The sequence below is a fragment of the Thunnus thynnus genome, chromosome 11 (assembly GCF_963924715.1).
Source record: "Thunnus thynnus chromosome 11, fThuThy2.1, whole genome shotgun sequence".
NCBI lineage: Eukaryota > Metazoa > Chordata > Actinopteri > Scombriformes > Scombridae > Thunnus > Thunnus thynnus.
In genome coordinates, this window is record NC_089527.1 from 18,892,466 (window position 1) to 19,019,092 (window position 126,627).

General features: G+C 39.1%; 7 protein-coding genes across 8 annotated transcripts; 2 read left to right on the plus strand and 5 right to left on the minus strand.

Moving 5' to 3' along the window:
* Window positions 1-2,090: 2,090 nt before the first annotated feature.
* On the minus strand, window positions 2,091-48,525 carry LOC137192698 (obg-like ATPase 1). The gene is made up of 11 exons (XM_067603582.1): window positions 48,365-48,525; window positions 48,166-48,257; window positions 42,741-42,884; window positions 41,072-41,199; window positions 27,220-27,395; window positions 23,462-23,542; window positions 23,012-23,109; window positions 9,023-9,163; window positions 8,379-8,475; window positions 4,643-4,765; window positions 2,091-2,555 (listed from the first exon to the last, which is right to left on the minus strand). The coding sequence occupies exons 1-11, from the start codon at window positions 48,377-48,379 to the stop codon at window positions 2,454-2,456; spliced, it is 1,197 nt and encodes a 398-aa protein (XP_067459683.1). The 5' UTR covers window positions 48,380-48,525; the 3' UTR covers window positions 2,091-2,453.
* Window positions 48,526-51,595: 3,070 nt separating this feature from the next.
* Window positions 51,596-54,220, plus strand: sp9 (sp9 transcription factor). Its single transcript, XM_067603580.1, has 2 exons — window positions 51,596-52,029; window positions 52,590-54,220. Exons 1-2 carry the CDS (start codon window positions 52,009-52,011, stop codon window positions 53,886-53,888), a joined length of 1,320 nt encoding a protein of 439 aa, XP_067459681.1. The 5' UTR covers window positions 51,596-52,008; the 3' UTR covers window positions 53,889-54,220.
* Window positions 54,221-56,095: 1,875 nt separating this feature from the next.
* Window positions 56,096-63,325, minus strand: cir1 (corepressor interacting with RBPJ, CIR1). 2 transcript variants are annotated; one of them, XM_067603577.1, is made up of 10 exons: window positions 63,141-63,325; window positions 61,227-61,321; window positions 60,060-60,133; window positions 59,898-59,911; window positions 59,709-59,761; window positions 59,552-59,600; window positions 58,994-59,114; window positions 58,057-58,163; window positions 57,709-57,794; window positions 56,096-57,281 (listed from the first exon to the last, which is right to left on the minus strand). In XM_067603577.1, exons 1-10 carry the CDS (start codon window positions 63,210-63,212, stop codon window positions 56,561-56,563), a joined length of 1,392 nt encoding a protein of 463 aa, XP_067459678.1. In that variant the 5' UTR covers window positions 63,213-63,325; the 3' UTR covers window positions 56,096-56,560. The 2 variants fall into 2 exon arrangements, with proteins under 2 accessions (XP_067459678.1, XP_067459679.1); XM_067603578.1 differs by lacking the exon at window positions 59,898-59,911 and having other exon boundaries at window positions 59,709-59,751; window positions 60,036-60,133.
* Window positions 63,326-64,716: 1,391 nt separating this feature from the next.
* On the plus strand, window positions 64,717-68,207 carry scrn3 (secernin 3). Its single transcript, XM_067603581.1, has 8 exons — window positions 64,717-64,850; window positions 65,247-65,415; window positions 65,539-65,720; window positions 65,911-66,110; window positions 66,988-67,200; window positions 67,287-67,449; window positions 67,537-67,717; window positions 67,818-68,207. Exons 2-8 carry the CDS (start codon window positions 65,260-65,262, stop codon window positions 67,977-67,979), a joined length of 1,257 nt encoding a protein of 418 aa, XP_067459682.1. The 5' UTR covers window positions 64,717-64,850; window positions 65,247-65,259; the 3' UTR covers window positions 67,980-68,207.
* gpr155a (G protein-coupled receptor 155a) lies at window positions 68,024-79,323 on the minus strand. Its single transcript, XM_067603576.1, has 16 exons — window positions 79,053-79,323; window positions 78,276-78,796; window positions 76,351-76,750; window positions 75,822-75,990; window positions 75,575-75,730; window positions 74,820-74,903; window positions 74,579-74,699; window positions 74,408-74,492; window positions 74,009-74,099; window positions 73,716-73,911; window positions 72,010-72,099; window positions 71,721-71,851; window positions 71,184-71,279; window positions 71,038-71,102; window positions 70,676-70,813; window positions 68,024-70,093 (listed from the first exon to the last, which is right to left on the minus strand). Exons 2-16 carry the CDS (start codon window positions 78,748-78,750, stop codon window positions 69,898-69,900), a joined length of 2,493 nt encoding a protein of 830 aa, XP_067459677.1. The 5' UTR covers window positions 78,751-78,796; window positions 79,053-79,323; the 3' UTR covers window positions 68,024-69,897.
* Window positions 79,324-81,244: 1,921 nt separating this feature from the next.
* On the minus strand, window positions 81,245-89,138 carry LOC137192699 (acetylcholine receptor subunit alpha-like). Its single transcript, XM_067603583.1, has 9 exons — window positions 88,872-89,138; window positions 87,567-87,709; window positions 87,439-87,483; window positions 86,337-86,446; window positions 85,671-85,866; window positions 84,219-84,456; window positions 82,296-82,519; window positions 81,829-82,065; window positions 81,245-81,735 (listed from the first exon to the last, which is right to left on the minus strand). The coding sequence occupies exons 1-9, from the start codon at window positions 88,912-88,914 to the stop codon at window positions 81,607-81,609; spliced, it is 1,365 nt and encodes a 454-aa protein (XP_067459684.1). The 5' UTR covers window positions 88,915-89,138; the 3' UTR covers window positions 81,245-81,606.
* A 5,328-nt stretch (window positions 89,139-94,466) lies between these two features.
* On the minus strand, window positions 94,467-104,257 carry chn1 (chimerin 1). The gene is made up of 7 exons (XM_067603584.1): window positions 103,507-104,257; window positions 101,903-101,987; window positions 98,840-99,013; window positions 97,289-97,366; window positions 96,409-96,546; window positions 95,617-95,722; window positions 94,467-95,359 (listed from the first exon to the last, which is right to left on the minus strand). The coding sequence occupies exons 1-7, from the start codon at window positions 103,756-103,758 to the stop codon at window positions 95,188-95,190; spliced, it is 1,005 nt and encodes a 334-aa protein (XP_067459685.1). The 5' UTR covers window positions 103,759-104,257; the 3' UTR covers window positions 94,467-95,187.
* Between the last annotated feature and the right edge of the window lie 22,370 nt (window positions 104,258-126,627).

Here is a 126,627-nt window from a genome sequence, read left to right on the forward strand (position 1 = left end):
TGTGTACAGTATAGAGTACAAGTGTCAGACTGAGAAGTCACACAATGGCAATAATTACAACATGGCAACAATTATTGTCATCCAAAATAGAGATAATTCCCTCTTTCTAATGATATGATACAATACTTATATAATAGCCATTGAGTTTCCCAACACAATCCCTTGTGCATAGTTATGGCTCTGAAAAATGTTATATAGTTATTTATATGTTTATTTGTTACTAACTCAAACATTTCTTTTTGTAATTCTTCAAAGGTCTTTGGTGTGCATGTGATTTACAGCAGCAGGCTGTGGTCTGTTTTCTTGGGTGTGTGTTTTAAAGCACGCTTTCCACTTTGTGCCCGTTTTGGTTTGATCCCGCTGTGGTTTGCCTCGGGGCAGAGTGGCACCGCTTGATTGATGGTGCTGACAGAACATTTGTACCAACAGAGAATTTGTCACATTTCTGAATTGGTTTAGGTTAGTCCGGTTTGGCAGCTTTAACCGTCCACCCACGTCACCTGATAATGTTTATTAACACTTTTATGCATATTTGTTTTCACCATTAACTGTTGGTTATGTCTGCATATGTATTTTGAAATGTGCTCCATGAAGTCAGAAGAGAAAGGACACCAAACAAGTTTTACTATTTAATAATTTTTGCCTCTTATGTGGCAAAATTGTTGGTATCCACAATATTTGGGGACAGAACAAAAAACTTGTCATGGTGTTTGGCTCCTATACAACATCTGCATGATTTTAAATAGCTTTACTACTCTTCCTAAAAAAAAGATTTATTGTCATTTTATGAAAAACAAAATACTCCACCACCCAGACCACTGGGAACAACTCGTCAGTTACTGAGCCTCAAAACTACAGCAGATGAATAATCTCCTATGTGGGGTTTAGGTTGGCCAACATCACCACCAACCCTTGAAGAATGCAAAAACAGTTTTGTTTCAAGCCCTCCATTGTGCTTTCCAGAGGATTTGCATGGTTTCACTTAGCAAACAGTTGGCTGAAAACAGCCTGTTGTTGTATAGAACACAGTATATGAGAGCTGTACATGTCGGTAGCAACAACTTTCCTATGAAGAAGTTCCTGGATCTGCTGCATGAAATATGTTTGGGTGATTACAATCAATGGTTAATGCTGAAGCTACCAAGCAAAGTAAGCGTAATGTTATTTGATTCACGTTGTCGTCCGTCTTTCGTTACATCTAACCACAATAAACACCATCCTATATTTTGCCACTGATCTCAAACCTTAAAGACTATAATCCACCTTATTTCCATGACAAACACTATGCTTTGTAGTGCTAGCACAGGCTCTGCTCCATAAAACATCCTATCCAAAACTTGGATATGCAATACTATCTCTGTAAAATGACCATTTTTATTCAATCTTTTTGTTCCCATCAAAAGGCCATTTTGTTCTCTGCAGTCTTAATGGTTACAAGATATTCAGCAAAGCACTGCTGATCTACAGCTCTTTGTTCGGACTCCCACGGAGAATACAATCTTACTTTGGAGCACCGCGGCTGCACCCATACAATTCCATCAGCATAAATTCTTCACAAACACTTACACACAAAGTATAGGGGAGAGAAAAACACTACTCCAGACAACAGGAATCGTTTTCTGGTTGTGCTTGTGGATTGTGTCAACTTCTATTTTCATACAGCATATCAAATATGTGGACTTTTTGTGGAAAGAAAAACATATTTGTAGGAGTGTATTTGCTTTTAGTAAGAAAACTGTTAACAAAGATGCTATGCTGACAATAATTGAGGATTGTAGCTGAGTACTGTACTGATGAGGACACATATTCATCAATCATAAATGAAATAAAAACTGCAAATGAAAGGTTAACTCAATCACTTCACAAATAATAATTTAAACTGACCACTTCTTTTGGCCGAAACACCTGCATCCTGCATTTGCCCTTCTAAAATCAGCATCACTTAGCAGATTTAATTATAATCGTCCCCTCTCTGCTACAGTCAATGTCAGCTGTGTCTTTTAATTCTCTAATCAGTGGTCGGCAGGACCGCTATCACCATCCCCATGCAGCTTCCCACTCAATACAGACATCCCAAAACACACACAGACTGGTTTTGTCAAATGTTTTATTGAGTGTAGACATCTGGGCTACTGTAAAACATGCATTATCTGCAGAAGGGGGAGAGGAGCAGGTGGCATTGTCCCCGCTGTCAGCTGTGTCAGTGCTGGCACCCGTGATGGAGATTAATGAAGTATCTGGAGAGTAATATGCTCCTTCAAATGCTGCTACAATTTGGAGTGGGGGCCGATCCTGATCTTAAATAGCAAAGCTGTCAGAGTTTACTGAACCTGTGCTTTAGCACAGAGGGGGGATTTGATCCTACAGGACAGAAAACAAAAAGTGAGAGTGTGGCAGTGGGTGTCAGACCAGCACAGTCAGTCAGTTATGTAAACCAGTGAATTCTTCTTGTATCACTTTTTCTTTGGTGCATTTGGTGTGTTAAATTTGAAAAAGATGATGTCTCCATCTTCAACAATGTAGTTTCTCCCCTGTTGTCTGTATTTTCCTGCTGCCTGTGAGAACAAGAACAAGAAAACAATATTATTAAAAGCAAACATATATTGTATACACTGTTATATACTTTAGCTATTCATTAATTGGTAATAATAGGAATTATAGAGCGCATAATAACCATGTATATTGTAAATAATAAAAGAAAATAATAGTGCAGGATTAGTATCCAGTCTCTTTTATCACCTACAATAACTTAACTCCAATTGCAAATGTCATACTCTCCCTCTCCCCCTCTCTTTTTCCTCTCTCTCTCTCTCCCACACACGCCTGCATCCATGTTTTGTTCAAGGGGTGCCTGAATTCCCACTGAGTGAATAATCCTCTCTTCTGCCCATTTAAGTTTCATGTGCACAAGCACAAAATGTTAATAAGTCTTTGATTATAGCACTATCAAACTTCTCAAGGAAACAAAATAAGTTCTAACATTTCTTTTGTATACAGTAAGTGTTTGTTCTCCTTCCCGGCAAACTCAAAATAATTGACTTGAAGTGCTAATACGGACAGGTTTATGCATTCTGGTTCTGCACAGCGCACAATTAATTAGAAGAATCAATGTCCCTTTAAAGGCTCAGGAGACCATTTAATCCAAGCTCAATACCACCAGAAACACTGGATGGAGAGGGAGACAGGAAAAAAAAAAAATCAATGGCTATTTGTGATTCCTGAGTATGTATTAAACCAGACACGTCTAACTGGTTCATTTGCACTTGAAAGCAGCCATCTGGAGCAGCAAGCTTGGCTTAAGCAGATATGATTACTAATAATGTGATATCCCCGTACATGGGCCCTATTCAGACAGCCTATTCCCACAACTGGCATTAAATAGCATGGACCTTAATGCCACAGTAAGAAACGCTCCATGTTGTTATGAGGCCCAAAAAGGGATTAGTAAGAGAGCATGCAGTAAGGAGCTGACACTCAGATCTCAACCTCGGATAACAATGGTGAAACCCCCAAGAGACCGACACATTTCACCCTTTGTTTGCAGCTTATGAAGGGTGTGGACAATACACTGCTGCTGCATTAAATATTAAATACTTATTTTTAAAAAAGGGCTTGAATAGGAAAGAGATTTAAATGTTTTCATAATGCTTCATTTCCACACTGGTCCCTGCAGGTCCCTGTGTGTCACCATAATTACATTAGTTGAGTCTGTAAGTGGGCACACGGAGCTGATAGTGGTGATAGTATGGGATTTTAACAGCGTGGCTTATACAGCTGCTGCTCACAAATGTCACACATAGCAAGGTTAGAGTCACTTCTGCTTTAATTCAATTAAATGAGAATGAAATTGAATTTTTCCTCTACATAGAAATTAAATTAAATTTAGGGAGGGAAAAAAAAACATCTTTGACGTGAAAGGCATCCTACAGTGTTGATTAACTGATTATTAACTCTGTACCTTCACTTACTAAATTACAGTTTGCTGATATGAAACTAAATTAATGTCAAATCTGGAACAATTGTTACATAGCATTTTAAAGCATTTAGCAAAGTACCTGCTGTACGCCCAGTTATTGTCTTCACAAATTCACCATGAAATCATTTGACAGGAGTGTGCACATGAACAACCCACAGCCCAGTTAAAAGGTCAAAACAAACACCGGCCATCATAAAAATAAGATATGCAAGTCACATTTCCTTGCCACCCATCCATGAAACAGTCCTTATTTGAGGAATTTCACACTTTATTTAACTTGCTGCTTTATATCACTGTCACATTCTTACAGTGGCTTGGGGATTTGGCGACAGAGAGCTCTAAGCTTACAGCGCACTCTATAGATCTGATAAATGCCTGGCGAGGTGAAGAAGTGCTACCTCTGAGCAACTGTGCTGAGCTACAAGCAAGAACTACCATCAGCCAGTTAAGACACATTGTGATAAAGATATGCACAGCTGGAGCAGAATGGCAGTGTTTAGAGCCAGAATCAGTTGGCTTGTCAGGAGTGGTGCTGGAGTGTGTGCAGTAATTTCTTCCCCTGAGTAAAGGTGAAGAGCAGTTTGCAGTAGGAGCTGTGTGGTGACTGTCAGCTCCACTGATCACAGGAGACTTCCCCTCATCTCCTCTGGCACCCTGACTGCTCACCTTGACAGCGTTCTCGCTGCCTTCCTCTTTAAAATCCTGGAATTTCATTACTTCCGCCATAATGAAGCCCTTCTCAAAGTCTGTGTGGATCTTCCCTGCAGCCTGTGGAGCCTTAGTTCCTTTCTGTCACAAGGAAGGAAAAGAGAGGACAAATGAATTGTTTTGGAGAAGATGGATTACAGCATGCGAACGACACAGTGTTTGATAGGGTGATAGCGTTGTGAGCATCACTCGGGGGTGTTTTCAGTCAGGGGTTTTCTTTTCCTCACTCCTGATTTCTGGATAGCTTTCCACTAGGCTGTGCCCTGCTAGGACAGCCTGGACACCGATAAGGACCCGGCACTGCTATCAATGCCTTCTGATTCCCATTCCGTGTTGGTATTGATTTCTGTCCAAGCAATCTTGCCTCATTGTGGGTCGCTGCTCGGTTCTCTGGTCATAGCAGCAAGAAGACCCAGTGTTGCAGTGAGAGGCCAGGGTGGTATAGACCATCAGGCCTTGTGATTTTGATACACCAGAGTTTGGTAATTCAAATTCAATTCAAACCTTCAATAATATTTCTTTGTGGTAAATGCAGGACTGCATTAAATTCTGGAGTATGTGAGTCTGTTTTGGATGTCTTTAAATTGACTAGACAGTAATGATTTTATGTTCAAAACATACATTTAAATGTGACTCTAAAGTTATTTCAGATGCCAGTTTGATAGTTTTATAAATTCTTTGTACCCTGAAATCCTCTTTAACACTTGAAGACACAACTGGTGACTGATAAAATGTGCAATTTATATGCACTGAAATAATGCTGGGCAGAAATGACAAATGACCCAAACAAGTGACGTGGCTGCTGTGTATCATTATGACTCCTGCCTGTCGACCTGCTCGCTCTCTCTCTGCTCTGCAGCTCTGTGCTCAGGAACTGTTGAGCAGTTTTAATTATGTATATAATCAGGTTGGGGTCAACATATTTCATGCCAAAAGAATGATGCGTATTTAATGACTCTAATACATTACCATCTCTTTGCAATCTCATTGACGGAGTGCTTGTGAGTTTAACTACCATTAATCAGCATCAAGGTTTGTCTATCTGGAGAAAAATAGATTAAGGGAGGGATTTTTTTTTTCAGACGGCGCATTACAAGAGATCCACATTGTCCTAGTTAAGAGCTATGCAGAGCAGGCTGATAGATAATGGTCACCTCGAGGCTGCCTAATAAAGCATGTTAAAGGACTTAGGAACACGACATTACTGAGTGTAGTTTTTACAATGCAAGATGTATTGGCTTAATATAGTTACTCACTGATGCTTACCTGACTAAATGCCCCTCACACACAATCAAGGCTGGCTGTAATCAGTTATGTCGAGGAGGACAACCGTGTTTTTGAGGATGTCTTTGAAGTGTTTCAGGACTTTTTTTGTAAACACTGAGGACATCAGTCATGCTGAGACGAGTGTGCGCCTAATGCCGGTGATGTCATCTGACAAATGTAATGCATCCTGTGTAAAAGGAGAGAGTGAGCTCACCTTCCCCTCTGGCCTGTACACAGTCTGAGACGCCATCCCCTGTTTAAAGATTTCCATAGACTAATACTAATATTACTATTAATAAACAATTATGCTTAGGTGAGTCATTTAAAGATGATGTTTCTTATTTAGAAGTCTGATTTGGTCAGTGGCAAAAGAATCAGAGCATTTTAGCTGCACTGACATCACCTGCATTTGCATTTCTGTGCAAAATGTGAATATTTGTCCAAAGTATCAGCAAGGGGCATTGTGTTGACAGGTAGTCTAAGGCTCATGCTGTATAACTGTGACATCCTACGTCAATAACTGGCCAGGAGGGATCTTCTTTGGCAACCATCTGACAAAGCAAAATAACCTGAAAAAATCTTGAAAAAGGAATAAACAGTACAGAGTCTGTGTGCTTATTTCCTCATGTGTTGCAACATTACAAGGATATATTGGATACTGTGATGAATTCTCATTTCCACTGCATGTTAAATATATGATATGATTAAATAAAAATACCTGTAACAGTTCATCTTCATTTAAGAACCACATATCTGTTATTTAAGGTACATTTTGACCTTCCACCACCAGAGATGTCCTCTCATGAGGAAACTGGTCCAGCCCTAAATCCAGCTCACCACATGTCAATGGGGTTTATAGTAAAAAAAAAAATTGACAAGTGCTTTGTTTTTGTGAGAAATCGATAAATGGATCTATAGTTGGTGTCTACAGGTGTTAAGACCCAGAGCTCATATTCCAGCCAGTGCTGTCCTGCCAGGTTCACCTCAGCAGTTAGACTCCTTCATACATCGGTTTACACTGATCTTTAGAAAAATGAATTAAGTGAACTAGCATAAGGTCAGCTTTGGTGGTGAGTGGTAAACAGTACACAAGACCAGGGCCCTGACACTCACTCACTCCTTAAATGCCATTAATTCCAGTTTGTACTAAATTACTAAGGACCATGTAAATCATGTAATCATACAAGCGTCATGAAATGTCAGTAGATGTGCTCAAACTTGCCAGATAATTATATAAATATTTTATTAATTTTGTTGTGTTGTGGACTTTGACAGTGGACTGATCCGAAATAGTGTTTCAGATGAAATTTTATCATTGAGCATTTAATATTTGCTATTGAATATAAATCTTATTTAGTTTGAAGTATCAGTTGTCATCTTTATACAATCTGCTGCTGGTTAATAAAAGTTCTTAAGAAAACAAGGTTGAGACCTTAAAAAAATCCCTTATAGGCTTTTTAACCATAGTATCCTGTCAGAGAATATGATTCACAACAAAACCACAGCTCTCATTCTAAACTGAAACTTCACAAGATTTTTCTGTCGTTGTTGCTGCCAAATAAACAAAATTTAACACACAGCCTATTCAACAAACTGAACAATGAGAACCTGGAGAATTTCCATGGCTCATATTCAGGGAACAAAATCTTGATGTAAAAGTTCGATTCAGTGTCAGAATTGCAATCCCTCAAAATGTCTGAGGAGATGGAAGAAAGACTAGTATACAACCCAAATCTTAAAAAGTTTCTCAAAAAGTTACTTTGTTGTATCTTTAAACCTCCTACATGTAACTCCTGAATCAGTCAAACACCTTATTATAACTGTACTCAATCCTCCCATTTGCTCAAAGAAAAGATTTTTTTTTTTTACACAACACCAGCATGCAAAGCCAACATCTGTATTGATGTAAATCCTGCGATCCCGTTGCACAAAGCTCTCAGCGGGCCAGGCTCAGTAAACTGAGACACACAGGGAGGAGGAGCTCCCAGCAAGGCCCACAAACAGTCGAATGAAAAGCGACATCAATTTTGGCACAGACAACCTCCGTCACACAGATTAGGCAGGCACAATGCACAGGCTCCTTATCTCCAGCGGCAGGAGGAGGGCAGGCAGATCTGCACAGGATGGAAACATTCTCATGGACGTAATGGGCAAAATCAATTGTTGCCCTCCTCAATCAATGTAGCCCCCACTTTCACTGTTCAGCAGCTCACCAGTAATTGAAGTTATCCTTGGCCTGTAATGACTAGCTAAAGCACAACCATGACAAAGTTGAAAGTGTGTGATATCAGTGAGGGTGCCAGCAGGGTGGAACGTGGGACACTGTGTGTATTCGTTTGTGTGTGTATGTGTGTGTGTGTGTGTGTGTGTATGTCTGATACACACTCTCGCAGTCTGCACATGTGCACAGCAGGCAGCTGGCTCTTACCCGAATGGTCCATGCACGGACCTCATCTGGTCCGGCAGTGAAGAAGTACTCCAGCTGCAGGGCTGCATAGCCTGCCTTGATGATCTTGGTCAGGGCGCTGGTGGGGAGAAATTTCAGCTTGAATCGAAGGGTCTGAACTGTTTAAGTATTCTTTATTGCCGCTGACACCTAGACAAAGTTCACTTCAGCGGCAAGGCCCCATTCATTCCAATATAAACTCATTAAGTGAATAAGATGGGTCACTTCGTTTCACATAAGACATTCAACTCTCCAATGGTTTCTTTGATTAATTAGAAAGCTTGTAGACTCATTTAGCATTTTTAAGAATTCAGCCCGATGCCTTGTTCTGTGCCGCGAGAAAAAAAAAATCAGCTGTCACAATTTTTCTCTCCATAGAGGTTTTCACACGAGAACAATAAACCCAAAATGCCCAAGTTATAATTATACCTACAGATGACAGATGACAGTTAAAAACTTAATTTAGAGGAAAACCCTTTGACTGAGTTGTTCAGTAAGAAGAGGGATCCTTTGCTTTATAATGGTAATTACTCTGCCATTTATTATTCTATCAGCACATGCAATTAAAGGAGTGCATGGAGGACACAGCTGATAATAAAGTGTGGGGAGACTGAATGCTAATTAACCTCTGCGTCTTGTGCTCTGTGCAGTATTTCTCCCTCTCCTCTTCACTCTGGTCCTGTAGTTGGCTCTCCAGGCCGCCGCTGAAGGGGATGACCAAGGCCCCGGGGTCGTGACTGTCCACCCACTCCTTGATTTTCATCAACCTGGTAAAAACGGCAGCCACAAAACTAGTTAGAAGATTTAATTTACATTAAACTATTTGTTATACACTGATGCATGCATATTCATGAAAGACGCTGAACAGGAGACTTGATTTCATTTCGAGTTTGACTTTCTTTCCATAAAATTTTCCAACCAAAATCTCTGCTTGTGCTCATATGAAAGAGCACAAATTCACAAAGATTTAAAAAGAAATGCACACTCCATGACCGGTGATGGAAGAAGTATTTAGATCATTGAAGTAAAAGTAGCAATACAACAATGTTAAAAAAACTCCATTACAGTAAAAGTCCTGCATTAAAAATCTTACTTCAGTATTGGTAAAAGTGCAGATGTACTAACAAGAGTACTTAAAATGTGATATATATATACAGGATCATTATTATTGATGGATCGATTTGTAAGACGGATTTTACTGTCACACTGGAAGTCATTTTAACTACTTTTTGTACTTTTGGGTAAATTCATCTGTAAAAGCCCTGATCGTATTTGCCATTTCTATCTATGACTGAGTTCTAAAACCCCTGAACAAGTGAAAGAAAAACTGTCACTGAGTCTTTTTGTAAATTAAATCAACTTATTCTAAAATGTTCTAGAAATGAGTGTCTATATCTTGAAACAACAAACAATGAGGTTTGTCAGATTGCTGCACTCGAATTATGAAACATAAAATACTTGAAAACAGGTGGGAATATTCACATTAATGACATAATGAGACATTAACGACTTGGTGAGATTCTCTTTTCTCTGAATAATACATTATGTTTTAGAGGTTGATTACATCATTTGTATAAACTTGCAAAGTAACTATAGCTGTCAGATAAATGTAGTTGAGTATTTCCCTGAAATATAGTGAAGTAGAATTGTAAAGTAGCATAAAATAAATACTTGAATACTTGAGTAAAGGTAAAGTTACATTCCAACACAGTTCAAAACACACACAAAGTTTTTGTTCCTTTGCCTGATTTTTTATATAACACACAAATAGTTCATTCACTCAGTGAGTATCCAACTTAACATTTACCTTAAAGCCAGGAAGGAGTAGCAAAACTAACCACTAAGTGTTTCCTTACTTATAAATGTCTTTGTCATTCTCTTAACTGCCTGAGTTTTTTTCTTTTGTCTTCCAATCCAGCAGGACACCTGACATTGCAGGACAAAGATATCCTCACAGTTAATGGTAACTCTCAGTCAGAACAATATAAGGGGGTTAGGGCAATTATGAGATTAGCCCCGCAAACTCTCAGGCTGGGATTGGACAGGTCTCAAAGAACAGCATCACACAAATCCATTTTCACACGGCGGGCTGACAGAGCTCCTAGGCTGGATTGATTCTAAAGGGTCCCTGTCATTATCTGTAATCCTAGTTTCCTGTTTAAAGCCCATAAGAATCAAAGACTGGGAGGGACCCAACCACCTCAATACCACATCTATTCCAATAACAATGTCACTACTTTATCACCTACAGCCCCATATCACTGCTCCTACCTAATGGTTATCAATATACAATATATGACAGGGTAACAGGCCCAGAAAGACCATAGTTTTGCTTTGATTGGATGTTTTTCCCAACAAGGTAGAATCAGATGACAGGGTAAATCTGAAATGACTCATATGCGAGTCTGTCTGTCTGTTCAGATGCACATCTATTAAGAGCCGTAACCTAATATTTCCCTTTCTGTTATGTATGCAGAGAGGGTGACTGCAGCTGCAATAAGGTGTTCACCAGTATCTCACCAATAAAGGACAGAAAAATAAAACACATTAAGTCAAAGCCAAAAACCTGAAAACAAAGGAGATGGCTGCTGCTCCAAGAGGGGAAAACAATCCAATCTAAGATAATAACAGCTGTAGTTTGTCACTTTTAGCAGTAAAGCTGAACTGTCTCCCCTGCCAATGCCTGATCTTTCTTCTACTGAATACCTTGCTCTGAAATGTAAACCTCAATACTCCCTGACGGTGCTTCTCATCTACCGCCCCCCCACAACCAAACTCATCTTTCCTCCCTGAGACACACAACCTCCTCACCTCACTCTGCTCCACGTCAACCACCATTGTCATTGTTGGTGATATGGATATACATGTTGACAACCCCTCCTGTCATTTTGCAGTGGAGTTCCTGAGTCTGACTGAGTGTCTTGGCCTGAAGCAGCATGTTGATGTTCCTACTCACACCGGGGGGCACACACTTGACCTGGTCATCACTGACTCTGCCCCCATCAATAACCTATGGGTCTATGATCTCAGTGTGTCCAACCGCAGGGTGGTCTCAGTGGATTTGACATTTCTGTCACCCCATACTAAACCTAAGCATCAAATGCTTTTTTGGTACTGGAAAAGCATTGACCCAGCCATCATGACTATGGACCTCCAGCACATCACCTGCCCAGCTCCTGCATCAGTAGTGGCACTCTACAATACATCTCTGAGCAGTGTCTTTGATCTTCAAGCCCTGGTCAAGATGTGTGAGGTCAATTTTTCAAGCTCTGGTCCCTGGTTCACTCATGACCTGCAGAAAATAAAGACAGATCTGGAAAGATGCTTCAGACGTTCTGGGCTCGCTGTCCATAAACTGGCCTTCCGTGAACAGGGTTAGGGTTACGTCTCAGTTCTACTCCAACCTACTTAATAACAATCCTGGCAACCCAAAGCATCTTTTTTCCACCATAAGTTATCTCCTGAAGCCACAATCATCTTCCCCAATTGAGGCTACAGAAGAGCGATGTAACAGCTTCATTGACTTTTTCAGAGTCAAGGTCAACAACATGATGTCCAGCTCTTCCTCTCCGCCTCCTCTTGTCATTGACCCTCTGTCTGGGAGCTCACCAGCTCCTTGATCACCCAAACTATTAACCTCTCTCTTCAAACTGCTAGTGTTCCATCTGTCCTCAAGGTCGCAGTCATCCGCAGTCACCCTGCACCCAGAAGTTCTTGCCAAGTTCTTGCCATCCAACATCCCTTTCCTGTCCAAGGTGTTGGAGAAGGTGGTTGCTTCTGAGCTTCAATAACAACCTATTTGAGAAATTTCAGTCACATTTTTGTTAAACATGCAGCAATGAAACAGCTCTGAGTATGTCTCACTGGGAGGATGCAGGTCTAGATCGCTCCCTATCACCTGCGGTGTTCCGCAAGGATCGGTTCTCGGCCCCATCCTGTTTACCCTCTACATGCTCTTCCTTAGACATGTCATCAGCAGACAAGGGGTGTCTTTGCATTGCTATGCTGATGATATCCAGCTGTACATTAAAACTGCCCCAAGCCCTTCTGTAGCCATGTCACACCTCAACCCCTGTCTTAAGGAGATAAAGGACTGGATGAGCACACATTTTCTCCAGTTAAACAGTAGCAAAACTAAAGCTCTCCTTATTGGCACTCCACACCAGATTCAGTCATCCTCACCTTTGACAACCAGGACATCCCTCTTCCCTCCTTAGTCACTAATCTGGGTGTTAGGTTTGACCCTCAACTGACTTTTGATGACCATATCTATGCAAAACCTCTTTCTACCATCTCAAAAACATTTCTAAACTCCACCCCACTCTAACCTTGTCAGATGCAGTGAAACTTGTCCATGCCTTTATTTCCTCAAAACTGGACTACTGCAATGTGCACTTCATAGGGATCCCTGGCAGGAGCATTCAGAAGCTCCAGTACATTCAGAACAGCGCTGCCAGGATCCAGGTGAGAGTGCAAAACCACAAACATAAAACACCAATTCTGTTTTCATTGCACTTGCTCCCTGTCTCCTTCAGGATTCACTACAAAGTCCTGCTACTCACATACAAATCCATTTAAATCAACAGACATGCGTCTCCCTACCTACAGGAACTGATCACACCACAAACCTCCACCCGCAACCTCAGATCTGCCAGCGGCTTGCTCCTCTAGGCCCCCAATACTAAGCTCCGCACCATGGGGGTTTGAGCCTTCTGCTCTGCTGCACCACGCTTGTGGAACAGCCTTCCTAACCATTTGAGGGCAGCAGAGACCCTAGACTCTTTTTAAAAAAAGGCCTAAAAACCTTTTTTATTCAGGAAGGCTTTTTCATCATAACTCTTATTACTATTTTCTTTATGTCCTGTGTTCTATGTTATTAATACTGTAGCATTTTGAGTTTCACTATGAATGAAAAGTGAGGTACAAATTAAATGTATTATTTATTATTTATTATTTGGTGGCACATTATTTGCATTCCTCAGGTATTGCATTCTCTACAGGCGGCTGAATAATGATTCACAAATCACTCTCTCCACACCAGTCAAGGGCTGTGATCCTTTGAATAGACTATTGTACCTGAGACTGTAATTGGTGAAGACTTGACAGAGCTGAGCCAAGCCAGCCAAGTAACAAAGAGGCTCTTGGTAGAGGGCTGAGGGATGATTTTAATAATGTGAAGGCGAGACGGAGAACGTGAGCTGCAAATGAGCACGGGGGTCTCTGGGTCCTTGCACTGAGTGACACAGGACCAGACAAACACCTTGCCACAGGAACATGAAACACCCCCTTCCCTCAACTCCAGAAACAAAGCACTGTCAATTAAGAGCTTTGATGCTCCGTCAACATGACTCCCAAAACCAATTCTGTCAACTTCTCTGCTGTCTACCCACGCTACTTTGCAATTTGTATTTGTGTCCTTTCCAATTATTTGCTTGAAATTTTGTATGGATTGTGTAAATTGGGGAAAATGTTTATGTAAAACATGCCACGGGTTTTTTTCCTTATCTTTCGGTCTTTCATGACATTTAAAATTATAAAGGATGCTGAATTTCACAGAAAATTAAAGTGCTGATAAGAATTATGTTTTCACTGCATCATGGCCTCTTTATGTTTCAGGGTTAAGTCATCTCTGTGACATATAGTATCTCCTCTTTTTCTGTAACATAAGAAATAGACTTGATTTACTTTTTAAAAGAGGGTGTATTAGCTATATCTCTTTTTTCCTTATCATCCACATCTTATATGACAAAAGTGAAAAGATCCAATGTGGACTTGTGAAATTTTACAATCAAAATAATGTATAATGTAATGTAAAATATTTGTTAGCGGAGGTGCTCTTTGAAAAAGCTTTAACAAGTCTGAGTTACACAAAAAAAATAAAAAATATCCAGTGATAAAATGTGTGTGTGAGTGTGCGTGTCTTGTCAGTCTCCCATTATGTCCCGGCATCGAGTGCCATCTCTCACTGCTCGGTTAATAGAAAGATTCAGCACTTTCTGGTCTTGATATCCTTCTCTGAACAAATGATGCCTGAAATTTTTATTCTTTTTATAATGGAATTCCAATGGCCTTTGCTGCAAATCAAGTGGAAATTTTTGCATATCAAGTGGGAAAAATTAAATGTTAACCACGTTTTAATGTGATTAAGGGTGACAGGGACATTATTTCTGCTAATCATTCACCAGCTTGAAGGCTCAAACAAGGCAGAGGAACAAGCCATGTTTGTGCTTTTCCTGATGCTCTCTGACAGTAGTTTTCTTGCATATGCTTTCATCTAACTTTTACAAATCTAAAACATGAAATATATTTATATTTTTAGTTCAAAAACATAATTTGTCAATCTGTTTATCTTACATGTAGAAACAGCCTTTAGATTTCATGCTTCCTGCAATTACAATACATCTAATTTAAAGCTCAACATATTGTGAAATGACAAAATAAAAAAAAAATTAAAAAAAACAATTGGAGCTTCCACAACAGACTGGATCTGAATGGAGACGTCCCACAGGGGGCCACCCTCCGGGGCTAGTCTATTTGTCTTTTTGTGTGGGAATCCTGAGGGGGGGATAATTCCTCTGTTTCTGCATGCCTGGGGCTTCCCTGGGCTTTGTCAGAGCTTTGATCTGCTTAAATGGCTCAGGAGGGGAAAACAATGGGAGCTTCTAAAGTACAGGGGCAGCTACCTGAGACAATGACCTGGGCCTGCGTCTGGCATACATTCATACAGGTTGGCTTTATTAGGAGTGCTTAGCCAGTTAAGCCTGTAAAAGGTGGGCCATCTTCTCCAGTTTGAGTGCTCCTTTCAGATGCAATTGAATGCTGACAGACCTGAAGAGTAATCCACTACCTGCATCCTCCGCAACTCCATCACTGACACACCCGCAGGTGGAGGGCCCAGCACCTGAACCTGCCAGCCTTATGTGTTACTGAGACATTTCACATCTCTTTGCAGCTGTTGGCTTGCATGCCAGGCACAGACTCATCAAGTAATAAACCCTGGGTCCCCTCTGTTCTGCTGGTCACAGGTTGCAGGGACGAACATCCTAGGGGGTTAGGATGCTGCGGCACACAGCATATACTAACCCCCTCCTCTTTCCTTCCTCTGTGAAGGGAGACAGAAATGAGAGGTATGAGCTCATGGTGGCTTTTGAGGCTGGGAAGTCGGGGGCTCTGTGGGAAGCTTTTCATCCTCCCAGTAGTGAGCTCCTGAGCGACGAGAGTGCAGACGCTCTCTGCTCCCTGTGGCCATGGCCGCATGGAAAGCCATTACACATCAGTATCTGAGAAGGAAGGATATCTGACACACACACACACACACACACACACACACACACACACACACACACACACACACACACACACACACACACACACGGACACACTATTGCCAATATTGTCAACTTCTTTTAGTCTTCAAAGCAATCATGGGCTGGAGGAAACAGAACCCATTGCAGGCACAATGGGAGCAGCTTTAATTAAGAGCATCATCTCACATCATACCTAAAACAAACCTCGAGGGTGGGCTGGTAACAAGCTTTTTTTGAACAAGTTTCTTTACTTTGATAACTAAACCCATTACACTTTTGAAGACAAATCTTGTGACGTTAAATGTTTGCACATGATAGCTAAAAAAACACACAAACCTCCCCAGTTTCATCTTTATGATGGTCGTTGAGACATTATCAAAGCTATGGCCTTGTTTAGGGCTATTTGTGAGAGCTGGATGAAAAACATTGGAAATTCAAACAGTAACCCACAGGAGTACATTGTACATCACCCAAAATAATTCTCTATATGGGGTATCCATGCTGTCATTCACAGCGGTTGACTGGGCGAGAGAAAATAAGGGGGCTGGGGTAGAGTGGGGGAGTCATCAAGATGTGACAATTGTGACAAGAGCAGGCAAAGTGTAGCGCCGAAGAACACCACACGGATTTCTCCATCTCTTCTTTTTTTCCAGGATGACAGCTTAATGTCTACCACATGCAATATTTATTCTCATCGTGTGTCAGACTGTCTAGCTGTCCTAGGGAGTACAAAGAATGCCACTTATTAGAATAAAAGCAGAGGGAAGGTAATCAAGGACATATGTAACATCAGCCAATCATGCCCCCTTCCAATCCAGCATCTTTTTTCCAACAATAATCCTGATAATAAGCGTTGAGGAGCTGTATGTGGCAACACTAAATTCATTTATTTTTCTCATTAGAGCTGGCAAGGCTGCAGGCGACGCTCTGTGGCATGTGTGTTCACTCTTAACCTTATCACAAAGATAATAAAAAGCATAGTCCAACAAAGCAAAAGCTATCAAGATGTATCATTAGACAGACTTGAAACTTGCAGACATTTCTTTTTATGTCAGCAATGCCAAACTACAGGCTTTATAGGGTGCCTTCAGGAGAAAGCAGTGCTGCTACAGAGGTGTCCACATACGTTATGAACAGCAGGAGACTCACTCAGCATTAGCGTCTTTGGGCTCGGACCTGATAAATGAGGGAGAAGTGACAACCTGTACTGGATTTTGGAGAGCAAATCTCTTGCAGGATCATTATAAAGCAAACAAGAGGCTCATTTGCTTTTGTGACAGAAGAAATGTCTTTTGTCTCAAATGTAGGGTCTATCTCATTAGTTACAACAACAGCACCATGCCTTGACCACCAGGACAAAACAAAGACAACAGGGTGACATGTGACATGTCAACAGTGTCCTTTCATTGCATGAACTAGGGGCAGTCAATAACCAGGCTAACTGGACCGACAGGACTTTATTAGCACCATCTGTTTCGGTTTTACTGTACAGCCTCTCCTGTTGTTTTCTCTCATTGAAAACTAGCTAAAGGGATCCATTAGGACTGACTATGGGCAGTGGGGTACACATGTTACCATGGAAAAGTGTTTCCCAGGATCCCACACTGCACAAGGAGAGAGTGGACGACTGTGCACAAAATAAAAAAAAGAGCAAGTGATCGTATATCTCCCACATGGCTTTGAAAAGTGAACTGTAACTCCCTAGATAGTAGTGCCTAAAAACTTGGATGGAGCCAGTGGTTTTGCACTCAATAAAGTTTCAGATGTGTTTATGAGAATTATGGTTTGGAGTGGCTGAAGTGGGTTGCAGAAACTGCTTTCATGGAGTGTCTTTAAGTGAATCATAATAGTCCCTTCCCCTCCCCCCGTCTCAGTTTTTCTGCTGTCTCTAAAATCTTGTGGCCAGCTTTTTGTCAAAATGATCAGACAAAAAGAAAATGCACGCTCTATTTACCGTATGACTGGTTTGGAGAGGACATAGGTAAAGCAGGTATAAGCTCTCAAAGCAGCACATCTGACATGCTGCTACTTCTGGTGGAGCCTCCTCTACTTTAATTGTCAAAGCTCCTCCTACAGGCCAACTAGAGTATCAGACTCAGAAAGGTAATGTTCCTGTCTCTCTCCTCCTTGAAACGTGGTTGGATTTCTTTAAACTTTGCCCCAGAGATGTTATCTCATGTTTACACTGTCATCTAAATGACACCTCACCAGGGTTATTCTGGAGTTATTCTACATTTTTTTCTTATTGTCAACAAATCTAATGAAAAGTCCAATTACAAAAATGTGTCACTCAATACCTTACAGTATAACTTCCCTACCCTTCCATAAAACAACTAAAGACTTTAAAAAGAAGTTACAAATACACAGTTTCAGTTTAAGTAATAAGTAATTTTCTACAATAGCTGGTTTTTAGTAAGTAAATTAAGCAATCATTACTCAAAAAGGAGAAAACTGTGCATTTGTTGGGGACTATTTTCAGCCGCGGATACACATGGTGTGCTAGCGAGTATCTGCAGCAACAGGATGGTGTCCATGTTTATTGTAATGAAGGATCATGTCACCCAGTGCAATGATGTGGCTTATTTACACGTTATTCATATTTTTTGATGACAATGCAGATGGCACTGAAGAACAAGATATATCAGACTTTGGCTACACAGACAATACCTGTTAGAAAGATTTTTAGAACAATTTTTGTGAGATTTGTTGATAATAATAAAAATACAAAAATTTCCAGCCTTATTCTTTAACTTACAATGAGAGAAGAGGTTGGGGTTCAGTGTCTTGCTCTGGGGACACTTCAACAGACAACAATGCTGATTGCTGAGATAAAACTGATAACTTGTCAATCCCAAGTCAGTCTCACCAAACAAGTTCTTTTTCAACATCATAGTTATCTAAAATGGCAGATGACAAAAAATGTGGCACAAGAAGATTTCTCAAATGTTCTATTTTCTGGTATGATTTTCTTATATATAACACCATACCAGACAAATGTGGGAAGGATTAATTATGGAAGATCAATTTACACCTTACTGTCATCAAAAAGATGATTAAAAAAGGTTGACTGGAAGAGCAACTGTGGTGCGCAACTATTTCAGCTGTGGTTTCCCAACACAAAACACAAAGAAAAGCAGGACAGAAGTATCTAATGTGACACACGTTGAGAGGCAAATCATTTTCAAAGAGATACTGTACTATAAGTTAAAATGATTGTTATAATAAGAGTTAAGGCAAGTCTGTAAAAACAGAAGTATACATGTCTGTGCCCATACTGTACATACATACATACAGTGCACACACACACTTGCATACAGGCAGACATACAGGCCCAGGCACAGTCTCTCTCTCTCTCTCCCTCAAACACACAAACACACACACACACACACATGCACAAACACACACATATAGGCACACTTAATAAAAGCTTCAAGCAATGGTACCCTGCAGTTCTTACACTCACCAGGAGAACCCACATGGCAGAAGCATTCACAGACAGGTCACGCTTGCTGGTTTCCTTAAAGGTCAACTCATCTACTTAAGAGGCACCAATTTACTTTAATGCACATTGTCCAAAAGAAGAAAAAAAAAGAAATGACAAGAAAGACATCACAGCATATCTGGAGTGTTCTCCACTTTGTCTTTTGCCTTTACAAAAAGTGACTGCTCTTAGTTCTCTGAGGAGGATGAGGATTAAATAAACATTGGATATTGAACCTATTAAAAGAAATAAAGACTGATAAAGATGGCGAGGCTACAAGCTTTTAAAATAAACAATATCTTAACTGACAAGTGAAAACACGCTAACGCTGGGAAGGCTGCAGCCACCACATCATCAACAACGCTCTAATGACCCTCTCTAACACACAAACTACAGTATGTGCACCAGAGAAAAAGTCTTCCAGGCAGCTCACTGACGCCGAGGAAAGAGGAGAAAGCCTCTTGATAGACTCTTGTAGATGCCATTCCCTATCACGCAATGCCTCTCAGTCATAAACACATGACAAATGCGGCCTTAATCATTTTTTACGAGCGGGGATGTGCAGGGGGCAGTGCATGGCTAGAGGGGAGAGGGGAGCGGTGAGCAGCAGGCGGCCCCCTCTGCACAGAGGAGAGGGCTGTGTGGTAAAGTCTCCTCTGGAACATCACTCGGCCAGCGCGCCTTTGATCTCCACACCGCAATTACGCCAGCATCCAAATGAGCATGGAGTCGCCTCTGAAACAGACTTCAAACATGCACATGTACGCATTCTCATACACATGCACTGTATAGGATTGGAGCCATGTGCTCCTCTCAACAGTAAATGATGTACTGTCTCCAGCAGAGAACCTGGGGATGAAAGGAGGCCTTGCTCCTCGTCTGATCCTTCCATTAATGATGGCTTGCTAAAGCTAATACTGTGTATTCTTGTCTAAACAAGGGCAGCTTGGTATGTGGTTCCCGTACTCCAAACAGGATGATCTTGGTTAACAATGGACTGTTTCTGGAGCCTCAAAAAGTCTGTTAAAACTACTATAATCTCCAATGTGTGACCAAAGCTAGTGCAATAATTCATAGTGTTCTTAAAAAAACTGTGTCCACAACTTGCAATTCAGTGTTCATAAAAATAAAATCAATTAACTAATATATATTAAACCCCAAAAATAATGTTTGGTAGTGCATGTTGCTGAAATGAAAACATTAACATTAAAGCCTGACAGGCAGCACGCATTGAACAAAACACCTCAAATATAAAACAGTGCTTGAAAAAAACTCTGGGAACAGAATCTGTGAAATGGCCTGAATGAGAGAGAAGATGAAATTGGCTTATTTGCCTCATTCTTGGATTCGCCTTCTTTTCCTCCACACATTAAAGCTGAGATTGCAATTTGTCTTGCTGTTTGCTTTGAATAGTCCTTAACCGTATCATCATCTCAACTGTGCTGGTGGAAAAACACGGGAGCATGGCGACAGCCAAATGGCAGTCTGGCGTCTCTGCTGCAGACTAGCTGCCATTAGGGCTGAGAGCGGCATTTATTGTATACAATTAGGGCCAGCTAGATCTACCTGTAATCATCTCCATACAGGTGTGAGCTCCTCTCTGGACAAGGGAAGTGACTCATCACTTGTCAAACATCAGCACTTTGATGTTGGCATTGTTCATCATGAGGCCCTCAGGACGCCTGAGCACTACCTGTTTAAAACGCTTTATGATTTATTGCATTTCACACAGTTTAAAAAACACACACGCAATGAGAAAAAAAAAACTCTTCCTACAGGTGACGGATGTTCCACATGCCATGAATCATTTGATTTATGACTTCTCTCCCTCCTCCCACCGTCTGACAGTCATACTTTTGTGTCAGGAACATTTTAGCGAGCAGTCATAGGTAAACAACTTCCCTTGTAACACAATGTTGCCAAGTAAAGCGCTACAAAACAAATTTTGTAAGAACTGACACCGCAAGCCTAGAGGGCAATTGGAAGAGTTGGTGTTATTGACAAAACGGCTGTAGTGTGGAAAAGTAGCCCTTTCAGATATAATGGATATCTAACACCAGTTGTCTAGATCTGCTCTTGCTGCGGCTAGATGAACATTACTTTAAAAAGTGTTTCTGACAGAACAGGAGGATTACAGACTCGAAACATAGCAAAGTTTATATTAATGTGTTAGAGGTCGTCCTCAGGCAGTTCAGATCATGACTGGTGTTGCCTCTGCAAAGTAAAAAATACAAATGTACCCTGTATATTAGCATCCAAAAGCAAGACACCCATCTTCTTCTACTCACTGTGTATAAACAAAGCCTCAGTTGTCTTTGTGATCTGTGGGAATCTCACGCTTGTAAAGTGAAGCTTGTAAATCATGCTACTAATAGCTATTCTTGTCTTGAGCAACAACATGTGAAGACAAAACCAAATATTTGGAGCACAGCAATTTTAGATATTACAGTATTTAAAGTTACTATAGGTAACTTTCATCTTGTGTTGATTTTGGCAGCCCCTGTGGACAAAAACGGTAGTGTTTCCTGGAATGAAGACTGCATTTCCCATGAGCACCACTGCCTCGTGTCATAAAGATCTTGATCTGGCATTTGTTTTGGAAGTGAGTGAAAGACGCAACTTGTTTTTAATAATTTTTCCTTTTTTAAACACAGCTGTTTGCAGGATGCATAGCGATGAGGTAATGTATCTGTAGCGATGTAAGATAATTAATGATGATATGATGATGGTGAAACAAAGTTAACTTTGTTTTAGTACCGTTTATACACCTAGGTTGCATTCACACCTAATCTGGCAATGCAGCACCTTCCCGAAGGGTTGTTTGGAGGTGTGGACGTGTTTATTTGTGCTTTAGAACATAACCGCAAAAATAACGTTTTATTTCTTTGATTCACTGCTTTGTTCTTGCTACCACTGCTCCCTCGCTTCATTCACTCTCTAGCTTGCTTGACCATCGCTGCTCTCTCTCTCTCTCTCTTTTTCTCTCGTCTTTTTAAAAATAAGTCGGGAAGCCGACAATGAGTCTTACTTTAGTTTCAACATTATCAAACAAAGAGAAATGTCCTCCCCTCGTCCTAGTAAAGTCTTTGTACTCTCTCATGTTACAATGCTAAATGTATGTAAACACATGCTCTTCCGGTCTGCATGCCATAAATCATTTAGCCGGTAGCAGGCATTTCGAATAACGATATAGAAATAGCTAATCTTCTTGCTGATGGTCTCTTTTGCTTATGTAGGTCATATAGAGGCATCCGTATTAAACTGAGACTGTTTCATAACCAGTTAAAAACTCCTTGTAGTTGCTTTAAAGAGTTATCCTTATGATTTATTGACTGTCTCCAGAAGTTATGAATTACTTGTTTGGCTTTGAATGTACTTGTGTTTGTTGCTTTGTCATTTAAAGCTTTCACTCTCTTTGATATCATATGGAAATGAGAAATTTTGATGGAAAATGGGGACCATATGTTAGTATGTGCTTAATGAAGTGCAGAGTCTGGGGGCTGGTTGGGGTTTGCAGAGCTGGATGTTGTGTTAGAGCATACTTAGTGCCACCTCCAGGCAGATCCTCTCACAAAGATGTGACCGTTTCTGTCAGCAGGAGCTCACAGTCAGTAGATCAGTGCGAATAACTCACACACACACACACTTTTCACACCCAAGCACATGCGTACACAGACACATGCACACATTCTTTTCGTAGCTGAAATGCAGATCCAATCAAAGTTAGTAGAAATCAATGTAACTCCACACATAAGTAGAGGGAAAGCTCTTTGGTGATGATTAATGAGCGAAATGAGTCGACTCCCGCCCTTCTTCGAAGCACTTACCATTTGTTCTTTTTCCTGATGTAGTCTTTCTCAGAGAGGTTAACGAGGTAAATCATTGGTTTGGATGTCAAAAACAAGTATTTGTTCAACACTTCAATCTGTGACAAAGACAGACAACGCAAGTACTGAGAATCCAAACTTTCCAAAGTAGCTTTTGAGGACAGCACAGACAGAGATAAGTGAAGCCAAATCAAATTAGGGTCTGGTGTAAAAGCACGGTGGGGAGCAACTATAAAGCCTCTAAATCAGGATCAGCACGGCCAGATGTCATTAGCTTGTACAAAAGTAATGTCAAAATACATCCAACAAAAGACTGTGCATAATATTAAGTTGTGATTTGCACAAAAGACGTTTTGCTAAAATAGAGAAAAAATGAGGGAAAAACTGCAGTTGGACTTATAACCAGGATAAACCACATTAATAAATTTGACTGTAACATCAAAGGCTTACCTCCTTGTCGTTCCAATCGTGACAGTAGCGGACGTGTTTCTTTTCATCCAGTACCCAGCTCTTGATTTTCAACATAACGTCCTGTTTGGGGTTAAAAGAGAATGAACAAGAAGCCATTAAAGGAGATGAAAAAGAATATAAACCCAGCAGGGTATGGGGTAATTATTTCCTAAATGCATGGCATCCTGATGCCAAAATGAACAATGGCTGTGCTCACATTCAAGCAGGAGTGGCCTGGCTTTGACAGGGATAGCATGCACAAGACCCCCTTCCCTCCTCTAAATCATGACAAAATGCCTTCTGGGGTGTCTCGCTTAGAGTCACAGTTTTGAACATCAATATTCCATCGGGACTGCTTAATGAAAAGGATAGAGAGGAGACAAAATTGGAAAGAGCAGGGAACTAATTGGAAGTTGGTTAGTTAGGTGTAAATTATTGGTCCTTCCTCAGGCACTTCGGAGAATGTAGTCTGAATATGCACTAGTGAGGTACAGAGCTAATTATTCACTGTTTCTTCTGGAGAAAATATTGAGCATTTCCAGCTATGTATGCCACATTCATTACTGAGGTACTTGTGGGTTGAGACCACAGGCAAGACTAGGTCTTGACAGGATCTGGAAGCGGAAAAGGGTGGGAAAATGGGAGGGAGGTAGTTATAAAATTTGTAATAAAGAAATTGAGCCTATTATTGTTGATCCAGCCCCACAGAAATTAGCGGAACACATTCTTTTTGTTCCTGTCAACTTGACCTCCCCCGTCATATAAAAACTCCCCCACCCCCTGAAACACTCCCCCTACCTCCTTTTCCCTCCCCAAACCCTTGCAGCACTTCACAATCATACTCCCTTTTGAAAGAACTGAGGAAAAAATCCTGCCAGAGCCTCAATTACACAATGGCAGAAAAAGCTCCACACACTGACCCCCAGCCAGCTGCATTCACTCTCTGCACATCTCTCTCCACAGGAATTCTAAAGGCCTTTTAGTCAGGCAGCCAGAGTGCAGCCAGCGGGAGAGAGCGCAGGAAGAGCTGCATACACTCCGCCCGCGCCGGCCCAAGTCTTCACAGAGAGATTAATCATCTGTGAAATGGAAACAGCAAACGGCCAGTGACACAGGCTGAACCCGCTCCAGGTTTCCCTCATCAGCTCGCAGCCGCCGTGCAGCGCTCCTCTAACAGGCAGGTGTTAATAAAAGGCATATAGGTCCCACAGGGGTCAAACACATACGCCTGCCACCATGAAGCGCCGCTGGTGGGCTGGCTTCTTATTATTGTTTTGTAAGGATAGGGATTTTGAGGATTCATACGGACAAAAGCAATGAAACATTGTTCTTGTAAACACAGCACCAGCAGAACGGCTTTAAATCTTTATAACAATGCATACATATGAGCCCTGCTCTGCCTGCATGCACATAAATTTAGCTTAAACTAACAATGAAATATGAAGTGACTTTTTTATCCTGACAACAAGTTTTAACCATAATATACTACTTTACAATAAATTCTAAATTTCTGAATTTTGGTTGTATTTTTCTTACAAAATCCCATTTTCTTAAATTCATAACGCATAACAGCAAATCTACAGCGGTGAGCTCATGCGGCAGCAGCAAGTGTATGAAAACTCCAACTAATAAAACCTCCATGTTTTTTTTTTTTCATCAGTTTTACCCCCTACCGTGCAGATAAAACTACATTCCTCTCCCTAAATGATCCTTTGTTGTTTACAATTTTAATCATCCCCTCATGTTATCTTTGTCTTGCCCAACATCCTGTTTCAGCAGGAAGGACATTAAAAAAGAAGCAAGATGCCCTCAAAACGCTTTATGTTTCATTTGTGTCACAAACCGCAAACGTTCAACTTTATTCTTCTAGGAGTACATGCGCTATATTTTATAATTATATACTACTATATAAAGTTGTTCTCCTCCACAGTATACGGTATGGTATAGTGTTTTTATATCTTGCATAGTAGTAACAAGGTGCAGTAAATTTCCTAAACTGCCCGGATCTTTCTGCAAGAAACTACTTCACTCCAAGACTTCATGAGAACAAACAGAAACAAAAATGCAATTTAATTAAGCTGATTTTTTAAATCTTCTTTTTTTTCATACAGCAAAGCACTTCATTTTGATGTCCACTGACAGAACATATGAAAATGTGAGAAAGTGTGTTTAAATCAGATTTTGTATTTTGAAGACACATCTCAAAGTAAACTACATCCACTAAATGAGCTGTGTAAGTGAGAACGGTGCGTCATCTTGAGTCATATTAGATCTAATAATGTGATAATAAATAGCTGCTTAAATAGTCAAATAAGTTTCCCTCTCATTTTAATTTAATTAATATGATTCTTTAAATATACTACAAACTGGATAAAAGCAGTTCTTGCTCATAAAATTTTGGGCCACATACAGACTTGTAGAGATTAAAGGCAACTGCATATTGACAATGGAAATTTAACCTTATTTCAAATTACTGAATAAAGAAGAAATTCTAAATAGTTACATCAGAATTTCCCTTTTATTTAATATAATCCAGTACATTTATAAAAGAAAATACAAGCACTATTGTTTCTTTTAAACTGTATGCTTACAGACGTAGGCTTGATGCATATGTTCTGCATATAGATGCCGACATAAACATGTGTATATGTGACAACTCACAGCTGAGAGCATCAAACGCCAGGCTCAGCCTGTGAGACAATCACACAATCCCTCCCATCTAAAAGTGTGGTGCAGCCTTTGATAAGCACCATTCTTTGCCATCTAAAGAGGTCTTCTATAGATTTCACTTGCCGACGTGTGCACAACCTTTGACAAGTAATGTAGATCATTTTTATTCATTGCCTAAAATTGTTAGCAATTATGTGCGTAAACGGCCACCTGCCTAGCCTGAATGGCTCCTGTCTGTGGGGCTACAGGGGTGTTGGGAAGTGCTGTTGGCAGTAAAGGGGGGAGGAAAGGGGGGGTTGCTCAGGCACAGGGCTTCTGCAGCAGGTGAAATAGCCCCTCTCGTTAGTGTAATGAGTGGTCAGAGCCTCAGTGTGTCGGGGCCTGAAATTGGGCATGCCGCTCCAAGTGAAAGGCCAGATCCCCTCGTGTGCTGGCCCATCCTGTCCTACTCCGATGATGGAAGGGCATCATGAGACATTTACAACCAAATCATTGCTCAAGTTGGCCGTTCAGCCTCATTACCTTAACAATATGCCCAGCTGAATGTGTATGCATCCACATACATTTTGATCTGACATTCAGTGTTTTTTTTTTTCTGATCTTACCCTGCATTTTGCCCTGCACCTTGCTGCATACAACCAAGGAATCCTCTGTCAAAGAATATCCTAAACATTTACGGTATTCATAGCGGGGTATAGGCATATGTGTCACCCACTGTATGGCCTTACACAATTTCCCGAGCTGCTGTAGGTGTATAAGCAGGAGCGAGAGCTCTGCCATGATTTGAGTATTACTTTAGATGTAAAGAGCTGTGTGGAAACACTTTCATTAGCCCAGTGCTGTGACCCGGGGTCGGCAGCTGAATAAGTAACTCTCTATTAATGATTTCTACAGCAGAAAACCCCTGACCCCTGATCACTTTCAATCTCAGAAAGGGAGAAAATGGGGCAGGGGGAGGGGTGAGACCTATTGGAGGGAGATTAAAAAAAACATACTTTTTTTTTTCTTCTTGGCCATGTGTGTGGGAGGGTTATTATTTGTGCCTTGCTGTGAGGGGGAGCAAAGGGCCTGCTGGGACATTGACTCACGTATTCTGGTTTGAGTTTCTTGTCACCGCCTCTAATGGCCGTCTTCTCCAGCTTGTCAATAATAGGGCCGATCATCTCCTCATCCTTCAGCCTCAGCTCCTCGTGGATGATCTCCATATCCCTCACGGGGTCCACTGTCCCCTCAACATGGATGATATCCTCATCGTCAAATGCACCTGCGGCGATGGGACACAAACACAGAGAGAGAGAGAGAGAGAGAGTGCATCAGTATAGAATTTTTTTTTCAACAACAACAACAGCGCATTATACACACATACAGTACAAGCAACAGAATCGGTGGAACAGAATCAATGACATTGACTTTTTTGAGATCGAATGTGAAACAGTGATTAGATTTAGCCCCTAAAAAATCATTAAATTTTTTTTTAGAGAATGTGGGAAAAATATACATCCACATGAAAAAGCACAGTGGGAGTCACAGGAAAGTCACAACAAAAGCAATAACATGTTCTGGAATATATTTCATCTTTCTTTTCAGTGTCAGAACTGTAAGAAACCAGCTTACAGTGTCAAAGTAAGTTCCACCAAAAATGGGCTTTAAGTGCAACAAAACAGGCTTGTCTGTCAATCTGCTTAAAGTGGAGAGTGTTTGCTCATGTATTCTTATACTCCTCTGTCTAAAAACCATTAGCCATCCATCAACAATAAGTTTAAAAAAAAAACACAAGAAATGAACAAAACTGGATATGATTTAACAGAAAAGAGTCAACATTCATAAACAAAAGAGGACAGTCTTCCCCTGATCATTTGTGTCTTATCCGTGGCTGTGCTGGTGATTAGGTAATGAGGCTCTGAAGCAGACCATTTAGCCAGCAGCGGCTCTCAGGGCTCCTTCTGATTCTCCAGCAGAGCTCACGGGTGAGGGAGGGGTGAGGGAGGGGGGGACATGTGTGTACATCTGTCACATAAGAGTGATGGCCCTTAACATTACCAGTGGCAAATGTGGTCGACTGCTCCCCAGAATGTGACTCCAATATGTTTTTAGCCAGTTTACAACCCATAAGATTTGCGTACAATTTTATTTTTACAGTAATAATACTTACTAACATACATACTCAAAACACTGTATGGTTGGATTTAAACTACAGCAACACACCTTACATTTAACATGATTTACAAATTTTCATAAATCAATCAACACCAGTGACTCATGAAGTTTCACACTGTGTGGCATAATGGGAATGCCATCTCATTCAACAAGGGAAGTGCGTGTCAGGTGAATGATGACTTAGCTTCAAGTATTGCTGTGTTGAGCGATGTTATGTTTGGAATGTGCATGGTGGAGTCACTAAATATTATTAACCATCCATATGATAATCTTGTCGACACCTGAATGTGTGAAGGACTGTTGGCAGGTGAGGCCCTGCAAGGTAATAACATCAGCAGAGTGATCTGTGCTACTCATCACCTAACTGTCACACCATCTCTCAACAAGTTCAAATGGTGATACATGCTAGAAATATTGATGATTCATAGCTGTGAGTAGTTGTCACGATGGCTAACAGCATACCTGAGATTCAGATAAGAAGCTGCATCCTGTACAAAGAAATCAGATCAGTAGAAAGACAGATGAAAAAAAGCAGTAAAGTTGTATCCTTCCACTCCACTGATTAGATGATTTTTAGCCACACCAGTGACATGGCTCTAGGAATGGTTGGTCAGTCCATCACTTTAGTCCAAACTACAATTTCTCAACAACTATTGCATGGATTTCCATTCATTTTTGTCCAGACATTCATGATCCTCAGAGGATGAATTTGAATGCATTTGGTGTGCCACAGTGAGGTTGAGATTCATGGTTCTGAGAGAAATGGCATGAAATTTGGTACGTTCCCCACAGGATTTGTACTAACTAGCATGCCAACCATAGACTGTATATAAAGATGAACATAGCGAGGTGTGATATCACTTATTGGTTTTCATTGGAACCGGTCTGAAGCCCAGAGTTGCAGTTTATATGGTTGACATCAAGGTACTTATACTTGATGCTATCATGCTAAACTAAAGTGGTGTACATGGTGAACATTAGTTGCTAAATATCAGCATATACATCAGCAAATACATATCAGCAATATTAGCATTGTCATTGTAAGCATGTTAGCATGCAGTCATTAGCGTTTAGCTTAAAGCAATGCTGTTCCAAAGTAAGCCTCAGGGAGCCGCTACCATATTTGCAGACCAGTCTTGTTCACAAATATGTACCAGAGCCTCTCAACCCAGAGTGTTTTTACATTGTAATAATAAAATGTAAGGGACCCCAAATTGTAAAATTGTAAACAGAACCAAAATAATTCCTCCCATTTTTTCCCACATCCACAAAATCTTGTTCTTGTACTGGGTTAAGGAGAGACAAGTACCTGATTTTCCATGAAATTAAACTACAGGGCTTTTACAATCTAGCATCACTCATCAGTCACATCTAAATATCACCGCTCAACAACAAAATGATAGACACCCCAAATCCTACACCAGTGGCCCTATTACTCATGTGAGTCAACAGAAGCTGTAGACTTTTGTGCAAGCTGTCATCCTGTGCGTTGTCCTCATGGTGAAATGAACTTATCCAATTACTCTTTGCCTAATCAGGCTGTTTTGGTTCCTCTCCTCTTGCAGAGGTACTCCACAGTATAAACAGTTCACTTACGCCACACAGAAAGGGGCTAATCAGTGGAATTATTGTTTTGCTGCTCCAATTTACCAGCTCCCTGTTCAGCACTGATTGGAATGAAAATTTGCTATTGTGTCTGCATGAACTCAGAAAATATAATGCAATGTAATCATTTTGTTAGCTGCAAGAATATACATACATTATAAACAATTATGATGTACAGTTTTGACTAATCTCACTGTATTTCAAATAGAAAATGCAGTTTGTTGTTCAATGTAGCATGTATTAATTAGGAGCAAATAGGTTTAAAAATGGTTCACATGCTTAATAAACCACTCGTGATTGATATAAATCATTGTTAATGAAAGCATTAGAAAGTAATATATACTAACTAATATAGTATATATCAAATTGTTCAAAATGTTATAAACAGCTAAAGGAAGCACAAACATTTTATAGCACATTTTTTACTTTAGTAATTAACAGTATAACTATTGTTATACATCCCTAATAAAAAAGCTGATAAATCAAAAATTCAAAGCTTTCAAAGAGCAGGAGCAGCTGATCACTCACTATTTAGTCATCAGCTGACACTCTCCTCTGACTACCACATATTCCAAAGTAATTTGCTTTAATTAATTTCGCCTAATTTAACATTCACATCTACTTTACCGCCGTCCTATTCAAGGCTTAGAGCAGGAGAACAAATGCGTGAGGTGAAAGAGAGAAGAGAAATCTGAGGGGGCAATCTCCACAATTAGTCCTTTAACAACTGGGTCTGGGAAGGGCTCCGTGAAGACAGCTCTTATGAGGCTGCGGCGCCACACAAAGCCACATGCAAGACAGTAAAAACACACGGAAAAAGAAGAGGTTAGAAAGGCCCAGTTTCAGGAATCAGGTCTGTCTGACAATTTAAATTTACTGCTTTATTTTCAATGCTGTATGTTTTGAAGACACTATTAACAGGTGCTCCTTTATTGACAGAACAAAAGGATTAGTCTCTGGAGGGTGAGTGGTGCTCAATGGCCCGATTAGGGATCAGGCTAAGCTCTGCAAAATTATAGACTTACAGCAGCACTGCAAGCTGGTGTTGCCTGAGAAGATATAACTCCATGAACCAACACTGGGAAATGAAAAGTGCAAAATGAAAACAAATACATTTAAAGTATTTTGTTCATGTTTTTACTTTAACTTCATCATGCAAAATTTCACTGCAACACATTTAAGAACAAAATAACAAACTAAAGTTTTAAAAGAAGTCCCCTATTTTCCGTTTGTACAAGTTTAACACCTAAAAACACAGAGCGAGCTCGAGCTGGCTTACATCATTACTTTTCTGTAAGGTAGACAGACAAGGCAGTCATCTGAGTCAAGTAAAGATCAATACTGATTGAGCTGCTTCCTCTGATGTTGCTACCTGGGAGGATATGTGGTCAACATAATTCAGTTAAATTACAGTATTCATTGACTTCTAACTTCCTGTGCATGTTTTCACATGCAAGATGGGTAAGAGCACATCTAAAGAACTTGCATTCCTTGAGCTGCTTTTAAAATGTTCATGCAAACTCAGTGCCGCAATTCTCCTGGTATTCAGAGCATTAAAAGCTATTTTATGAGTCTGTCAGGGAAAGCACATTATGGATGTCTTCCCAGCATAAAAACACTGGCAATGCACACAAGAGTATTTATGTTCATTCAGGAAATATCTTCTTGACATTCATTTTAGGATACATGAAATTGACAGCAATTTGTAGTGTGCTACTACTGTAACAGAGTTTGTGGCATATTCAGCCTTGTTTCTTTGCGTATTTCAATTATGGCAAATGCATTGGCTGCTAAAAAGCAGTTTGACACCAGAAAATGGCATGTTTGAGCCCTTCAGGAGATACACTCATGTTTTCTACATGATCCCATCTTTCAAAATAGATCACAGTGAAATCACAGTGCTCGATAGTATGAATATCAGTACCTCACAAGGTGTCTTCAATTCCTATGTAATCTACTGTCAGTTGCAATGTCTCATACCAAACTGAGTATTACAGGTGTATCTTGTCCCCCCCCACACCCCTCCCAACCCCCTCCACACACACACACACAAATCCAGCATCATGCAAGGGAAAACCGTTCAGACAAGCCTGATGTGTAGTGCAGTTGAAAAGTGAATGTACAGGGGAGGCTCCAGTTTTCAATGAACTCTGACAGAAAACAACAGTGTTAATTCCCTTATCATTAGCTTAACCTCTGACTCTCCATTTTTGTTAAACCACAGAGCAGGAGAGGGCCTTGATTGAAAGGAACTGCCATATGCACACTGCTGTTGTCCCACATCATTCAGAGAACAAACCTTTTTAGATCCTTAACTACTATAGTGCTGCTGATTGCACAGGCACCAGCAATTTCCTAACCAACCACCACCTGAACAATGATGTGTTCAGCTTTCAGGCCCTCCAGCCTTTCAAAGGTGAATCATTTCACAGTTTGGAACGAGATCTCCATAGCAACTCCTCTTTGAAGGGTTTAGAATCACCATCCAATAATTCTATGATCATCGGGCCTTTCCATTCCCAGTGGTTCTTTTCACAGCGGACAGGCAAGGGGGGGCACGAGGGAGGAAGCAGGAAGATTCTACAGTCTATTTCAGGCAATTCATCTTGCAGCCCCATTAGAATTCAAAATATTGCGACCTTCAATCACCGAGCATGTTATCTGGAGCTGTGGTGATCTCCAGTCAAGATGGGTAGACATTTTGCTCTAATCATCCACGATGAGTGGAGGCTGACAAAAACTCTTCATTCTCGCTGAAGCAAAATGCTCATTTAAATGCTGTGACAGCAGCCCGAAAACACACAAAGGGAGGATGATCCCACCACAGCTAAATAAGATTTAGAATTGCAGTATTGGTTAAAACAACAACTAACATAAAAAAGAACCACATACAACACAGGGCAGTGTATTTTTCTGACTGATGTATAAAACAAAATTACAAGGAAAGACAGACGAGAAAGTCAGTTGCTACAACCCGGCGGGGACTGTCATACAACAAGTGTATTTTTGTCCAAGGATGGTGAGGGAAGAGGGTCGCTTGCTCCTCATAAACCTCTTAATTTTGCTACAATAGAGTGGATCATGGCTGAACATTAAAAAAAAAAACTGATGAAGAAGACAAAGAAACTATGTGATCAAAACTGATGCTCACATGCTTCAGTAGAAAAAATAAAAACAAGTTATTTAGACTAATTTAGCTGCACTTTAACACAGATCACACAAGTATACATTCATGTAAATTCATCATAGAATAAAAAATAAGTGATGAGATTTGTCCAAGCACTAGACTAATAGCTCTGCATTTGTTTCCTCTTTAATAATGTTGTTTCAATTTCATCAAATGTATTTGATTGACAAAAATGACAGTTGTTGGCACGCTGGTACCTCAACAAGAAATGTTTCATACAGGCCTCAGAGGGCTTTTAAAGTCCATTGCTTTGCATTAAAATAAAATTATATTTTATATAGCAAATACTGATTTTACCAGAATTACTGTTCAAAGATGCCTCATAATGGATGAGGGATTAATATGAGAAAATTTGTTCCAACTATAATAAAAGTATTTTGTATGTACTGGACTTGTGAAAAACAAAGTATTTCACTACCATCACTGAAAAAAGGTTGCTTCTCTACTTTTGAGGAGATGCTACTTGATCTCATAGATGTCCATAAAGTGAGCTAAGCTAAGCTAATCTCAATGTTTAAAATACCTTAAAGGGCTTAATCTGTTAATAGTTCTGTTAGTATGTAAGATTTAGTGGGATCTAGTGCTGAGGCTGCAGGTTGCAACCAACTGAATACTCCTCCCCCTCCACTTCCAAATGTGTAGGAGAACCTGCGGTGGCTGCGGAACTTGTGAAAAACACGAAAGGCCCTCTCTAGAGCCAGTGTTTGGTTTGTCTGTTCTGGGCTACTGTAGAAACATGGCGGTGCAACATGGCGGCCTCCGAAGAAGGGGACCTGCTTCCTATGTAGATATAAAGGACTCACTCTAAGGTAACGTAAAAAACACAATTTCTGCCAAGTCCACTCTGCTAGATGCCACTAAATTCTACACAGTGCACCTTTAATATTCAACATAGTATCATGGCAGTTTGTAAAATAGTCCATTTTTAAAGGACTTTAATCTATAGATTTGTGTACATGGACACTAATTTTCCATTTTTTTCATGACACTAAGCACGACTTTCAAACTAATGTATTTCAATTGGAGTATCTTTCGTACCTGCACCACATTTTTTTTTTTTTTTTTCTGTCAGTCAGGACTCGGGAGCACACAAGCTGTATTGTTTAATCAGCAGTAATCAGCAGGAGAACATCATTTGTCTCTGCTTTCCAAAACTGTTACACATCACTGTTAAAAAATAATTATGTTTTATGATGTGACAACACTGTGGTTAAGGTCTGGTTAGGTTTAGGCACAGGAACCCCTTGGTTAGGGTTAGGGAAAAGTATAGTTTAAAATGATGACTTGAAATGTCATGTGGGTTAAAGTTACTACTTCCTTAAATTTAGGCAACCTTCATCATCATGGCAACCCTAAACACCATGACAATTATAGTTACCCGACTCGTGGTTGGAAACATGACACTTGGGAGGTGAACAGCAGTCTCCTGCAGCAGGGTTCACTGGTCCACTTTTTACAAGTTAGGATCTAACCAGCCACCCAACCCACCAACTCCGAAATTTGTCACCTTATATAGATGTCATCTGAACTGCGTCTGTCACTCAAATGTGGTGCAGGCACGAAAGATACTTCCAAATGAAATACATTAGTTTGAAAGTCATGCTGAGTGTCATGAAAAACATGGAAAATTCATGTCCATTTACACAAATCTATAGATTAAATTTCATGACTATTTCACAAACTGCCGTGACACTGGGTTGTAATATTCAATAGTTTTCTTATGGACAACAAATCCCATAAGAAGACCAAATTCAACAATGAATTGATCCTTCTAACAAGAATTGTCTGTGTATCCAAAACCTGATATAATTCATTCCTCTGTGCCATAGAGCTCCACCGTTGTCCAAAAACAATTACAGGTAGCTGGGTAAACATGACATGTTTCTTCATTACGATAAACACATCTACTGCAGTTTGTGAGTCAGCCTCACGGCATCCTGCCGCTATAAATACTCGTTAGTGCACCAAATGTGTATCAATACGCTGCTGTAAATAGAGCCAAATAAAGGCACTATTTACTCCTGTTAGAGAAACATTCGCTAAAAACTACAGTGCTCAGCTGTTTAAGGACTTTACTCTGAATTTTTAAAGAAAAAACTAAATATTTGTGAGCTGTTTTTAAAGATTTACGTCTTCAGTAGGAATGTATCGGCTTGGGGCTGAGTGTCCCAGGCAAGGTAGGGAAATCAGAAAGTACTAAGAGGCGGACTAACACATTGATTGTTTTAGTCTTTTCATGGGATTTGTTGACAGTAAAAAAGATATAGAACAATGTCAGCCTTTTTGAGCTGTAAAAAAAGAAAAAAAGATACTATTTAATAGCTACTATTGGTTGTTTGAATTAATACTTCAGCACAACAACAGATTCAGCAACTGAACATGCTGACAAATTCACTCATTGCCGGATCTGTTTAGATAGTTACACACATGGAAGTCACTGGGCTGCGTTAGTTATTTTGGATGTTTGTCAGTATGAGAATTTGCGAGCTGGTGAGTGATTCTTTCTTGGAGAGCAGCCATTACTGGCGTCAGTGGTGAGGCAGGATGGCCATAAATCATCTCTGTCTGAATAGTCAATCCAGTTTGTTCTTAACGCCTGTAGCTAGACAATCAGTTTGATTTGTTCAGTGCAAGCGATTAGTGGAGTGTGGGCTGATGTCTGAATGATGCAACAACCAAACACAAATACAATGTCCTACCAGATTCAGCAATTTGATAGCCAACTAATTCAATCATTCATGCTTTATCATCAGATTTGGATATTCATCGAGACACAATTATTGGTGTCTAATGTTTCTGACTGACATTTTTGATCATATTAGCCCCACCACCAAAAACTGAAGTAAACAATTAAAACCTGCTAAAACCCCTACAGTATTTGACAGGTGTTTTCATACACAAACCAACACTAGATAGCAATTAAATCTAAGTTGGTAACATTTTAGATTACAGTTAACAAACACATAACAAACATATGCTTGTTTACATCAATAATATTTGTATACAGGAGTAAAACATCATTTCAATTATGATAAATTGAAAAACTCCACCAATAAGTCAAACTCTTGCATGTGAATAAAATGACATGTTCAAGAAATACTAATTGGACTTTCAATACATTAACAGATAGATCTAAAAAATTAAGCAATATTACTTCACACCACATCCATGACTTTTGAGAACAATATTGATAACTACATTACACATTCATGAATACTGATTTAACTTTCACATGGTGCTCATGTAGTTTTGTGTCTGATACAGCTTCAGAACAGCCTCTGTTGTTTTATAAAGGTGTTTTTATTAAGGTGTTTTCCTGGTTTAAAAAAAATACAAACCAAAAGGTGTCCATCTGAACTAAAATATTAACTCATTGGGTATTGGTCTGTCAGATGTTGTACAAGCTGCTGTTACCACAAATCCTGGGTTATATTCATGGTTTGTGAATATTCATACTTGACATGTACACATGTAATATGCTCATTCGTTTTCATGCCAAGAGTTAAATGAGAAGATTGATACCTCTCTTCTATTTGTATGGTGAATATAAAGCTACTGGGAGAAGCAGTTTAGCTTAGCTTAGCATGAATGCTGGAGGCAGGGGGAAAGTGCTAGCTCTTTCCAAAGATAACAAAATCAACCTATCAGAATATCCAAAGCTCACTAATAAACATGTTATAGCTTGTTTGTTTGATCCATAGAAAAGCTGAAGTGTGAAAATAATAAGTTGTGGTTTTACAGGGAGTTAGGTAGGGACTATTTCTTGGCCAGGAGCAGTGACTCTCTGGAATTTTGTCATTACTGTGAGGTACAATCAGAGTCTTCAGGCTAGCTGGTCCCCCCTGTTTCTTTATGCTTTAGTCTTTAGTCTTTATGCTAAGCTAAGCTAACTGGCTGCTCATTCTAGCTTTATATATAATGGAATGGTATTAATCTTGTCATCTAACACTCTGCAAGAAAGCAAATTACCAAACTATCCCTTAATATAAGGATGTCAATAGCTTAAGTACTCACCATAAAACAATAAGACAAAAAATAAAAAAGGTACTATTGTAAGGTCCAGTATTATGTAGAAGACTGGATGCTGTGTGCTTGAACTCAATAGCAATCAGTGCACAACATGAGGGATTAGGGCTGCAACTTACAACTATTGTTATTATTGATTAATCAGCCCGTTATTTCTTAATCATTTGGTTGATAAAATGAAAAAAATTTTCATCACAATATCCTAGAGCCCAAGGTGATGTCTTCAAATATCTTATTTTGTCCAACCAACAGTCCAAAACTCAGAGACATTCAGTTTATTACAATATAAAACAAGGAAAGACAAGCAAATCCTCACATTTAGGAAGCTGGAACCACCAAATATTTGGCATTTTTGCTTGAAAAATACCTTTAAAAATTAACTGATTTTCAAATGAGTTGTCGTTAATTTAGCTAATCAAGTCAATCAACTAATCAGTTTAGTGGACTAAAATATTTCTGCCTTTAAAAACTGCTCCATAGCCAAGATCTCATGTAATTCGTCAACATTATTTCCCTAAAAACTGTTACCATTACTTTATAAAATGGAAAGATATTCTTGTGTTTACTTCAGGCAGTAGAAGAGGAGAGAGGGAAACCTTAACTTAACCAGGAATTCAGGTGCTGAAAGCATAAATATCACAGTACGAGAAGAGTCTGTGCCAAAAATAACAGCTACTTTCTGCCCTCAACCACAGCCAGTCCCTTAAGATTAAATGTGAGTATCTCAAGGCTAGATTCTTACGGAGTGTCGTGTGACCGTAGACAAGTCTTCATTAGAAGTGAACTAGAGGTTTCCTGCGGTGACGGGGGGGACACTGTGTGAGAATTCAAACATCTAATTGCTGGAAACCAAACATTTGGGAATAAGGCCAGGTGAGCTGGCAGAGTTGCTAGCGGGGAACAGAAGAGTAGATGAAGTAGAACATGTCTATGTCTTGTCTCAGCCAGTGAGGATCCAGCAGCGTTCCAGTCACTGCAGAAGCACTGGGAACACTTAGCCTGCAAACCATTTTGTTACGAGACCAGGGAACACCAGGCATTCAACAGAATCAGCTTTCAGGATGTCATCACGCGCCTTAATAGTTTTTGGAAGGTTTTGTTGAAAGTAAATCCACTGTTTACACAGGCTTTTCAAAGCCATTAGAGGTTGAAATATATTCATAACGTGCACACTACTGGAGGGATTTTGACATCAAGAGGAAAATCCAGTCAGACCACTCCCTGGAAAAAAGTTAAAGCTTGTCAAAAGATGTCAGTATTAGACGCTGTGCCGTAACCTATTCCATCATCATGCTTCTGAAAAGATTGTTCGTTATTTCTCAAGTTTCCCAACGCAACCCACAAAGGACTGTAACCCGAGAAAGGGAATTAAAGACCATAACATGATTAGCTCAATGATTTCATAGACAGAATTGGCAGAAACTTGGGGCTGATCTCTTCAATTTGACAAGACTTCCGACTTAACTTCCTGTGTTTGCGATCGCAAAACGATCGCAAACACATGCGAACATCTTCCTGTAGTACAAACCCTTCAGCTAATTCACAGACAAAAAAAACATACCGATCCAGACATGAACGAATGTGATCCCTCACAACCATATAATCAAGCTATATAAAAGCAGTGGCTTCAAAACTGCAGTCTGCCAGAAACCAGATAGATATAATTACAAAACTAAACCAGCTATGTTTAATGGTTAACTTGTGAAACATACCAGATTGTTTCCAAGGACTTTGCGAGAGTGAAAACAATGGCATACCAAAGCAGAGAGATGTAAACACACACAAGAAGAAGCTTTCGATCATTTGATTTCCGATTGTTGTGGATGAGTGTCTTCTTTGTGTGAATAGAAACAAAAGAGTTGGTTTTGGGTGACAATCTGTCTTACACATTTGGTCCATAGCAAAATAACTGTGTGTGTTTTTAACCCTGTACATAATAATGGATAATGTATATACAAATACACATAAAACAGAAAAAATAATGATAACAATGTATATAACACATCATATCTATTTGTGCCTCAAAACTCAAAGGAAAACAGATTGATTCTAATAAATCTAAAAAAAAACCCTTACAAGAATAAGGCTGGTGACGTCATTTATGTTACTTACTGTCAACAAATTCTAGTCAGACCTTCATTCTCATGGTTAAAACTATAATCACTTGGTTTCGGTTTGGGAACAACCTCTGCTGTAGTTAGATGACAGCAGTGTTGACCAACATGCAGCGGTCTCCTGTGTTTATGTCCAAAGTTTTGTTTTCCCAACCATCCACACCAACCTCCTCCATCTGTGGCTTTATAATAATGTCACACTATTTCCTCCTTTAGACAAGAATCATCATTCCTACGGCTGTTAGAGGGCTTTTTCACTTGAGCGTAAACATGTTATAGTTGTTTTTGGTCATTTGCTGACTGATGCTCTCCTTTTTCTTGGGAGGTCAGTCTCCCTGGGTGACATGTCCTTCATTATGATGAACATGGGCACTGTAGTTTATTTTGAGTACAAACACCATCCTGCTGTAAATACTTACTAAAGCACCAAATGTGTATTAATCTGTGACTGAAAATAGTCCAGAAACAAATTTACTGTTTATTTTTGTTTGAATAATGTTTTCTAAAAGCTACAGCACCAGTTGCTCATTGTTTTTAAAAATGACACTATTGGAAAGTATTAAGAGAGATTAACATGTTGTTGTTTTTGATCATTTCACTGAATTTGCGGACAATAAGAAAAATAATGAATAGCACCAACCTTATCCATTAACTCCATTATTTTAGCAAAAGACAATTAAAGACTGAACTGACAACAGTTTATCTCACCTGTCACATCTTGTCCACTCTGTAAATCATTACTAACTCTAAAGGTGGGTGGTCTTCCAGTTCTCACAAACTACACAGAGTATTTTTGAAAACTGCACTGGAACAGAACTAATACACTTGTCAGTGATACGCAGGAACAATATGGCAAAATGGTCTTAATCTTAACCCTTTCTGTCCGTCCGTTCTATGACTGCCACCGCTGACTCTCTAATCACTGTATGAAAGTCAATAATAGCATACAATGAGTAAACAAATCCAGCTATTTTTAAAAGGACCCCTGTATTCATTTCAGTGGCTGTAATTTGAATTATTCTAGCATGTAACACTTTAATTGTCTAAGACAAAGGGATGTCAGAGGCACAGAAGGACTTGAGGCAGACTGAGACCTAGAGAGTAATTTGAAGGCTTCTGCATGGGGACAATCTGTAATCACATCTGTGTATTCACAGAGTAACAAAAGAAAATATGTCTAATGTCCAAATATACAGCATTACTTTTACTACTATTAATGTTATCAATATTATAATTATTACTGTAGTAGCAACAGTGGTGCATTATTTTATTTCTTTTTATGACAAATTTTACAAATATACAAGGCGTAAAAAAACAAAAAAGTAAAGTAGAATAAAAGGAGACCTTCACTCTCAAAAAATGTTTATTAATAACTTACTTACCTCTTCTGAATCAAACTTAATCAAAAGTAGCATTGGGAATGTTATTACAATAATATGTGGTGCTCCATCTCAACAGTCCTATAATGCTTCCAAACCTCAAAAAATGCTACTGATACTACTGTGAAGCTTAAACCAGGCACAGATCCTTTCACTCCCCACTTCTGTCATTCTCATTCAGGGAGCCTCCCAGTAGGAATGTGAGGTTTGGTCTGACTTCATTGGTTCTGACTGTCGTGTTGATCCTGGCACCCACCACATGAGATGCCCTGCTAGCAAAAACTGCACCACAACTAAGGCCTCTGCTTTCAAAAAAGTTGGTGCTGGAGCCTTTAAGCATGACCAAATGTTGCGGACGCAATATAGCTTCAGCTGTAGAATATCACATATACAACCACACATACAGGCTTTATGTTATTTGTTGATGATTCGAAATCCTATGAGGGAAAGCAACCCTCAACCTGTGACTCACGTGTCATGTGGAAGATGCCGTCACAGGCGCTGATATGGGACAGGAAGGCATTTCCAAGGCCTTGGCCAGCATGAGCACCTTTCACCAGGCCAGCAATGTCTACAACATTAAGGAACGCTGGGATTTTGCTGCAACCCAGGGAGTAAAAAGAAAAAAAAGTCAGCCATTTCAGACTTTAAACATTATCAGTATTATTTGAACAAAATAGAAACTACTTTCCATTGTGCTGAATTTCAATATAACAGTCCTGTATTACCATTGTTAAACTTTTTAATTGTTGTTGAAGTTGTGTCAGAACGATGCTGATTAAACTCTGATTTGTGATTGGTTGTTTTTTCTAATAGCTGAGCTAGTGTAATTTGTGATGTTGTGTTGGACTGTGTTATAATGTAAGGTATATTGCAAGGTGTTTTTAATAGATTGTTCCCCCATAAATGTTAAAGTGGTGGGCAAAATACCAGAGATTCTTTTAAATGTTATTTAATACAAAACTCAAAACCACATAGTTGAGTCAACACAGAAACTAGTAGTTTTAAACAAAGGGAACATTTGAAAGGATAAGGCTGGTGTTATTTTATATTTTTCCTTTTGTCAATAAATTCCATGAAATTATTATGTTGTTCCTCCCTTCCCTGTCTGTGGTTCTCAGCCCCAACTGAACACATAAATAAATCTTTACTAATAAAACACAAATATATAGTTTCATTTATTAAAGAAAGCCTAGTAATTTACTAAAACAGCTGGGCACTGTGGTTTTTAGAAAATGCCACTCAAACACGACTAAATAGAGCCTTTGTTGGGGACTATTTTCAGTTGCGGATTAATACACATTTGGTGCACTAGAATTTAAGGCATCAGGACGTTTTCTGTGGGACAGTGTCCAAGTTCATAGTAATGAAGGAGTGTGTCCCTCTGTCTAACAGAGAGACAACAGTAGATGTCTGTGGCACAGAGGAATAAACTATATCACAAGAAGATGATGATGATGTAGATGTTTGTTAGTAAGATCATTGATGGTTTTGGCCTTTTCATGGGATGTTTTTTACAAGAAGAAATAAATAGAATAGCGCCATCCTTATCCTTTGAGACAGGTAGTTATTTTGAAATGCATTTAATCATAGTGAGGATTTCTATTTTTCAGAATATTGGTCTATTTGTTTATAAAAAGGAATTGGACAATTTTATGAACAGTGGAATCTGTTTTGAATGTGTCTAACTTTCACTTTAGAGCATATGCAGCATAAGTAGAGCAGACGTACACACAGACCAGTGAGATTCATGCTGCCATTTGAAAAGCGGGAGCTTAGTTCTTGTGACTGAAATTCATGTAGTGAAATATACATGTACTGTGCTATTCAACATACCAATTATTGTCAGTCCAAGAGAGATATCTCACTAGTAATTTGTCAGCCGTACAGCAAATCTGAGTTCAACCTGCTTTAACAGCCTCTATGAATGTGTATGATAACCAGGTATTGAAGGTTCAGATGCTTCAGCTTTTTCTTTAACAGAAAACCTTGAAGTAGGGCAGCAATCATACATCATATACAGAAACTGGTAGCTACATGTCAACAACATTGTTATATGTTTTCTCATACCTATAGCAAGGAGACCGTCAGAGACTACAGATCTGAAGTGTGAATAATACGTGAACGATGAGACCCCATACCTGGCAGGTTTGTGGAATTGGCAGAGGAAATCATAGCGTTCATCTGGAATGGGCACTCTGCTTTCATTTGGGTCAATGGTGCAGAAGGGGAAATTTTCAGCTGCCGCCTGACTCTTTGTCAGCACATTGAAAAAGGTTGACTTCCTGAAAATAAAAACAGCAGTGAGGTCAATCCATCTAAAAGTGCTACTGTAGAACCTGGTGGTTTGATAGTATAATCCCAAAACACTTCAGTACATTATGCAAGAATGTTTTTTTTATTTTTATTTTTTGCACAAAAAAGAAAAGGTTGTTCTAATGGATTTAATATTTGAGCACTTGAATCAAAAATGCTCTAAAATACTATGCCCAATTACAAGGTCAGATAATCCCATAATAGATCAATTGTACATGGAATCGAGGGGCAAATTACATTTCTTATAGATCTCAGCTGTTGAACAGGATCAACCAAATGCTGCCCCATGTTGTGATCATAGAGAGATTTATTTTCTATGGCACAAGCAGCTCAAGTGTACTTCAAAATCTACAGACAATGGCAAGTGTCTAAGAGTAATAATGGCATGGCGGTTAACTATAATCCAGGACTTTCCATCTTTATTCCCTCACTCAGTGCTTCACATTGAAATGATTGTTTGCTAAGTCCTATGGGCATGAAATTGCTCAAGATTGCTAAAGTACATGCATTAATTCGTTAAAGCTAGATTGTTTCTAACATACTCAAAGGCTTTTCTTGGGTCAGCTTGAAGAAAAGAAGAAAAACAATCCAAATAAATGTTACAACCACCATCAGGTGTGAAAATGGATGTAAGAATATAAATAATTACTGAGCAAAGTACTTACTTAAACGCAAATTAGAGAGTAATCATTAAAAAGAAAGTACGTGCACTGAGAAGTTTGCAGCCAGATTTCGGCACAGTCAACCTACATTCACGAAGATACGCAGTTATAAAAACATATTTTAGGTAAAAGATCAACTTAAAACCTAGGACTCTGAGTTTACTGTATGAATATTTATCTGCGAACTACTTCATAAATCTGGAAACTTATCATGTGACAAAATTTTTGCGATGACCACTGACCCATCACCATGAAAACTGTGCAAACTCCATCCCCTGATGAAGACTGTCAAAGATGATTGAAAGCTGCAGAGAAAGCTATCAATTAAACCTTGTCTCAAAATAATATAATCTTCTGGTTATGCTGACATTAAAGCATACTTTATAAAGTATACAAAGTTAAGGTGGAGGAGAAAAAAGCAAACTGTACAGTCAATGTATGTACAGCTGAAATTTGTGATTTGACATATCCCTTCCTACACATATGAATTTCTTCACAGAGGTCAGACTGCATGGTTAGCTACCTATTTGTGTGGACAACAGTCTATATAATAGATGACGACTCCCTTAGCTTAGGGGCGGCTTTGGCTCAGGAGGTAGTGTGGGTTGTCAACCAATCAGGTCAGTGGTTCAATCCCCGGCTCCTCCAGTCCACATGTTGCTCCTTGAAGGTACTGAACCCCAAATTGTGTGCATGAATGGGTGAGTGGATAAAAAGCACTATATTGCTCCTGATGAGCAGGTTGGCACCTTGCATGGCAGCCTCTGCCGTCAATGTATGAAATGTGTGTGTGAATGGGTGAATGTTGGCATGTGTTGTAAAGTGCTTTGAGTGGTCGGTAGACTAGAAAAGCTCTATATAAATGCAGTCCATTTACCATTTACCATTTAGCTAGTTTGCCAGCTTGAATCAAGATGTGAGAGTCTTTGTTTTTCTGCTTGAATGCCTTGTTAATCTCAATCATCTTGGTTAATTCAGTTCAACGATGACACTGTTAAATTGTTTCCCAGAGCTCACCATCTATCCACTCTGTATAAATGAAGAGTTGACAAAGCACAGGCTAGCCATACTGTAAGAATAACAGTAGAGTTTGTCTGTTGAAGCTGCCTTACATTTTATATTAGACTCAACTATCAGAAAAAACAGCCAATATTTATTCATATCTATACATAAGAAGTATTTAATAACTCTTCAGGAATTGAGAAAAATATGTGCATTATGAAACATAGTCTATTAGTGGGCTTTTCTGAATTAATGAAGATTCACAAGACACACAAATGTATTACTTAGAGATGATTTTTTTTTAACATTGGCTTCTTAATTTACATATCCTACATGTCCTTAAACAGTAAAACTTTACTTTAAGTCCACCCTTTTAGCATCTATAAGCAGTATTGTAACACCCTATATTGTAGTTGTAAGCAGGTACAGTGTTAGTCAACAATTACAATTTCTCCTATAAAGACATACTGTGTTTTACTGTATTATCATTTATTATCTGGTTATATACACACATCCAGTTTTAGACGCCAACAAGAGGAGTTATAGATGTTGACAAATACATGAATTCACATTTACAATATATCTGCTTACAACTACATTATATTGTGTTATAAAGCATTCATTGACTGTTTATATACTGCTTATACATGCTTAATAGGGGGACTTAAAGTAAAGTGTTACCAGCGAAAGGTAGGTACCCCTGTGTAACTCTAGCATTAAATTCATTTCAGTCCAGGTGAGGTGAAGGAGAGTTTTAAGAACGACTTGACTTGAGGCAATCATAGCAAGTCATGTCCTGTGTAAACTGTACTGTATATCCCAATAAGGGGTTAAATCAAGACTTTAAACTTTGAGCTGGGAGAATGGCAGTAAGTAGGACATGCGCTGGTCTAAGTGTATGAATAGCTGCGAGGTCGGCCACATCATGCTCCCAAGTTTTCCGTGTGTGAAGAATGGTCAGTTACGCCCATGTAACAGCAGGCTTAGCATCTGAACATGGTTCATTCATGAAGAAACCACAGGAGGGTTGACAAGTTGTACTTTGACACAAACATGGTATGGCAGCCCACAACCTCAATGAGTTCTACTTCTTAAACAGGGAAGAAATTGTGGTTTTGGTGGGGTAGGAAAGGAAAACACTGGATACTAGAGTCAGATGTTTGCGCAATAAGCGACGAAATCCACCACATGTGAAGCAGCACAAACTTCTGTAGGAAACTGAATGTGTATATGCTATTTTTTTCCTCCATTATCAATATCTAGCATCCAAATATATAATTAATGAGTACAGAAAACACCATCAGCCTGTCTAAAATTCAACTGAATTCAACTGTGACTCCAATTTGACAATATATAATATAATTGCTCTGCATCATGTGATTATATATCTCTTACTAAACTTGCAGTTTTCAGGTCTTACAAAACTTTCTACGCTGCTTGAAAACAACTGTTGTGTTGTAAATGACTTAAAAATTTGTCTTCATAGTGCAGCAAAAAAGGACCTGTCAGCTGAACATGAGCTGACCTATCACTGTAGCCCTTCCTGTTGCTCGAAGGTGGGCTACAGGAAAGTCATTTGGGGTCTGCCCTGTGATTACGCTCTGTCACTGATGTTGCTGAAGGTCTTGGTGGATGCTGACAAGGTGGATCTGTCTGACCAGGTCTGACATGCAAGACAGTGTGTCAGCCTCCTAACACACTGCAGCCATGCCACACAGGACTACAACAAGGATGCTTGTCAAGTTGTCCACCTTACCGATAAAAAACTCTTGCAGGGAAGCAGTTTAAGATACTGAGTAACTCTCTGACTCTTCATTTGTCATAAAACAGGTTCATATTTTAGAGAAATGTTTAAATTGATGCACGATAACTATTTAAACAATCATAAATGCTCCAAGTTATTGACCAACAAGAATGTCAAAACACCTCCAATAGACACTTTTACATACTTCCTATTTCCTGCATCAGTGCCTTTCGTAGTTTGTCTTTATGGTGAAGTACCATCTTTTTATTTTCACCACGTTGCTCAGTGTAAACTCTATTTACATATATTCCTCAAACACATCCTCACCACTTACTGTACATAATATATGCACCTTCCTTCTCTGCTCCTATAATCACACCATTTGACATAGAAGAAAGAGGCATGATCCGGGGCTCCGTTTCACATCCTGTAACTTAAAAAAAACAGACTACGTCTACCAGAAATTAATTTAGTTTTAGCTTGCATTCCTTTAGTTCACTGGGCTAAAGAGGAAAGTTTTAGGGTTACCTAGAAAAGATGACATCATAATCATTCATAATTGAGAGACACCAAAGAATGTCATACACATTTAAACTTATGCTTGAAACCTTATACCTGTAGTCCGCTCAGATGGAAAAATAGACAAAGAATACACAAAACAACAGGGTACTTTTTTTCAGTGAATTCAATTTTAAAACACGTTTATGTTTGTGTTGCTTAAGACAAGTAAGTGAATCTTACAATTTCCATGTATTGTGTTAAATGTGCTGTCTCCATTAACATAAGAGTAGTATGATTTTATTTTTAATGTACAGCACAGACTGGCTTGCAAGGAAGCTCAGCGATAAGCACTGAAAGTCCGTGGTTTATGTTCTTCTTGTGATTGTGTGGGTTTCCACCGGCTCCTTAGATTTTCTCCCACAGTTCAAAGACTTAAGACGCAGGTTAAGGTGAAGTGGAAAGTGTAAATTGTTCAGGATATGAATGTGAGAGTGACTGTGTTTGTCTGTCTACAGTATGTGTTTTCCCTGTGATTGACTGGATGAACTGTAACTTTCCACTGGTGCACCTATGAGGAGTGATAAGTGGGTATTTAAAATGAATGGGCATCTGAGTTTGTTAAGGCTTTTCATCCGTTTAAGATGCTTTCCTGCATTCATAGTAGAGTAGGAAGAATATAGGTTCATTTTTGCTTGCTGTCATACAGTTTTATTCAAGTGTGGATGGATCACGACAAGATCATGACAAGATGTCACACCGAACTAAAGTAGCATTTCCTCTAATTGAAAATACACTGCTGTAATAACACATTAAATTTAACTTAAGTTTATCACGAGATACAAGGATACCTACAAAATACTGGTAGCATATATTGTAAGATGATCGAAACTTAAACTATTTTATTGAAACCATGTTTTTTGATGTGCTTCAAATCTTTGAAGTCATGGGTTTACCCTCAATCGTAACACTTGCCATAAATCATGTGCATCATGCTCCATGTGATTTTTCTTGTTTCAGCTTAAAGTGTGACACACACAACGTGTTAAAACTCCTTTCATAGAAACTTGCTGCCAAACATTCCAGTTGAATCTGCAGTTGTCTACGTATATTTATATATATTCAGCATATGTACAAACCTCACACATTTCGTTAAATTTTATGTCCAAATTTGTCATGGATGACTGTACTCGGTTTACATGCTGCCTTACATGCATTTATATTTATGGTATCATGGTAGGCAAATACACCGGTAGTGCAGATTTGGACAGAGCACATGCTGCAGCATGCAGTGCATGGTGAGAAGGCCGCAGTCTCTATGTAAATAAAAACCTTTTTGCTTACCCAACATTGGGAAGGCCGACAATCCCTATTTTCAGTGACGTGCCAAACCTTCCAATCAGTGGTGGCGGCTTTGGTGCATCATTTCCTTTTCCCTGTAAAGACAATGAGGCGATGTCTGCAGTCAGAATGAGCACTTGCCATTACATAATCTACAGTGCACCCTCATTTCAAAACAGAGCTATTCCTCAACAAAACACACCTTCTTTGGAGCCATCGGTCACACCTAAGTTTTTGCTGACTTCCACAACAGCTCACCAACGCAGAGAAATAAACATTTATTGACAGAAAACAGGCTAAGCTAAGTCCCCACAATGTAACCAGCCGACTGCACTTGAACTGGCTCGCTCCCCGCTCTGAAAATAGAACATGCAGCCTCTGGAAATGAAAGTTGACACTGTAAGCTGGCGAGCTGACCTGTGCTTCCTAATTTAGCTGTCGATGTTTACCAATGCAGGTTGATGAGCTACTTTTAGATCAATCTTGCACAGAGCTGTTGGTTGAAAAGTGGGTATTGAAAGTGTAGTTAATCTTTATCTGAGATTTGACTGTTGTCAACAGCTGCCTGCTTTCTATTAACATCTGAATCATTTGTGTTGACAGCCGTCTAACTGAAGACATCCATGAGTTGCATCTCTACACAGAAAGGTCCAAGCAATTTTGCCATGTCCTCTTGCTTTATAGCGCATTAACTTCCTACAGCAATAATCTTCACTATTGAACAAATGTTTATTTCACTCTGCACTTTAAAGTACGTCAGTTCTATTTCCTAAACAATGACCTGACAGCCTTTAAGTATAAACTTTTGCAACAGGCTATCTTCTATAATCTGCAAGTGATAAAACAAATGGCAAACGGCAGATCAGATGTAGACATTGTCATTTAACGCCACTCGTAACAAAACAAAGAAACAAACAGAATTAATGTCACAACCTAAAAAACTCTGCAAGATAAATAAGATATCAATATTCATTCTTGTGCCCACTTTTTTTCTATTTACTGAGCTTCCTCTGATCTGGTGATACAAGTGCAGTCATCAGATAACAATGCACAGCCTCAGCACCACTGATATAAAGTGTAACATCCTTGCACTCATAGTTTCATCCAACCCCCATTTGAGAGAGAAACAGGTGTAGCCACACGAGCACACACAAAATTACGACAATTAGTTAAATGTCCTCAAATAAACTTCCCTCAGCAGAAATACAAATTAAAGCACACAGGGGCACAACCAAAAAAAAGCGTTGCCCAATCCAGCAGCCTGTCTGGTTCAACATACAGAAAATGAGGCTTTAATAATCTGGATTTGAGGCAAGTGAGGCTGCCTTTGTAGAAAGAATTTAAATGAATAGGTCTGAATTAATCATTTATCTTTTGTTGATGGATGCACCCCCACTTAGACTCATCACAATAGATGCAGAGCATTTTGTTCGACCAAATAAATCATTCCCATTGTTTAAGGTACATTGATCAATCTAATGGCTTGTAATAGGCTCCTAATTGCCACAGAGAAGTGCTCACAAATGGAGTCCAGAATTACAGATTCAACTCAAAATTCTCACTTGAATGACATAGCAAGATCATGCTCTCGCCTTTTGTCACAAGTAAACATCTTGAAAAAATAAAAAAAATCATCACCATTATTTTTATTATTCTGGGTTAATATGACAAATACATTTCCCTCCAAAAATATTTAAAGCGATGTATGTAAAAAAAAAAGACGTGAATTTATTGATAAATAGAGAGCCTGTGATTCTTATACAGATTTCTTTGTTAAGACTTGGAAGCGTCATTACTCCAATCTGAACGGTCACACTGCTCCTCATTAAGACAATACTACAGAAATAATCAGAATATTAACATCTGAACAAACGGACCAAAAACTGTATTATCTAGTCTATCTGTTATTACAGGCGAATCAACCCGGTCAAATCCTGTTTTTTTTGTTTTTTTAAAAAATAATTTTACAATATCTTAATCAAAGGATAAATCTATTGTCCGATTTTTTATTATAATGAAAAGAAATGCCCTCACACTCTGCGTTCATTTTCATTTAACGCCCGAATTAATTTACCTTCTTAAGCGACAATCAACTTTGTTTATGTAGAACAGACATTTAATACTGTTAACAGCACTCTGCCAAATTGTCATGATTGCAAAAATGATTCAATTTTCTTGGCAGCGCTCGGTATTTGATGAGACTGATTTTTATTCACCCTTCCAGAGGTGGGGTTTTAAAGCAAAAAAAAAAAAAAAAAAAAGCAAAAAAAAGAAAAAAGAGTATTTGAGCAAATTGCGCCTGTGTTGACTGGCAGCATTCACACTCTATAATGGAGCATTATTTGTCCGTTTTGAATACTGTAATGCACATCTTTCGGTCAGGCCTTTATCTGGAAAATTGCTTTAACTTTTAAAAGGATGATGATTCACATCAGAGCAGGTCAATTTTACATTATGCCATTATCCCTGAGCGCTTTAACAAGCTATGGAATATCCTGGTTTATTGTATTGTGATATTAAAAAAGGAATAAAAAAATATGAGTCGCAAGTTTAGGAAAATTGGTGAAACACGACATCCTTTTAATTGTCCACAAATTAATCAAATATGTGATTTGGCCGGCAAGACGTTTCATTGCTCAGCTACAAGACAAGGTATCGTGGCTCTTGTTAAATCAGTCTAATACAGATGACTGGCGGCCTTTCAGCTGGCGTCCCCTGGATGCTGAAACTTTTTTCCGCCTACAAATTTTTTTTTTTGTCTTTGAAAACAGATCTACAACACGCGCCGATAAAGCAAGCTGTCATTTTTAATTAACCCCTCACCTGCACTCCCCCAACAAGTAAGCAGGGGGAGCGCGTACGGCACGGCCGCGCGCGAACACGAGCATGGACGCGCGTAAATTTTGTCTGGAAGTAAAGGTTGTGCTGCTGTAGGTTAGCTGATCAATTACAAGTCATAATCTGTTTTTGCTTCATGTATTCACTGACAGTCAGTTGTTTTTTTTAATCATTATCAAGCAGCTCATAAATAACCTGACCGCGCTGCAGGAGAAGAGAGGCCAAGCTGCTTCTGGACTTCTTCAGCAAAACTTAATCCATCTGTGAGTTTTCCAATATGAACATTAAAACTTTTTTTTAGGACGGAGCATATGACATCAGTTGTTTCCTCTCGTGCCTCATAAGCTGTGCCATGCCGAACACACAGCAGCATGCCCTGGCTTTGCTGTTTTTGATAAAGTCATCAGCAACAACAGTCTCTCACATTGTTCAGGATACTCTGCGCTTAAATAGCAACAATTTCTCAATGACGTGTTGCGCATGATCTGAATATTGAAAATCAGAAGGGAAACCTACACAGATGAGAGTGCCAACACAGTCCAAAAAACGATTTAAAATTAGTAAAAAAAAAACAACAACAACTTACCTCTTGGAGAACTGACGTGTGAACTCAATTCTGCAATGAAAGGAGACATTGAGCCTTCGTGTGAGAATACATAAAAAATAACCGTATGCATTAAAAAAAAATACCAAATCGTGTCTTGTATGACAGTCTGAGCAGAGGCTGCACAACAGATGATTGACGGCGGGGTTTTTGGTGTTTCTGTCTGCGGTCTGTTCTCTCATTGGCTGACTACAACCCCAGCCACGAATGCAGCTATTAGATTGGCTGCACATCCTCGCCAGCTGTACTTCAAAGAACACGCTCTCTACAACTAGGTAGTGTTGGGAGCTGCGAGCCAAGAGAGAAACCGTGTGACCTGAGTCAAACACGGTGAGTCTTGAATCACATTGGAGCCGTACAGCATTGACATCGCGGACACTCTCACAACAGCACAGACCCTGGATATGGCTACGTCTATACTTGGGGTGAGTCTGACTTTTTTTTTTATTTGTGCGCAAAAGTTGTGCGTAAAAGTTATTGGAGCCCACTTTTCCTTTGCCACGGAGGAAGTGTTTTGCCTTTCATAAACACGCATGCTTTCACATCTATTAAGCTTATGGATACTTTTATGTTATTTATCATGACTTGACTTGTTTTGGTAGCTATTTTATATGAAATACACCTTTATTTGCTGACAAAGCTCGACGCTATCTTGATGAAAGATGATCAAACTTTATAGAGCTTTTAGTATTTTCTCCTCACTGTATACACTACTCTTATCTGAGGCAGGTAATATTTTACGACAGTGTTAATAATTATTACTTCCACTATGTTTTATTTATGTTTCACCTTGTTGAAACAATAGCCTACATTCTCTTTTCTCCCAACATATATCTGATGAAATTATAATTTTAATAGTTGTTTTATTAGTTTAAGTTCAAGTTTTGTTGAGCATCACTTCCCAGTTTACCTGCTCAAGTGGTTTTATTTTTGTCTAATTGCCTGTTTAAACTCGAGCTTTGTTGTGTTTTGTTTTTTTTTTTAGGAAGAACCACGGTTTGGAACTACACCTCTAGCTATGCTGGCTGCAACTTGCAACAAAATTGGTAACACCAGTCCCCTTACAACTTTGCCTGACTCGAGCGCTTTCTCGAAAGGTGGATTTCATCCGTGGAAAAGATCCTCCTCGAGCTGTAACTTGGGATCCAGTCTGCCCGGTTTCACAGTAGCAACAAGCCGCGCGACGACAGGACTAACACCGACGAGTGGCACAGGCAACAGCGCCTTTTGCTTAGCCTCCACCTCCCCGACCTCGGCTGCGTTTTCCACAGAGTACAGCGGTTTGTTTTCCAACTCCGCGAGCGTCACATCCCAAGAGTCTGGACAGTCAGCTTTTATCTCCAAAGTCCACACATCAGCAGAGACTCTTTACCCGCGGGTTGGGATGGCGCACCCGTATGAGTCGTGGTACAAATCCGGTTTCCACTCGACCATCTCTGGTGATGTTACCAACGGGGCGTCCTCGTGGTGGGATGTCCACACTAACCCCGGGTCGTGGCTCGATGTCCAGAATCCTGCAAGCACCCTCCAGACCTCGCTGCACTCCGGGACACCCCAAGCCATCCACTCCCAGCTGAGTGGCTACAACCCGGACTTCTCCTCGCTGACCCACTCGGCGTTTAGCTCCACTGGAATCAGCCCCTCTGCGTCTCATCTACTGTCCACCAGTCAGCACCTGTTAACGCAAGACGGATTCAAAACCGTCATCCCCACTTACACAGACGCTTCGACCGCCAACGCCATGATCTCGGGGGGCAGTTCAGGAATAAGTAGCTCCTCAAGGTCGTCCAGGCGGTACTCCGGCAGAGCAACATGTGACTGTCCCAACTGCCAGGAGGCTGAGCGGCTGGGACCCGCCGGGGCCAGCCTGCGGAGAAAGGGACTCCACAGCTGCCACATTCCCGGCTGCGGTAAAGTGTATGGAAAGACATCTCACCTCAAAGCTCATTTGAGATGGCATACCGGCGAGCGGCCTTTTGTGTGCAACTGGCTTTTCTGTGGCAAAAGGTTCACTCGGTCCGATGAGCTCCAGAGACACCTCCGCACCCACACCGGCGAGAAAAGGTTTGCGTGTCCGGTGTGCAACAAGCGCTTTATGCGCAGTGACCATTTGAGCAAGCACATCAAAACGCACACGGCCGGTGGAGGAGGCAAAAAGGGGAGCGACAGTGACACCGACACCAGTAACCTGGAGACCCCGAGGTCCGAGTCCCCAGAACTTATTTTGGAAGGGGTAAATCCCAGGATCACTGTTAAGGATCCGTCTCCTCACGACGAGCCCTAATGGGGCTTCTGAGATCACCCAAAATCAAACCAGATTAAAAAAAAACAAACAAACAGAAAAAACAAAACTGCACAGCATTGAAAACGGGTCTTATTTGACAGACAATAAAGGAGAAAATATTTCAAGAAGCGATTGCAAAGTCTAAAAAAAATATATTCTCCAACAGGCGTCACGAGTATTTAATTCGTAAATCCATCTAGAGAAAATCCAGAGTGATATACTGTAGGCCTGTGGGGAAATTTTTAGGGGTCAACTTGAAAATGAAATGGATGTTTGCTTAAAAGGGTGCGCGGAACCTGTTGAACTTGGTTGGACAATGTGAGTTACATCTTGTATATGACGACTAAACTATGTGTTATTTTCATGTAAATGTTAGGCTATGATTGTTTTATTCGTGTTGGTATCCTGGAAATCAGGGAGTTTACTTTGGACGCACTTTGTGGATATGTATGTACACAGCTTTTTAAACTTTTTGGTTACCCATTTTATTTCTTTGCTAAAAAAAAATATCTATATATAAATGTTTACCTGTATAAAGTCACACGTATAAGACTTTCATTTTATCGTAATTAAAACATCTTAAAAAAGGCTGTTATTGTGTGATGTAGATTGTTATATTTTTATTTAATGATTCGCCTTATTTGGATTTTTTTTTAAATATTAAGGAGTTTATTTTAAAGTCAGCGTTCTGCTCATAGGTTATTTTTCTTAAAAATCGCCTATAAAACACCTTGACTTTCACTATTTCCCCCTATGGAATAAATCAATGTTTAATGCCCCGGAAAAGACATTTCATGCCCAAATGAAAATCTTGTTAAATGGTATTAATTATGACTTCGAGCACATCGCAGCCCCATGTGTCTTGTATTTGCGATTAGGGATTCGTGTCTTATCAAATATCTAATTAATCTCCGAGACATCTTTTGTTCAGTTTCACTTTATCGGGGGGTTTCCAAGGGGGTTTGATGACAAAGGTCCCTGAATATTTATTCTAATTGTCCAAATTAACTGCTTTCATTTGCATACCAATCGATGGGCCGAGAATAAGGATGTGGTTTCTCTTTGCCAGGAGCCACAGACATGTTATGGGAGCAGTTTTTTAAAAAACTTTAGAAAAAGAAGGGGCAAAGAGTCACATGCAAATGTTGAATTTGAAATGCTCTTTGCTCAGCGCAGTCACATGGAGCCTGCATGTTATTTGAATATCAGTGGCCCCGTATTGAAAGGGTTCAAGGATGCTCTCTGACTTCTTTGTGCTTACCCAGTGCAGCGTCCGACTCTCAAAGAAAAAGCCGGGGAATAATTACAGCGTGAGTCCAGGACTGGGAATACGTCAGGGAAAAGCATCTCATCCAGACACTCTCTTTTTCTTTTTGAAGAGGATGTTAAATTGACCAGAAGGCAATAGAGGGAAATTATTTTCATTTCCTTTTGTGCAACAGCGGCTTCAAGGAAACGGCAAAGATAGTGAAAACTATCAAATTAGATTGCCTATTTGAATTTCATCAAAATATAAAAAGACAAACTAGAGGCAACACTTACGTTAGAAAGGCTGAATTTGTATCTTTAAGAACACAAATTTAGCATCTGTTTTTGAGATCAATTTTAATTGTTTTTGTTTTGTTTTTTTGTTTTGTTTTTTGTTTTCATTGAGATTAAAATTGATTTTCGATTTTTGGAGACTAAACGTGTGAAATAAAATGTGTGATTTTTTTAGGCCTGGAAGTTACATGTTCACATGTTGGCTTCAAATGAAATATGATGAATGAAAATCAGATTTTTTATTTATATTCTACACCGACTCCCATATCAAAAATATTAAATACTGGTCTGCATGAATAAAAAATATGGTGCAGCGTTATTCTGTCTATACGCGGTCACTGCTGTGTTTTTATATTTCTGTAGTAGATTATTTACTCGCTGATATTTGGACATAAATCATATTTTTTTTTATGTGATCGCCGTCAGAAGAGATCAGAGAAGTTTGACGGCAGGACAACCCAGCAGGACATATTTCACAGCTTCAGACACAGCGTGGAAATTTTACACAATAAAAAAAAAATATTTGTGCAAAACTGTAATAATTTGCTATCAGGTGTCCAGAGTTTAAAAGATTTAAATTTAGTGGTAATCAATCAACAGGAAAAAAAAAAAATCAGCAGAGTTAGGAGCTAACGTTCATTTTTCCCACAAAAAAAAGCAAAAAATTGGGAAGATTCAAATTTAATCAGAAATTAAATGAAATCCTGGTTTTTTTCCAGGAATCAGCCGTCTAAGTTACATCTTACAATGTTGATATTTCCAGAAAAAAAAAAGACAAGAACACAACCATAAAATAAGATAAAAACTGCAGCAACAGAAATAGTCTTTCTAATGGCCAACTGACCATGAAAATGAGTCCAACATTTTCCCATCAGCGGATCATAGCTGCAAATTGCTTCCAATGGTAATCAATTAATTCAGATCCCTTCATACAGTAAGAGACAACACAGAGTGCAATGAGCTGCATCTACATATTTTCTGTCGACTGCTTCCCTCTACTGGAAGAAAAAGAAACCCTCGGCGCATTATCTGCCATTTGAATTTTAAATACATGGACGCTGTGTGATTACTAAGACAGTCACTGCCAAAAAAATATCCAAAATATTTAGACATTTTGTCCAATATTGGACTCAATGCTTTCTTTTTATTCTGTCTTGGCTTCTCTCTCTTCTTTCCCTACTCCTACTCCTGCTTCTTCCTCTGCCCTCCCTTTCCTTCCTCCTTTCCCTGCTTCTACTCCTCCCATCTGCTGTTCTGCCTCTCCTTCCATCTGTGCTACTTCTGTTCCTCTCACCATCTCTACTGTGATGCCTGTCTTTACCTCTGTCCTCCCTGCCTCTCTCGCGGCTCCTACTTCTCTCCAAGCCAGACTTGGAGCCGCTAGGTCTCTGCCTGTCCCTGCTGTTGTGCCTCTTTCTCTCTTGACCTCTCTCCGGCTTGATCTTGTTGTCCGGGCTGCGCTGTCGACTCCGGCTTCTTCCCCTCGCCGTCCTTGTTTGTCCATAATCTCCGGACTCCTCTTCAGGCCGCCTCTGTCTAGTGCGAGGGCTCGGTGACCTGCTCCTGTGAGAGGAGGCCTTTCTCTGACTCTTGACTTGTCTCTTGCTCTCCGAGCTGTTATCCCGGCAGGATTCCTTTTTCTTGTTCTTCTTTTTCTTTTGGCTCTTGAACTTGCCATGGCTGTCTGAATCTGAGCCACTATCACTGCTGCTGCTGCTGCTGCTGCTATCGGACGACTCACTCGAGCTGTCACTACTTTCGTGCTTTTTCTTGTGTTTTCTTTTGCTTTTCTTCTTCTGTTTTTTGCTCTTCTTTTTCTTGGCCTTCTGCTTTTCCAGGTGATCAAGTTTTCTGTATAACAGGAACGCAAACATTCAATTAACATTTTCCAACAAGGCAGCAGATAAACATATGATATTAGCACAAAAAATTATATGTATCAAATCAAGGTTTTAAGAAAAACGTACCGCATCAAAAATGACAGCAATATAATAACCTGATAACAAACTAGAATTTTTTTTACAACTGATATCTTGCATAAAGGCTACAAATACATATTTGAAATATATTTGAAAGAAAACATGGTAATCTTGTAATTCATCAGATTGTAATGAGATTCCCCCTCAGATCAATCTCAACAACCTCTGGTGAGGCTTAAAAATACCAAAACCATGTCAAAAAAATTACAATAATGTAATCTTGGCTCAATCATCTCAGTTCAAGTCTGTTCCTTAAAGTTTTAATGAATTAAAATTTGTAAATTATGCTTCATTTTTACCTGAGGAGCTTCTGTTTTTGTTTGGTTGTTAATGACTTCAAAAACTCCACCTCGGGATCTTCCTCTTCCTCACTCGCAACATATTCCTGTAAAGTACACGGCACATTGGAGCTTGCATTGGAATCAGAATGAAAACAGAAGACGTTATGTTAAACAATGACTGTTTTATCTAATCCGTTCACTCGACTTAAGCTGCCCCACTAACTAGCCGCTTTGCAGTAAATCTATGTAAGCTATGGACGTACCAAAGATATAGTTCGTCTTTCCTTTGTCAAGGGTAAGAGTGTATGTGTGTGTTCGTATATCATCCTATGTGTGCAAAGATGGGAGTGTGAGACAGACAATTACCTGCGATGGATCACAAACAGTAGCATTCCTACCAAGGACACATTTTTTCAGGGCAAACCCACTGTTTCGCATCTCCGCCATTAACTCCGAGGGGTGCATCGACGGACCTGTTAGCACAAATCACAGCCTCAGAGTCCCATTGATGTAAGACCCATGCCAACCACTATCTCCACAGTGGGAATTTCAGGGGCGGCTTTGTTAACAGAATGGGACATCAAATCAACTCACTCCACTTCCGGCTGAGCAAATCATACAATATCATTCTCTGCCAAAGCAGCAGTTAAGGAAATCAGAATACACAATAATTACATTTTTTTTCTCCCGGCACAGGAGGGGGACCATTACAGCACTCCACCATCAACACCATGCACTGACTGGACTCTCCCAGGGTAAACATTATTACTTTACTACTCAACTTGCTGATTGCAGAACTCAGAATCAGCTCTAGACTTGGAGCTCTGGGCTGAAACCCGAGAGGAGAGATACAGTAGGTGTACCTGCAGCACCGTCTGTGACAGACAAAAGCTCACCCACTGGCTGCAGATATCAAGCAGCACAGATATTCTGGCTGCCTGTTCATTGGTACAATTATTCTGCAATTATTCCTTTGCATAACTAACAACAACCAGAAATATATATATTTAGGAACCAAACTTCATCAGGTAAAATGTCTATATATTAATTTAACTTGTAATGATCAGTTATTGTAAATGTTTTATATACACGTTTACTTATTTCCATTGATGTTTATTATAATTAATTAATTACTCTCAATCAATTCAAAAAATAAAATCTGTATATGAAAATAGTGGATTTTTACATATGTATCAAAGCATAGTAACATTAAATCTTAATTTGAAAATATTACCACATACAACACAAAAGAACTGCAAGTGAAAACAAGTAAAATAATGACTTATTATTGTATGTATCCTACCTGCTGCTTCCTCTGAAGCCACAGAGCTGGCATTGATACCCGACAGCCCATAGAGAGGACATTCTCTGTCAGTGTTCACATGGCCCCATTTGTGACATTTGATGCATCTCACGTTGCGCACCTGTGAAGGTAACAACAACAAACATCACTTTGAATTGTCTCAATAATGGATACGTATGCAAAATAATTGAAACAAAACCGCACTCTACAGATTGCTTTAAAAATTATGGCAACACCCAATTACAAGAGAAAAATACATTAACCTGGCATAACAAGCTGTTTTATAAGCTCTGCAACCAAAGTAGAACTTTTTTTTCCTTTTCAAGCTGCTTCATTTGTTGGATTTTCAGAGAGCTGAAGAGTTGAAAATACCCAGCATTTTACAAGAAAAAAAAAGTGAAAATCTGAGAAAAATAAAACAATTTTGTGGAGGAGTTTCATTTTGTCTCCTGTTTTTGTGTCCACATGGGGAGGGGGGGGGCTCCCAACTCACTTGACTCGACTTGGGAACCACTAGTAGACTGTAAATGCTTCAAATAAAAACAAATCACAACACACCTGGATACCAAATGGCTGATCTCTAATATTCATGTCATCCTTTGCGTACCTGCATGAGAATATTAGAAAGAAAAAAAATAAGAAGATGAAAATTCTGCAAGAGCACCAGACAACATACCAACAAGATTTCAATGTGTGTAAAAAATCAACTCTTTACTTCTCTCGAGGAGCAACCTTCTGCCACTCAAATTTGTACTCTTCTTCCCCCTCCTAAGAAACAGAAACATTCTCGTTAGCATGTAGACCATTCAAGCTAGAAATGAATGGAAACCAATGTAAAGCAAGTCCAACATGCAGAACATGTATGTATATGTGGAACTGTGTAGGATCATTTGTTCTACTTTACCTCCTTCTTTTCCTCTTCAGCACAGAAGACAATTAGGAGGGAAAAAAAAACAAATGAACAAGTATTAAAATGTTAAGCTTTATTTTCTTAAGCATCAGATGTTTGGAATTTGAAATGATATTTATTGGGGATCAGAACTGTTTGGCTCAAGTGATCGTTTACCTTTGGATGCTCCGGGTGGAGCCTCGTACATGAAGTTGAGGCCATTTTTAACACGATCATCTCCCATTAACAACCTAGAGGTGAGAAAACAATATGTTGAATGTCATTTTTTAAAAAGGTTATTTACCAACATATTCTACTTGTACAGTTGGAGGAAGTCTCCAAGGCTACGTTCATACTGCAAACCTTAATGCTCAATTTGGATTTATTGCTTGGACCCAATTTTTTTGTTTGGCTGTTCACATTATTTTTTAAATGTGGCCAATATCATATTCCAGTGTGAACTGGTCACAATCCTGAAGTGCCCCGCATGCACAAAAGAACAATAAGAAAGACGTCTCAGGCAGCACGCTGTTGTATGAGGCCACTGAAGTCAGTGTTTATGGTTTCATTTATAAGTCGGTGTGCAGTGGAAGCCAGCAAATTCATGAGCAGATGATAACTAGGATGAGCATGAGGAGAAAGAGAGCCAAATTTTTAATTATGGCTTTTTGTGGAGCTACTTCTGTACAGAGGTGTGTGTGGATGTGGAGTTGGAGCCAGGAGTGGTGAGACTGTGACGTGAATGGCTTCACAGAAACAGATTTCATCCAAAATTTCAGGATGTCAAGGGCTACTTTAACTACATCTGTCAGCACCTCTTCACAAGACTCTAGCAGCAAGACACTTAGTTCAGGCGACCGATCTCACTGAGAACGTGAGTAGGAGTTGGAATAGAGTCGCATGAATTCCAATATGATTGTTCAGACTGTGGTCACATTGCAAAAAAATCAGAGCTGTATCTGATTTAGGACCACATATGAAAGTGGCCCAAATCAGAATTGAAATGATCAGATTCCATTTGATTTTTGTTATTTACACTGTTATGAAAAAGACCTGAGTCAAATATCAGCAAAAAAACAAAAAAAAAAAACAAAAAGAAAATCAGATCTGGGCCACTCAGATTTGTTTTTTTACATAACACTTTTGCCTGCAGTCTGAACGTAAATGTCTACTGGGTTTCCTCAGCTAGCAGCCTTATTGCTAAAGTTAATGTTGATTCTGTTTACTGAGTAAAACATTCAGTATGTATTTATTGATTAATAATAATATATAATAATGATAATCTAATATCAAGACAGCAGTGTATTAGGAGATACAAGGTATCATCTTGTATATTTATCTAACCTGTTATTGTAATTGTCCTGCTCTTTCAGGTACGCCTGCATAAGATCTTCTTGCTTCTTCTTCTCGAAAGTCAGTTTCTGTTCTGCTATCCATACCTGTAAGATAGAGTGAAAAGGAGGATTAAAGCAACACACACAAGCACACATCCTCCTTACTTCTTCATATATTCCAACACTGTTGGGTAACTTGCCTGACACAGAAATAGCTACAAGGAAGTTAGATTCTCGTGAGCTATGTGCAATTACTGACCTTTACCTACCCCTTACAATGTATCACTGCTGAGATAATAGTCAGTTAACTGAGAGGTTGATCAGCTGAAAATTGCCAGTAGCTAGCAAGAAACTTGATAATCACACACTTATTCAAACAAAACTGCCAATTTTTTTCTGGTCTCAGCTTTTTAAAAGAAAGGATTTGCTGTTTTTTTGTTTGTCTTATATGAAAGCAAATTGAATATCTTTAGGTTCTGGACTGTTGAACAGTAAAGTAATGTGAAGACCTCAGCTTGAGCTCTTTTATATTTTATAGACCAAACGATTAATCAGGAGTGTAACAGACACACTAATCAATAGTGAGAGTTCCAGGCCTACTGCAGATGAATGAATAAAGCATACAACATTTCTTATTACATTTATTTGTAAAAATTGAAAAGTTGTTGTTAGGTGTATAAACAACAATAGCACATCACATTGCCTATCAGCAAAATCATGAAAACAGCAGTACAGAAAATAGTGCAAAACATTTTAAAACAGTCATATTAATAATAGTAATTTGATTTGTTTCACCAAACCTTAATTATGGGACTGATTTTTCTTTCATGTAGATCATTAGCAAGACTTCAGACTGTACAACAAGAACTGTGTCAACAGGATAAAACAACCTCTGGGCTTTATTGTGTTAGCCTGACTTTTCCTTTTATATAAGCACTCAATGTCATGGCAGAGCTGGTGTTTTTAAAATGAAATTGTCCAATGAAATCAATCAATCAAGCTACAGCTGTGAAGGCCCACCACCACCAATCCCCATCCCACCTCACACACTCCTCCATCCTCCAGAGCTCTGGACTCAACTATTGCACACAAACTGACTTTTGCACATGAACTATAATATGTAGAACTATAGATGACCTGTGCAGAAAACACTACTGCATATTTTATTTATATTTTGTATTCTCTACTTCACCTATACAACATCTACATATATAATTGTAGCTACACTGACAATAACCATGACTTCTGCACATATTTTGCACTATTTTTTAAAGTCAGGTCATGTATGCAGCCTAAGTATTGTGATGTTTATAATGTATATAGATCGAATTCCATTTACTTGACTTCTTATTTTGTTTGCATTTATTACTCCTAGTTGTTGTCTGTGTCCTTGTCTCCTGCACCGCTGTAATATGTGAATCTTGGGATCAATATAGTTTTATCCCATCTCATTTGTATGTTGTATAGCGATGGTTGGTCAGCACTGTTTTGACATACGCACATTTTAATGAAACAGCTCGTGATGAAAAAACTATGCTGTGATGACTATACTATGATGTTATTACTCAGAACATTAACATTGTCTCTCCCTCTAAATACCACGACAGCAAAGCGAACTAAAGAAGCTGAAGTTGTGACTTTGAGCTATGAACTGTAAACGCTTTAAATTCACGTTATCAATGTAACTTAATGTCACGCTAGCTCACTTTAAGAGTTTGTCGTTGTCACTGCTGTGATTCATATCGAACAAAATGTTTACTCTGGGGTCAGCATTTCTATCAAATGATGATATACAAAAGTGGATCTTGGTAAGAAGCAGCCAGGCTAGCAAAAGCGATAGCTGGTTAGCATAGCTCGTTAGCTTGCAGGCTAACCTGCTGTCCTTTAGCCTCAAGCAGTGACGCTAAATGTAGCTAGCACTCACCTTTTTGATATTTGACTTCGACGCAGGGTGGAAATCCTTCTTGCACATGAAATTTGCGAACGACTTCCCCATGGCTGACTGCTTTAAACGCCAGCTAAGTGGAAAACGTAGCGTTAATTTTAAGCGCTAACAGTAGCTAGCGTCGCTTCCTCCGCATGTAAACAAACCCGTCTGAAGTCAGTTAAGTGTTGGAGACGAGGTGGAGCCGTTAAACCATAGAAGTAACGTTTCTGTATAACTGTAACTATATACACGTTATAACGTTACAGCTATCTGTATAGATTTATATTTATATAGCCACAATATCTGCATTTAAACAGCAAACTCCATAATCAATAAACTTAATTTGTGCATGTAGTTAATGGGGAATGCCACATTAAATAATGTTAATACACAGATATACATAATAGATGAAATGACAGTAATGAGTTTTTTTTTTGTTTTTTTTTTTTAAAAAAGTCTTGTTTACACTTTGCAGCAATGTTATAATAATAAAGAAAAACTTGCTAATGTGTAATACTGTAGGCTAATAATGCAAAATGCTAGTGTAAACTAGAATGAAGGCAGTGAGGAAGTATTCAGATCCTTTAAAAGTAACACAGCAAAGTAAAAATACTCCATTACAAGTTAAAGTCCTGCATGAAAAATCCTGCACAAGTAAAAGTACACAAGTATTAGCAGTAAAATGTAGTATTAAAGTAAAAGTAGTGGTTTGTTCCCTCTGACTGATATGTTATTATATATGACATCATTAGATTATTAATACTGAAGCATCAGTGTGTAAGCAGCATGTTACTGTTGTAGCTGCTGGAGGTGAAGCTAGTTTCAACTACTTTATATACAGTTAACTAGTTTAGCCCAGTGGTTCCCAACCTATGGGTCGGGCCCCTCCAAAGGGTCACCAGATAAATCTGAGGGGTTGTGAGATGATTAATGGGAGAGGAAAGAAGAAAAAAACAAAGTTCTGATACACAAATCTGTTCTCCATTTTTGGACTTTTTCTCTAATCTTTGATGTTTGGTGAAATATTGCATCATTTGAACATTCATTGAATTGAAACCATGTGAGAAGTTTAGAGGGAAAAATCACTATTTGGTGGAGCTGTTAACAACTCATAGACATCTGAAATGTGACCCCGACTACACACTGCTTTTTGTAAGACGTCAAAAGCCAAAAAGGTTGGAAACCACTTGATTCATCTTTAACAATGTGTTGTATTTTAAAAGCTTCTTATTATTACCTATTGTGTCAAATCTTCATCTGATAAGTAACTACAGCTGTTAAATAAATTTAGTGGAGTAGAAAGTACAATAATTCCCTCTGAAATGTAGTGAAGTGGAAGTATAAAGTAGCATCAAATAGAAATACTCAAGTAAAGTACAAGTACCTCAAAATTGTACTTAAGTACAGTACTTGAGTAAATGTACTTAGTTACTTTCCACCACTGCATGAGGGTGATGGATATCTTTATATACAGTGTGTGCAAGGAAGAGACGTTTAATTGTCATGTAATTAATAATATAATAATGTAAAAATCTAATATCTTGTCATGGCTTTTTAACCACGAATATAAAACTGACTTCAGCCCGGTCACGTGACTGTAGTGTTTCCGTGTCAGGTATTGCGAACTGTGACCGATGAAATAGAAACATAACCTAGATGTGAATAGAAACTGACGCTGACAGTGCTGGAAAAGACTGGCGAACAGCGGTAAGGTTACCTTGTTGTTTAGCACTGTCTGGCTATCTAGCATTAAAACTGCATATTTAAGGCTAACAGTAAAAGTTAATCTGAACTTATATCAGTGAGGAGTACTTAGTATAGATAGATAGATAGACAAAGAGACAAAAGCTAAATTATATACAATAACTAAATAAACTAACTCAAATATAAACAAAAATAAACATAACAGAAAGAAAAGCATGGTCAGGTGGATACTGCTATGGTAGTCAGCAGCATATACCCAAAATATGAATCTGAAATACAACAGATGTAATAGACAATGTAATGGAAGTCCAGGTGAGCAGTCTGAGTCTAAATCTGATCATCAATATGACTGTTTGAGTTAGTTAACCCAACCAGTGAACTGTTCTTACTCTCCTCTAGTCTGTGATTCAACATGCACCCATCTTCCTGTGACACCTTTGTGGCTCTGCCCCCCTCCACTGAGGGACAACGCATCATCTTTGGGAAAAATTCTGACAGGCCTTGTGATGAAGTCCAGGAAGTGGTGTATTTTCCTGCCAGAGACTGTACTGCAGGGGAAAAGGTCGAGGTAGGTGACACAGTACTGCCCTCCAACCTTAAATTTCCCACAACATGACTGCTCCTTGCTGAACCTTACCTTAGATAACCATTAACAGCTTTCACCCCTGTGTCTTGTTCTTCTTGTGAAAAGTGTACATACATCGAGATTGATCAGGCAGCCCACACTTTTGCAGTTGTGTTGAGCAGACCAGCGTGGCTGTGGGGGGCAGAAATGGGCGCGAATGAGCATCAAGTGTGTATCGGAAATGAAGCAGTGTGGGGGAGAGAGAGTGCTGATGGTGAGGAGGCGCTTCTCGGCATGGATCTTGTCAGGTAACCCCCCTGTATAAGACTACTACTACTTTGTATTACTTGACAAAGGTTAAATACTACCCTTTAAGGTCACCATCCAGGAACTATGGCATTTTAATATTTCCTCAGTTGGTTTTTCATTTCAGAATACATTTGTGAGAAACACTCACAGACCTTGCAAACCTGAAGCTGTGACTTTACAATTTTCCAGGCTCGGACTTGAGAGAGCCGATACAGCTGAGAAAGCTGTGGATGTGATTACAGAGCTGCTGGAGAAATACGGCCAGGGAGGATCATGCATGGAGGATGAAAGTGGCTTCACCTACCACAACAGCTTCCTCATCTCAGACAGGAAGGAGGCATGGGTGCTGGAAACTTCAGGGAAGTACTGGGCAGCAGAGAGAGTGGAAGGTAAATCACAAAAAGAACATTAAGAACGGTCACATATTAATGAGTTTGAATGGCAGTCTATTGTTTAGCTTGCAGTTATAATTGAAATCCACAAAGAAACAGCAGAAAAGTACCATTTGAGTCAGCAGTTTTTTATACAGTAACAAAAAGAAAAAAGACCGAAAGAACACAAAAAAGCCCGGCCTGGCAGCAACTCTGCATTGCAGTGCATTTTAAGCTTGGCTGTTCTCCTCAGGGAGCACCAAGAGGTTTATGCTGATGTATCTATAAAAATAAGAAAGAGGAAAAAACCATCTGAGGGACTTTAAAACACGTTACACTTACAGTAAAGTTACCAATATGTTTGAGGTCATTTAGAGGCATTATATTGTTTGTCCACCAGAGAGCACTGTCAAGTTTATTTTTCAACAGCAAAATGTCCTGTTCAGCACGTCTCTTGGTCATAATTCTGTAATCATTATATTTAAGACATCCTCCCTGAAAATTCTTGCTTATGTTATGAGTTTATGTTAAAAATGAATATGATTTTTTTTTTTCTAAAATATGGGTGATTCAGCCTTAAAAATTCAATATCTACCTGGCGATAGTTGCAATCCATTGTAGCAGCCAGTCAAAGCCTTTTTTTCTGTTTTCTGTGCCTTTCTCACTTTTCGGCATTGATAACTGCAGACAGTTTTAATGGAAGACAGCTTAAAACAGCCATGCAAGAGTCTTAAATCGCAGATACATAGATGCGGAATCACATTGACACTGATTTTCACAAGGACCTTTGACCATTTTTGAACAATGCATTAAATTGTTTAGTTTGCTGTCAAATCACATGTAGCATGAATATTTTATTTCTTGTGGGTAATTATCACGTTTTATTTGTCTCCAGGCGGATATCGCAACATCTCAAATCAGTACAGCATAACAACTAAGATAGACAAAGAACATCCAGGCATGAGGGAATATGCAAAAAGCAAGAACTGGTGGGACGGAAAGGCTCAGTTCAACTTCGCCACGGTCTACTCTTTCATGACTACCGCCAGGATAGATGCCTCCGGGAGCCGATACTGTGAAGGGAAGAAGTTGTTGGAAAAGAGCAACGGTCAGTTAATGTGCAATTCAGGAAAAAAAAAAAAGTTACATGACTTGAGCCACTGTTTATACACGTGTTGATTTTATTTACTGCAGGTCACATCACTGCTGAGACGATGATGGATATCTTGAGGGATAAGGAAAGCGGCATCAACATGGAGGGCATGTTCATGTCGACAGGAAGTATGGTGTCTGTGATACCCACAAACCCTGATCTGCCAGGAGTTCACTACTTAACAGCAACTCCAGACCCTGAAAGGTGCAGCACTTGATCCTGCTTCAGATGGTCTTTTACATTAATTTTGCAGTTTGGTAAGATTTAATAGATCTTTCTTTTGTACAACAGGTCTGTATTCAAACCCTTCATCTTTGTGAAACATATTGGGGAGTTGAAAGACACTGCTTCTCCCAGTTATGGTCCAGATGACCCTGTAAAGAAGAAGCCCCGCTTCCAGAGCAAACCTGACCGCAAACACAAGTTGTTTGTAAAGCATGAGGTGGTGGCTGCCATCATTGACACCAACAAGGTTTAACGATTTAATTCAAGCCTGCAATTTACAGAAATCTGTCATTTGGTTTACTGCGGTCACAGAAAATGTATTAACAAATCATCTTTTTCCTCTATAGGACAGAGGACAGAAGATTGTGCAAAGCATGAGGCAGCTAGAAAAGGAGAAGATGACACAGATGGAGAAGATTCTTTCACATGGTATTGAGGAACCTGATTTTTTGGTGAATCTGTTCTCAAACTGTGTTGAGGAGGAGATGAATGTGTACAGCAAACGCTGAGAAGCCTGCAACTTGTTGGAACCACAAAAAAGGGCTCCACTGTGTCAGTAGATGCCTCAGCAATTTATCTTTAATTCAGGTACAAATACTCACATGCTCATATTACAGATCAGTGTATCCAAACTGAAAATCAACCATCATGTAAAAATTAGGCATCCCAGGATACTCAGGCTGTAAAACTCATAGATTCTGTGTTGTACAATATGGATTAAAATGACTTTTCATTTATGTATAGAATAATTGAGCAGTAATACAGGCAGAACATATTCATTGTGGGATACATGACTTGAGGGTTCAGTAATAAAATTTATTTAAAAATCAATAAAGACAATAAATTTGCAGCACTTTACAAGAATTGTTTGCTACACATTGTATTATAGTTATTCTATTAAAAATGTTTACATCAGTTTTCTCAATATGATTGAGTTAATGATAAATACAGACATTTGCACTTAAAAAGCCACAAAAATAGTTGACTCTCTTATTATATTTGTATATACCTGAGAGAAAAGATGAATTACAGCAGCTTGTATTTTCCCAACTTAAGTTCATGAGGAGGATGATACCATGTTTTTCAAAGTCAAGGCAAACATTTTCAAATATTCACATGCATTAACCCTCCCTAAATGCAGTCCTAAGGCCATGTTACCACATCACATTATGTTCATAACTTACTGAATTTACTCAATTTTTGTCACTTTAAAAAGCAATAATAAACAAATATTACCATGATGTGAACATGGAAATACTTTCTTTTCAAACTGGCACGTTATTTGTTGAAATGGTATTTTGGGATAGTCCTGGTAAACAGTGTAACCACTGTTTTACATCAGAGTCAAGTCATGTTAAACAACAGGTAACCAAAGCAACAATACATGTTACATTAAAAGTTAACCACCTGGTAAAACTAAATTAATCATAAGTTAAACTGAATATAAACAAACTCTTAAATGGATGAAGATTCAACCACGTCTTCCCCTTTTTCTTTGGCTTTGGTAGAAGAGTGATAATAAACTCTGAGGTGTTTCATGTCCTCTGCAATAAGCAGAGGACAGGAAAATTTTGCCTGTACCTCTCATTTGCTATATGAGGACACCTTGCACATTATTGCTCATATCAAGACACAAAATAAAACTATTGAAAGTTCAAGTGCAAGTATTAACTAGCATAAAAAATATGCAAAATATCAACAAAAGCAGCAAAGTCTTATTTAATCCCTTTAGATTAATAATATTTATCAGTGATGTTATTCTCAAAAATGAAAAACCATGGTCTTATTTTTGTAGTTTTGGCCATCAGTCATATCAATTATGTTATTTTACTCTCCAGCTTCATTGCAGATTAAAGGATGCAGCATCATGAGAGGATTATAAACACAATTTCAGGTTTGCCCACTTTCGGTCTCCTCTCCAAATAAGTAGTTTGATAATATGGCTAAAAGAGGGGTTTATGTATGTTATCATGTGACTATTAGCAATTTTGCCACAATCCAAATTCTCAACAATTAACCAGATGAGTAAAATGTTAAATATAAAATTGCAAAAATAAGACCTAGATTTTTAATAAATTACTTTTCATTTAACCTTTACACTGCTAATTCCCTCAAAGACCTTTAAGGTTTGAAAGGTTTAAGTGTGTTGCACTTTTGAACACACCCCACATCACAGTCAGGTGTGGTCTGTCCCAACACACAACCAGGAAGTTTCTTTGCACCATAGTGCATTGTGGAGTGCTATAGTGCACAGGGTGTGAACAGCACATGCAGCAACTGCCTAGATGGCAGGTCAAACCGGGTGTAGATAGATTGATGGGAGTTGTTCTTCCAGTTGTCAAATCTCAAGATGTATTTCAGACATATTTTAACTGAAATGCCATTTACCTTTGGGATAAATGAAATGTCAACTTTTACTCCTGGGCCTTATGTGATGAAATGGTAATGAAGTTGACTGTCTTGGAAGTCATATTCCTGCTTGATGTGCTGAAGCACACCACCCTGCTGTAACCGAGTCCCGTAGAGTACCGCCTCACCATGATCCTGAGCCAAGCCCACCTGCTGGAGCCACTCCACTAGTTCACAGCCAAGAAAACAGTCCACCAGAGTCCTCATTCCACACCTGAAAGTCAGAAGAAGCATTCACCAAAAAGTCTATTAAAGGTGCAGTGTGTAGAATTTAGTGGCATCTAGTGGAACGGCAGAAATAGAATATAATATTCGTAAGTATGTTTTAACCAGTGTGTAATCACCCGAAAATAAGAATCATTGCATATTTATTAGTTTAGAATGAGTCCTCTTTATCTACATAGGGAGCGGGTCCTCTTCCATGGAGCCCGCTATGTTTTTACAGTAACCCAGAATGGACAAACCAAACACTGGCTCTAGAGAGGGCCTTTTGCATTTTTCGTGAGTTTCTCTACCACCATAGGTTCTCCTACATGCTTGGGGAGGGGTGAGGGGAAGGGTATTCAGTTGGTTGCAGTCTGCAACCTCACCACTAGATGCTACTAAATCCTACACACTGGTCCAGAGTAGCCATAGAAGAAGTCAGGGCCCACATACACCAAAAATATGAGAAATGACAGTTTGTCATTGTGGCCTTGTGGTACCTGTTTGTCCACAAATGTCAGGGAACATGTTTTTCAAAACATTTCATCAACCTCCAACAAGAGGAGCAGGAAGTGAGACTACATGCTCTCACCTTCTCTTTTTGACAATGTCACGAAAACACTGGTCTTTGTGGTATTTGGTGAACTGGGTGCAGGTGATCCTGATTTCCTCAGGTAGATCAGTCTGCGGTTGCTCGTCTTGCCTCTTTCCATACCACAGTCTGTATAACCTAATCACCATTCACAAAAACAACAACAAATATATATGTATAAATATTCATACGCACAGTGGTATATTCTATAGTAAAGAGTACACAATATAGTAAACTATATACACACTATGTAAAATACATATACTGCATACACTTCAGTGACATATATATGTATATACAGGTACTGTATATACAAAATTTGAATGTGCTTCACATTGTTTCTTAACATTAATGTTCTTTACCTCCTCTTAAATGGCAGTATAATCAAATGTTTGTCCAGTCCAAACAGAGCAAAGGAGAGAAAACCCTGGCAAGGAGAAACATATCATCAGACTGATACTATGTGACAATACATGCTAAGTATCTTGGTACTATTTGAAACATCTACCTGTCCATAGTTGGCCACAGCACAGAAGAACTGCAGCTCCAAGTAAAGCCTACCAGGCTTTGGGTTAAAGAGTAACCACAGGCAGTTGGACAAGTTCTGTCAAAACAGGAATGAGTAGGGGGTTAATGTTAAACTAGCAAATAATGTTGGCAGTCCCAGCTTGTAGAACTGGTTAAGTGAAACACTACATAAGGACAATGCATTTAGTGTCAGTGACATATATATGTAATACTGCACTTTCTTAAAAATCCTGTCTAGTTACAGTCTAAAACACGTAAGTGTTCAAAAGGTCTCAGTCTTCTTTGATATATTTCTTGTCTGTTAAATAAGACCAATATTTAATAATCTAAATGTAAAAATGTTCTGATGGATTTTTTGAGTATGTCTCTTTTGAACAGTCCTTCACCGATGCTGACAAGAGTTAGAAATTACACAGCTCAGCCATTTGTATCCGATTTGGTTTGTGATGCACTAAATATAATAATGCAGGCGGTAAGGATGACTTCATGTCGAAGTGAAAGGTGGTAGTTTACTCACAGCAAGCAAGCTGACAGTCAGAAGCAGACATAACAGCACATGACGTGCCACTTGTCTATCCGCAACCTGTTGGAGCTCCTCCACTTGGACAAGCAGGCAGTCTGTTGACTCACACCTGTTCTCACACTGACCTGAAGGGGGCAGCAGATCACAGTTTTAAAATACAAAATTATAGGCAAAAACAGGAGGTTTGAGGGTCTAAAAAGATGTTTTAATCCCTCAAACAAAAAGTAACATTTGAAATTCTCACCAAAGGAAAATGAATGTCAGTTACTTATCAGTACAATACCTGTGAGTGTGCTTGGTGTGTTGTTCATATTTGTGCTGATGATCATGTCAGGCATGGGCTGGGGTGGTGCACAGTCACATATGAGGCATGCTGATAACAAAGTGACAAAGGTGAAAGAGATGTTGTTACTATACAATATCCTCTAAATTGTCACTAGAAGCAGAGAGTACATACAGTATAGGAGTAATACAAGTAATACACTAAAAAGAAAATAATACACTATTTACAGAATTTGGATGTGTTCCAATAAGATGTTAGGATCTTGATAAAATATTGTAGTCTCCTACTGATCACATATATTGGGCATTTAATGAATAGGTTCACGTTTTTTTCATTCATTCAGTTCATATTAATGCAATACTCACATGCCTGTATGTACACTGAAATAATTATGGGCTGCTGCAACTGTTCCTCTTGTTCATACTGACCTTGAAGAGATTCTTTTGTAATGTGATTTCAATGTAAGAGATGAGCAACAAAATCCAGACATTGTTTTGTGCAAAAATACATTTTAAAATGCAATCAAAGTTAATACAACGTTTCAGCAGTCTGAGTTAGTCAAATCAAGTTGGTATCTTCCAAAGTTAGTCTTTCTAGTACAACATCCCCCTTTGTGTTACTATCGCAACTGCAGCTCTGCAATGAATTTCTGTGGAAACAGAAAAGAGGAAAGTTTGCACTAATATTAAAAACTTAGACTGACTTTGGAAGATACTTGATTCGTCCAACACAAACTGCTAAACCATCATATTAGCTTTAGCTGAACAAGGCTGTGGAGTTTGTCTAACTTACACTGCAATGGCGTTAGGAAGACATTTTTTCATGTCCAATATGGACAGGAGGAATGATTACTGCGACAAATAACTTTTCTAATGTACATATGGGTATGTGAGTATTGTATTGACATAGACTTGTAAAGACTTGTTTACCTTGAACACTTTCAGTAATGGTTTGCATCAACTCAGCATTTACATTTATATTATGACTATGACCAAAGAAATTGGTTATAGAAGGTCTTTAAATCTGCTACATGCAGGAAATGTAGGAAAACTCAACACCTCTGGTCACCACTCCTTTATTTACATTTTAAAGTTAAAACACAACTTCAGCCAAGGGGGATCTTTTACAAGTCTAAACCATGTGACATATTTCTGTTTACTGGCCAAGTGGTGCATAACAACATTTGTGGTAGATTATGTGGTTAATGTTGCCTTGTTTGTTATAAATGAGGAACTAAACTTATCAGAAACTCAACTTATCATATTTCCCCCAGGCAACAACAACCAACATGTTTTTGTTCTTCTTTGGACTCCTCACTGTTTACTTTGTGTTTTTGTAATTGTTTAGCTGTTTTCAACTCATGTAATTATCTGTGGAGGAATGGACGTCAAGCAGAAGTTGTATTGTCTATGTGGCTGTTTGCTGTAGATAAGGGTTAGTATTGATTTTGGATTGATTGTGCTCTTCCTCTCCTCTCCAACCGTGGCTTTGAAAACTGACAATCCATTTAAGATGTTCTGACTGCCCCCTCTGTGTATGCTCCATTGATCATCATCCGCTGTGATTTTAATCACCATCCTATTGTACATGGCAGCCTGGTTTTTACTCAGTGTCATCAAAGTGACATCTTCAAACAAATGTTGAATTGTTGAACATATCATTTAGATTAGTCAAGTCTATGTCTGAGTAATCTCAGGAGACAGTACCTCTGTTGAGATCTCCTGATGGGGTGACTGGCTCAAACAGAGTCTGGTTTTCTGGTTCGACTTCATTCACAAGGTCCTCTACAGTGTTTCCCTCTTGGATTTGGTCATTTTGGACCCAGCTTCCTCTACTGAGACACACCAGACAGCCCCCTCCCAGCAGTATGCTGAGGGAAACTACTACTGTGGTGCAGATAATCTGTCAAAGAACAAACATACAGTAGACATGTAGACTTTTAGTAATTCTCTGCCATTTCGTAAACAGCAAAGAAAATGATTTCCACTTATGTCATTACCTGAGGTTTGCCGTAAAAGTATGATGGGTCAATGGTGTCAGACATTTTTTCCCCAGAAATAAGCAACACAGCAGTTACTAAGGCTGGAATCCTGTTGATATAGAGACAACATTTACAACAAAATCAAAATGTAAAACATAAACAGCTCAATGACACTGAATTGCTGATTAAATTTGCAGGAATTTTCAATGTTTCCATTCAAGTGAGGTGTCACTGTCCTATTCAAATTAACCCTCAGTACTTCCGATCCAAAATTTGGTTGGTGCCTATTAATGTATACAAAGTTCAACATGTAAATTTCTTAAAGGAAGGTGATCTATTTATGGTGCTTCCTTTTAATGTACCAGACAAACTAGCTTAGTTTCATTTCTGTGCTCATTCCTCTTTTATGTGACTCACCCCCAGCCTGCCATGACCAACACGCCTGGTGAAACTTTCAAATCCTCAAAACTTTTCTTCAGCACAAGTGACAGTGCTATTAAGCCTAAGACAAAAAAATATGAATTAGAAAATTAGTAATCAAACTTATTGTGAAGATGGTGGGTGCGTGAACATGTGCACACAGCATACCTGGCCACACATAAGTACTGTAGAGTGAGGTACACAATAACGTGAAAGTCAGGGCATGTCCGATGAAGGTGTCTTCCTTCACCACGAAGTTCCACAGGATCATTCCAATACAAGTTAGAAACTAGAGACCATACCATAAAAAATTTACTGATGTGAACATGCATATACAGGTAGATTTCTTCTCACAATTGAATTAATTTATAAGAAAATCAATATTGAGAGTATGTGTTAATGAGCTCACCTGTGCCAAGAAAAGATTGACTGTAAACATGTGAGGTATCCTTTTGAATTTCTTGCTTAAAAACATGACTGCAATCGTCCCCACCTGTCAGATAAGACAAATTATTCATGTTTGCCATACAAAAAGTAATGAACAGATGCTAATATAAATAATATTAAACATTGTTGTCTGGTTCTTTAACTTAAAAGTAAAGAATAGGTGGAATTATCCAGAAGAATGACTTATTTATGAAACAGAAACCATGAAGAGGATCACTTTAAGTGTAAGCAGAATGTTAATAGAAATGTAAACATGTTTCATTGTTTATAGCACTGGGGTTCACGTTCCTTAAAAGGTATGCTGCAAGTGAGAATAAATGAAGAAGTGGGTCTGTAAGTCAGTAAAACATCTGTTTGTCCACACATCCTCTAAAATACTGAGGCTTTTAAGGTTACCCGACACAGTGGTACCACATTCTTACTCAATGTCGTATCTCTGTACTTTCCCTTTTGTTGTCCCAAACAAGGCCACATCAGATGAATAGGAGTTGTGTAATGTTAAAAGTGAATCATAAGCAGGCCAAAGTGCTTTAGGTATCAAGTGGAACATGCTATAACAAATGGTTTATGAAACAAGTTTGACTTCACCTGAGTTTGTTATGTACTTGAATAAAACAAAATGAACAAAGAGAACCAGCCAATAAAAGGTAATTTACCAATAGATTAGCCATTAACAGTCCTAACTATGTCACATTGAAGTGTCTAGTTGCAACTCACCAACGCAACTAAGCTCACTATGCTTATGTTAAAGCTGACAGTCTGCAGTGAATTCATCAGAAGCTGAGGATCCATCGAGCTCATTGTAAGCAGCCAGGCAGAAACATACATTATTGGAGCTGAGAGGAAAGTGCTGATCACCATCCCAGAGGTAACCTGTTGGGAAGCAAAATTTTAAATCCATACAGTGAATTGCAAAGAAAAAAATGAATATGGCAGATTGATGATTGTCAGGTAGATAACTCACAACTTCCAGCTCTGCATTGTAATACACAGCATAGATAGCCACGCTTGGTGCAGTGGGAAACACTCCATAAAGAAAGGCATAATTGGAGAGGCTTGAGTGGTTGACAGCGCCGGTGTTGCTATTGTCCAACAAATCCACCATGTCTTTACAAATCAGGGGCATCAGCAACCTGGAAGTCAAACAAAAAGCTGGTGTCATGTGACCATTATTTTAGCGGCTAGTTAAAACTACACTGAAATGCAGTACTACTGGAATATTTACATGCTATCATGCTGTGCCCTACTGAGACCTCTTGACTTGTCATCCATCTGGTAAGAGGCTTGTGGTGTGAGAAAGGTCTGAGTCATCCAAACCATCAGCACAAAACAATATGTTGGGAGCACTTAACAAGGCTAAAACCTGCTGACCCTCACTACACTCCTATGACATATGTCATTACTAAAATATGAGGTCATCTGACAACACAAAAATCATCTCTTGTATGAAATGACCATCAAGTACAGTAAAGGCATCAGTGGTTTCTACTTACAACTTCGCTGTGATGAGTAATATCAGCGTCACAACGGTGGACCTGGTCAATTTCCTCAACTGGCCCACCATGGACAGACCCAAGTAGAACAGAGCCGCTCCCCCGAAAGAGTTGGCCAAGCCATCCACAAATTCAGCCATGAAGGCGGGAATAGTCTGGTGCAGGACAAAGTGGGCGATGATGCCGATGACAACCATAAACACTATAGGGTTCTTCAGGACCTTTAACACTACTAGTCCCACGATCACAAGTTTGCTCTGCTGGTGGTTTCCCTGATTCTTCCACTTCTGGATCTCACAGAAGGCAAAGCCGATGGGATTTAGGAGCATTAGGGAGACAGGCGCAACCAGATAGATGTACTGGAGGTACTCTGGGTACGTGCTCTTGTATAGGGCTTCAACTGTGGATAAAGATGAGGACACAAAGTTGGACTCACAGAAATATTTTGGTTTACACAACATTTTCATGTATAAGCAACGTCTTCATATAAGGCCTCCATTTATCATTGTTAATATTTTTAATTATCTGTCTTGATAAATCTCATCATGCTAGTGCACAGTCAATCTCACTTACATAAATGGCTCTGAATAATTATTTATAGAAAAAACCTTCACTGTAAGAGCTACAGGAAATGTGACTCACTGCTGACTTTCAACATGGAGCAGAAAAATAGCTCAAAGATCAAATGCTTTTTCAGATGCGGGAACTTAGGTGTTACTGAAGTGAAAGCAAAACAAAAATACTGGTTGAAAATGTCACCACTTGCTCATCAAATTAGAGAAAATATGGCTTCGGAGCAGGATGATGACACAACATCACAAACTCTGATTAACTGGAATTGAAACTGAAATTAATATCCACCAAATTTAAATTTACAAAATGGTCACTTATTCAATCATGTTTAAATGGATTCTTTATTAATTTGTCAACAGACAGTGAGACAATAAGCAGTCTGAGTGTCATACTCTTACTTTTTTTCTTTAAAACTATTGGCCAGTTAGTACAGTTTCATTGCTACTTCATTTACAGCTCTCCATTTCAACCACAGGGAGATGAGCATAAGCATGATCAGAGATGTGCGTACGAGCACAAATAAATAAATGAATCCCACTTTGCTTGGAAATGATTACACTCACAGCTTAGGAGCATTTCTGTCTGAGTGCAGTGTTGATAAGGGAGGGCCTTAAAGGATAGATTCACAGTTTTTCAAATATTTGTTAAAACAACAGTCAGATGTCCATGTAAACACTGCAACAGGTTTTCCTCGCTGTAATCATTCCTCCTGTTCATACTGGCTATTAAAAGATCCCCTTCAAATGTGCTTTCAATGTCACAGTCATTTTGTGTAAAAAATGCAATTAAAAGTTGATCTGAAGCTTATGAGGCTTCAGCAGTATGAGTCAGTCATGTCAAGTGAATATCTGCCACATTTATCTTTTAGCATCAAATTCCCTCTTTGTGTTTCCTCATACAGTGTTTCCTGTTGAGCTGCGGTGTATAGTATAGTAACAAAAAGAGGGACTTTGGCACTAAAAAGACTACCGTTGAAAGATATCTACTTGATCTGACTCATTTGGATGGCTGAAGCTTCATATTAGCTTCATAAACATTTAAATACACTTTTGCACATAAGGAGGACTGTGGATTTCTTAATCTTAATGGCCAGTATGAACAGGGGCAATGATTACAGCAAGAAAAACCTGATTCAAAGTTCATTTGGGCACCTGATTACTGTTTTAAGACAGACTTGTGAATCTGTGCTTTAAAAACTGATATCTAATTGTGTTTACACAGTATTTTACAGTGTAACACGTATGATTACACTTCAGATGTGATTGATGGGTGTACAGTGAGACAGCATGTTTACAGCTGCAGTGTTGAATGAAAGACACTGTTGGTGGTAGGCTTAAAAGCATTATACTTACCAATAGGATATCCCAAAGCAAAGTCATTGCTTTGAGTGGCAAATATTGAGAAGAGCCCAGCTTTACTGTAGCGACTTTCAGGACTGGCAACTATCAATGTTAGGACGCAGACGAGGACAAACACAGACACTTTGGCGATGAGGATGCTCCAGAGGAAGGGCCAGATGACATTTCCAAAATCCAGCAGTACCATGTTCTTGAACAGCAGCGCTGGCAGGGCAAACTTGGACACAAAATTCCCCAGTCCTTTAGCCTGAGTGGATGTAATGATGTTTGCCCTCCCAGCGATATACCCACACAATATTATCCCAAAGCACTCCAGGAGAGCCGGGAGGAGCTTGTCAATGGACATGGTGGCGGTGGAGAGAGCGGAGAAGTCCTGGTCCCCCTCCTCATAGGAAAAGTTGAAGCCGGCGGTTCTGGCCGGTGCCTTCGCCTCCATTGTGCCGATGCTCCCACCAGTGTCAGCTGTCATGCCTGGGCTAAGGGCATCTTAATGTCGTGACCGTCACCGCTCAACACTGCCAGATATCAAAACAGGGAAATACAGTCAAAGGAGGAGTTACGGCAGTTAGCAGTTAACGTAACGTTACAGCCGTTAAAACGGTGCAAAGGTAACCAGATAACCGTTGGCTGATAACTACATACGCAGCAATACGTTAGTCAAACCCAAGCAATATCATACCATTTAAATGACTCTTTTTGGAGAGATTGTTAAGTTTTTAAGTTACCATATGGTCAACTACAAGTAGATTAGGTTGTTTAAGTCACTCTCACCTCTCATGTGTCAGTCAAAGTCTCAGTAGTGGGAGTAGCCATATCAGTTAACGTTAGCCAGCCAGCTAACGGCAAGGTGGTAAAAACAAACGTTACCCGTAGTGTCGTCGACAATATTACGTGAAGCTAGTTACGTGAAACTGAAAGGCTAAGTAAGTCCGCTGTTCACATACGGGCTCATATTACTCTGGAAATGACTGTTTATATAGTTCGTGTTACATAGCCACGTTAGTTCAGATCCCACCCAGCAACTTTCGTAATCTCCGATTTGCGACAGCGACTTCACCAATCACATGTCCTAGAGAGGGAAGAGGGGCGGGGCTTACTCCAAACACCTACCTACCTACTTGCCTCAGGGCAAAACACTGGGCTTAAGTTTAAGTAATATACAAATTTACATTGTGTAATATAGAGCCGGAATCAGATATTCCCTGTTTTGTGTTTGCCCCTCATCAAGTAAGGTTTCGACAGATAAAGGCTGTGATAATAATGTAATGAAATTTAATAAAATTGGCATTATGTTGCCAATGTAGAGCAGTGGTCACCAACCCTGCTCCTGGAGAGCTATTGCCCTGTATGTTTTAGGTATTTTACCACTCTAACAGACCTAATTCCTATTAATAGCCCATTATCAAGCCCTTGACAAGCTTTAGCTGATTGGCAGCAAGTTAATAATTAGACTCAGGTGCTTTGGAGGGGGGAGATACCTACCTACCTACATGCAGGGCAGTAGCTCTCTAGGGGCAGGGCTGGTGACCGCTGATGTAGGGTATGGAGCCTATGTGATGTAAGACATTATCCATTTCACATTATCCAACAGGTCATTCATATTGAATGTGACTCTTAATGGGTACATTTTACATAGGCCACACAAAACAAATTTAAAGTCTCCCCCTACAATAGATGGCTTTTTAGAATTTCACTTATATGCTACTTAGATACAAACCACAAACAAAAAGAGTGTACTTATGGGCTATATTTTTTATATCATGAAGAGTTGTTTGTCCTCCGAACAAGGGTAAATTTCTTTTTCTTTCTTCTTCTTATTTATTTGGTATTTTTGCCCTTATTGTATTAGTTTTATATTAATTTTTTCGTTTTATTTAATTACTTGATATAACCTTGAATGATATCTTATCACACAATAATGTACCATCTACAAGTGCGTGGATGCTGAAATATGTCTGTATGTTTGCTGATGTTCTTCAATAAAGGGGGAAAAAAGGTGGAAATTCATAAAGGTCAAGGGGAAACACCAATCGACAGGGAAACGGACTTTGGCATAAGAGAAGACTGAAATACCCTGATCAGATCACAGACTATACAAGTTATAATGTAACAACAACAGCAAATAAAAAGTCAATTATAAACAGGGGGTCATGAGTCCATACCCCCCACACACCCCCAGACACCCACCCACACACGTTTCTGGTGGAAAATTTGGATTTTTCATATTTTATTTGTTCAGTTAAAACTGTAGTAATGAATATTATGTTAAAAATGGATCATATGGCTGATATGAATTGATAATTATTTCCCTTAGCTTTTTTGAACTGGCATTTATTGTTTTTGTTTTGCAACTTAACTGTTTTGATCTGGTCTCACCTCTCTTATCAGTGTCCTTGCTCTATGGCTGCTGAATGTGGGCAACTTTTTGCCAAAACAACTTTATAAAGTGATAGTATGTCAGTGTTGTGTTTACAGCTTGTTGCACTGCCCCCAGTGGCACAAAGTTTTTTTTTCTTTGTCTGATACATCAAGCAGTTTGAATAAGTTGTTTAAATTCTCAAATTCCCTGCAAAAATAGAGGGCATGACCTCAGTGGTGCCAAATGGTAACTATGGTAATGGTTAGAAATATCTAATGACAGGCCTATATAACACTCAGTTGTCTGCAACTCACCAGAGCAACTAAGCTCACGGGCTTATGTTAAAGCTAAAATGTGGTGTAAATTCACCAAAAGCTGAGCTGTGGGAAAACTAGGAGTAAATGTAAAAATATCTTAGGAAAAATATTAGGATTCATGTATGATTGTATATCTGATAAAATTTCTACTTTTGGATCTTCTAGTAGATTTCTCTTGGTCTCACTGGTCAACTCACCAAAGTCATGTACTGTGTGTCATTAAGCAGGTCATAAAGGATTCAGCAACATGAACTAGACTGCACTTCTAAATCAGTCACCCTGAAAACTGAAAAAAAACCATTTTTATTCAGTTGTTCCCTATGAACATGTGAAGGAAAATGTACAATATTCCAAAATGTTGGCTGTCTCTTGAATTACTTAAAAATTTCAACTACACACATATACTCGTTAGAAAAACAACGCTAAAACATGCTATCATTACATCCAAATACTTCTTAAAACATCAAAACACAAACAAACAGGGACCTCCACATGTCTTATAGGCAGTGTAGACTGTGAATGCTGCAGGACAGCATACAGTAGCTTCAAAAAATGCTTCACATTGCTTCACATTGAGAGAGAAAAATATGCTCCACATTGAGCAACAAACTGGTCGTGTGAGAACTGGTAAAACATATAGCAAAGGCCTCTAGAGCATGCTTAGCTCAATGAGACGGCCTGCGAACACGCCTAATGTGCCGATGAGACACACAGCCATGAAGACACACAGCAGGATGTGATCCAACACCATGGCCACAAACTTCCACTCTTCAGCCGCCTGGCAAAGAGAAGGGACAGTATGTCACATACACAAAAATAGGACTCATTGAAGAACCATATTAGAAACACATTTTGTTATAAGAAGGATTACATTGTTGGATTCTTCATCTGATTTCATGGTTTCTGCAATGTACTTGACCCCTTCAATGGCACTGCGGACATCAGGATTCTTAATGATGGGTGAGTGGTAGGGCTCAGGGGTGGCCTGGCTGCCAGAGATGTCTGAGATGTCAAACTCGGCACCATAGATGGGTTTACTCTGCTTTTCCTTTCCTGGGCGCTTCATTGTTGAGAAGAACATGATGTTGGGGATGGTTTCAATAAAAACCTGCCAAGGAGGATAAAATATTTGCACTGTGTCAAGGATTATTTACAGCGGCAGAGCAATTTAAAAAAAAAAAAGATGTTCTGCCTGTCAGCACTAGATGGCAATATAGTACAAAGGATAAAAGGATAACTGAAGCTTGCCAAGTAGCTTCAGAAGGAGAATTATTCATCTCTAGCTATTCAGCTCTATGATGAAAATTATTTGTCATCATTTAGTTCCCCTCTGCTCACCGTGCGGACCCAGTCAGGCATGGTGTGAGTGCTCGGGGAGCGGTGGTGGGTGTTGATGACAATGACGGTAATGATGATGGAGGCAATCACAAAGACCATGGTGAAGAGCATGTACTTCCCAATGAGAGGCACAGCGCTGGAGGTAGAGGGGATCAGCTCCACAATGACCAGCAGGAAGACAGTCAGAGACAGCAAGACGGAGATACTGAGAGTCATCTTCTCACCTGGGAGACATAGCAAACCGTCGTCACTGTTTGTACTTCTTAATTTGTCTAAAAGTCATCAAGGGGCACAGAATGCCATGAAATATGCAGTTGCTGCAAACATAACACACAATCTTCATCAGCAGATGGATTTTCAAAAGCTCCAAAACATACTGGAGGGACCTTGATGTGAGATTGTTTTACAGGTGCTGGTTCCAAAGTCACAAATGAACTTATAAACTCAGAAAATAAACTATATATTTTTTCCTCACACAATATTATGTATATTTTTTCAGACTTTCCCCTAATCTTTGCTTTTTTCTTGTGAGTTACTGGATAATTTAACTCCTCATGCTTCTAAAATTATTAAAATAAAACAAGGGGGGGAAAAATCTGTCACAGATAGGTCACAAATAGTATATATAACTACTGATAGATTGTGAGCAGTTTGTAACTACATTGCTTTGTTTTCAGGGGCCACAAAGGAAAAAAAGGTTAGCAACTCCAGATTTAGACCATAACATATGTGCCATCTGCTGAAGAACTGATAAGATGTTTCTATGAGCATATAGTTAAATAGGACAAGTAGTATCTTAGTAAGACACACTCTGTGTTAACCATCTTTACTTTAAAGGATATGTTGAAATTATCTTAAATGTGGCAGCTCCACATTTTCCACTCTATTTTTAAGTGCCTATTCCTGATATCTACAACATGCAATTTTATTGGATTGCCACAAGGGAGAGCCCCTTGTATGAGCCCAACACTTCCCTAGCTATCAAATCAGGAATCTACTCTCTAGCATTGCCACACAATAACTGTACTGTTCACTCATTCAAGCAAATTATGTTTAAAAAAGCATTAGATGCCCTTTTTTTTGTTTGTTTTTGTTTTTTCTAAAACCAACAATAGAACAAGAAAGATGGTTTTGACACCATTTCACAACTAGAATGCAAGACATGTTGTTTTTGTTGCTCAGCAAGAGTGGTTATCCCAGAGAGAGTGTCTTTTGGCGCCAGCTTCTCTTCCACACTATCCTGTCAGCAGCCATATCAGAAACAGGGATCAAGTGATGTATTATACATTAAAGCAAAGGCCCGCTTTCAGACATGACAGCACAGAGGGACCCTGGGTAATGAGGCAGACCTACACACTGGGAACACAGCCAGATGTGCACAGGAGCTGTGCAGCCGATACAGGGACACCTCAGACTGACAGGAAGAATTAACAAAAACATTTTGTCCAACACAGTGTCAGCTGATATCACAAAAGCACAGATAATAACGCAGACATGTAGCAAATCTACAGTAGATATGAACCCTTTTTTTCAATTTGCAGATATATTTACTGTCATGCAGGTTAAATACAGACTCCCTTCAGTTCAGCATTCGGTCTACTTGGAAAAACAACTTGAGAATGTGAAGCAAAAGCAAACACTGCATCATATTATGTCTGAAAAAGGACTGTTACAGTACAGGTAGCTGGCTCAAATAGTATATGAATTAACTAGCAATGGGCCATGCAGCTTATACCCTAGAACATAATTATCCTGGACAACAGGATAGATGTTTGTTGTATATTGGTATGTGATGTGTGTGATGGATGTTTATATACTGACATCTATACCAAAAAAAGCAGTGAGTTTCTTTCTTTAATGTCATAATGTCACTATACTATTGAACTTGTGAAGGGAAACACTGTGGAACCAGTGTCAACGTACCAGAGTCTGTAGGAAGATAGAAGACCAGCCCAGTCAGGAAGGAGAAGAGCATGCAGGGGATGATAACGTTGACAATGAAGTAGAGGGGCAGACGCAGCATGAGAAAGTGGTAGGTGATGTCCAGGTAAGGGGTGTCTGGGCAGCAGGCGTAATACACCCAGTGCTTCCAGCTGCGGAAATCCTTCATCACCCACTCTCCACTCTCCATGAAGTTACTCAGATCAGGACGATCACTATCCTAGTGAGGAGAAGCAATAAAGAGGAAGATTAAATGATTATTTTCTCATTCAGTTTCTTTATATATTTCTATTATTTAACTTTTATCTTGTCATGTGCATTAGCCTACCAGTGTTAAACTGTTTTTATTTACCAGTATGCTGTTTTATTATTAGCGTGTTTGAATTATACTAACCTGTAGGAACATGGGCTATACTATAAATATTCATTTTTATTGTTTAAGATAAATTATTTTCTCCTGTTTTAATTTTGTTTTGTGATAAGCTCCCTCAAGCTTACCTTGAACTCTGAATATGTTTGGGTTCAGAAGTGACTGGTAAATAGAGCATTAAACTAAACTGTTTAGTTTGTTTGCCTACATTTAAACTGTGTACACAGATGTTGTATTTCACAGTGGGATTTGATGTCACGGTGCAAGTAATGTTGGTATCCTGACGAAAAATGTCAGTTGTATATCATCGTTCATTGTGGTATCAGAAGTTACGTCCCATATACATTTGCGCTGTTTAAAAGGGTTGTCAAGATGTCACGTAAAGCCTTTTTTCACAAGTGGGGATTTACACTATTTGTGTTGTTAAAGGAATATTTTAACATTTTGGGAAATACTCTTATCTGCTTTCTTACCAAAAGTTTGATCAGAAGATCCCACTCTTATGTCTGTACAGTAAATATGAAGGTGGAGCCAGGAGAAGGTTAGCTTAGCTTAGCATAAAGACTGGAAACAGGAGGAAACAGCTAGCCTAGCTCTGTCCAAAAGCTGAAAAAAGTGTACTAATTAACATGTTTCATCCCTTTTGTCTAATCTGTGCAAAAACTGACGAATGAAAAACAGCAAGTTGAGGTTTTTATGGATGATTATGTGCACAACTACTTCTTGGTCCATTATTATTTCTTTCTTTCTACCTGATGACAAGACTGAAGGAAGCCACTGCTCCCGGCCAAAGAACAGTCCTGCACATAACCCCCCTGTAAAACTGCAATTTATCATTTTTGTACATTTTTTATACATTTAGTTAGCGGCTTTTAAAAGTGCCTGTCAGCAGATTTTGTTACGGTTGGAGAGAGCCAGGCTAGCCGTTCCCCAGCTGCTGGATACAGATTCATATTTACTGTACATAAAAGATATAAGAATAGTATCAATTTTCTCTTCTCACTCTTGGCAGAAAGTGAAATTTCCAAATGATTCCTTTAAAGAGAAGGTTTAAATGGAATTACAGGATTGACGACGACCAGGTTTCCATCGTAAGTCCAGGTACCCAGCTTCATACTGCAGTTCTGGAGGTCAAAGGGGAAATGTAGCACAATAATTTCACAGTAGCTCTTGAAGATGGCAGGTGGGTTCCATGTGATCATTCCTGTGTGCTCCAGCAGCACTTTGGTCTCATGAACGATGGCAAAGTCACCATCAGCGCTGCGGGCACAGACAAACACAAGCAGCATCAACATAGGCGGTAATAAGCTAAATGTTAATGCAGGGGGACATCATTGCCTGAGGATGGGTCGCTGCTCCCGCTGCACAGCCCAGCCAACCAGCGCTCGACTCGGCACAAGTTGTTGTGGCAGCGGAGCTGGTTGTCAGGGAAAAACAGCAGTGTGTCAGAGCAGCATATGGTGTGTGTGTGTGTGTGTGTAAGGGGGGAAGGGGGTGCAGGGTGGAGGGGGCTGCAATACAGAGGCCAGATTTAGCCTGATGAAATCTGAGCTTTCACACGCCACATACTAGAGTATAGGAAAGAGTGATTAAAAACATCACTGACAGGTGTGGTGATTGTTTCTAGAGGTCCGGATGCTTGAGGTCACATAAAGCACATAATAATGTATGCAATGGTTTTATAGAAAAAGAAGGACATAGCATGGATCAAATATAACCTGAGAACATACTTGTTGTAGAGAACCAGATCAGGCCGCCAAATGTCAGAGGAGGGAACTCTGATCTTTCTGATGCCACCGTAATCCTCTGGGTTCCACTGCAGGTTCACATCTTTCCATTGCTGGAAAAACAGACAACCAGACAACCAGGACTATGGGAAGCAGTTCAACAATAAAAAATAACATTATAATGTTTAATTTGTTTATTCTAAATGAAAATATGAGCAGAAGATTGTTACTTAAGAAAATGTCTTTTGCATTTTCAAAAATTTTGACACATTTTGTAGAGATAAAAAATCACATCCCAATCAAAAAAAAAAAAAAAATCCTCTAAAACATATTTCTACTGTAAATGAACAGTTTAATTACAACATGCTACAACATGTTCTTTCCTAAACCTGATCAGCTCACAGAAGAATGAAGCAGCACATAACTTTTACAGTTACTGTACTAAACTTTATTTTGTTCACTTGATTGAAGCGGTGAAGTCATGAATGGATTAAAATATTAAATCCCTCTGGTACTACAGAATAACAGACGACCTTTTCTGGAACAAAACCAGTGCTATGCAGTACAAGACCAGTATCTATAACCTCCATAAAGAAGATGGCACAAGAGAATAACATTTTCTGGTACAGGATACAAATCCTTCACACCAGACTCTACAACTAAAACAAAAACCAAACTACAAAACAACAAAACTTGTCTTCTGTTGGCTAGAATTTATTCAATCTATTTTTAAATATATTTATTATTTATTTAATGTTTGTGCTGCACTCTCACAGTAAAAACTTGCTTTTTATTATAGTCAAACCATTTGAAGTGTATGTTTTTTTTACTTGTTGGGACACCAGTATTCGTTTATAACTCCTCAAATTTTGAAAGTGTATTTTTAGCATTTCCTGAGTAAAATATTTGTATATTTGAAATGAATTTCTTGGATATATGTTTTTTCACATTTAAAATTTGTAGCTAGAAGCATGATTGTGTAATCTTGCCCGCTGATTTCTTATTTATTTGAATATATACATCCGTTGGGGGTCTCTACACAATGATCCAATGTCTTCTCTTCTTTTATGATTTTACAACAAAAAAACAAATGTTTGAATCAAACCTGTTTCAGCCGCACGTTGCTGCTGACGATCTGGTTGACCTCATCCTGTGGATCCAGATCATTGTGTTTATAGACAGCTGATGACAGTCTGACAATCTTAATACAGATGGTGTGACATGAGACCTCACCACACTGATGAGCTGGATGAGCTGAAGACCCACTGTCACAACGACCGGGTCCTTGAAGTGATTGACAGGACGGACAACCTTATTGTAACCAGTGAAGAGGGTTTTAACCAGGCGTGTTTCATCAGTGGAGGCCCAGGCAGCACCTAAAACAAACAAGACACCATACAGGATACAGACTTAGTTGTATGAAGGGATTATTTACATCAGCAGTATTTAAACAGTGAAATGACTCTGGAGGGATTGCATGTGACTTCTTAAGCTGCTTCTTCTGTTGGAAAATTAGTATGTTGAGCCAAAGTGGAATATTGCTTTAAGAACATCTGATACTTGATGTGACTTAATCTAATATGAGTTGAAAATAGACGTGACAAGTGTCAGATGCTATAGGTGTAAGATTTGTGCAAATATATTTGCATGCTCATGCACTATGATGTTTGATTTTTAAAGTAGACGGAAATGGATCCACTTGTACATGGTATGTAAACAGTATGTTTGTTTTAGTTTTGTGGGCATTAAATATATCAATTCTGGCAATCAAAAAAAACAAAAAAAAACAACATACACCATTTTCATTTTAAGGGTGTTGTTTTAAATTCAAATCATTATGAGTATGTATTTGTGTGATAAAAATATTTTCGTCAACTTTCCAGGTTGCATAACAAAGATAAAAAGTACATGTTCTCAAACTTCACTGTATACAGTATATAATTGTGAATATACTCACTCTGTTGGATTTTGGGGACTAAATTTGGCAAAACTACATTTAAACATGTAGTGGTAGTTCTGTACAGGTCGTCAATAGAGATATTCTTATGCTATTTCCGCTACATATGTGTCACAAGCCAGAGCAGGATCCCCTTTCATTTTTCAGCTGACCTTGAAACGAAGGTCATTTTCCAGCAACATGTTGTTTGAATGGCTGAATGATTCTTGAGACATTCAACTCAGCAAACTAAGGAAATTGGTCGGCACATAATTATGCAGGTGACTTTGTGTGCTGACAGACAAGATTGAAAAGCAAAATGAAAAGAGGACACATGCTCTTGTCAATCAAAGAGCCATTTTGCACAAAATTGAAAATTGCTCATTAGTTTGGTTGTTTGAATTGGATCAACCTTCACTGACCTGACAGCAGTTTTATTAAACATTATTAATAAAAAAGAGGGTTTAGTCAATGTTTATTCAAGCTTAAACTATTTTTAACTTCACTATGCTTTAAAGACTCAAAGTAATTCAAGTAAAAAGACACTTATTTACACAGTGAACAAGCACACATTTTCTTCACAGTTTTAAATAAGCTCTTACCTGCTAGAATGATTAGATGGAAAATGAAAAATAAAGTATTCATCCTTGCCAATAAACCACGACATCCAAAACCAAGATCCAACTTCAACACGTTGCCTGTTGACCACTTGAGAATTAAAAAGGTTTGACCCACCTAAAACATTCTTTCAGCACTGGCAAATGACTTACTGTACAACCTCCAGGCTCTCCACTGGCAGCCTTGTTGTTATTGTCTGACAGCGGATGTGAGTGACTGACTGCCAATGCTTGTCATTTGAGAGGGCCACGTTCTCTGTCATCTGTTATAAGATCAACATACCAGAGTAATCCACCACTGAAATATCCCATCGTGAACATGGCCACACAAAACCTGGAGGTGCAAAGACACGACACATGCTCATTGCTCTCAGTTTTTCTTGAATCAGTGATAAACTTTTAATACTGCCTTATAATCTCTGTATCTAGACATGTTTATCCCCAAAATCAAAGATATGTTTCCACATTGAATAATGATTTCACAAACATAGTCTAATGTATGAAATATTTTAAATCTTGACTGGAATTTTAAAATGAAGCTTTGTCAAGACTGAATGTTCATTCTTGACCTTGGAAACTTGACCTTGGAAACAGTAGACAAAACAATCTCACTATCAGATGGTCACCAGATTTCTATGTGAATGTCTCGGTGGACGCTCTACTGGTCAAACTTGAGGAGTAAACAAGTCAGTTTGAGGAATGCATGGCCAGACAACTTGCATTTACATGTGAAAGATGTTGAAACATGTTAAATCAACATATCACCTTCTACCTGAAGTGAACTATTCTTGCTCTGTTTATTTATATCTGTTTATTTCTGTATTTTGTATTTATGTATTCAGTTTTTATGTAGTTACAACTTCTTTTTTCTCCCCCTTTTTTGATGGATTTACACATTGGGTGGTGCACCGTTCTCTAATTGTAAACATATATGGAAACATATATAGTATATTCTCATGCTATAATTATGCAATTACTAACTTCATGAATTCATGATTTGATGATATTGAACAGAATGAATAAAGAGCTTTAAAAAAGACTTGCTCCACAATTTATTTTTTAAGGAAAATCTTAACTGTTAAGATATTGCCCAACTAGAGCTCTCCTGTGCAGAATTTAAAGCTACAAAACCCCAGAACATTACTTGTTAGGTAGAGTTACTGGGAAAAAATCAACAACATCTTGAAGCTGTATGAATTCTCTGAAACTATTCTGTATATGAGATGTGCTGTATGTATATAAATGCACAAGCATTTACAGATCATAAATTCATATTTATATCTTAATATTATTATTTATTATCTTAATGAATATATCAATTCTGGTAGAGGGACAATGTTGCTCTCTGAATCAGCTAGTAGGGCTTTAGGTGGAGTCATAGTAAAACTAAATTTATTGGTTTGGTTTCTCCAGATATATTACACTCTACCAAGCCTGTGTCTCATTATGATGCCAGGGTGTGGGGATTTAAGACTTACAAAGGATGTGAACATGTTCAGAATAACATCATGACATACATTATGGGGGTAAATAAATTTGCTTCAACCACAGCTGTGACAGGAGACTCTGAAGTGCGCTGGGCTGTTTGTATGAGTAGACTGTCAAACAGACTGGTGGGTATGAACGATAGCAGACTGTGAAAGAAAATCCTCATGTGGGACACACAGACACGCAGTACTGGATCAGATTATTCACACTTTATTTGAAAAAGTATGGTGTGAGGAAACGTCCAACTTGAAAGAAAAAGTTAATATTGGTTTGATTAGATTTATATAAAATATATAATTTTATATAAATATATATATATATATATATATATAAATTTGTATAGGTAGCTATTACTTTTTTGTTTTATTTTTCCCTGTGTAAAGCTTGTTTTCCCACATTACATGTTTTGTTTGGAACACAGTTGCCAGAAGTGATTATTTATATATTGTATTATTTTGTGTCATGTAATCCCATGTTGAAGGGACTATTTTAATAGTATGAACCATAAATAAAAAAAAAAACAAACATTAATCCATTCATTTATGTGTCTGTGATATAGTCATGTACATTTATAGCATTAACCTTTAACCTTGAAATTAGAGGCAAGTAGGATGAAATAACACAGGCTTAATAAGAGTTTCAATGTTTTAGTTTGTATTTGGTTGATACTATGTAATAAATAATCTTATTTAGTCATATTTTTGTTTGTTTTTTCTTTGTTAAAATATAATAAAGAAGTTCTCAAAAAAGAGAAGTGTGAATTAAATAAGAATTTAATAACAGTTTAGTCATGTAGCCTTTAAACGAATGTGATGAAGTTTTATTTATTTATTTTAAAAGTATTCCAGTGCTTTTCTATGTCTAAAATAATGCCTGAAAATAAATAATATGATAATCTTAGATCATTCATATTTTCAACCAGCCATGTGTTTCCTGAAGGCCAGGTGTTATACCCATGTCTCCTTTCTTTGCTCTGCACCTTCCCCACCCTGTCGGGCCAGTGATGGGTCAGGCAACTCAATTTCCTCACATCCCCAATTCGTTCAATCAGCCAGTCACTCAACCACTGGCCTCATTCATCTCACTTAGGGACAAATGACCATTTTGGCAATGTCTGAATTAAGAGAGATTTGTCTCAACCCTCCCCCCGCTCTTTCTGAATTGACACCATGTAAGCACCGCTTTGCCTTTCCCCAAGTCTGTCATGTAACAGGGGACAAGCCATCATTGTATCTGCTCACCCGACCTGTGGTCCCAGATGGACACTTTGGTGCTCTGTCCACTGTTAATTACAACACTTTCAGGTCTCACACTGTGATTCCAGTCTCCAGATGAGCATGAGCTGTGTTTTTATATCTGCTTTGTAAGTGAATAAAATGTTCAGTGAATCTGAATGAACGTGCCTATATGGTATCTGCAGGGGGTTGATGAAAACTGGACAACATACTGGATGTTTATGCCTCAATGAAGATTAAGAGGATTATAGTTTTTACAGAAGAGATTATGTTTTGAGCAATATATTTCCCATAATGTTCCAGAATAAATATAGGAACATTTTAAATAGGACAGCATTGTAATAATCCTTAAAAAAGAACATCCTATATTTCCATTACCCTTAATTTTACTTTACTCTTATTATGTTATATTACTATTTTTAAAGTATTTCAGCTAGTTTATCAAGATGCAAATATCACAGACCAAATCACTGTTAATGTAAATTTTGTAAAGAAAACTCAGGCACAGAAACAAGAAAACAAGAAAAGTATGTAATAAATAATACACCCTATTTGATGTTCATTATTGATCCTGTTATATGATTACACTGATGCATTTTCTATGTGAAATACAAAAAACTATATCCAGCCATAGTGGGCAAGTAAACATAATTTCCTGTACTTCACATGGGTGACTATTTCTGAATATGTTTTTATATTTCAACATTTGCAAACATATTCAGGTCAGTCTTCTGCAAGTGGAAAGCATTACAATCCAGTCAACAAAGAAAGGTCAGTCCTCTCATGGATCACAGCTTTTCAAATTTAGTCTCATTACTGTGAATAAGGCACATCCAGCACACAATACACTTGGCGGACATCGAGCTCTAGCATGGTGTTATCACAGCATCTGACTGGGAGACAGAAAACGCGATAGCTTTATTGGTGTGGTTTACCTCCTTTCACATTCAATGCCTAATATAGATGACGGTATGATATATTTAAAATGTCTGATAATGGCGGGGGGAGGCTAAACGGTTGGATGAAAATCCAATTTTGCCACACAATCACCAGAGACAAGTCTGAATTTGGCTTACATTAACTCAATGTGATGTGGTCACAAAAACCAAGTGATTAAATGTCAAGCAGTGATTGCTTCTGTTTCTCTAGCTTTGTGGGGACATTTGAGCCACAAAAAACCTAAATGCAAGGAATGGCTGAAGCTACAGACAACATGAGATGCCAAAACATTTACATCAATTTTTATTCCTTAACCTAAAAGCTCTCGTCCCCACAGTCACTGCAGAGAAAAAAGTGTGATTTAACATAAAATGTGACGTACTAAATATACAATCCAAACTATTTATATCTGAGAAAACAGTGATCATGTAATGAGCCACAAATGACTGTTTCTGGTTGGTTCTTGGAAATTGCTTGGAAAGACATAACCTGTGAATAATTAGACCTAAAATGCATAAATTTCATGTGACAATGTTTGCACATATGTATATCCAGTAATTAACGATCTCTTGCATGCATACAGTGGTGTTGCCTCAAGTATTGTGGGTTTGGTTTTGATCTCACCGTGAATCAGTGTGACTGATGCGTTGTTAGAGGGGTTTACGTACAGTCATGTCATGTGTAGCTTTTAGGAACAAACTGTCATTCTGAATATGCAAGATGAAGCACTAACATGCCCTTCTGCTAAGGTCAAATATGCTGCTAGTGTCATTATTTTAAAGTCGTATGAAATATTTTACATATTTTTTAAGCTTCATTTAAAGTATACAGATGACATTATTCTGTATCTTTTTTATTGTCAACAAATCTCATTTAACCATTTCTCAGTTCTCTCTAACTTCTCCAGCCTGTCTGTGGCTCTCAGTCCCAAACCCATTGGTTTCATACATTTTTAAAATCAGGTCATGAATATAAAGTGTAATTCTTCCAAAAGGCAAAGTAATCTCATGAAACAGCTGGGCACTGCAGTTTTTAGGAAATATTACTGAAACAGGACTAAATAGTGTCTTTGTTGGGGACTATTGCCAGTGGCAGATTAATACATGAAGTATTTGGTGCTCTTATGAGTATTCAAAAGCACCAGGATGATTTATGTAGGATTGACTGAATATAAACACAGCACCCATTTTCATTGCAATAAAGGAACATTTCCACCAGTGCAACAACGTGGCTTGATGTGTTTTTGGACACAGATGGGGGCCTATGACACAGAGGAATAAGCAATGTATATCCAGCTTTGGCTACACAGGCAACACTATAAGATACATTCATTGTTGGTTTTGGTCTTTTCATACTATTTGTTGACATTACAACAAATATAGCATATTGCCAGTCTTGCCCTTTAAGGCAAAAAAAAAGATAGTCTGAAGGAAGTTCATGTGTAATTTCACAGGCAGCATTTACACCTGCATCACTTCAAGGGTCACCATCTCTGAGCAGTCTACATGAATATGACTGTTCTTTGCCATAATGAAACATTTTATTTAAAAAAAAAGCTTAGTTAAAGCTGCTACAATCACAATTTTTATATTCACAATGGATTAAATGACTATTGATTATTTGTCAGATGCAGCAGGCAGCTGTTTACAGCAGAAAACACTGATAAATCTACCGTACACTACCTGCTCAGCACCAAATGGATCACAGAAAATGTTAGTGACTATCTGGTGAACATAGTGGAGCATTTAGCAGCTAAAGAGCCATAAGCCTGAAGGTTTGAGCAAAACAGAGCTCCAAATAAATGTTTGTGTAGTAATAATAATGTTAAATAATGTTATTTGTAAATAAGAAACTGTTTGCTAATGCATAAACAAGCTTGTTTCTGCTGCCCCCCAATGGCCAATAAATCAGTTGATGGTACTTTAAACATAAATTTAATGCTGATTTTTATTCTAGCGATTCAGATGACTCATTAAGTATTCATTTCTCAAAGCGAGGTTTAATAAATTAAAGTGATCATGCACAAGTTGTGTACAAAAACATTACAGTAAAAAATTAAATTCACAAATAATGCTGTTTATAACACAATAAAAGTGTTAAGGTCTGGCAAATGCACCAGTGTGTACACATGGACAGGAAAGTCTTAAAGGCTCATTCAACTAAGAACTGCAGGTTACATAAAAACAGTTGAGGAGATAAAAAAATACAGCATCATAAAAATTACCCCAAAAGATCAGTAGCTTATCTTTACATCCAGCTATACAATGTTTCACAGAAATAACTGCGCTGCAGGCAGCTGGGAATGTGGACTATAACTACTACAGAACAGACGAAAGCAAAGTCACAGCGCTACACGATCTTTAACACATGCTGGGTTACAACTACAAAGCAACAGAGACCTCACACCATGCATGCTGGTCTGTCAACTTTTGAAAATCCCCCGACAAAAATGGGGAGACATAGAGTACGTACAAGTGTAAGGTTCATCGTCCACACCCAGTACATGGGAGGACTGGTCAGCACTAGTCCATACACAGGGCATTTTTAAAAAAATGTATCAATCAATGTACAAACAGTCATTCAAGTCTTTACACAAACGAATGATTAGAGAGCTGTTCTATAAAAGTCCTGATTTGTGTTTAGAAGAGCACATCTTCATTTTTAATGAGCGCCTCCACCACCTGTCTCTGGTAGCGGATGTCATTGAGTGCTGTCACGGCGTCCAGGTTTGGAGCGCGCATTAGGGTGGGCCCAAAAACAATGGCGAGGTTCTCCGCGTTCATCAGGTTGAATTTCTCGTTCTGTGTCACCCTGAAATGTTAATGAAAATTAGAAACATACACTGATACTGAAAATACTTGCAGATTTTGATTTGAATCTTATAAGCAAGAGGAGACAACATAAATGAACATATATGATATTCAATGTAAAATATTTCTTTGCCATCATTTGAGCTCTATTTAAATTTGAACATTAAGTATTCAGCAAGGATTAAATTTAACAATAAGGTATTCAGTTGCATAAGATTCAAATCTTATTAGCTTGCGTTATTTGGTTGGGTTGCTCACCTTTTTAAGTGTGCCATGAGGTACTTAAGAGTTTCACTGTGTGATGGCGGCAGCAGAGCTAGAGCCTCACGGAAAGCTTCAAGCTTCTTTTCAGGGTCTGTGAGCTCTGAGAAACAGAAGGGTGTATGCTGTTAAAATGGCCAGAAAAGACTATCTGAAGTTATTTCCTGAGTAGTAATAAAAGCCATTAGTCTTCAGGAGGGCATCTGAGGGCATGCTGCTTGAGATAAATAACGCAAATGAACACTTTGACTGTGCTCTTGACTGTATAGTCGTGGTTTTTTGCAAATTAGGTGAACAATTGGAGTTGAATATTTATTCAGGACTTGTGGACATAAGTTTGGAAAGTCATTGGCTGATTCCAAAAAGTAAGTATAAGGCCACATTTCCACAGTTCTACTGTTATCTGTTATTGAGGAAAATTAACGATCAACACTTTGTTATTTCAACAAGGTGGAAAAAAGAGGTGGAAAAAATAACAAAAACTACCAACAATGTAATGCAGTTCAACATAACAGCACCACAACTGCAGCCTCAAAATTTGAAATAAATTATATAAAAACTTCTAAACAACATGGTCTCCATAAAAATCAAATAGCATTTGGTGGATTCCATTACGTTGTACAAGTGTTAATACTGTAAATATTGATGTAAACAAACAATGAATAAATGTGGAGTCTCGTTTTCATGACCACATGAAGCAAAAGGCACAAAATGTATTAATGACTGTCAGTGAAATCCAGCGCATTGAAACAGGTGTGCCTCTGACTTATTTGTCTAGTTGTGACTTACTCGCAGCCTCGATGAACCTGGGGTAAGCATCGTATGAGATGATGGGAACAGGCAAATCCCTGAGGTACAGTTTCAGTGCACCCGTGATGATATTGATGTCTTCATAGGCGTTCACTGAGATGTCTGTCTTCTCGCCAGCTGTGAGGATGCGTGATGGAACAAGAGAGACAAAAAGAAGAAAGGGAGATTGAAAAAAACCCCCAAAAAACGGCTCACATCAGCACTTTCACATCACAGTGTGAATTGAGGAATAAAGAGATTGTGTTACTGTGGGTGGAGAGAAGATCTACTCTCGCTCTGTATTTTGCATAGTAGCTGCTATCATCCGCCTGGCCTGTTTTATTCTGACTTTCCCTCAGTTATGCATGCTTTCCAGAACAGGCCATGGCCTACTTGTGCTGGCAGACTGAACATCACAGTGCTGTGAGCTGGAATGACACTCTGTCATGGATGATCTCCCACATGCGGATCTGGCTAAGAGTTTAGCCCATTGCTGCAGGGTTTTTCTTACAGTTAAAATTCACACTGCACTGGGCCAAGACAGGCTCATTCTCACTAAGTCCACTATTGAATCCCAACACAGCAGAGGAGTTGTTTTTTTTTCTACAGATATATTTAAGTCAGAGAGAGTATATCCATGGTTTGTATCCCCTGAGGTCTCCCCTGTACACACTGTGAAACCCTGCGTGCAAGGGACATTTCCGGATCTGCACTCCCAGATGGACACTAATCCCTCACAAATGTGTCACTTTCTCATTAATCTGAAATGTTCTGAGCGTCTTATGTAAACATATGTGAGCACACACTGTCAATCGTCATGTTGTGAGTTGACAGAAATCTATAAAACTGTTAGTACACGCTGAACCAAAGGAACACAAACCTTTGTCAAATGCCACTTTGACTTCTTCGACTGAATCACTGAATCCAGATATTCTGTAGAGGCCTTCAGACTTCAGTCCTTCAGGAAACAAACAAGAAGTAAACAACCTTTCAGACACTGTAAGGGCTGTCATGAGTAATGTAGAAAAATTCACCTGCATGTATCGCCTTGGGTAATTTTGAAAAATGCCATTAAACACTCTTAAATATGCATAAGGAATTATGGATAAAATGTCCACAATGTCACACAATGAAATAACATGGGCAGATGCATATAGTTTTCTGCATCGCTGGGCAAAATAATAAAGACATAAATCAAACTTAGCTACAGACATATATTAGAGGGCAGACAATGAGTTTCCTACATAGTTGAATGATTTAACTGAGATGCAATCAACTAAGGCAGCAGGAAACAGAGTAATGTATTCCTCATTACACGTTTACAATTACCAGCACTCTCATCAGTCCTCTCAGTCATAACCCCCCCAAAAACTCATTAACTCAGTTAGTAAGTAGTATGCACTGTGGATTGTTTACTCTTAAATTAGAGGAAAGCAGTTTTACAACAAGCATTGTAAATACAGTGTAAACAGGTATAAAGATGTCAAATGTTGCTAAAAATGAGTTTTGTTCAAGTTATCTAATTTAAAAATATTGCATTGGAAAGAACAACATCATTTTTTCAGAATAACTTTAGATAGATTTAGATTTAGACAGATAGATTTGAAACACTTCCTTTTGAAAACTATGTATCTGAATTTATGTGGTGAGAGTTCCCTTCTTTAAAACGTCCATAAGGTAATTTCAAGTTGTTTCAGTTTCAAAAACTTGATATTATTATTATCATTATTGTTGTTGTTTTTAGGTTTCACAAATTCAAATGGAAAATTCAAGTATCCAATATTGAAGTTGCTCAGATTTCATTTTTAGATCTAAAATTCAAGTCAGATCAAAAGATGGAGTTGCTCAAATTGGATTTGCAGAGTTCAAAACCCAAATTCAAGATGAAAAATTAAAACTCAAACATTCAGACTGTCAGGGATAATTAATCAAGCATGAATTCAGTCAATGAGACACAGTATAGGTTTTGACAGTCATATGATGCAAGAAAGAAAGAATTATAAAATAAAAAAAATACAAAAATTACTGGAATTACAGAGAAATTAAACCACATTCATTCAGATAGATTGTTATAGATAGATAGAAATAAAATATCCCAATACCATAAATTCAGTGGCATTTAAGTTAAGTGTTGAGTGGGATTCAAATTCACAATTAGGTATTCAGTTGCTTATGAGAATCAAATTATTATAGCTGATGCCATAGTTCTTTGCATTTCAGACCCTTGAATGTAAAGCCTCCATCCAGAGAATTATTGTCAGCAAGAAAGAGTCTAGTTTTATAGCTGTTAGGCCTTCAGGGATTCAATAATTCAATTAGCACTTAAACTAAACCATTCATCACATTTACATCTAGGAAAATAACACTCTTCTTTTGACCTATAGAACATTTGAAAGACACCTACACAACTACACACACATACACAACTAACCTCTGGACTCAATTTCTCGTATGCACATGTCCACCACCATGGGTCGCGCTGTATTGTAAGCTTTCACCAGGGTCGTGAGGTCACAGCTGTAGACTTTACGGATGTGTCTCAGGTCTGGCTTGCAGTCGTTGGGAACCAGAGGTGAGCATTGTTTGTGGACATTCAAACCACAATCTACAGAGAGACAAAGAGCAGGTTTAGTTGAAGTCATTTCATCTCTGAACTGAGGGCTATTATATTGTGTGATATTATTGTGTAAATTAACATTCAACACCAAGTCAATTTTGAATCGGTTGGCCTGTTTAATATGTGTTTTGGCTTGCAATAAAGAGTTCATCCCTTTGATCAATATTTGCTCCCTAAGTGTCACGAGACTGCTGGAGAGCTCCTCTCTCTACCACGTGTGGCATTGAAGTCACCTTGAGCAGCAGAAATATCCAAAGGCACCTCTAGAGGGCCTTTTATAGATCAAAATAGAACAATAATGACCCACACAGCACAGAACAGAAAATTCATCTAATGTAGGAATGATTTGTGTACATCTTTAATTTCAAATTGTGTAAAAACAAAAAACTTAGTGATTCAAATAACAGGCAAATGCATTCATTTAATTATAATTAAGCTACGTGGGGAAAATCCCTTATTGTTTGGGGGGGGGGGGTTGTCTGCTAAATGGTATTTTAGGATGCATCTCACTGGGTGTTCAAATGGCATATTAGTCATGATGGCAGTGTAAGTATCCCACACTGTGTTTTGTCTTCAGTCACAGTGGATGGGGCCTGAGGCACAGCTGTTTCATGGCAGGATTCACCTTGTTGGGAACAGAGGAGCCCAGGGAGAGCAGATGCAGAGAGAGACTCCAGCCCAGCTTTGTAACAGAGACGCATGGAGAGAATTAGAGGAACACTGAAAACACTGTGGCCTGGAGGACAGCAGCACTGCTGCGCGCTCTATTCTTTTCTCAAATCCAAGCTCACACACAATGGCTGTGGAACTAGCAATTCAGGCGCTGCGGGCTACACTAGACCTAGTTTCCCAGACTTAAATGGGGCAGCTCTTCAAGCTCTTAGATCTTTAAGCCTTCTTCAAGTTCTGAAAGGGTTTTTTTAGGGGGACAAATACCATATGTTTTTTTATTCTAAAAAATGAAAAAATAACATTTTGATATCTCAGAAGAATTTTACCTTTTAATTTTATATTCAAATAAAGCCTCAACTTCTGAAAGCATAGAATCTATGCCTCTGGAGGACTTCAGACAATATTTTGATTAATATGGGTCCCTGGAGAAATTCACGCAGCCTGCATTTATATGCATTGATGCAGAAATGTAATTACCTTAAGAGACGATTCTCTTAAGGACACAAGACAGGCAGTATAATAGAGGAGGGCTGTCATCGGATATGTCTGCTGTGCTCAGGTTGTCTATATGTGTGCACTGATGGCCCTATAGGTCCCATGTGGGGCGGGTGAGAGTGAGACAGGGGCCCGAGGGACACCAGGAGCCAGGAGACAGGCTATGCTGCTTTACTGCACCGTCAGCTCTGTTGCTATGGCGAGGAGGCTGCAGCTCAGGTTTGGCTAAAAGGCTCTGAGAAGACGTTTAATGGTGGCTTGCTGCTAATTTCTAATCAGCACATTATCACTGTGTCTAACCCCTACTATGCTGGAGACATGCAGTGCTGAGTTACTAGTTGAAACTGGTCCCTTTGAAAACAAACAACACCACTTGTATTTGTCAGATGGTTTGGTTTTTCTACGAAGTATTTAAGTTGAATAAAGGTTGAGCTGCGTGACCTAGCTCTTTGGTTGAAGCCGCTGAATTTTAATGTGTGTGGAAACAGAGCTCTTTCCCCACGCTCCGAGCTCTGCTCCTCATTAAAGAGACATGCCAGCTTTGTTTTCCTTCATGGGCATGATGGGATGAGGCTGGGGGGCGTACTCTGATGAGGAAATGTGGCACAACAAGCACAAGCAGAGGCTGGCTTCCTGGCGCACGGCCAAAAACAGTTCACACATGCAAAAAGAAAAGGGGGTGGGAGAGCATTTTTTGGTATGCAAATTTAGGCATCATGTGAGACTTTGCTGCCCTAGATTCTGGTAGCTGTGGTCGAGTGTGAAGGAATGGCAGTGTAAGAGTCTATAAAGATAGGCTGCAAACGTATATGCCTTTATTCTGAATGTTGTCAGCTCTCAAAATCAAGACATCAATAATTAACGTCTGATTCCCACAGATTTGTGGGACACACTTTGTTTCATCAATAAAACATCAAAGACACACATAAGATTGTATTATAGCTCTATTCTGGGATGGGAAACGAATTCCAACAACAGCTTCAGTGTAGCAGAAATCTCAACAGAGTATTTCATGAGCAAAGAGGCAAATATACCCTTACAATAACATGTATATGTTAAATCAATCACATAGACTAAAGGAATATTTAAAAAGACTATTGTTGCAGATTATAGGTGTATATTAAAAAATATGCTCACACCCTAATGATATAAAGCATTCATAAAAATACAGAGAAATATAAAAAACTGAGCTTAACACATTAATTTTGTCAACTGCATGATACTATAGTTAGCCTACTATTACATGTTTACCGGATTATATTGCAGCTAATGTTTATCCATTACAATCATGAAAGTGGAAACACAGACAGCCTTTGTTACTGTAATAACAGCCTAACCCTGAGCTAAAAAAAAAAAAAAAAAAGTTGTTATTTGTGAAAAGAGCCACTTTTAGATATTTTAAAATAATCTGTCAGTACTGAAAAACTCCTTCTGCTTATTTTCCCATTCACAAAGAAATAAGTAGGTCAGAAATAAGGTTATAACACTATGTAAAAGGATCAGTTACATCATAGCTATAGAGCCCTCATTTCATTTATTATACAACCCCTAATCCAGTGCACAAATTACTGTTAGGATTTTAGATTAAAACCCAGTAATCCAGCTCCAGATGCACTAAAAACCAAGTAACCCATATACAGTAATGCTCACTTTGTACTGTATAAATGCAATTAGAGAATGCTTTGAAGTGATGAGACCATGTTTGTGTACCTGCACATTTGACCCCCTGAGCCATCAGTCCCCACATGAAGCTGGCACAGTGTTCACACCAGTGAGGTCCCCGAAATGTATGGACCTACAACAGAGAGGAGGACAGTGACAGATATTAGTGATGAGGTGCAATAACGAGACAGAGAGAGAGCAGCTGGGAGTTGCAGCTATTTACTCCATAGATACCCCATCCCCTTCTTCAGCAGACCAGGAGACCCGTATGTGCTGCCATCTTAAATGAGGCAGAGACAGAGGAGGAGGAGGAGGATCTGTGTGTGGCGGAGGATTGTTGTTTCAACAGATCCTCAAACTGACAATACTGAGGTGGGTGCTGCGAGGAGGCTTTGCCATCATGGCACAGTAGGATTCTGACACTTCACCGGAGCGATAGTGCAAGTTGTCAGGGAAATTTGCTATGGAAACAGTAGAGGGTCTCCTTGCTCGTGTAGGAAAGGGGGAGCCCCACACTCCACCAGGTAACAACATCCCAGCCAATCAGGAAGGCCTCTGGGAAAAAGAAGCCACAACTCTCCCAGTTTGCATCATCTCAACAGCAGCTACAGCAGGGAAATCATATATAATTACTGTATCACCCTGTAAGTGTTCCTGAAAAGTTCCAAAGCAGTTAGCCATCATTAATTAACGGTGAACCAGTTTACCTGGAGCGATATCATCTGTCACTTCTTTCGGTGTCTCTTCATGTTTATAAAATCTCAGTATTGTACCTTTAATGCATGCCCAATCAATTTGTGCTGTGAGTGAATTTGTACAATGGTATCATTATTTTTTGTTTTGATGCGTGACACATATAACGCCTGTTTATAAGCAAGAAAAATGTCTTAATGTGACCTGCATGACTAAAACCATTTACTCAGAGTAATTCATTTTAGAGTTTATGGTATATGGTCGTCTCTTGGTTGTGCTGGAAAACGGAAATTGTAGCAAAGCTTTGATTAGTCCCAGATCTATAATATTCTATAAACACCATAAAGAAGGATATAGACTTAATTTGCAAAGTTTTGGATTTAGACAGCTATATCTGGTCCAAGACATTGTTGTGATGTCTTAAATGTTTGGTAATAGATTAAAATATTCTGGTTATTATAGTTTTTCTTTGGTTGTGGGAGGAAAAACACAGGAACACCACTCTCAAAATGTTGAAATGCAACATTCAGTAACACAAGAGAACAAAGAAGCAGAAAGAGACTAGTGAGCATCAGCAGTTCAAAGCCTTGTAATATTTATCTCCCTGCTTTCTATCCCATTAACCAGCCAAACTGGGAGACTGAGCCGGAGCCAAATAGAGATACACTCCTCCACTGTTTCCCCTCTCCATCGGCCTAATCTCTCCATCTGGTGCTCAAACTAACAGCAGTGGTCCACAGACCACCCAACAGATTTTCTTTTGATAAAGGCTCACTGGACAGACCAAAACAGCTCAGTTTTTCATCCTCTCTCCCACTCAGTAACCCCCCCCCCCCCCCCACTCCCCATCAAGGGAAGCATGAGAAGCTGCCCTCAGGCCACACATGATGAAATGAAAGCAACATTTTGCAGATGACAAAAGCTGCCAAGAGTTTTTTGTAAGTTGATTGGAGTCTCACCTTGAAGTTGTGGACTTTCTCAGATTTCGGTGTTCGGTCGCTCTCCTTCAGTGAAGCTCTGCGTACAAGTGAGGTGAGCTGTGAATAGGCGAATAGTTTAAGTGGCTGCCAGAAAGTGGCTGGCGGTTTCTGTGGCCCCATCCTCATCCCCAGAGCTGCCGCCAGAATATCCTCCTGATTGGCCTCTCGCTTGGCCTTTTGCACTAGAGACTTCTCTTCCTTGTGAACCTCGTAGGACTCTTTAGACGGCATTCTGGTGCTGCGGTCTCCCAAACCAGACGAAGAAACAAACCCAATGAACAAGTCCAAAAATGGAAGGAAAACTCCTTGATGCTCAAAGCAAGTCTACATCAAGCAGCATTGTCCCTATCAAATGGAGACATCACAGACAAACAAATTGCTCATTCAAACTGTGAAAAGAGGCTCTTTTAAAAGAGTCAGACAGAAAAAAAACAGAACCCCTTTTTTTAAATCCTCTCACAGCAGTGACAGTAGATCAAGTGGAGCCTCTGTGATGGGAGTACCAGATTTTATACAAAAGAGGTGCAGCCCTGGGTTTTCATGTGGTTCTCTGGGAACGTGTATGCAGATGAGCAGAGTGGTTGCGTTAATCCTCTCCTCCCTGTGCAGAGCTGATATTCTCCCTGGAACAGAGACAGCGCGCTGTGTATGGATGCTGTCAGGGCGGGCAGAGTGAGGGGGAGGAGTACGGGGGCGGACCCTGTGTAGTAGTCACAGCAGATTAAATGGATCCCATCAGCCAATCACAGCATGCACACACAGGCTTTATAGTGGCGGCTTCCCCGCCCCCACACAGCCACCTCCATCAGATATCCAAGCAGGGGAGCCTGGGTAGGATGAAATGAGAGTGGGATGATAATGAGCAATGAATGAGTCATGCATCAGGAGTGGGCCGCTGCCTGGAGAACTTGCGACAGCAGTGGGCCGTTAGAGAGAGGATGCTATTTTCAAAATCATGTTGCCACAGAAACTGGTCATTTGCTGGGACCACAAAGAGCAAAATCACAAAGCGTGCAAGCAAAATATGAGGTCACTGATTTGAATGCGCCCTTTAATACAGTAATGCACTAGCAATCAAACAAACAAAGAGCAGCAGTTAAAGTAAAAATTAACACAAAAACTGAACATATAAAATAGAAAATGTATTAAAAATAAAATAAAATAAACAGAAATGTAAAACAATTCTTGTTTTTTCAAGAGCACATCATGTTTTAAACAATCCAGCCACACAGCAATGAAAAAGCTTGAATGTGCTTGAACTTCAGTAAAATGCACATTATAGACATTTCCTCTTTGGCATATTTAAGTGCCAAATGAGTGCTCTGCTTGAGAAGACTAATCTGTGCTGTAACATGCTATGCTGTATTTCTTAATTAATGTATTTTATGCTTTGAATTATTGTGTATGAAACATGCAATATGAATAAACTTGCCTTGCCAAAAGAACAGCGTGCACACCACCCTGCAGAAATCATGAAATACATTTTAAATTTGATAAAATATTACCCAGTTTAAATAATTTGTACTATAAATCAATATTCACCGTTAGCAGAAATGTATTTCATCCCATTATATTATGCTAAATTATACAATAAAGAATTAAACAACATATGTCTGAGCCAGATATGTGATCTGGAGGCTGGGAGCCTTTTCTTTCCTCTCTGCAGTCTTTGTGAGAATGTTCATTTCCTTGAGGTGTATACTGATGCAAGCGCTGTGTTGTGTGTATGCAAATGAAGTATCAAATATAGCATCACGATAGCAATGTGGGAGAGAGGATCCGCAACCTGCTTCTGTGATTCACGCTGCAAGTCAAATGTGATTATGCTCCCACGTCTCGTAGCCTAATTCAGACTCAGCCGTTAAAGTGATGCGTTCTCACCTTTATGATGGGGCAGCTGGTGGAGCAGCACACAGGAAGCTACTGTACAGTACTGTATAGTTCATACTGCCCTCCAGCTCAGCAGAGAGGCATCAATAAGCGTATGAATGACAGAGGGGCGCAGGAAAACGCTTTGAAGAGCAGTGTACTTATGTAGAATGGCATCCCAAACTGTGGCGTCTGACAGTGACTGGATCACTCCATGAAAGACGTGAAAGCGAGGGCTTCCACTGCAGCTCTGCTCTCTCATGCTCAGTGAAAGTCTCTGCTCAGGAGGGTACCTGAGTGGTATAGATAAAAGACAGTAAGAGCCTTTTATATGCATCAGTTCATCCTCTCAGACCCTGACCACTTTTGCAGCATAATTGTGTTGCCTGCTGTTAAGTGCGGAGGGAGTGTCTGACTCCCAGGATGTGGTTTACTTTGAACGCAGCTCTAATTGACACTGATTGATTTGCTTGTTTTCCAAACATGTCCAGAGAGGACGGGCGGATGCAGTACAGTATCTTTTACATCTCTGTAATGCCCATCTGCGTCAAGCCTGGACATCTGATCCTATTTGAATGTTTGGATCCTGCCAAATTTAGGATTTATGTGACAATTCAATCTCGCCACTAAACTATTTTAACATTTCCAATCTCAGCTTTGATCTTTATTTGACCTGGACACCAGCACAAAAACGTTCTCAATCTTTTTTCGCTCTTTGCTTGCTTTGTTTCTCTCTCTTGCTCTCTTTTAAACCATTAAGCTGTTGAAGATATGCTGACTATTTCTGTGGGCTAGAAAGGTTGTTACATAAGGAAATGTTCTTCTAATGCACTGCTGACCCAGCACCAATATAAAGACCCATTAAGAGGACAGACGCATTCGCTGTCTTGATCTGTTTGTGAACTTTCAGTGCTCTGACTTATATCTTTATGTTTCAGAGAAATAACAGTTGTAATAATCTTTATCTATAATTCCTGAAACATCGCCAAAGGAAATGCCAGCATGCAGTTTAAGTGATGCGCAACATTAAAAGGCTTCAAATGAAATGTAAAAAGGCTGCTGATCCACCAACCTCATCCTTGAGCAAAGCTGTAGATCATGAAGTTACATAATGTTACATAATCGGAAACCACAGCATGATGACGAGAGTGAGAGTCAGGACGTTGTAATAAACTCCAAGAATATCGAGGACTGATGTCTGCACACTGCTGGGTTTCAGCACGGCTTCACTTCTATTAATCGTGTGAAATGACCACAAGAAATTTGAATCTTGTCATGCTCTGTAGGTCATCGCACTGTGACAGGAATGGCGTTACACTCTCTAGCCATTTAAAAAGAAGCAAACAACACTTAATAATATATTAATTTCACAGTCATTCATAATTAGATCTGGATGGAGGAGAACAATGTGAATGATGCAGAGAAGCTATTGTACATACAACTGCCCAGAAACAGCACATGAGCATTAGATGCAGCTCAAATTGCTACTTTTTTTTGCTGGGCTTGCAAGAAACCTGGAACAAATTACACCATATTTTACCGGGACAAATAGATTACCTGGATGTGGCTGGAACAGTCTGTGCTTTGACAGTGATGTATGGTAAGCTGCTATCATGGTTTACTATTCAAACAGCAAGGTCAGAACATGTGCAGGGTACTCTCTTTACAATGCACAGACACAATATAGTGTGCTGTTATAACTGCAGCTGTGATTTAAACTGTGAATTTATTCTAGTCTGTGACATACGACATAAAACTCTACATAAATATGTTACAGTAACGTCTGTTTTTCAAAAAAATCCCTTTAAATGGAGGAATATTTGCTCACTGAAACATTTCTGATAAATGCATCTTACTGCATGTCCTGAATTAGTGTAGCGCTCCCTCTGAAAATGTCAGAAACACAGTTAAGCACACTTAACAGTGACTCAGTGCCTTGATGATGTGGATGACGGTGATCACATCCCTGCTGTCACACTTCACACTCACAAGAAACAACACGACCCTGACAAAAATCCTTGAAAAGCTGCAATTCTGTTTACAGAGAGGAAGGCAAAACTGGTAAAAAGGAATGAAATACACATGAACATACTGCTCCCTAACAACACAGGAGGGTAATAGTCTTACATATACAGCAGGAATCCTGGTATCACTTTATAAACTTTTATTATGAATCAGTGGAGGCTACACTATCACAGCTACAGACTACACACTAGTGTAAATACTGTCATTAATCTTCTACTTGGGAATCACCTACTTTTATAAAGAAAGACTGGGTATTTCATAGATTGACAAATGGTTGTGAAGAATAATTAAAAGGCTTGAGTGGTTCTTTATCTCTGCGTGGTTCTACAGAGAGTAGTTTCCCCCAACAGCAGTCTGAATAGCAGCGTTTAGAGCATGATGAATGACTCATTGTGCCACGGCTATTTTGGCAACAGGGTGATGATAACAGGATAGGGTGATTTACTTAATGCCTGGGATATTCAGTCTGTCTTTAGGTGTTTGAACAGTAGAGAAATGCCAAATCTGTAGAGAACAAATAGATTTACTTTTCCATCAACAATGCCTTTTCCATATATTTTTATAGTAGTAATTTAACATTTTGGTTTCTTTCCAAGAATTAAATGAAAAGAACATTATGCTGTGTTAGTGCTGCCTTCATGGGATGATGCTGTAGATGGGAAATATTCCATGTTTACAGCTTTTAAACTTTTATATCATCAGACAACTCAAGACGGATGTATGATTAAAATGTTAAAAAAAATCCTGTCTATTGATGATATATTATTATATTCATTAAAGTAAGGTTCAGTTACTTTGAAAGCTGGACTTTAGCTGAAGTGAAACATCAGTGTTTGGAGTTTTCCTGTTGAAATTACTATTTGGATGTTGACATGACATTATTTATGAACCAGAAACTAGTAAGTAACTCCAATTATATGACATAAACATAGTATTAAGTACTATCTGGTGTCAAGGCATTATTAGCCTGGAAACAGCAAACCTGGCTCTATCCAACCTTCAAAAAAATGTCAACCAGCATTTCTAAAGTTCAGTAATCAACACATCTGGTTCATTTGTGTGTATTTACCCAGATGCCAAAATAAACTGATAACTGAAATAGTTAAACTGTTGTTCGACAAGAAATGACTCTAACTTTTCACATTTCAGTTTATGTATGGATTATGCAGACAAGATAAAATTTCTTTATTAATGAGCTTTAGATGTGCTGGTAGGCAGGTTTTGTTACCTTTGCATAGAGCCAGCCTAATTGTTTCCTGCTGCTTCCTTTATGCTAAGCTAAGCTAACCACACCCTGACTCCAGCTCCTTACTTAACACATATACAGTGCATATGGAAGGTTTTTACAGACGCTTTCGAGTTTTACACATTTTGTGGAGTATTGTGTGTAAATTGATGAGGAAAAAATGAATTTAATCCATTTTAAGATGAGTCTGTAACATAACAAAATATGGAAAATTTGAAACTTTCCATATACACTGTACAATTTACAATTTCATTTAGCAGATGCTTTTATCCAAAGCAACGTACATCTGACAGTTGATACAACACAAGCAAGGATCTAGTCAGGAGAGAACAATGCGAGTAAGTGCCATAAAGCTAAGTATGAGACTGTACATGAGACTGCTGTTGATATTCTCATGTCTTTCTGAGGCAATGTTTAGGCATATTTATCAAAGTGTTGAACTGTTCCTTTAACATAAAGCTTTTAAGTCATAAAAATTAACTTGTCAAAGACAACTTATTAAATATCATCACCCCCGACTTTCCCTAAATATTGCAAAAGGCAAAATGCCAATAAATCCACCAAATTCTAAACACCAATTCTGTTCTCAAAAAAGTAAATCAAGATATCTGCAAGCATAGCTGTGAACGTGTGTTAATGCTTTGTACTGCATGAAACCCTCCCTGTGTGGAATATAAGCACAGAACATCACACACTGTTCTCATAATCAGAGATGGATAAAGATCAGCTATATTTTTTTCTCTCTTATGTAACTGTACCTCCTCTGCATGTCTACAAGCTTGATGCCCCTGTAGCTTCCTGAAGAGGAGAGCAGTCTCATGATCAGCTTTAGCATTATCTACAACAGGCATTACATCACAACACTTTAGAACAAATTATTTTCAAAAAAAAAAAAAGTGTGAAGCTGGGATTGGATTCAGCAGACCCAAGCATGAAAAAACTCCTGGAAGAAATCTGTGATTTCAGAGCCATAACATTATGTCCTCTAGTCATATGCTGGCTTGTGTAAATTAAATACACTTTCTTCTTTGCTTGCATTATGGTTGAATAAACACAGACGGCATTCAAGGATCTCAACATATGGTTCAGATCTAAAGAAGTAAACTGTGGACTCTCATACCCTATATGGCCATAAGTTTGTGGACAGAATCCTCCAATTTTGTGTACTATTTGTTCTGGGACTGATTTTCCTGGTTTGGGCTTGACCCATTTTAAAGAAGTGGTTATCTGAGTGAGGTGTGGATTAACGGACCTGCACAGAGCCCTAATCTCAACCCAATCAAACACCACTGGATGAACCGGAAAGCAGACGCTGAGCAAATTCCAGAGATGTCCACTATGCAGTGTATTCATTTAAACTCAGACAAATCAGAAGCTATCATCATTGATTCTGACTTCTCTATCAATCACCCCCCCTACCCCCCATTTTCACAGAATCAAACTGGATGCATGGACGCCTCATTCTGTGCTTGTTACAGCACAAAAAATGTGCTTGTAAAGTACTTTTTAGTAGAAAAATGTCCTGCTCCTCTAGCTCCATTTTTCTGTGTTTGGGGACAGGTGGCCCAGAGTCATATTTTGGCAGCAGGGCATGACTCTCTGATCAGTAATCTGCTCACTGTCTGCTCTGGCTGAAGAGGACACAAACCTGTAGAGTGCTGGCCATATTGTATCTGATTATGTTTCACTCGCTGCAGAAGAACAGCATCTGTTTAGAGTGCCAGGTTCCCATGAGAACCATGTTTCTGAGCCGGTGGACTTCCTTTATACGCTGCTGGTTGTCTCACCAGCTGAGATTAGCTAACTGGTCCCATGAGGAGGTGATGTTAATAGATATTTTAGAGTTGCTGATGTATGAATAATTTTGATTAGTGTTATACTACACTCCATTGAAACATATTGCATTCTAAAGCCACAGAGTGAGAGCCATAAAACAACAGAAAATGTATCTCACATTTGTAAATAACGTCAAAAAGAAGTAAAACTCAATACTGAAATAACAAAATGAGACATAACGTAATGCCACGAGGGTTCTCCAAAACTGTGGCACAGTAGCCTGCAGCCATAATCATCCCTGAAAATATTCTGGGCTCAGCTTGTGAAAATGCCTGACAGGTTTGGAAACAGCAGTGTGAACACCTCTGCAGTAAATGACAGAGTAAGTTAAGGAAGCAGGCAGACAGTTGAGTAAAAATAGCTCACTCTAGTCATAGAAATACGTCGTACTCCCCCAAAACCTTTTCAGTGCTAATGATTCATCTCCTGTCTGACTGAAAGGGGTTTGTTTAGCCCCGCAGCATATTTCAGCAACGTGTATCCTCAGTATGTTCAGTACAATAAATGTTTTGCCTTAATAGGACTACATACATTAGTTCTGTGTAGTGTGACTTTGCTCCTCAATGTTCGGTAAAAGGGCCACTAAAACTGCAAATATTACTGACAGATTGGTTGGGAAGCTTTGTGTTTCTGGCAGTAACAGATCCCTCTATTATGACATTTTCAGTTTCTGGCTATTGTCAAATTAGACAACGCTATTGTAAAATTGGCTGATGTTAAATACAAGCTCTGTGATTCTCTCTTTTTGGGTGGATACTGAACCTGCCTATGAGGTCAGTGGTTAAGTGTTTGTGTTTGAAATGTTAACATTTCTTGTTGGAGAGTCAAGTGCTTTGTCAAAAGTAGGGAACATTTTGCTGATTCCAGTCCAAGCTCTTTAGCATTGAGTATCTACTGATCCCAAGTCTGATCCAAATATTATTTTGAGGGTTGAGCATTTTGTTTATTTTCTCCTGCACAATACAGCTGTACAGTGTATACTTGCTATAGTAAGCAAACATAAAACATTAGTAAAACGATTTAAATACGTTTGGCTTTCACACATCTGTCTCATGATCTGTTTATGTTCAGAAGTACATAACAGTATGTTGAATGTGTACGTTTCTTCAGATTTCTTTAAACAGACATTAAAATGTAACCTGTATCAGCAAGTACAGTAGATGAATGAAAAGATAACAAAATAACATTCACTGGCTATAAGTTACATATACAGCTCCGCTAAGATCATTATGGTTTTCAGGAAAAAAAAAAAAATGCTCAGAATGGATTATTGCTTTAGGAACCTGTACTTTTAAAACATTATATTCCCATTTAAACCAGATATAACTGACACATAGTTAAAGAGCTAGCTATTGTTTCACTAAATATACAGTACTTGACTCTTTACTGCTAAGCTCACAGCTGTAAATTGAAGCCTGTATGTGTGATTCTTATTATCGTATGTCAGTTTCTGGTTTTCACACTTTGCAAGTAATTGCAGACTAGAAAAGTTGTGAAATGCATTTAATTAAAGGATTTTTAGTAGCCAACTATTTTAAACCAGCAGGTGTCTTTTCATATAAAAACCTTTGTAGTTTCCGAGCTTGATTGTGCTGGATGTGGTAGTTACAAAGAAGAGTTTGTTCCCTTGCCTCAAGTTACTTCAAATTCAGTTTATCACAACTTGGATCTTATTTTTTATAACATTATTACACCAATAATTTATTTAAGATCTGAGAACATTGCTAAAAAAGACAATCATCCCATTCATAAACAAGCTTATTTTTAACTGTAGAATTGTTATTCAGCCGTTGTAAACAACAAAACTGCACTAAGGTTTACAGACTGCCTTCCTGGTTAAACATTGACTCACAGTGGTTACCGTAATTTTTTAAATGATCACCTTTGGTTTTCCCTCCAAATGCAGCAGCTTAACTGTTTGTATACAACCTGTCTGTTCATCTTAATGCTTGACTTTTTTTTAACGATGTTGCCATGTTCCAAGATCTCAGCAATTAACGCTGTGATTACAATGTTTTCATAACAGATAGCAATGATGGCCAAACATGTTAAAAAAAATAAGATCTGAAAAGACATATTGTTAGTGGTAACAAAGTCAAACTAACTGCAGGATTGTGGTATGATGGCGGCTGCCAAAAAGCAAGATGACTGACACTGATTGCAGCATTAACAACAAACCAGCAGATAGAAATGTATGTATATGTATTTATATCTGACCAAACCATGGCATTTGGCTTGAGGCAGTTTTCAAATCAGCAGGCCATGAATATCAAATCACTCAAAATTACACAGAACAGAGCGACTGGTGGACATCTGGTCGACCAGTATCCGCTGCCTGCTGGTTAGCATATCAAAGACAGAAAGAGAACGAGGACAGTTGTGAGGGAGAGACTGAGAAACAGAAGCAATAATTTAGACTGCAATATTATTGTCTTGTCTGCTCTTTGGTCCGTCTAAAATCACATTCACCTTACATAATATCCAGGATAAGACATTACACAAGCGGTGGGCTAATGAATGTAAGCTGCCACGATTTTCAAACAGAGTTGCTCTTTGTTTGTTTGCTGAGGTTGAAACCCCCCCTCTCTCCCACCACCACCACTATTATCCAACCTTGTTTATGAGTTCCCTGCGCTGTCAGGATACATAACACACACTGCAAAAAGAAAGGGAAAGTTTGATGCAGAGGTAATTCGGCAGCAAAGATCGCCCCGGACCATTCCCCATTCTTTGAATTTATTTCAAATGGTCAGTTTCTACGTAATCTCTTCTCCCTGCACTGTTAAGCAGGGACAAGCTCGCTCATTGTTGACATGCTGGCTCGCTTGCCTCTGGCTGGTTGTCCGTTTTCAGAAGGCTGTATTTTCTTCCAGAGGCCTGTCTCTCCAAGAGTCACTGCTCATTTACCATCCTTTGTATCATGAGAAAAGTACACAACTTGAATTCAAACTCATGATGGATCAGTGTTAAAGGTCTGTATACATAAGTAAAGAAGTTTGACCCCGACTATCTGTAACATCATAGCTCTGTACAATGCCTCTTTCAGGCGGATTAATACCCTCATTACATAAATCCAAAAATAACTCAGCTCAAACTTTCCATATGCAGGAAAAACACCGTCATTCATTTGAGAAAACAATCTCAACACGAGGTCCTTTTAGGAGCTTTCAATCATATCACATGATCTTAATCAGGAATTTGCCCCGTTGTCATGAACTTATAGATGTTGAAATTCCCGTCCATGTTAGATTAAAAAGCTGAGGTCCAGTCTTCATTCTTGACCTCGGAAACAGCATCTGCTAGTGAAAACCATGTGATATGATCGAAATCTCCAGGACAGCTACTAAACGGACCTTGTGTTGAGATTGTTTTTTGTTTCCAAGATCAAGAATCAGATTTGAAGCTCAACCATAATGTGATGCATGTTCAAACATACAGCTAGTGACAGCTAAGAAAAGCACAATTTCTGTCCAACACGCAAAATTACAAGCGAGCCTGTCCTCGTCCTGGCGGAGAGCTGCTGACTTAGAAGCAGTGATGTGGAAACCATTTTTCATTTTGAGTCTCAGGGCCTCCTCTTTCTGATTGTTCAGGCGAGTCTCTCTTCATCTCCTCGTGATGAGCAGAACGGACCAACACTGCATTCAGATTATTTACCAACCAGCCAGTCAGAGAGTTCAGGTCTGATTATTAATGGGTCAAATGAATAAAACATGATTACAGTAGATAAAAAACAATAGTTTAGTGTGACAAATAAAGATAGAGCCTTTGCTTTTTTCCATCTACTGCAGTGTGAAGTGTTCAGACCTTATTCTAGCAAGTACCAGGAGAGCTGCAGCACACAAAGCACAGTTCACCGAGCAGGCGGGCTTATGATTTGGACTGAATGATTGTGGATAAAGTCGCCCTAATTCCACATTATTGCTTCTCTGACCAGGGAATTGTGGAGAGCTGCAATTTTAGATTTGACCCACTATAGAAAGGATTTAGGGTTTGTTTGCACGGAGACATTTGTACCTTTTTGTCAGTTTGTCAGTATTATGGTGATGTAATTTATATGCATGTATCTTCATCTCTTTTGAAAAAGCTGGACATAGTCTATCATGCTGTCCTGCGGTTTGTGTGCGTACATATCATTGTAACTTATATGAAACTTACACAATGGTTCAATGGTTTTTACTGTGTTTAAGGGGAAAACCCCATATGTTCATTTTTATTGCAAAAGCTTCACTGGGTAAAGCGCCGCAGAATGTACAGTTTACTGAAATATTACTCCAGTAGTTATAACACTAGATCATCAGAAAAAATTCTCCTTATGGTCCAAGCTTGGAATGAGCTGCAAGGCATACTTAACTTGGAATCTTTACCATCTCTTGATATGTTTAAAAATATGTTTAAATCAGTTTTTACAGAACTGTGTTATTGCTTTCAACAAGTGCCATTATTTGCCATGGATCTATTTAGCTCCTGATTCCTGTATGTGTGGTGTTTGTTTTGTTTTGGTATGTTTTTTGTGATTTTATTTGTCCTCGTATGTACTCTCATATGAAACCTTTTTCTGCAGCCATCTTGACCAGGACTCCCTGCAGAAGACATAAATCATAAATAAACACGTAATAAAAGGGTGAAAATATCACCACATGTCTGAACCGATCAATACCTGTCACGGCTTACATATACCAGACCTACATGTTTACAGACAGCCAGTTCATAGTTTGTATGGATAACAGAATCACATGTTAACAGGAACTTGGGATAATATAAATATTATAACATCTGAAGATATTTTGTTCCATTTTCTGACTGTTATGAATCAAATTAGTCATCAGTATACACACTACGCACCTACAGGAACTGATCATACCACAGATCTGCCACCAGCTCACTCCTCTGGGCCTCCAGTACTGAGCTCCACACATTGAGGGGATTGAGGCTTCTGTTCTGCTGTACCACACTCGTAGAACAGTGTTCCTAACATCTGAGGGCAGCAGAGACCCTAGACTCTTAAAAAAGGCATAAAAACCTTTCTATTCAGGAAGGCTTTTTCATCATAACTCTCATTACTATTTCCTTTATGTTGTGTGTTCTATGTTATTAATACTGTAGCACTTTGAGTTTCACTGGTGCTGGTACAAATTAAATGTATTATTATTATTGTTATTATTAATTCCTGTTTCAGAAAAAATAAAATGAAAAGAGTTACTATTACCATCAATGTAGCCAAATATCCATCTGCTAGTGGCTGGTGTTTAACAGTTTTTAAAGGATCAGTTCACCCAAATTATATTAAAAAAAAAAACAAACACCTATTGTTTTATGTTTAGATGTATAGCGGCTCAACCTCTAATCTCACACTTACCCAATTGCTCCTGATGGTTAAGTCAAGCCGACAAGCTGTCATGCGCTTTGCTTAGTTACTTCTGGTGATTTCTAGCTGTGCAGATAGCTTTGGTTTTATTTGTCCAGGTTTTGAAATACCTGTCTTTGAGATTTCTGCTCACACATCAATACAAAGGAAGTGTAAATATTTCTTTTGTGAAAAATTCAAGGAAAAAAGGTTTTTTAAAAATCTAACAGCAGTGTCTTTTTCCTGGTTACTTTGGATAATTGACATAATATACTGTTAACAGTTTTTCATTTTTTGTTTTAAAGCAATTTCAATGAAAAATGTTACTTCAAACTACTAGATTTTTTTTTCTAAATTGTTACTTACATAGACTGAGTTAAATGAGTCACTTAGGATGAGCTCAATACATGAAATTCCCCTCACCTCTGCTGTATTGATTTGGTGGCAGAAACTGAGATATTTATCTCAAAACTCAGAAAAATAAAATCAGACGCATCTGTACTGTCAGGTACTACTAGAGATAATCGGGGAAATACGTTTAAAAGTGGAGAATAAATATGGATTTTAAGCATCAAAAAATAATCTAACATTGATGTAAGGTGACTTCAAAGCAGTTAGGAAATTCCTGAAAGCCTGTCTTAAAGCACAAACAGTAATTAGCCGTCACTTAATTTAATGGGGGGAATGTTAAAACAGTGATTAGCTTGTCTTTGTTGTCTTGATTAATTCATTCGCTGGCGTGAAAGCAAGCAGCTGCAAGTCTGCTAATCAGTGGCAACAATCATCACAACACAATCTTCACGACTGTCTGGTGTGAGAAATAAGATATCATAGTGCACAAAACCATCGATCATGATTTCAGGGCTTTTCAAGATTTATTTCTATACGTACATATGCCAGTAAATTGTTATCATCTCTTTGTTGTATGCACATTTTAATCTTGGTGCCAAGAATCATATTGTGCTTTATATATATTACATCTCCCACAGAGATGGACACTGGATCACACGTTCAGAATTCACATCCTATTCAACACTGAATTTATGTGAAAAAAAAGGAAATGAAAATAGAAGATGTGAAAGTAGAATCAAATCCACGTATTCCCTGAAATCACTTGAAACACTTCAAAGCTTTAGATGGGAGATTTCCCCATACTATGACATCTCTCTTTGGTGTCTACTGAAAACAAAGAACCTGCTCATTTCACAGGCTATGAGAACTGTCTGAGGGTCCACACAACTGTTTTTAAGCATCACTGAAATAATGCACAAAATGTGGCTTCTTGAAGGTTATTTTGCACGTGGAATGTTTTCTGCAAACAGATGTAATTGGTGGCGTCTGTAGACTCTTTATAGTGGCTGATTCAATTAACAATGCTGAGACAATAGGCACAGTCGCTCCCATCAGAATGAAAATATTGTGACAGAGAATCAATAAATGTAATCTCCATAAAATGATGTCATATAAATCACCCAAGACCATAAATATTTATTGAAAAATTCATAAAAAATCAGTCAAAAAACAGAGTATACCGGCTATTCTGTGGTTCATAATTTCATCATTTTATACAATTTGCATTTTCTGTGAATGTAGACATTTTACATGCCACTGCAGGGAGAGCACATGTGTGATTAATAACACTGATAATGACTACTTTCCCTTGAGGTTTATCAGTTCTAAGGTCCTGGTATTGTGCACTGAGACTCACTGTCATGGATTACTGAGGCACTAATATGGAACAGAGCTGTCGTTAATGTTATTAACTACACCTGTGCTGGTGATGACAAATAAAAATGTCTGCTGTAAGTCAGATAACCACCAACCTTTAGAGGAATTATCTAAATTAATTTCTCATTAAAACTCATCATGTAACAAACCTCTATGATGGAACAAAACGTCTCCAGTCCCTCTTACAATATAATTCTTCTAGTCTTTGCTGTTGTTCTGTAAAATGTTGTGACTTGTTGTGAGGGTCTGTGCAGTTTCTACTGCAGTATGTTCAACACAGGTTTTTACAGGAAGTCAGTAGGAAATGTAAGTAATGATTCTATTCATATTTAAAGGTTCAATTCAACAAAATACCCCCCCCAAAAAGCAAAAACATTTACCAGTTTTAATTTGTGCTCAGTAAAGCATTGATAAATTATACTTAGAAAGCTTTAAAGCAAGTTGTTTTTCCATAATCAGTGTCCCACCTGCTCACAATAATCCACAGACCTCACAGTCAATAACTTTCTCTATTTTGTTCTTTTTGTTCTTAGTTGAAATGAAAAATAAAGTTTGACGTGAGCCCTCTCTGGCTAAGTGGGAAAATACTTTATTTATTTATGTACTATTCACATCCCCCACGTGTTTCAAGTGTTTTAGGTGCATTTGTGATTGCTCTAATCATCAAAGATATAAATACTGTAAGTGTGATAAAGTGGAAAAATATATTTCATTGTGTTTTAGGTGACATGACACACCATGGTACATGGCATGGGAAGTCACACCATTGGTAGGTTACTTATTATAGCAACAAATGATCAAATCATATCTGCAAAAACTGATTTTCTGAAAAGTACAGAACCCCCTATGGACACACAATGTTTCCATATCCAACGGTGACAATACATTACTTATAAATAAATACATTTGATTATAGAAAAGGCTGGTGTTATTCTGTATTCTTCTTCTTGTCAACAAAAAGGCCAACGCAACAATGTGTTAGTCCTCTAAATTCTTTTTGATCCTGATCTCATTCCCAAGCCCATTATTTCTTTGAAAACTGGACACAAAAATTTAGTTTTATTTTTTAAAAAGGACGAATGATGTCCTAAAACAGTTGGGCACTGTAAACAGTGGACGCTTATCAAATGAAAACGCTGAAATCAAGACTATTCCTTGCACAGCTCAGTGCTGAGCTTCATAGCTTTGTCAACAGCTGGCACAGCAGCGCAGAGGAGTTTATACTGTCTCTGTAGGCCTGTCAGACACACAAGAACCTCGTTTCACCTCGATAATACAGTTTATGAGCATGAAGTAAGGCAGACTCTAATACAGGCAATAAAAGCAGTGACCTCACAGTCCCTGGTGTCATCTGATAAACCACAGTAATCACGCTCTCCTTCATGTGTGATGAGAAGTGCCCTCATTAGCTTGGCGCTGCTCTTAAACATTTGATAGTTAAATCCCGGGTTAGCAGCCTCTTCTGTAATCCCATTAACTTCATCAAGCTCAGCTCAGACTTAACTGTTGGAGAAATGGGAGTGAGGCCATGCAGGGGCTCACAGACACAGAACTAATTCTGTCAAATTGTGTGCATCTTGAACACATTTTCAAAGTACGCATAAGGATTTTTGAAATCCACACCAGGGCGACGCTGTTTTTAAACCCATTTAGTAGATTTATGGAAATCCCATTAAAGGGTGACTGACTTGAGTTAGTGCTGAGAAACTGGAAGATACAGCTGTTGTGACGAAAATGGGCTTTTCAAAATGGTCATTTTTCATGTCTCACAGAGGCACAATCATAGACTTTGAGGGGAGAACGTATAGATAGATGTCTGTTCATCTGACTTATTATGGTTATTGATGAAAAGAAAAAGATTTATTAGCCTCAAAAATACAGTTCATTGAAAAATAAAAAAAACAGAGGATGTCTTGATTGATATAACTCAGAGTGACAGAAGAAAATGGGCACTTTGCATACTGTATTTATTGAATGACGTGATATTCTCAATCCTACAAGGTCATTTCAGCGGAGGATTCTGAACAGCATTATGTTGAATCAAACCTGAGACGACTGCTTCATACATTTATGGAGCTTATAGCATCATTTAGAGCTCAATGGCTTTCTTTTTGCAGTAAATCACTATTTTTATTTTTGAAACATGCAAAGCAGAGAGGAAAACAGTTTGTCTTTCATTTAACCTTGAATTTCGAGTGCAGTGTGCTTTGATAATGAAAGATCGAATGAATAGAGCTGCAGCAGGCACAAGGTTATTTGCAGATGATTTTAAAGCTGCTTACTTCGCTCATCACATTAAAATTAGAAACTAAAACCATACCCCGCTCTATATGATGCCCAAACAATTAGTTAAATGAATATTGAGCAGGATTTATTAAACACCTCCTGAATAAAACCTTGATTTTTTATCCAAAATCCAACATATGCGAGAGCAATAGATACTCTATAATGTAATAAGGATAAAAATCTTCTTGCTTGAACTGATTTCACTTATTTTTGACAACAAAGCAAATAAAAACCAAAGATTACATGTGAGAAAAATAAGGAATCTATCATGATTACTGCAAGAATGTTCTCAGAGCTGGCTCAATAAAACTCATTGTACAATATGGCCCACCATGAAATGATCGACGGGGTAATGAAGAAGCTAATGAGGGGGATCAAGATGGCTGCAGAGCCAATAAATCAACACAACTGTGCCTACAATGATACAGGAGCAATCAGTAACACTGGTCAGTGCACGGGGGAGCAGAGGGAAGGAGGGGTGGGCTGAGGGACTGAAGTGGGGGGAGGGGGACAGACGAGGGGGTCAACACTGTATTGCAAGTCAATGTCAAGAGCACGTTGATGATGTTTTATGGCTTCTGAAAGAGCACATCTTCATTTTATATGCAGAATATGAAAAGAAGACTTTTCTTAAATACCATTATGGAATACTTTAATGAAAAACTTCATCATGAATGCACATAAATATGATAATTATTGCAATTAATAAGAATCCCTGTTGACAGCGCTCTAGATAAAATCAATCCTCAGATCCCTGCTGAAGTGTCTGACAATCAATAAGGCTTTGCACTGATCAGCAGTTAGTGAAGAGGATTCTCGCGTGTAAGCATGTTGAAGCGAAAGGTCAATCAACACTTCAGTTCAGAGACGCCTTAAGAGGCACTGTGACAGCACGTTCTGAAATAATTTCAAAAGAAATCGTCTTCACGCAGCGATCACAAGACAATTCCACTGCTGTTGTCGTCAGTGAATCAATGTTCATGCATTATGAAACAGAGACAAACATCAAGACAGTTTTACCTTCAAATACTCAACTGTCATGATCAAGAAAGTGAAAAGACAGCAGCTTTGGTATCTCATCTTGAGCAAAAGAATAAAAGCAAGAGCACTGTAGGGAAAAGCTAGTGATATTCTATATTGTTGTTATTGTCAATAAATCCTATGAAAAGCCCAAAAATCAACAATATGTCATTCTGTCTTTCAGAACTTTCTGAATTCATGACCCTGTCTGTGTCCCTCAGCCCAAACCCCTTACTAAAACAAGATTAAACAGTGAAATTGTTTGGGACAATTTTCAGCCACAGATCAATACATATTTGGTGCTTTGATGCAGTGGTTCCCAACCTGATGGTCAATATACAAGGGATCACAAGATGAATCGAAGGGGTTGCAAAATGATTTTCAGGGTAGGAAATACGAGATTACAAAATTCTGTGACACAAAATTATCTTTATTTTTCACACTGTCTCTAATCTTTGCTTTCCTCTGGTGAAATATTTTATAGTGCGAGTTTGTTCATAAAGTGAGTCTATCGGCTCTCCAGTTTGGGACGAACTTGTAACGAACTTGTAAGTATGAAAGAGTCATTGCATGCATGTACAAAGTTAGACAAGGAAAGCTACAAAAACAACTATTTTTTAGTTTTTCCTCATTTACTAGCAAATCAGGTTCACAGGAGTCAGTCTTCTTAGAGAGATACATGCAGACAGTGCAAGGAGGAAGCAGTCCGTCATTCAGAGATTTATGACATAGTGTCCATTAATTTCTCAGCCACTTCCAGTTTCGTGATTAGGAAGGACAGGACGGGTGGGCCCATACTAGTTCTCCCTGCCGAACTCCTCACACTGCCTCTCACAGACTGGACTGTCATATGGTGTGGGTGCAGCTCTGTGACCCTCTCTTCACCTGGCTAGACAGAACTCTGAGGAAGGACTACACACTCCAATTCTGTCACCATCCTCCTCCTTTCAGCAGCATACTTCAGACCTCTCTCTCCATCCCGCTGAGAGGGCGGCCTTGGAAGAGGAAATAGCTGCACTCCTCCAAAAAGACAATTCCCTTGTCGGAGGCAGGAGGGGCTTCTTTTCCCCGTATTTTCTGGTTCCCAAAAAATCAGGGGGCATGAGACTGATAATGGACCTGTGTGTCCTGAAAGGCCACATTGTACAGAGCCCATTCCACATGTTGATGATCAGACAGCTTTTGGAATACATCCAGCCAGGCAATTGGATGACATCCATAGTTCTGACCAATGCATATTTCCACGTTCCCACACTGCTGTGCCACAGGAGGTATGTGCATTTTGCGGTGGGAGGACAGATCTACCAGTATTGCCAACTCCCAGTATTCTCTGGCCCCATGCATATTCTCCGAGTGTGTGTAGACAGCGCTGGCGCCACTCAGGGAGATGGGGGTGAGAATCCCAACCCACATAGATGACTGGCTGACTCTCACTGCACTGCAGCCCACACAGCTCTGGTCATCCAGCATGTCACGCAGCTGGGCTTAACCATCAACCCCACCAAAAGCGCCCTACAGCCAAGCCAGCAGATGCCCTTCCTTGGTCTGCACTTAGACTCCTAAGCCATGACTGCATGCCTGTCAGAGGAGTGTGTGGAGGTGTTACTGCGGCTGATGCATGAGATCTGCAGCCTTGATGCCGGCTGGGAGCGTCATGTCACTCCTCAGGATGATGTCAGCAGCCCACATGGGGGTTTGCCTTGGGCTGCTGCAAATGAGAAACCTCCAATACTGGTTTGTGCAGCTTTGACTGCACCTGAGCTGGGACAAACAGCACAAGCTCCACATCCCCATAGTGGCGTGGGTTGATGTGACGTTTTGGGACTCAACCAGCCATCTCCATGAGGGGGTTTGACTGGGGTACATCCCTCATTATGTCCAGGTCTTCACAGATGCCTCCCTGGCCGTTTGGGACAGGACCTTCGGCTAGGCCAATGTGTCAGGTATGTGGTCGAGCTCCCTCCGCCACATCAACACATCAACTCCCTGAAAGCCTATCATGTTCCAGGGTCCCTCATTGTGGGGGGAGACAGGATATCAAGAAGGGGTCAGCTCAAGCAAGAGTGGAGCATCTCCCCAGACATAGCCACACAGGTCTGGTGACTGGTGACTAACCTGTTTGCAAGCAAGGAGAATACCCATTGTCCCCCGCTGGTTCTCTCCTGTTGGGGGTGGACACGTTGGCCCACCTGGTTGGCCCCCTAGCCTGTTGTATGCGTTTCCGCCCCCGTGCACTCCTTGTAGCCCTGTTGTCAGCCGAGAGGGTGGGGAACCTAAGCAAACCTCTTGTACGTCTATCAGTGACAATAAGGGGTTGGTGGAATTGCATCCGAATCCGTCCTTCTGGCCTACTTCCTCCTTCAGGTTGAGGGTCATTCACCTGAGGGCTTTCTTCCCCTCTCCCCATTCTGACAGGGAAGAGGAGTGCCTTTGCACTCTTTGCCCTGTGCATGCACTCTGTTGTTACATGGAGTGCACTGTAGTTTTCAGGAAGTCCGACTGGTTATTCGTCTGCCATGGTGGTCGGGCTAAGGGGGCTCCTCTGTCTGTGCAGTGGCTCGCTCATTGGATTTGTGATACAATCCACAGAAGTTATGAGGCAGTGGATCCCCCCTGGTCCTCCACTTCGACTTTTGTGGTTTGGTGTCTCTTTCAGTGCATGGTGAACTGTCTGGGGGGCCTCGTCTGAAGCAGACTGAGGTGTTGGTAAGTGTCCAGCTTGTTCGCTGTTTTTCTGTAGTGCGGTGAAAGACCCTCAGGCAGGCGGTGCTCAACCGATGGACTACTGCTGGTTTTTGGTTGGCTGGTTTTGGACTAGTATTGGTTCTGGCCCAGCTGGGAGTACATCTCATCCCTAATGGCATTCACGTTCAGTGATAACCAATAGCAAAGCCTGTTAGAGGGTGGAGCACATACAAAATAGAAATAGTGGTTACCTGGATGTAACTCCAGTTCTACGATTATGTGCGGAGCCCTCTAACTACAAGCCCAGCTGGGCCCAGTTATTTGTTGCTGAGTTTCAAGGGGAGACAGCAGCGTAAACACTGGGGTCTTACAGTGGGAGGATGCTGTGCAGTTGCTACTTCCTGATTGGCTGGTGAGCGCAAAGCTCTTTTTTCAGGTGCCAAGGTGGAGCCTCGCAGGGGTAAACCAATAGCGAAGCCCATTAGAGGGCTCTGCACATACTCATAGAACTGGAGTTACATCTAGATAACAACATAGTTACAGATTTAAGCACTTTTAACGAAAGTTAATACATTTACCCAAGTACTGTACTTTCATCTTTCATCATTTTCATCATCATTTTAATTTTTTTGCTACTTATTACTTGTACTACGCTGCATTTCAGAGGGAAATATTTAATCTTTTACGCCACTTTATTAACTTGAACATTGCAGTTACTTGTTACTTTGCAGATTTTATACACAAAAAGATCAATTTAATAGGTATGATCCAGTAATATAGATGAGACTGTCCAGTACTATATAAAATTGTGTAAACTGTCTTCAGAATGCTGAAAAAAATTTAAATGCTGCTTACACCTTGATGCATTTGCAATGATAATCAAATAATATATGATACAATTCTGCAAACTGAGATCTTTTACTTTTGACAGTTTTATGAACATTGTAATGATATTCCTGCTTTAATTTTGACAGCAGGGCTTTCACTCGTAGAAGAGTATTTTTATGATGTGATATTGCTACTTTTACTTGATATTTTTTTAATTAATAATAATCTTACCATTTTTGCCACCACCAGCAAACAATAAATGCCTACTAGAGACTATTTTCAGCTTTTACCATCAAGTGTATCATCAGCAAAGAGAGAGGACCATGATATTAATATCAATAAAAGAAAATTCACATGGAAAACAGAATTGATCTGCACATACAGTAATAGGCGTACTACTCTGAATAGACCTTCATGAATACTAATGTCAGCAGGCACTAATGGAGGAGACGTCCTGCAGCCTCCAGACACAGCGGGGAGCGCTCAGGGGAGGGATTGGCAGAGTTGAGCTTGCTCGATGCACGTGCACATGCCCACTGGGGATTTGCCTCCACCAGTGCACTTGGTGATAGCTGAGCTGATACACCCCTATAATGCTATTAAATAGATGCACATCCCTGGTGGCTGGGCCAGATGCCATGCCCAGTCGCCCTCCAATCAAGAGCAAAAGCAAACAGACACAGTATGATAGTATGTGGAGGTTGCCAACTGAAAATAATTACTGCTTATCAGTATTTGTAGGAAGAACATGTTATATCTCATCAAGAGTTCAACGAATGCCCAGACCATGTATGAAAGACATATTCTTTTCCCTTACATTTGAATAACAATAGAGGCCATCTTTGCTGGGTGCTGCAGGCAGCTTGCATTGTGTCCTGTGTTTGGTTTGGGACACAACCAGTATATTTACATAATCTGAATTAAATGTAAATCAAGCTGTTTCATCTCCGTCTCCCTGGATTTGAGGGGTTAAAGCGTGTGCTCAAAAACAGCACCCCTCAGCAGGGAGAAAGAGTCTTCATTGTTGAAAAATCTGGAGTTAAAGGCCTGGAGCATCTTCTTTTCAGCAACCTCTGCGTTTTTCAAATTTACCCCTGATGCCCCCTGAAGGAAAAAGGGGGTAGCCAGTTTGTATTTATAATACAATTCACGTAAATGAGGCTGTTTGGCATTAATCCTTGCCTAATTAAATGCCAGTCTGCTGAGGCAGACTGCTAAGGGCCAAAGCGTAATACCTGTCGAATTATGGTAACAGCTGGAGCAGCCTGCCTGTCAGCAGATCAGCCGCACATTATTATCCTGCTCATTTATGGAGAGGCTAAAAGGAGACTCCCAACTATTACATTAACCATCTTTATTTCTGTTGCTATTCTTCCCCAATTAGACTCTGCCGTATGTGATGACTCCACATCCGTGTGTGGCTCATAATTTTGTGACATTTAAAGTCTGTTGCTGTGTGTTGTAATTGGAAATAGCAAGTTCACTGATGATGCTTGTCATTTCTTAAACAGAGTGTGTGGATCATGTTCACCATACAGGACACTGCAGCCTGTCTGAAAGCGTCTCTTCCTGCTGCAGCAGCCAGAAAATGGTGATACTTCTAAACGCCATGCATTCATTAAAGAAAACCTCATCAAATTAACATTAAAATCATTACGGAATGAATAATGAATAACGCAGAGCTGTATGCCAGGGGGAATTTAATTAATCAAACAATCAAAATTAAAAGCCTATATGTGGAGGTGAAAAAGAATGGAAAAATATCACTGTGATGCTTCGCTTTTTTTCTCCCCTTTGATTTAACTTCAAAGATGCAGAGCCATACTGTAGCATCATTTGGTTCCAGCTTTGTAAATACGCATCATCAAGCCAAAAGTGTTGTTATTGGTGAATGCTGTGACCTACATAGGAAACATTTACAATTCTCCCCTCTGTGATCAGCAGCTAATCAAGTCTGCCCTAGTTAGGCCCTGTTGGGGAGCGCCGGCGTGTTGGCAGGCAAAAATTCAGCCTCTGTAAGATAAAAAACACATCACTGAATGTTGGAGGGAGAATATCATTGATGAAGAGGGTAACTTCTTATAGAAAACATCTCATCTCCGATTGAAACTACACAAGTTGAGTCTTGTGTTTCTTTGGGTAAATCTGAAAAGCTTATTTGTTTTCATCAATAAACCTTAAGCGCTTTCTTTTTGATTACTCTTAATTCCTCAATAATTTCAATTGAATT

Coding starts and splice junctions, on each gene's coding strand:
- LOC137192698 (XM_067603582.1), bottom strand. Junction 42,885..48,165: donor GTCGGCCTTCCCAATGTTGG/GTAAGCAAAAAG, acceptor TTTTATTTTCAG/GAAGTCAACCTTTTTCAATG. Junction 2,556..4,642: donor GCAGCGAGAACGCTGTCAAG/GTGAGCAGTCAG, acceptor TTGTTCTCACAG/GCAGCAGGAAAATACAGACA.
- sp9 (XM_067603580.1), top strand. CDS start 52,009: ATGGCTACGTCTATACTTGGG. Junction 52,030..52,589: donor TGGCTACGTCTATACTTGGG/GTGAGTCTGACT, acceptor TTTTTTTTTTAG/GAAGAACCACGGTTTGGAAC.
- cir1 (XM_067603577.1), bottom strand. CDS start 63,212: ATGGGGAAGTCGTTCGCAAATTTCATGTGCAAGAAGGATTTCCACCCT. Junction 59,601..59,708: donor AAGGTTGCTCCTCGAGAGAA/GTAAAGAGTTGA, acceptor ATTCTCATGCAG/GTACGCAAAGGATGACATGA. Junction 57,282..57,708: donor CAAAAACAGAAGCTCCTCAG/GTAAAAATGAAG, acceptor CCTGTTATACAG/AAAACTTGATCACCTGGAAA.
- scrn3 (XM_067603581.1), top strand. CDS start 65,260: ATGCACCCATCTTCCTGTGACACCTTTGTGGCTCTGCCCCCCTCCACT. Junction 65,416..65,538: donor CTGCAGGGGAAAAGGTCGAG/GTAGGTGACACA, acceptor TCTTGTGAAAAG/TGTACATACATCGAGATTGA. Junction 67,718..67,817: donor CCATCATTGACACCAACAAG/GTTTAACGATTT, acceptor TTTCCTCTATAG/GACAGAGGACAGAAGATTGT.
- gpr155a (XM_067603576.1), bottom strand. CDS start 78,750: ATGACAGCTGACACTGGTGGGAGCATCGGCACAATGGAGGCGAAGGCA. Junction 72,100..73,715: donor ATCAGGAGATCTCAACAGAG/GTACTGTCTCCT, acceptor CTTTGTTATCAG/CATGCCTCATATGTGACTGT. Junction 71,103..71,183: donor CTGTGGCCAACTATGGACAG/GTAGATGTTTCA, acceptor TCTCCTTGCCAG/GGTTTTCTCTCCTTTGCTCT.
- LOC137192699 (XM_067603583.1), bottom strand. CDS start 88,914: ATGAATACTTTATTTTTCATTTTCCATCTAATCATTCTAGCAG. Junction 87,710..88,871: donor CCATCTAATCATTCTAGCAG/GTAAGAGCTTAT, acceptor TGTTTGTTTTAG/GTGCTGCCTGGGCCTCCACT. Junction 82,520..84,218: donor CTATCTTCCTACAGACTCTG/GTACGTTGACAC, acceptor TATGTCTCCCAG/GTGAGAAGATGACTCTCAGT.
- chn1 (XM_067603584.1), bottom strand. CDS start 103,758: ATGCCGTCTAAAGAGTCCTACGAGGTTCACAAGGAAGAGAAGTCTCTA. Junction 99,014..101,902: donor TCAGGGGGTCAAATGTGCAG/GTACACAAACAT, acceptor GTCTCTCTGTAG/ATTGTGGTTTGAATGTCCAC. Junction 96,547..97,288: donor CAAAGTGGCATTTGACAAAG/GTTTGTGTTCCT, acceptor GCATCCTCACAG/CTGGCGAGAAGACAGACATC.